The sequence below is a fragment of the Lagenorhynchus albirostris genome, chromosome 15, assembly GCF_949774975.1.
Source record: "Lagenorhynchus albirostris chromosome 15, mLagAlb1.1, whole genome shotgun sequence".
In the NCBI taxonomy this organism is placed as follows: domain Eukaryota; kingdom Metazoa; phylum Chordata; class Mammalia; order Artiodactyla; family Delphinidae; genus Lagenorhynchus; species Lagenorhynchus albirostris.
The window spans coordinates 48200877-48334471 of NC_083109.1; the positions used below are offsets into that span (position 1 = coordinate 48200877).

A 133595-nucleotide genomic window follows, 5' to 3' on the forward strand; every position below is an offset into this window, starting at 1 on the left:
GATTCTACTGAGAATAAAATATGAATGGGTCTCATTATCTTGCCTGCCAAATTCATTGATGCAATGTCAAATTCATTTTCTTTTTGCCTGAACACAGGGTTTTTCCGAATTTTTTTTTCTTAAGGAACAAAAAGATTATCTTAGATTATGAATAGTTAAGTAGATTAATTTAAAAATACATCTATTTATATCTATTTATATAAACAGATATAAATATATCTATTTATATTAGTTTGAAATATTAGTTGTATGTCTATACTAGTTCGATAACATGCTATAACATATACACAGCTGAAACCATGCATTGGGTCCTTACCGGGCTGCTGGGATTCAAAGCAGGGGGTCCTGCTCCTGCACCCAAGACACTCACAAACTTACTGGGGAGATGATGAAGTCAAGAAATACATCAGGGGCTTCCCTGGTGGCGCAGTGGTTGAGAGTCCGCCTGCCGATGCAGGGGACACGGGTTTGTGCCCCGGTCCGGGAAGATCCCACATGCCGCGGAGCGGCTGGGCCCGTGAGCCATGGCCGCTGCGCCTGCGCGTTCGGAGCCTGTGCTCCGCAACGCGAGAGGCCACAACAGTGAGGGGCCCGCGTACCGTAAAAAAAAAAAAAAGAAATACATCAGTGTAGTGAGTATAGAAAGGTCTTTAACACGCTGTTGGTGCCCAAAGCTCCATCAGATAATTCTCTGGGGTCCACATCAAGGGGAACACAAGCTGGCTCCAGGTGTGGCCAAAAAAGCATATAGTCTAATCAAGCAGATTCACATATAAGCAGGTGGGAGCTCCAGAAGCGGGCTGCCGAAGTCTTCCGGTTTGGGCCTGCTCCTTCACAGTGAAGGTCCCAGGCGTAGGAACCGTGGTTTGTGCAAGGTCACCCAGGTCACCACACTGTGCCAGTCCTCCAAGCCAGGTCCAGTGCCTCATCCCACTTCACAGGGGCCCTAAGTCTGGAAGGGTGTGCTAGGAGAGCTTGGCGTTCCTGCACCAGGTGGAAACCAAACTCTAAACTCGGTGCATTAGAGAGGCACTTTTGGTTTTATTTAAAAACTGTGCTGTGTTATAGATTTAGTTAAGTAACTTTTCTGCCTTAGGAAATCAGCTTCCTATTAACCATAGGCTCAAGGGTAGATATTTATGTCAACCACATGGGTCATGAGAACATCACGTGTGTTGGGGGCATGTGTATCACCTGGGATCCCAAGACGCTTCAGATTCTTGGTTGTCACTGAACGATACACCAGATAGGAAGAAGACTGCAGTGAACTGGAGAAAAAAATTAGATGTCTTAAAAAGGCAAATTATGTCGATGCAGTTCTTTCCCTTTTTTTGTTTCCCTCTCATGTGTGAGTATTGCAACGAGCTCCAGAAGGAATCTGTCTCTCCCTTATTTGCAATATTTTCTTAAAGGGAATGTTTCTTGATTTCATCTCTTTGTTCTTTATTTGTATTTCTTTTCCTTTTTTCCTTTTATTTTCATGGTGTGACACTTGGAAGACCCAAGTGCTTTTGGCATGTGTATTAGCCAGAGATATTATTCTACAGCCTCTTTTGGTGATGTGTTAGAATCTTTTTTGTTTCCTCTTTTGGAGAGTGTTTCAGACACCTAGGGTTTGATATTGCTGTTTTCACTTTGGATGGCAAAGCGCATATGCATTTCTCCAAACGTTCCAAATGTCTTTCGTGCCTTGTAGCCAGTGGCAACAAGCTCTAGCTGGTCCAGAACAAAAGTGAAAATTGCAGGACTAAGTTTCCAGTCTCATCTTTATGGCCAGTTTTCCAGGCAATCTTGAGACAGTCCTAACTGCCTAAGACATAATTGGGATGATAATACTCAGCCTATGGATAAGTTTGTCATATAGGTAAATGAGGTCATGTCTGCAAAGGATTCTCAGCTCCTTGAAAGGGGACAATATTATAGAGCCATGGTGATTATAGCAGTCAAGAGTCTAATTGTTTTTAGTGAGATCGGCTCTGGTGTATTTTGTCTCTGTCTGGTTTCATTGTAACAATGAGAGGTCACAGTGGGGTGAGGTCACAGTGGGGTGTTTAATGAGGACACAGAAGCATAAGAGAATCAGGAATGTCAGTCAACATGTAGTGTGTTAAATGCTGCATGTTCTTAACCACTATCTTTAATACCTGGTACTCTCCAAACGGCACTGACGTGTCCCAGTGTGATCATTCTGGACTCAGCAATCTACTTCAGAGGGTCCTCACCACCTTGTCTATGCCACCATAGACCAGGTTGGTGCATATTCCCAATGTCTTGGGAAGTGGCAGATGGGATAAGTAAGTGTCGGCCAAGGAGGCTGCACTGTCCATTTCTGCCCCAGGAGACTCTGACCTCAACAACTTGATTCCTTCTGAGGCTGCCAGGTGGCGGGGTGGGTTTCAGAATTCCCACCAGGCTTCTGGACGATGGGAGGCGGGAGGGGCTCAAACGAAAGCTTCCTGAACTTGGGAGTCCTTTTTGTGAGTTGATGGACTGCCATTCTCAGGAAGCCCACAAATCTTACAGGTTCCTCAAGGGGTCTGTGGGGTGTCAAGGCCAATGTCATGGAGGAGACTTTGTTATAACCTTCTCAACACTGTGGGACTCAACGGTCAGAGGTCCTATTACAATTAGGACTCCCTATTACAATTAATATTAAGTAAATCCCTTTTTCTGTCTGGAAATGAAATTTACAGATAATAAGCATATATAATAAATATTACATACATACACAAATTATATCTATCATATATCATATATGTGATGTATATATATCATATATTTGATGTTATATATATGCATATTCCAAACCACAATATAAAGAAGTAGAAGAAAAATAATTTATAAAGAAATACTATGGAATACACATTTCAATATGTAGTTGCTCCAGCATGACTACACTAGAAAACATAATAAAAGAGCAAATACTTGCACTGCTTTGTAGAAGTTAGTTATATTTATAATTAATGAGTTGGGGTTTTTTTTGGCTTCGCCACATGGCTTGTGGGATCTTAGTTCCCCGACCAGGGATTGAACTCAGACCCTCGGCAGTGAGAGCGCAGAGCCCTAACCACTGGACCATCAGGGAACTCCCTAATAAGTTTAGATTTAACAGTAAGTGAGAAGAGGGACTTCCCTGGGGGTCCAGTGGCTAAGACTCTGAGCTCCCAATGCAGGGGGCCCTGGGTTAGATCCCTGGTCAGGGAAATAGATCCCGTATGCCGCAACTAAGAGTTTGCGTGCCACAACTAAGACCTGGAGCAATCAAATAAATAAATATTAAAAAAAAAAAAAGTAAGTGAGAAGTTCAGAATTACGGTCCAGATGAGAAGTACAGAAAAATAAAACAGAAGAGTTAAAGGTGGAGGATAGAATAAAAGCTAGTGTTCAGAGAAGACAAACCAGACTTACTTGCATATAATAAGAGAAATAGGGAAACAATCTTACCATAAGCAGGGATAACACTTCTACAGAGAGGAGACGATGGGCATACAAGGTATCAGCGGGCGCCCCAGAAGGAAACAGACGGCATGCTTGAAGGAGGAAGTAAGGAAAGTTCCATGAAGGCCAAGGCAGGCTCTAGGGAAGCCATCAGGGAAGGTGAAGCTCTCGAGGGTCGAGCAAAGGTTCCCGAAGCTTCAAAGGGGAGGCAGCAGTTGACAGGACGCAGTCAGTCATGGAGCTGAAGGAGAGGGTCCCCCCCGCCCCACCCCGCCGCCCAGAGCTGCAGCCTGAGCAGGGGAACGTGGCCACTGCTGATCCATCGCTGGTCGGGAGGAAACCAGGAGCAAGTGCCCTGTCCTCTCCTCCATGCTCCACTGTGCTCTCAGGGTGTCCCACTGCCAGATCCAGCGGAAGCTGGGGGCAAAGCACATTTGAAAGCAGCGCGGGACATGAGCTAATTCTCGACCTTGCAGGGCTGCCTCGCACATTGCTGCATGTCCAGACTCCCTGGCGGCACCTCAACCACACTTCCGCCAACTTCCCAACCATCCTCTGGGAATGGTACGCTGTTGAGGATCACTGCTTTACCTTATCAAACTGGAAAATGCTTCTCCTGTCTAGACCCCTCGATGGATGTCACCTGCAGCCTGTGTCTAAGCATTGCTGAGCAGGTCTGATCAGCACATTGCTTTCAGATGCTCTAACTTGGCTCAAAAAACTGGCTATGTTGGTCATCCATTCCTTGCAGAACCAATCTAACCAAACCTTGGTGGCTTAAAGGAACAGTAATCATTTCTTGTTTCTCAGTTTCTGAGGGACAGGAACTCAGGACACAAAGGAGTTGTTTATGAGACTCAAAGGTTTGGGTCTGGAATGATCTGAAGGCTTGTTCACCTACGTGTCTGTGGCTGATGCTGGCTGTGGGCTGAGAGCCTAACGGGTGCGGGGGGACAGCCATACCTCCCCTTGTGTGTGGCCTGAGCTTCTTTACAACGTGGTGACTGGGTTCCAACAACCAGAAAGAAGAGAGGTGGGGGAAGCTGTGAGAGGTGGGGGAAGCCGTATGAGCTGGTCTCAAAAGTGACAGGCCGTCACCTGTGCCACGTTCTGCTCATCAGAAGCAAGTCACTAGGCCCAGTCCACATCCAAGGGCAGAGGGCAGGGAAGGGACTAGCTCCACCTTTTGAGGGGAGGCATGTCAAAGAATTTGCGGACATTTTGTTACTTTATTATATTTATTTTTTGGCCGCGCCAAGCTGCTGGCGGGATCTTAGTTCCCTGACCAGGGATGGAACTGTGCCCATCTGGAAGCGCAGAGTCTTAACCACTGGACCACCAGGGAAGTCCCTGCGGACTGATTTTAAAACTACCACACTGACCTTCCAGAAGATCCAGCTCCTGCCCAGGGAGAGGGCATGTCAGAGACTCATCTGTCTTTTCTTTATAGTCTCCGAGCGCATATGGCAGGCACCTGGCTATCTGAATGCTGGCAAGCCAGGTGACAGCTCCTAGTCCCATGGGTAAGTCAGAAGCAGACCTGGGGATCCCAGCTTAATCTTCTCCAAAGGGACCTTGAGACAGCTGTAGAAAGAGGGGACCGACACGGACTCCATCCGCTGCACATTCCGCTTCTTCCCGAACTCCTAAGTGAGCGTCACTGCCTGCTCTGTGCCTCCATCCGCCACCTTCGGTCTGCAGTTTGGCTGCAGATGTCACTCTCTGCAGAAGCGCCCCCCCCACCCCGCCCCCTGGCCCTGGCAGCAGCGCGGGCTGGACTTCTGGGGAGAGCACTGCTGGGAGAACACCCAGCCTTCACCAAAGCTTGTGGGCATGTGTGCCTGGCAAGCATCTTTAAGCGACCCTGGTGTACCATGCGTCCCTGATAAAAACATATGATGGGGCTTCCCTGGTGGCGCAGTGGTTGAGAGTCCGCCTGCCGATGCAGGGGACGCGGGTTCGTGCCCCGATCCGGGAAGATCCCACATGCCACGGAGCGGCTGGGCCCGTGAGCCATGGCCGCTGAGCCTGCACGTCCGGAGCCTGTGCTCCGCAACAGGAAAGGCCACAACAGTGAGAGGCCCGCATATCACAAAAAAAAAAAAAAAAAAAAACATATGATGATAAACTTGAACTCATCACTTATTGACGCACTTATTGATCACCTACTCTGTGCCAGGCACTGTCTCCCTTATATAAAATGGTGTAGTGTTTGCATATGATGCATATGACCTACACACATCCTCCCTTATATTTTAAATCATCTCTAGATTAATTATAATACCTAGTACAATGTAAATGTTATGTAAATACAATATAAATGCTATGTAAATAGTTGCCAGTGTACAGAAAATTCAAGTTTTGCTTTTGGGAAATTTCTGGAATTGGGGGGGGTGTATTTTTATCCACTGTTGGTTGAATCCTCAGATGTGGAACCCAGGTTCACAGAGGGTTGACTGCAATCTTCCCTCACAAAAATCGATGTACTGTCCAGAAAAAGCCAAGACTCCTCCTGTTTGGGGACAGAGGTCACCTCACTTAAGCACATGGAGCATCTGTAGACTGTACCCACTGGAGGAAACTGCTCATTAGCAAGCCCTGGACAGAAGTGAAACTCCCAGTTAGTACTCCTTCCAGCCACTCACAGAAAATAGGCCTTCGTGCACAGCAGCACAGGAAACCCAGACCAGCCATACCACCCTTTACATTAATGGATTAAAAAACATGCTGAGGGCACCAACTTAGTTGTTAGGATTAAGCTTGGATTCAAATGCAGGTCTCTCTGTAAACGTCACTCTTTTAACTGCAACCTGTTGCTTCCCCAGGAAAATGCCAAGATGAGAATTTCAAAATTTGAAGTTTGAAACCTAATTATTTGGGTATTTTATATCTTGCATTTTTATGTCTCTTGTGTATCTTTTATCATGCCCTGAGGAAGATATCCTGCCCTAACAGTGATTATACAGAAAGAGGAACTAACGGATAAGTAACATAATTACTTTAATGTTTTTAATGAAGCCTTTTATAGACACTATAAAATAAGTACTAAAAGTACTAACACAGCACAATGAAGTCATTTCCTCTAATTCACAGCAGGTCAGGGATCAAAGCTGTGTGAGGATTTAGGCTTTTTGGTACCGGCATCACCTCTTTTTCTCTATACTACATGTATATAGTAATATATAAGAAGTACGTAAATATATGTTGAGTGAATAATTTTATCTGAAATTAAATCCCTGTGTTTGCAATTTATTAAGTGAAAAAAATCAGAAGGTATATTCTTTGTTTAAAAGTATATGCATAGGTAATCAAAATGCTGGAGCTGGAGACCCCAACCTCCATTCCCTGACAAAGATCAACAATTAGACAGGGATCCATGAGTGAAAACAGCTCTAGGAGAGCTCTGGAGTCCACCTACAAAGCTTCAGCAACACAGTGAAACAAAAAAACCTGAGAATAACTGCATAAAAAGAGTAGAAAGGACTGCTTCATTTTGCCACGACATCCCGTACTCCAGGATGGGAAGATCAGCAGCAAAAGAAATATAAAACAGCCAGAAAAAATTAATAAGATAGGGCCTTCCCTGGTGGCACAGTGGTTCAGAATCCGCCTGCCAATGCAGAGGTCACGGGTTCGAGCCCTGGTCCAGGAAGATCCCACATGCCGCGGAGCAACTAAGCCCATGTGCCACAACTACTGAGCCTGAGCTCTAGAGCCTGGGAGCCACAACTGCTGAGCCCATGTGCCACAACTACTGAAGCCCTCGTGCCTAGAGCCCATGCTCCACAAGAGAAGCCACCAAAATGAGAAGCCCACACGCCACAACGAAGAGTAGACCCCACTTACCACAACTAGAAAAAGCTTGCATGCAGCAACGAAGACCCAACGCAGACAAAAATAAATAAATAAATACATTAAAAAATTAATAAGATAGCATTAGTATCCTTACCTATCAATACTTACTTTAAATGTAAATTAATTAAATTCTCCAATCAAAAGGAATAGAGTGGCTAAATGAATTTTTATTTATTTATTTATTTTATTTATTTTTGGCTGCGTTGGGTCTTTGTTGCTGTGCACGGGCTTTTCTCTGGTTGTGGCGAGCAGGGGCTACTTTTCGTTGCAGTGTGCAGGCTTCTCATTGTGGTGGCTTCTCTTGTTGTGGAGCATGGGCTCTAGGCGCATGGGCTTCAGTAGGTGTGGCACACGGGCTCAGTTGTTGTGGCTCATGGGCTCTAGAGCGCAGGCTCAGTAGTTGTGGTGCACAGGCTTAGTTGCTCCACAGCATGTGTAGCAACTAGGGATTGAACCCGTGTCCTCTGCATTGGCAGGCGGATTCTTAACCACTGCGCCACCAGGGAAACCTTAGAGTTGACTTTTTTTGAAAAGATAAACAAAATTGATAAAACTTTAGCTAGATTTACCAAGAAAAAAAGAGAGAGTACTCAACTAATAAAATTATAAATGAAAGGAGACACATTACAACAGACAACCAGAGAAATACAAAAGCTGATAAGATACTATAAATTGGACAACCTAGAAGAAACTGGCATACTCCTAGAAGCATACAACCTACCAAGGCTGAATCATGAAAAAATAGAAAATTTGAACAGATCAATACAAGTAAGGAGATTCAATCAGTAATCAAAAACACCCCAACAAAGAAAATCCTAGGACCAGATGGCTTCACTGGTCAATTCTATCAAACATTTAAAGAAGAATTAATGCCAGTAATTCTCAAACTTTCAAAAACAAAAGAGGAGAGAATACTTTCACATTCATTTTAGGAGGTCACTATTACCCTTATATCAAAGCCAGATTAGGTCACTACAAGAAAAGAAAACTGCAAGCCAATATTCCTCATGAATATAGATGTAAAAATCTTCAACAAAATACTTGCAAACCAAATTCAACAGCACATTACAAGGATCATACACCATAATCAAATGGGATTTATCCCCAGGACGCAAGGATAGTTCAACATTGGATAGTGCAACGGGGATAGTGCACTGTTGGTGGGAATGTAAACTGGTGCAGACACTACCATTTCCACTATGGAAAACTGTATGACAGCTCCTCAAAAAGTTAAAATAGAGCTACCGTATCATCCAGCAATCCCACTTCTGGTTATACAGCCACAGGAAATGAAAACAGGGTCTTGTAGAGATAGATACCTGCACTCCCAGGTTCACTGCAGCATTATCACAACAGCCAAGACATAGAAACAACCTAAGTGTCATCAATGGATGAATGGAGAAAGGAAATGTGGTATATATACACAATGAAATATTACTCAGCTGGAAAAAAGAAGGAAACTGCCATTTGTGACAATATAGGCAGACCTGAGGGCATTATGCTAAGTGGTTGGCAATGGCTTTTAGATGCAACACCCAAAGCACCATCTATGAAAGAAGAAGCTAGTAACTTGGGCTTCACTGAAGTGAAAAACTGCTCTGCAAAAGACATTGTTAAGAGAAAGAAAACAAGTCACAGGGAGAAAATTTTTACGAAACATTTATTTGATAAAGGAATGTTATTGGGGCTTCCCTGGTGGCACAGTGGTTAAGAATCTGCCTGCCAATGCAGGGACACGGGTTCGAGGCCTGGTGTGGGAAGATCCCACATGCCGCAGAGCAACTAAGCCCATGAGCCACAACTACTGAAGCCCACATGCCACAACTACTGAAGCCTGTGTGCCTAGAGCCTGTGCTCCGCAATAAGAGAAGGCACCACAATGAGAAGCCCTCGCACTGCAACGAAGAGTAGCCCCCACTCACCGCAACTTGAGAAGGCATGCATAGCAATGAAGACCCAACGCAGCCAAAAAATAAATAAATAAACTAAAAATAAAAAGGTCTCTTATCCAAAATATACAAAGAACTCTTAAAACTCAACAATAAGAAAACAAAGAACACATTTTTTTTAAATGCGCAAAAGGGCTGAACAGAAATCTCATTAAAGAAGATACAGAGATGACAAATAAGCATATGAAAAGATGCTTAACATCATATATCGCTAAGGAATTGTAAATTAAAACAACAATGAGAGGGCTTCCCCGGTGGCGCAGTGGTTGAGAGTCCGCCTGCCAATGCAGGGGACATGGGTTCGTGCCCCGGTCTGGGAAGATCCCACATGCTGCAGAGCGGCTGGGCCCGTGAGCCATGGCCGCTGAGCCTGTGCGTCCGGAGCCTGTGCTCCGCAACGGGAGAGGCCACAACAGCTCCGCATCGGGAGAGGCCACAACAGCGAGAGGCCTGCATACCGCAAAAACAAACAAACAAACAAACAACGAGATGTCACCACAAACCTAATAGAATGGCCAAAATCTAAAACACTGACAACACCAAATGCTGGTTGTAGAGCAACAGGAACTCTTAAAGTGGCTGGTGGGAATGAAAAATGGTACAGTCACTTTGGAAGACAGTCTGGCTGTTTCTTACAAAACTAAACATACTCTTACCATATGATCCAACCATCACCTTCCCCGGTATTTACCCAAACGAGCTGAAAACTTATGTTCATGCAAAAACCTGAACATGAACAGCTTTAGTCATAATCAAAAAACAGGAAGCAATGAAGATGACTTTTAATAGTTGACAGAATACACATACTGTGGGACCTCCATACAATGGCATATTATTCATTAATTTAAAAATATGAGCTATCAAGACACAAAATGACATGGAGAAACACTAAATGCATATTGCTCCATGAAAGAAGCCACCTGAAAAGGCTACATACTGTATGATTCGAACTATATGACATTCTGGACAAGGCAAAATTATAGAGACAAGAAGATCAGTGGTTTGAGGGTTGGGGGTGAGGATGAAGAGGTAGAGTACAGGAGATTTTTAGGGCTGTGAAAATATTCTCTTTGAAACTGTCATGGTGGATACATGACATGACACATTTATCAAAAACCTACAGCTCTGTACTATACAACACAAAGAGTAAATACTAATGTAAATTATGGACTTCAATTTTCAGTACTGTATCAATAGTAGTTTATCAATTATAACATATGTACCATACTAACTCAAGTTGTTAAAAATAAATATTGCATAAATAATAAAGATTGTGTGGGTATGTGTGATTACAAAATATACAGAGATGTAATATTTAAGACAATATCATAAGCGAGGGGAGGGAATGAAACTCTATTAGGATAAAATTGATATATTTTATCAGAATTAAGGCAGTATTAATTTGAAATGAGTTATGGTAAGTTAAAAATGTATAGTATAATATCTACAGCAACCAATGGGGGAAAACTTTTAAAAAACTAGAAAAGCGACAAAGTAGTTAAAATGACATACTAAGTATTTGTTCAACACAAAATAAGGTGGTAATGGAGGAACAAAGGAACAAAAAAAACCATGATACACACAGAAAACAAAAAGCAAATTGGCAGCTGTAAATCCAACATATCAGTAATTGCCTTACGTGTGAATGAACTAAGTATCCTAAACAAAAGACAAAAATCGTCAGACTTGATTTTTAAAAAAAGAAAAGCAAAATCTGACTTTATGCTTTCTGCTAGAAACACATTTGAGATTCAGAGGCACAAATAAATAGAAAAAAGTAGGCTTCCAATTTTCCCCAAGATGGAGTAAATAGTAAATCTATTTCATTCAGTGACTCCAGCCAAAAACTCTGCACAAAATACAAAAAACAACTACCTAAGTACTCTTAAAAGTAAGCAAAAACAGTGTTGCAGAGATACATGGTGATTGCGTGAGTGGATAAAACTCAATAGAAATCTCATCTTTTGGACCAAAGCATCTATGAAAAGGGGTCCCCGCTGTAAAAGCATAGAGGAAATTACCATTTTCCTTTTTCTCTTTCATAGCTTAGCCCTGAGGACAATGGAAAATACCCCAGTCACAGAGCTGCAAGGTGGTGTAGGAGTCTAAAATTCTGATGAAAAAACTACGTTTCAGGCAAAAAACAAACAAACAAAAAACGCCAACCAACCAGAAAAAGAGACCTCTGAAGGCCAGAGTGTGTGTTTGTATAGAATTCAGAACTGGAGTGAGGTGGAGAGGGGAACCCCTTAATTCTGTGTATGTATGAAATGGCCCAAATTGAACATCAGAGAAGAAAATTACAAAGTTTGAAATGAAAAATACACTGGGTAGGATCGACAGAAGATTTGACATTGCAGAAGAAATGATTCATTATCTTGAAGATGTAGGAATATAAACTATCCAAAATGAAACACATCAAGAAAAAAAAGCTAAAAAAGGAAGAAGAATGGAGTATCAGTTAGCTGTGGAATAATTTCAAACAGACAAATACATATGTAATTGATGTCTTTGAAGGTGGGGGAAGATAAAAATTATAGAACGGAAAAATTAAAGAATAAATGGCTGAAATATTTTCAAGTTCAATATAAACTATAAACCCACAGATCTAAGAAACTAACCAAACTCCAAGATCAAGAAATATGAAGAATGGACTTCCCTGGTGGCGCAGTGGTTAAGAATCCGCCTGCCAATGCAGGGGACACGGGTTTGAGCCCTGGTCCGGGAAGATCCCACATGCCGTGGAGCAACTAAACCCATGCACCACAACTACTGAGCCTGCGCTCTACAGCCCGTGAGCCACAACTACTGAGCCTGCATGCCACAACTACTGAAGCCCATGTGCCTAGACCCCGTGCTCCACAACAAGAGAAGCCATCGCAATGAGAAGCCCGCGCACCACAACAAAGAGTAGCCCCTGCTCGCCACACCTAGAGAAAGCCTGTGCGCAGCAATGAAGACCCAACACAACCAAAAAAAATCAATTAAAAAAATTTTTTAATAAAATAAGGAATATGAAGAAAACAATAAGGTGCAACATGATCAAACTGTTTAAAAGTAATCATAAAAAGATTACTTAATTAAAAGCAGCTACAGGAAAAAAAAAGACCATTGTGAATACAGAAACAAGCATAAGCATGACAGCCCTCAGGAAACAGTACAAGACAGAAGTCAGTGCAAGAACACCTTTAAAATGTGAAAAGAAAAAAAAATGTCAGTCTAGAATTCTATGCATAGCAAAAAAATATTTCAAAAATGAAGGCAATATACTTTCTCAGTACACAAAAGCTGAAAGAAATCACTAGCAGACCTTGTACCAGAAGAAATGTTAAATCCTTCATACAGAAAGATAAGATATCAGATGAAAACTGGAACTATAAAAAGAATGAAAAACCTTGTAAATGGTAATTTATAAGGTAAATATAACATACTTTTTCAAATTTTTAATATCCTTAAAATAAAATTGAACTGTTTAAAGCAAAACTAATAAAAATGTATCATGGGGCTTCCCTGGTGGCGCAGTGGTTGGGAGTCCGCCTGCCTATGCAGGGGACAGGGGTTCGTGCCCCAGTCCTGGAGGATCCTGCGGGCCATGGAGCAGCTGGGCCCGTGAGCCATGGCCGCTGAGCCGGCGCGTCCGGAGTCTGTGCTCCGCAACGGGAGAGGCCACAACAGTGAGAGGCCCACGTACCGCAAAAAAAAAAAAAAAAAAAAAAAGTATCATGGTTTTAATAAAAGTAGAAATCAAAGTATGATGTTTTATGGTTCTAATATTGTATGCAAAATGGTATAATATTACTTAAAGATAGATTGTGATAAGTTAAAGATATACAGTTGACCCTTGAACAACACAAGGATTGGGTGCCAACCCCTGTTCAGTTGAAAATCTGCATATAACTTTACAGTCCATCCTCCGTATCCACAGTTCCACATCCATGGGTTCAACCAACTGCGGATCGTGTAGCACTGTAGTACATATTTATTGAAAAATGTCTGAGTACAAGTGGACCCACGGAGTTCAAACCCGTGTTGTTCAAGGGTCAACTGTATACTATAACTCTAAACCAAATGCTAAAAACCAAAGTGCCATATACAATAAATCAACAAAGGAGATAAAATGAACCCATAAAAGTACTCAATCCAAAGGAAGAGGACACAGAGAAAAGAGGAAACAGAACAGATGGACTAGAAAATATCAAGATGGTATATTTAAACCCAGTGACATAGATGACCACATTAAATGCAGATGCTCTGAAGATTCCAGTTTCAATGAGCTGTGATTGACTGGATAAAGAAGCAAGACACAGTCATACGCTGCCTACGTGAAACTTACTTGAGAAATACAATTTCTCCTAACAGTGTTTTGTAGTTTTCAATAGAAAGGTACTGTACTCCTTTTGCTGATCTGTTTCATGCATATTTTACTCTCTTTATGCTATTGTGAATGCAATTATTTCATAATTTCATTCTTGGATTGTTCATTGCTAGTGTATAGAAACACAGTGAACTTGATTCTTGTGTCCTGAGACCTTGCTAAACTTAATTATCCTCATTTTGGGGTAGATTTCTTAGGATTTTCTACCTACAAGATCCTGTAATTTGTAACATAATATAGTTTTACTTCTTCCATTCTAATTACATACCTTTCTTTTTCTTCATTTATTATACTGGCTAGAAATTCCAGCATAACCTGTATTAGGAGTGGTAAGAAGGGGTATCTTTACCATGTTACTACTCTTTTTTTTTTTTTTTTTGCAGCACGCAGGCCTCTCACTGTTGTGGCTTCTCCTGCTGCGGAGCACAGGCTCCGGACGCGCAGGCTCAGCAGCCATGGCTCACGGGCCCAGCCGCTTCGCAGCATGTGGGATCTTCCCAGACCGGGACACGAACCCGTGTCCCCTGCATCAGCAGGCGGACTCTCAACCGCTGCGCCACCAGGGAAGCCCCCATGTTACTACTCTTATATGGAAATCACCTGGTCTTTCACCATAAGAAGGATGTTAGCTATAGGCTTTCCAAAGACACCCTTCATCAGGTCGAGGTTTTTTCCTAGTTTGTTAAGGAGTTATTTGTTTTATTTTAATGAATGGGTGTTGGGTTTTATCAAATGCTTTTGCTGAATTGGCTGAGATGATTATACGTTTCTTCCTTTACTCTATTAACCTGATGTTTTACATTATTTTATTTTCAAATGTAAAACCATCCTTGCATTCCTAGGAAAATGGTCATGATTTATAATCTTGCATTAGTTATCTATTGCAGTGTAGCAAATTGCTCTAAAATTTGGCTTAAAAATAGTAAACACATTATTTCGCATTTTCTGTGGGTCACGAATTTGGGAGTGGCTTAGCTGGATGGTTTTGGATGAAGATCTCTCATGAGGTTGTGGTCAAGAAGTCAACCAGGGCAATGACATCACTGAAAATGGCAGATTGGCAGCAGCAAGGGCCTGTCCCTCCAGAGAAACACTGAAAAGATGAGCAGAAGCTATCGGAATCAACTTTGCTGGAACTCTGGAAAATGCTCAAAGGTATACAGCAACGACCATTCCTTTTTATATATTGTTGGATTTGATTTGTTAATATTTTATTAAGGATTTTTGCATCTATGTTCACGAGCGATGTTTGTAGTCTTTGCTTGTGATTGTCAGGTGTAATACTGCCCTTAAAACATGAGTAAGAAATTGCCCTTTCCTGGGACTTCCCTGGTCGTCCAGTGGGTAAGACTCTGCTCCCAGTACAGGGGGCCCGGGTTCGATCCCTGGTCAGGAAACTAGATCCCGCATGCATGCCACAACAAAGAAGTCCACATGCCGCAGCTAAAAATCCTGCATGCCACAACTAAGACCCTGTACAGCCAAAATAAACAAACAAATAATTTTTTTAAAAAGTTCATTCCTTTAAAAAATTGTTCTTTCCTCTATTTTTAAATAGAATTTGTGTAGGATTGTATTATTCCACTCATTTGCATTAAATGTTCAATAGACTTTACCAGTGAAGCCAGCTGCGCCTGGACTTTTCTTTGTGCAAAGATGTTAAATGACTGATTCAATGTCTTTACTTGATATTAATCTAATCAGACTTGATGCTACTTTGTCAGTTTTGCTAATTTTGCTAGGAATTCCTTTCATCCAACTCGTCCAATTTGTTGGCACAAAGTTGTGAATAATATTTCCCTTTGACTTTCTTTTGATTTCTCTAGGGCATGTACTGATGTACCCTCTTTCATTCTGATTTTGAGAGTTTATGTCTTCACTCTTTTTGTCTTGGTCAGTCTAGCTAAACATTTATCAACTTTGTTGATTTTTCAAAGAACCAACTTTGTGTATTTCATTGATTTCTCTATTTTTTTGTTTTCTATTTCATTGATTTTTGCTGTGATCATTACTACAGTAAAGTCCCCTGCATATGAATGAGTTCTGTTCCAAGAGTGCGTTCATAAGTCCAATTTGTTTGTAAGTCCAACAAAGTTAGCCTAGGTACCCAACTAACACAATCGGCTATATAGTACTGTACTGTAATACGTTTATATTATTGACACTTTTCACACAAATAATACATAAAAAACAAACACACAAAAAAACATTTTTAATCTGACTGTACAGTTCCTAGAAAAGTACAGTAGTCCAGTACAACAGCTGGCATACAGGGGCTGGCATCTAGTGAACAGGCAAGAAGAGTTACTGACTGGAGGACGGAGAGGAGGTAGGAGATGGTAGGGCTGAAGGATCATCAACAATAGAAGACGGAGGGCAAGCTGCAATTTCACTCACGCCTGACGTTATGGCACAGGTTCTGGTTCCTTGCTGGATTCAATTCTATCTACCCTCTTGATAAAACAATCCAGGGATGTCTGGGTAGTAGCTCTTTTTTTCTCATCATAGATGACAAGGTAGCACTGGATTGCATTCTGAACGGCTGCTGCAAGTTTTGTGTACTGTTCTACATTCAGGTTCTGTGCCTCAAAATCTTAGCAGTGCCTCCTCAAATAAATAAAATCCCCTTGCCATTTCCTGCATCATGAATCTCTTTAGTTCTTCAGTTACTTCTTCTTCCTCTTGTCCCTCTTCGTCCTTTCTCTGGGCCTCCAATTCCATCAGGTCTTCATTAATAAGCTCCTTGTGTTGCACAGCAAGGAGTTCAGTGAAGTTGTCCTCTTGCAGATCTAGCTCCAGCTTCTCACTGAGGGTCACTACGTTGCTGAAGACCTCTTTGGACCCCTCATCCACCTTCTCAAGTCCACGAAAATCATGAACAAACTGTGGGCAAGGGTCCTTCCAAACCCCATTCATGGTGACAGCTGTAAACTCACACCAAGTGAAGTCAATATTTTTTATGGCCTTGTAGATGTTATAGTCCTTCCAAAATTGTCACAAGGTTGTTCCTGATTTGTCACTTGCCTTTACTGCCTGACGAAAAGTGTGACATAAATAATTTTTCTTGAAAGTCACTATAACTCCCTTGTCCATAGGTTGGATGAGCAATGTAGTATTCAGTGGCAGATGTACTACTATGACATTGGGATGAAAGTCATCCATGAATGGGGGGTGGCCCAGAGCATTATCGAGCAGCAAAAGAATGTTGAATGGGATGTCCTTCTCCAAGAAATATTTCTCTACCTCCGGGATAAAGTAGTGGAAAAACCAGTCCTGGAAAATGGCCCGTGTAACCCAGGCTTTGGGGTTACTCTTCCACACAACAGGAAGAGAGCCCTTGGCTATGTTTTAAAGGGCTCTTGGGTTCTCTGAGTGATAAACTAAGGCAGGCTTCAGCTTCATATCACCAGAAGCATTGCCACCAAACAACAGAGTTAGCCTATCCTTTGCTGCTTTATAGCCTGGCATCAACTTTTCCTCCTTACTGATGTAACTTCGGTCTGGCATCCTCTTCCAGTACAGTCGTGTCTCATCGACGTTAAAAACTTGCTGGGGTAAATACACACCATCATCAGTAAGTTCTCGGAGTGTTTCAGGAAATTCCCAGGCAGCTACCATATATGCACTTGCTGCCTCTCCACTTACTTTTACGTTGTCAAGGTTGGCTCTAGCCTTGAACCGATGAAACCAGCCATGGCTGGCATTAAAAGATGTGCCCTCTGATTCTTCACCATGTTACTTCTTCAAGTCTTCATAAAGCCTTTTAGCTTTCTCTTGAATCAGCGTTAAGCTGAGCAGGACTCGACGCTGATGCTGATCCTGCATCCACACATTGAGGAGTTTCTCTATCTCCTCCATCACTTTTTCACGTTTCTTTGATATCATTGTCGACATCATCGTCACAGCAGCCTTCACATGTTCCATGATCTTGTCCTTGTTCTTTAGAATGGTGCCAATGGTTGAATAATTCATAGGAATGAGTGATGTCTGCCATCTTTTTGGCTCGCTCCACTCTCTCAATTATTTTCACTTTTGTTTCCATTGTTATCACTTGGTGCTTCTTAGCAGGACAAGCTACATCACCACTGCTTTTACGCTTGCTTCCCGACATCCTGGGCTTGAAATAAAGCTACTGTACCACTGTACTCTATACAGTATTGTAAAGTACACAAAAGCATAACCACTTGCAGAGGATGCACGTGTGGGACAACGTACACCAGACACGTGAACTAACGTACGTGATTTGACATACAAACACACGTTCGCATCTTTGAAAGTTCGCAACTTGAAGGTGCGTATGTAGGGGACTTACTGTATATTCTTCCTTCTGCTTACTGTGGGATTGACTTCCTCTTCTTTTTCTAGGTTCCTGAAGTGGAAGCTTATGTAATTGATTTGAGACCTTTCTTCTTCTCTAATGTAAGCATTTAATGCTATGAACTTTCCTCTAAGCACTAGTTTAGATACATGCCATAAGTTTTGACATATTGCATTTTAATCTTAACTCAGTTTCAAGATATTTTCTAATTTTCCTTGTGATTTTTTCTTTGATCCATGGGTTATTTTATAGTGTGTTATTTAATTTCCAAACATTTGGAGATCTCCAAGATTTCCTTCTGTTGTTGGTTTCTACTCCATTATGGTTAGGACAAGTAATTTTACTGTGACAGCTAACTAATACAAAATGATGAAGTTAAATTACATCACTGCTTTCCAAACTTTAATGTGCAGGTGAATCCTCTAGACATCTTTTTTTTTTTTTTTTTTTAAGACACCTTGTTTTGATTCAGTAAGGCTGGGGTGAAGCTGAGATTATGCACTTCTAACACACTCCCAGCAGAGTCTAACACACTTCAGACCACACTTTAAGTGCTAAGATTTAGCACTTAACTTAAAGGATGATAACAATTTTCAAGATACTTAGTATTTAATTTCTTAATTCCATTCATGTTATGATATGTTCCAAGTTACCATCTTTATTATTTATTACTGGAAATGAACGTCTATTATCATAGTGCTTTACATTTTTTAGAGACCATTTTTACACTTTATCCCACTCATTTTTCACAACACTAATGTCAAATAAGGTGGGCATGCATTTATTTGATCATCATTCCAGGAGTGAAGAAACCGAGGTTCAGAGAGGTTGGGACTACTACTTGAAGTTGCTCACCATTTCAACCTTAGATCATGCTCATTCCTTTCAATAACATTATACATTTGTAAAGCTGAGTTTTCAGTGATTAAAAAAAAAAGTATCATGTGAAGATCAACGTGGTACAGGAAGTGAAGGTGGTTTATCCAATCCGGGTCCAAGGTTTGAGAAGTGTGAATGCCCAGCAGGCACCTTAATATTTAATTAGTTTCAGGATATTTATTTAAGGAAGAAATAAAAAATATTTTTTCAAGCCATGTGTATTGTGTATTATTTTTTTCAAATGGCTACTGAATACTTATATTTGAACTCAATAACAGGATTTTGGAGTATTCTTGTTGGTCTAGGGGGTGCCACAAAAAAATTACTGAGATGCTCAGGTCACTGTGAGTGGAGAAACTTTGGGGACATCTGCCATAGAATTAATCCCATATATATATATATATATATATATATATACGTGTATATATATATATACGTATATATATATATATATATATATATATATACCCCTTTAGTTAGATTATGCTGGGGAATTTGTGATTTTCTCTGCTCACTATATTACCATGTAAATTAATGCGCTGTTTTGGAATTTAAGCATGTATGAGGAAGGGAAGGTGTCTTTTCTATGTTTTTGAAAGTCATTGGCAGAGTCTCATGTTGCTGTGGGTGTCATGCATGGGGTGTGGTGCCTTTCAATAATTACACTGATGGGAAAACTGAGAAGAAATTTCTAAAAGCCACAGGGAGAATCAGTAGCTGAACTCAGGAGCACATGAAAAGCAGGTTCCTATGGAGTCTGCCACACATTTTTGTGGACTTATTAGAAAAAAAAAATCTTCTAAGTCCTTGTAAACCTTGATTTATGGTTTACTTTGGGGCAGGGAGAAGATGAAACAAAAATTGTCATCAGAATGTAAGATGTCCACCTAACCCTCAGATCTTTCAGGTACTGCCTTTAATTTGTTTATTTGCTGGTTCTCCAAACCCAACTAATACCGGATAACAACCAGCCCTCCACAGTGCTTGACAATGTGCTCAAGTGTGAATCGATAAGGTGGAATCTTCTTGAAAGTTTTTTTTTTCCAACTTGAAGATTTCATGTACTTAAATCTTAAGTGCTTGGTTTGAGAACCATTTGAGCGCTGATTTAGTGTAACGTGAGTAAAATAAGGTCATGAAAGCTAGCGATTGTGAAAGTCCTTTAATATAAAATGTTGCTTGCTGGTCTCACAACGTGCATTTTCTCTTCCACCGGCGCCTGGGCTAACAACCTGGCAGGCACCCGTTCCACAGCTGTCTTTGGTGGGGGTAGCATAAATACAGACGCCAGGGCTCTGCCCCTCAAACTGTATCACAATCTCTGGGTGTGGAGCTGGGTTTAACTATTTTTAAAAACTCCCCAGATATTTCTACTGTGCCGCCGGAGTTGAGAACCGCCAGAATAAAGTGCTTTAGCATCTGATTCATTGAGTTTCTCATCTTTCTAAATTTTCTCTTGAAATCACAGTCCAGAGGACTATGGACTTTTCCCTAGTCTCGAAAAAAAAAAAAACCCTACATTTGGATCCACTAGTTAATTCATACTTGAGTCAACATGTTGAAGGTTAATCCTACCCAAAGGGAAGAAATGAAGTTTTTTTTTTTTTTTTCCAAGAAGTCCAACTCGTCTCACACAGGAAAACGGAGAGAGATGGCGTTTGCCTTTTCAGAATTCTGCATGCCCAGCCTGAGTCAGCACTTGAGCATGAGATCACATCATCTCTTGGGTGGGGCGGGGGGGGGCGGTCTTATCTTCGTCTCGGCTCTCCTGGCGACCTCCTACACACTTCCCCACTATGCCAGGTTAGTGGAGCGCAAGATGGGCCCCCGGCCCTCGCTCATCTGCAGGCTGGCTGCCCTTGGGAAGCTCTCACCCTGCACAACCTTACCCTGCGGTCCTGCTGGGCTCCAGCAAGAGCCCCTTTAACACTCACTCACTCACTAATGGATTCAGCACATACCTGATGCCTTTTGATCAGGTGGGGCAAACTGACTACATTTCCTACATCATAAACCCTTGCCAAGGCTCGCCCTCCTCCACCGCACACCCTGGTCCTGGTTAAGGTCCTCACTGTCTCTTACCCGGACATCCGCAGTAGCCCCCTGATCAGACTTGCTCCCTGGAGCCTCATCCTCTTTGAACGCCGCCATGTGCTGTCCAGAGCCCCCTATTTACACTCACATATGGCTGGTCCTCATCCCTGGTCCGCACACTCCAGAGGTGCCTGCCACAAAGGTCCGCATGACCAGTTAAAGGTGCTAGAACGGCCGTGAGCTGGTCTCTGCCCACTTCCTGGGCGGCCATCCCACTGCTCCAGCCTCACCGAATCCTCCAGCAATGCTGATTCATGGCTCCCCATGTGCATCCTTCTGGGCATTGCTTAACCGCCTCCTATTCACCTGCTGCTGAGGGGGGATTCCGGTCCTAGGGTCATGGGGATGGCCAAGGACACACACGGCGCTGGACAGAGGAGACTGTCACACATCCTCACAGCTGGGGTCAGAAGAGGACCCCGCGCCGCTCAGGGCCCCACGGGGGCTGTGCTTGGGGACAGAGTGAACAGCCTGTTTCTTGCAGCGGTGAGCTCGGTGGTATCAAGGGGCGGGGTGACCTCCGGCTCAAGAGGCAGGGTGTGGTTGGCTTGTTTGAACACCTCCACAGGCTGAAACCCGCTCCTCAGGGATAAGCAGGAACTGTGCCTGGTCCCCTTGACAAGGAGGGTTGCTTGGGTGGGGAACCTCATCCTGGGGAGCAGGGTGGGGAGGGGAACCTGTGGTCTGGGCATCTGAGGCTCTGGGGGCTTCACCAGATGTCAAGGCAGCACTTAATACTGGGCCCTTGTCTTAGGTTTCACATCACAGACACGAGAACTTCCTCTCTGTGTTTCTCCATTTCCCCCTCCCATTGGCTCTCTGGCTCAGTCCTGGTCCCCCTGTACTGTCAGCTCAGGCTTTCTGTCCAGCAGGACAGGTCCCCTGACCTATCCCCGCCGGCTGGTCACCCACCAATCCCTAGTAACCAATCCCTAGTAACCCTTACCCAGAAGCTAAAAAAGTACTTTTAATTTTGTCTTTCCTTTAGAATGTAAGCTCCTTGAGGACAAGGACCCTGTACAACTTACTTGCTTTCAAATCCTTGGTAAATGCCCCAGAAAAGATGGTGTATTTTAAGAATATAACTCACAAATGTACTTTTACCAAAAAAGTTCTAGTTTACTTTTACTAAATTTTACACTGTCAGAAAAAAACAAGTCTGTTGGAATCCCTCAGAGAAAACAGGCAACAACAAAACTTTAAACTCTATAAGAAAACTGTGAGGGGAATTTATGTAAAATTGTTTTGCTAATACACCCTCCCGTCCTCTTTTCTTCACAACATTTAGTTTGGCCCACCTGCACATATGCCTTCCTCTTAAACTGTTAAGCATGGATTTAAAGAGAGCTTGTAATTCCTAAGCACCACGTCAAGTCAGCGTGTGGGCAAGCAGTTCACATGTCCAGGAGCTGAGCTCACCTTTGCCATCACCCAGGGCACCTGGGCTGAGGCATTTGGGGTCAGTGCCTCCAGGGACCTTCAGGTAGGAAACAAACACAGCGACAAAGCTACTTTTATAATCCCTGGCCTACCCTTAGGGGACGACTCCAACATCTCATGACTTGCGAGAAGCAGAGCAGGATTGAAACCCAGGTGCACCCAGCCCCGGAGATGGTGCAGAGCTGGGCCTGGCAGGAAAGTGGATGCAGAGAGCAGGCTGAAGTGGAGGCTCAGGTGCAGCAGAGGGGACGAGCCAGCAGCCTCAGGCCCCGCCGGCCCAAAGACAAGTTTTCTTTGTGCTGTACTTACAACTTTTTCCACTTTTTTTTTTGTGGGAAAATATACATAAAATTTACCATGTTAACCACTTTAAGCATACAGTTCAACGGCATTAAGTATACTCACATTGTTGTGAACTATCTCCAACATCCATCTCCAGAACTCTTTTCATCTTGTAAAACTGAAACTCTGTCCCCATTAAACACTAACTCCCCAGTCTCCCCTCCCCTTGCCCCTGGCAACCACAGTTCTACTTTCTGTAGAATTTCTATGAATTTTAGGACTCTAAGTACCTTATATAAATGGAATGATATACTATTTGTCTTTTTGTGATTGGCTTATTTCATGTAGCATAATGTCGACAATGTCCATGTTGTGGCATGTGTCAGAATATCCTACCTTTTTAACACTGAATAATATTCTGTCATACGAATATACCACATTTTAGTTGTCCATTCATCCATCAATGGACACTTGGGGTACTTCCACATTTTAGCTATTGTGAATAATTCTGCTATGAACATGAGTGTACAGACATCTCTTTGAGACCCTGCTTTCAAATCTTTTAAGCATACACTCAGAAGTGGAACTGCTGGGTCATAGGGTAATTCTATTTTTATTTTTTTGATGAGTAGCCATACTGTTTTCCCCAACAGCTATACTGTTTGGCGTTCCCATCAGCACCGTACAAGGGTTCCAACTTGTCCACATTCTCACCAAGACTTATTTTTTTCTGTTTTATTATTATTCTTAGTAATAGTCCATCCTAATGGGTATGAGGTGGTATCTCACTGTAGTTTGATTTTCGTTTCCCTAATGATGATTGATGTTGAGCTTCTTTTCAATTGAAAAAATTGGTTCTCAACATGAAGAATCTGGAAATTTCTCAGCTCCAAATTCCTGGCCTCTTTTGACAAATCAAAGATCTGGCAAAGCTGGGCACTCATTCCCACAAGGCAGGTCGGCCTGAGGGCAGGGTTGCTGTCTGGAAGGCACAAGCAATCTCCAGTTCACCACAGTCCCCGCCACTCCCTACTGCCTGACCCAGAGGGCACGGGCGTTTGTGACTCCCTGTGGCGATGGTCAGCACTGCTCTCAACTTGTCCATACCTTTAGGTGAATGACTCACCCCAATCCAGCCACATGTTTTCCCCACCTGGCCCCTCGGGCCTCTAGAAAACTGTCGGTCAGCTCTGGAGACCACATATGACTGGGGTCTCCACTTCTTTTCCATAAGCTTCTTGTAATCATCTCCCAACGGGAGCCAAAAAGGCTTTGCCAAGCAAATAACAGAGAAGAACTTTCCCTGAAAAACTTAATAAATCCATCAAGAATCTGGGAGTGACCAGGGAGTGACATCCTGAGCCCAGATGATCTCTGCCAGAGGGTTTTTGAAATAAACAGCAGGCTGAGCCCCCATTATGCTTTTACAGATGCCGTGCTTTGGAGTAAATGGCATGACTTGAGGCTTTCTTGAGATGACAGAGTCAGAATACCAAAGAAGTTGCTGGCGAGGAGCATTTCTATTGCTACACCTACTAAACAAATGCACAGAGGGCTTGCTCCGTGACGAACACCCTCACTGTCCCCATGGGGAGAAGCCAGGGGTGCTCCACTCTCTCCCAGTTTGCAGCCCGCACCCGGGATCTTTGGCAGAGACACCAAGACCTGCAGAAGGAAACCTGGGATATTGTGTGTCTGGGAAGACAGGCAGGACCCTCAGAGCCTGCTCCCAGACTGAAGCTGGTGAATCACCCAGCATCTCATGGTGAGGAAGGGCAGGAGCAGGAGAGTCTGGGGCAAACCCAGAGAGGAAAGGGGTCACCCGGGCCTACGGCCTTCCTGGGACCTCTTAGTCTTACCCTTACGCAAGGATCTAGTCCTATTAACCTGCCTAGCACCTTGAGGATGTGCACCCATTTCACAGGAGAGGAAAACAGAGGTTTGCATCACCGTGGCACGTGACCTTGGATGTGAACTATAAAAGTGTTATTAAGCTGGGACGAAGTGAGAGAGTGGCATGGACTTATATATATTACCAAATGTAAAACAGATAGCTAGTGGGAAGCAGCCACACAGCACAGGAAGATCAGCTTGGTGCTTTGTGACCACCTAGAGGGGTGGGATAGGGAGGGTGGGAGGGTGGGAGGGAGACGCAAGAGGGAGGAGGTATGGGGATATATGTATAGCTGATTCACTTTGTTATAAAGCAGAAACTAACACACCACTGTAAAGCAATTATACTCCAATAAAAATGTTTTCAAAAAAAAAGTGTTATTAAAGGTCTATTTGGCTATTTGAAAATTCCGAGTCCCTAGCTAAGTTGATTACGTGCAGCCTGGATCAATTATGGCTTTAGCAAAAAGATGCTCAAGCTACCCGTGGCAGCGTCTCATCATTTTGCAAATGTAGGCTGGCCCAGAAATCCTTAAGGGGCGCGCGGGTTATCAGAACAAACGGGCAGCTGCATTATTATTGTAAGTAGGTTCATTGAGCACCTGCATCGAGCACTCGGGCCAAGTGTGCTTCTAAACCTTCCCACGTACTAACTGACGCCACAGGTCTTCGAGGTCATACTGAACTCAGGATGTGGGGCACAGACAGGTCTCGGGGATCCGGCTTCAAGGACAGTGCTGTAAGCCATCATACGAGCCCATTCTTTCAACTACTCCAACCTCAGGGCTGTGTGTGCTTCTCTACAAGAATTACCATCTGCCCACCCTGCCCGCTCAGAGCATCATTCCAAAAGCAAATCTGCCCCCATACCCCTTTTTTGTTTCCTACAAGAAACGAGAGCATCTGCGTCCGTGATTCTCTACTCCTCACGACCCAGTGAAGTGGGTGCTGATCTAGAACCAGGAGAGGGTAAGCAGCGTGGGCACAGGTGAGTGGCAGAGGCTAGGCGCCCAGTCCCCCTGTCCCAGAGCTCGGGTCCCTGCGGTCCACCCACAGTGAGTGACCAGCAAACCTCAGGAGGATGAATAAGCACGTCCAGGAGTTCTTCTGCCCAATTCAGGTAATTGATGACTCCACCCCTACTCCTCTGTAAGGCACAAACTCCTTGAATAACATTTTGGGTTAACATTTTTGTAAAATACATTACATACTGTTTTCCTTGCATTTCTTTCTTGGTCAACTGTCAGACTTTATTTTAGTGATTTTGATGGAAAATTTACTAAATGGCTTTACACATCTTTACATTTTTTTTTTTCAGAGCAGCTTAAAAAAAACTGTATTATGGAGAATTTTGAAGATACACAAAAGTAGCTCATAGTAAAAACCTGCAGCGTGCACTCTGCCGGGTCTGGCCTCTGGGCTCGCAATGCATTTGTAGGAACCACTCACGCTGTGAGTAAAGCAGGAATGTGTTCTTTCTCATGGTGAATGTCTCTTTCAGGCATTTTCTTTGCTACAAAAGATTATGTTGTGGCCATCATCAAAAAATCTACAAACAGGGCTTCCCTGGTGGCGCAGTGGTTGAGAGTCCGCCCGCCGATGCAGGGGACACGAGTTCGTGCCCCGGTCCGGGAAGATCCCACATGCCGCGGAGCGGCTGGGCCCGTGAGCCATGGCCGCTGAGCCTGCGCGTCTGGAGCCTGTGCTCCGCAACGGGAGAGGCCACAACAGAGAGAGGCCCGCATACCGCAAAAAAAAAAAAAAAAAAAAAAAAAAAATCTACAAACAACAAATCCTGGAGAGGGTGTGGAGAAAAGGGAACCCTCCTGCACTGTTGGTGGGAATGTAAATTGATACAACCACTATGGAGAACAGTATGGAGGTTCCTTAAAAAACTAAAAGTAGAACTACTATACGACCCAGCAATCCCACTACTGGGCATATACCCTGAGAAAACCATAATTCAAAAGGATACATGTACCCCAATGTTCATTGCAGCACTATTTACAATAGCCAGGACATGGAAACAACCTAAAATGCCCACTGACAGATGGATGGATAAAGAAGATGTAGTACATATCTGTGGTACAGTGAAATATTACTTGACCATAAAAAAGAATGAAATTGGGTCATTTGTAGAGATGGGGGTGGACCTAGAGACTGTCATACGGAGTGAAGTAAGTCAGAAAGAGAAAAACAAATATCGTATATTAACAAATTAAGAAAAACAAATATTGTATATTAACAAACATCGTATATTAACTCATACATGTGGAATCTAGAAAAATGGTACAGATGAACCTATTTGCAGGAATAGAGACACAGACGTAGAGAATGACATGTGGGCACAGTGGGGGGAAGGGGAGGGTGGGACGAATTGGGAGATTAGGATTGACATGTATACACTACCATGCGTAAAATAGATAGCTAGCAGGAACCTGCTATAAAGCACAGGGAGCTCAGCTCGGTGCTCTGTGACAACCTAGATGGGTGGGATGGGGGGGGTGGGAGGGAGGTCCAAGAGGGAGGTATACATAGAGCTGATTCACTTCATTGTACAGCAGAAACTAACACAACATTGTAAAGCAATTATACTCCAATAAAAAAAAAGATTACGTTGTATGAATAAAACACAATTTATCTGTCCTTCTGTTGATGGACATTTGAGTTGGGTTGGTTGGAGGAGGGTACCAACAGAAATACTGAGAACATTCCTGCCTTTGACTTTGGAGGCTCTATGCATTCGCTTCTCAGTTCTCTTTTTTTTTAATTCAAGTACAGTTGACTTACAATGTTGCATTAATTTCTGCTGTACAGCAAAGTGCTTCAGTTGCATATATATGAATTCTTTTAAAAAATATTCTTTTCTGTTATGGTTCATCATAGGATATGGAATATAGTTCTCTGTGTTATACAGTAGGACCCTGTTGTTTATCCATTCTATATATAATAGCTTACCTCTGCTGACCCCAACCTCCCACTCCATCCCTCCCCCAACCCCCTCCCCCTTGGCAACCACAAGTCTGTTCTCTATGTCCCTGAGTCTGTTTCGTAGATGTTTATTTGTATAATTTTTTAGATTGCCCATAAGAGTGATATCATATGATATTTGTTTCTCTGTCTGACTTACTTCACTTAGTATGATAATCTCTAGATCCATCCATATTGCTGCAAATGGCATTATTTCGTTCTTTTAATGGCTAATATTCCATTGTATAGATGTACCACATCTTCTTCATCCATTCATCTGTTGATGGACATTTAGGTTGCTTCCATGTCTTGGCTATTGTGAATAGTGCTGCTATGAACATAGGGGTACATGTATCCTTTTTAATTATAGTTTTGTCTGGATATACACCCATAAGTAGAATTGCTGGATCATATGGTAATTCGATTTTTAGTTTTCTGAAGAACCTCCATATTGTTTTCCACAGTGGGTGCACCAACTTACATTCCCACCAACAGTATAGGAGGTTTCCCTTTTCTCCACACCCTCTCCAGCATTTGTTATTTGTAGACTTTTTAATGATGCCCATTCTCACCGGTGTGAGGTGGTACCTCATTGTAGTTTTGATTTGCATTTCTCTAATGATTAGTGATGCTGAGCATCTTTTCATGTGCCTGTTGGCCATCTGTACTTCTTCTTTGGAGAAATGTTTCTTTAGGTCTTCTGCCCATTTTTCAATTGGGTTGATTGTTTTTTTACTGTTAAGTTGTATGAGCTATTTGTATATTTTGGAGATTAGTCCCTTGTCAGTTCCATCATTTGCAAATTATTTTCTCTCATTCCATAGATTGTTTTTTGTGTTATTTATGGTTTCCTTTGCTGTGCAGAAGCTTGTAAGTTTGGTTAGGTCCCATTTGTTTATTTTTGCTTTTATTTCTTTTGCCTTGGGAGAATGACATATGAAAACCGTGGTATGATTTACATCAGAGAATGTTTTGCCTATGTTCTCTTCTAGGAGTTTTATGGTGTCATGTCTTATGTTTAAGTCTTTAAGCCATTTTGAGTTTATTTTTGCACATGGTGTGAGGGTGTGTTCTAACGTCATTGATTTACGAGTTTGTCCAGCTTTCCCAACACCACTTGCTGAAGAGACTTGTCTTTTTCCCATTGCATATTCTTGCCTCCTTTGTCGAAGATTAATGACTGTAGGTATGTGGGTTTCACTACTCCTGAGTATAAAAACTTAGGAGTGGAATTGCTGGGTCAGAGGCTATAGGTGTGTTAAGCCTTAGGAAATTATGCCAAACAGGTTTCCAAGGCAGTTGTGCCATTTTACTCCTGCCTGGGATTAGTTAGCTTTAAGAACTAGAAACATGCCTTTAATATTGAAATAATTCCAGTATTTGAACAACCCAGCTGAGGCCTGGTATGACTTGAGTGATCTGAATCACCTTTATTTTCAACAGAGGTTTGGAAAATGTTGCTCAAGGGCACAGAGAGGAGGGTCATTCTGGAAGATGCCAGGTGGTTTCTTAGTTCCAGATTCGAACCTGTCTCTCCTCTGCTTAGAGCTCTTCTCTGTTAAGTTTTATGCTGGTGGGAAATCAGCCACTGGGGTTGAGGGTAGAGAGCAGAGCATCCGGATCTGGCGTGTCCCGGCTGTAGACACAGCCTTCGAGGACAGGATAACTGGAAGATCCTTGCCCAGCCCTGTAAGAAAATCCTGCAGTAAAAGTAAATGTGTAATTAACTCTTAGGAGAAAGTATCGTTATTTGTAGGTGATATGATTTTATATCTGGGAACCCGGGAGAATCAACTGAAAGATGAGTAGCAATAATGAGAAAATTCAGTAATGTGACTGATTATAAATTTAACATACAAAAAGCAATCGCTTTTTGATGTGCAAAGAACCTGTTAGAAAATACAATCAAAGAAAAACCCCACTTACAATACCACAAAAGATAGAATATCTAGGAATAAACTCAATTAAAATGAATTTAAATGAGCCAAAGCTCTAGCAAAACTTGAATAAAAAACAACTGAATAAATAGCAAGACATACCCTATTTTCGAATAGGAAGAAGTGATATTGTATTTTCTCTCCCTAAATTTATCTAAAAATACAATCTCAATGAAAATATCTACATTCTAATTAGACAAGCTGATTCTAAGGTTCATATGAAAAGTAAAACATGCAAGAATAGCCAAGAGGCTTCCCTGGTGGCGCAGTGGTTAAGAGTCCGCCTGCCAGTGCAGGGGACACGGGTTCGAGCCCTGGTCAGGGAAGATCCCACATGCCGCGGAGCAATTAAGCCCGTGAGCCACAGCTACTGAAGCCTGTGCACCTAGAGCCTGTGCTCCGCAACAAGAGAAGCCACTGCAATGTGAAGCCCGCACACCTCAATGAAGAGTAGTCCCTACTCACCACAACTAGAGAAAGCCCGCGTGCAGCAAAAATAAACTAAACTAAAAAAAAAAAAAGAATAGCCAAGAAAACTCTAGAAAAAAGGCTAATATGGGGAGACTATTCCTTCTAAATAATAAAAGGTATTATAAAACCGTACTTAATTAAAGGAGCTTGAAATAGTATATGAATGTACCAGCTAGATCAGTGGGACAAATAATAGAACCCAGAAATAGACCCAAATACATATGGAAGGATGGCATTTCAAAGCAGTGAAAAAAAGATAGATTATTCAATAAATGACTTTGGGACAGCTGAGTGCCAGGTGGAGCCATACCTTACTCCTTACACCAAAGTCAATTCCAGATGGATGAAAGTACTTTTAAAAACATAACAGTATGAGAAGTTAAGTTTGTTTTTTTTTTAAAGAAATCATCTCCAAGTAGGGAAGCTCTTTCTAAATAAGACATAAGACCCAGAAGCCATAAAGGGAAAGACTGCTACGTTTATGTACATATAAAATTTATTTATAGAAGATTAATAGGTACAAACTATTATTCATAAAATGAGCTATAAGAATAGATTGTATAGTATGGGGAATACAGATAATATTTTATAATAACTATAAATGGAGTATAAGCTTTAAAAATTGTGAGTCACTATATTGTGCACCTGTAACTTATATAATACTGTACATCAACTATACTTTTAAAAAAAGTAGATTGGGACTTCCCTGGTGGCACAGTGGTTAAGAATCCGTCTGCCAATGCAGGGAACACGGGTTCAACTCTTGGTCCGGGAAGATCCCACATGCGGCAGAGCACTAAGCCCATGGGTCACAACTACTGAGCCTGTGCTCTAGAACCCACGCACCACAACTACTGAGCCTGTACTCCACAACAAGAGAAGCCACCACAATGAGAAGCCCGTGCACTGCCACAAACAGCAACCCCCGCTCGCAGCAACGAAGACCCAACGCAGCCAAAAACAAATAAATAAATTTAAAAAAAGAAAAAGCAAAGGATATAATAATAAGCTGTCATTTGTGTAAATTTGTATGTGTGTGTGTGCAGGAAATTTCTGAAGGCTATGTGAGGAATATGGTAGGTTTCCGGGATAGCAGAGAGTCTTACCTTTTCAATAAAAACACTGGGTTTAGAAAGAAATATTTGCCATAAAACAGTAAAATAGTTAAGATCTAGTCATAGATCATCAAAATTCCTCCCGCCACACCAAACTTGCATTTCCCAATCTGCTCCCCACACCGGTCATACCACACCTACTGCTAGAGCCAATACTAGCCTGCTCGGCACCTTTGTGTAATTAGAATAAGGCAACCGTTCCTCTGGGTAGATGTCACCTTACAGGCATGCAGCTTGGAGGGCAGAGAGAAGGATGGGTTTCAGCCTCACTAGCCTTTCATCGGGGTGCCTTTTTTTTGCAGTACACAACATGCACAACTGTTCGTGGTGGCCCTGCCTGGAGCCACTTTTTCCCTACTTGACCAGTGTTATTATTCATAGGCCAATAAAGAACACACAGAGCCTTTGTTAAAAACACAATTTCCTTAAAAATAAATGTTTCTTTGAAAAGCTTACAAAAGGTAGAAAAGGGGAATATTCCACTCTTTTCAGTTGTTTCATTGATGGTACAAAAGGCACCATCCAAATTTTCTGCTAATTGTTGGCTGCACTGATTTTCATAACCACAATGACCTGTGAAACTTTCTGGTTACTTGAAATTTGATGTTTTTCTCTCAGAAGGGCCTAATTGTTTAGTTAGTAGGGAAAACTCCCTTGCTCTCTATTTTCCTTTCCATCAGTTGGGTCCACATAACGGAAGCATTGTGTTGAGGGATGTGGTCTTTCTGGATGTGGTCTGAGGGCTTTAATGCGCCAATGTGAGGCCAGAAATTATAGGGTCAACATGACATCTGATTTTGGGTAAACAAAATGCACACCAAGTGGTTTCTGTACGGCTTTTTTTTTAAGAACAAGGTACTGTATAAGCCACATTACCTCATGCAAAGAATTGTAATCATTTGTAATACTTTTGAGCCAGGGGTTCATTTGTACAAATCTGGAGAACCAAAACGACCTGGAAATGCCAAGTCAGCAAGGGGCAAAGCAAGAAGGAACGTGTCAGCTACGCTGACAGTTGGTTTTTGGCGCTTTCTCCACAGACACACAAGTTTGCCTCTCTCAACGACCCTAAGTCCGTGATAAACAGGTGCTTTGTAAAACCAGACCATTCTGAACCTAAAGGTAAACCTTTCCCTGTTTTTTCTTTTTCTTTTTTTTTTTTTTGGCCATGATGTGTGGCTTGCGGGATCTTAGTTCCCCGACTAGGGATGGAACCCATGCCCGGTGCAGTGCAAGCATGGAGTCCTAACCACTGGACTGCTGGGGAATTCCCGCTAAATCTTTTTCTATGAGACATAAAATAGACCTACTTTCAAATGTATTCTGTCCTTTAACAAATTTTTTTAGACTTAGAGAAAAGTTTATTACTTACCCTTTACCCAGATTCTCCTAATGTTACTATCTAACGTAACCATATAAAATTAAGAAGTTGTCATGGGTACAATACTATTAACCAATCTGCAGACTATTTGGACTTCAGCAGTTTTCCCACTACTGCATTTGGATGTCACATATCCTTAATCTCCTTGAATCTGTGACCATTCCTGTCTTCCCTTGTCTTTTTTTTAAATTTATTTTTGGCTGCGTTGGGTCTTCATTGCTGCATGTGGGCTTTCTCTAGTTGCAGCAAGCAGGGGCTACTCTTCATTGTGGTGCACGGGCTTCTCACTGCGATGGCTTCTCTTGTTGTGGAGCACCGGCTCTAGGCGCGCAGTCTTCAGTAGTTGTGGTGCACGGGCTCAGTAGTTGTGGCTTGCAGGCTCTAGTGCGCAGGCTCAGTAGTTGTGGCGCATGGGCTTAGTTGCTCCGCAGCATGTGGGATCTTCCCAGACCAGGGATCAAACCCGTGTCCCTTGCATTGGTGGGTGGATTCTTAACCACTGCGCCATCAGGGAAGTCCCTTCCCTTGTCTTTCATGACTTGGGCATTATTGAAAAGTACTGGTCAGTTATATAGTAGAATATCCCTCAGCATCAGATGCAGGTGAAGTGTTTGGGCAAGAACCCTGAGGCACTGTGCCCTCCTCAGTGTATCCTGTCAGGGGAGCAATGTGTTGACATATCTTTTTATAGTGATGTTGCCTTTGGTCACTTAGTTATGGTGCTGTGTCCTGGATGTGTATACCATAAAGTTACTGTTTTTCTCTTTGTAATTAATAAATATCTTGGGGGAGATACTTGAGATTGCAAATATCCTGTTTTTCCTCAAACTTTTGCTGACTACTTTAGGATTCATCAGTGAATCTGACATTAGATTTGTTTTCTCAAGGAGATTTTGTTTCCCTTTTTCTTTCTACATTTATTAATTAGAATTCTCCTATAAGGAAGAGCTGTCCTTTCTCCCTTATTTATTGATTGATTCTTTAAATTTTATTTACTTATATCAATATGTGCTTACGGATTTTTTTATTCTATGGGTTATAATCCAACATTATTGTTATTTATTTCATTGCTTCAATTGTTCCAGCTTTGGCCATTAGGATCTCTGTCAGCCACTGACACATCCCCACCCTTTTCAAATACTTCCTTACTTACTCACACTGCAAGATGCTTCAGGCTCTTCATAGCAGAACTATTTACAGTTGCCAATATATGGAAGCAACCTAAGTGTCCATTGACAGATGATGGATAAAGAAGATGTGGTGTATACGTACAATAGAATACTACTCAGCCACAAAAAAAGAATGAAATATTGCCATTTGCAGCAACATGGAGGGACTTGGAAGATATTATGCTAAGTGAAATAAGTCAGACAGAGAAAGACAAATACTGTATGATATCACTTATACTTGGAATCTAAAAAATAAAACAAACTAGTGAATATAACAAAAAAGAAACAGACTCACAGATGTAGAGAACAAACTAGTGGTTACCAGTGGGGAAAGAGAAGGGGGAGGGGCAAGATAGGGATAGGGGATTATGAGGTCCAAACTATTATGTATAAAATAAATAAGCTACAAGGATATATTGCACAGAACAGGGAATATAGCCAATATTTTATAAAACTATAAATGGAGTATAACCTTTAAAAACTGTGAATCACTATGCTGTACACCTGAAACAGATAATACTGTAAATCAACAATACTTCAGCTAAAAAAAAAAGATACTTCAGGCTCATCTTGCATTTTCCCTGTCCTAGTCCTAGAATAGAAGCATAAATGATATTGCTATCTAATCATGAATAAAACAAAATATAATTGATATCTGCATGATAGGACTAATATAATAGCCCAGGCCTCTATATCACCGCCATTTAGAAACTCTGTAATTAGTTTAGATACTGTGATTTTGTTCATTTAAGTAATTTCTAGAACAGTACATGGCACATAGTAGGTCATAACAATATCTCTGAGAATGCAAGCTCCACACACGCATTTTTCTTTCTTAGCCTCAGAAGACTTATCCACTTGGCTGAATTTGGGTTTCTCTTCCTTAGGACACTGGAGAAGATGGTTGCATTGCATCTCTGTTCAGCCCAGGTCTCGTGCTCTGAACAGCGCTCAATTCTGGACGTTAATCGCAGAACCCAGGATGGGAAAGGTAAGGGAAAAGATGGCAGAACATAGCAGGGATTCAAATGAAAGTCAAAAAGTCACCACCTCCGGAGGGCCTCCGAGTCTGCCGGCCCAGCCAACAGGCCTCGCCAGCTCACTTTCCAGGTTGTTATTGTTGTTGTTGCCATTTTTTCCTGAATCTGCTCATTCTCAGCCTCAGCACTGTTTAAATTTTGACGAGAAAGAGCAAGAAAGCAAAGTAAGCAAACATAAGGATTTTTCTCTGCAAATGTTCCCTGGGTTATGTTGGCTCTGGCCTCCAGCCAAGAAAAACATAGATGACCCAAGAATCATCACCCTCAGTGGGGACCTGCCACCCTTCAGCTCAGAGGTTTTCTTATTTTGCAGGCAGGGGTGAAGAAGTGAGAGGCTGGTTTAATCCCAGTCCCGAGGCTCCTCAGCCTGCGGCTCAGCCTCTGCGTGCTGTCAACTTGTCCCAGCATAAGACAGGGCACCCCTGGGCATGCTTTCCATGGGGACCAGCAGAGAAGCCAGGGGTGTTCACGGAAAAGCAAAGCAGATTATAAAACAGAAGACTGAGGTTCGAGAACCCTCTTCATGAGTCAGCCTTGGGCTCAGAGAGGGCATAAAACCAGGCTGATGCAGAGACACCACCTGCTTTCTGCTTTCTAGGTTCCTGAAACTGGTTTTTTTTGTCCCTGTTGACTGATAGGAAGTCCCATAGCAATGACAGGAATTCCTAGGCCAGGTTTAGAATTGACTTAAACCTGAGGCTTTTGGTATAGATACTATTTTCCCAACATTGAGAGAAGTTGTTGCAAAGGAAGTATTTATTTTTTTCTTTTTTTTTTTTTTGCGGTACGTGGGCCTCTCACTGTCGTGGCCTCTCCCATTGCGGAGCACGGGCTCTGGACGCGCAGGCTCAGCGGCCATGGCTCATGGGCCCAGCCGCTCCGCGGCATGTGGGATCCTCCCGGACTGGGGCACGAACCCATGTCCCCTGCATCGGCAGGTGGACCCCACCAGGGAAGCCCATTTTTTTCTTTTTTTAAGGAGTAGAATTCTTGTGTTTCTTTACCTCTCTATAATTTTTTTAAATAAATTTATTTATTTATTTTTGGCTGCGTTGGGTCTTTGTTGCTGCACATAGGCTTTCTCTAGTTTAACGAGCGGGTGCTACTCTTCGTTGTGGTGTGCATGCTTCTCACTGCAATGGCTTCTCTTGTTGTGGAGCATGGGTTCTAGGTGCGCGGGCTTCAGTAGTTGTGGCACACAGGCTCAGTAGTTGTGGCTCATGGGCTCTAGAGCACAGGCTCAGTAGTTGTGGCACACAGGCTCAGTTGCTCCGCAGCATGTGCGATCTTCCCGGACCAAGGCTCGAACCTGTGTCCCCTGCATTGGCAGGCGGATTCTTAACCACTGTGCCACCAGGGAAGCCCCTGATTTCGATGTTTTTTAAATGCTCTCTTGTGGGGCCTCACACATGGTGGCCTTTGAACAGATGTTGGTTCCTTCCCTAACCAGCATGAAAGGAGACCCTTTGCTGATGTCTCTTCAGCCTAATAGGGGTTAGTAAGCATAATAGAGCCTGTCAGGGATCTGCCCAGACCCCTCTGCATCCCTTTAAGTGTTTGGCTATCACCCCTTGAATGTGCTTCCATGATTCACAGTGATACTCTTCAATAGAGCAGTGTTCTTGGTAAAAAGCTGGTAAAGTGTTGGTAGAAGCATCTGGGAGTTAATACTCTCCCCTGAGCGCAGCCCTCCAGACAACGTCTGGAGGATGCCAGAATTCCTTTGTCTCAGGTCAGGGAAACTCCGAGGCATAACTTACACTCCTGAGCCCCCAGGATGAAGCCACAGGACTTAACTTGAAAGCACAGAGCTGCTTACCCCTCCCGGTTCTGCTTCCCTTACTCCCACACCAGTCTTCCCAGGAAGCGCATCCTTAATAAACCATTAACACTCAAGTCCTCAGCCCAGAGTCTGCTTGTGACCCAAGACAGTCAGCTTCAGAATGCCTCATGCAGAAAAAGCTACATGATACTGAAGTTCTGATGGTCACAGTTAAAAGAACTGACCAGATGGTACATTCAAATCATTCACTACTTGACAGCCATAATAATCGTACTAGTGGCACGTGCCTAATACCTGCATTATGTTCAACACTAATCCTCATCACCAGCCTATAAGATAAGTAGTTTCATCCTTTGTGGCAGTTTTTTAAATGGCATAAATCTTTGACTCTTTGTTAAGGTCTTTGTCCCTCCCCCTTGAATCCTGCTGCTTTTAGAGAGATCTGCTCTATTTTGATAACTTGTTCTTCAGTTGACAGGACCCAGCCACCCGAGGACACTCTTCACCAGGTGAGGACATCCAGCCATGCGGGTTGATTACACTTCAATTTACCTCTAGTAGACGGCAGAGTTAGGTCTTGCTTTTACATTGGTAGGTGGTTCTAAATAAGTACATAGAGGTTGAGCTTTTCTTTTTGTTCCTTTGAATGAATATTCCTACTTGCCATGGTTTGTGCTTTGGTTTAAAAACTCAATTTGAATAAAGCATTTGCAGACTGAGTCATTTTGACTCACTCCATTTTCAGATGGTTGTGTCAGCCTCTGGGTGGTGGCACTGCAGTCATGGAGTTCACCAATGACTTCTGCTGGCAGATGTGAACAGCCAGTGCGCAGGGCTCTGCTGGGGTGGCTGCCAGCACCAGTGCCGGCCCTCCATCTCCCATCACTGCCGTATGCCAAGTGAAGTAACTCTCCAGGGTGACATGCTAGTAAACGACCAGTAAGTAACAGAGCCAGGTCTCAGGCCCTCACGCTGTGCACCCGGCGGTGGAGGGGAGAGCCCTAGACAGCAGCCAGGAAGCTGGGCCTGCCGAGGGTGTTGCCAGGATCACCTTGTTAATTTTCTCAAGCGGCCTCTCTCTCTTTCTTCATCTTCTGAAATAACTCAGAATCCCTGTGCCCCACCAGCAAAGTTGGAAACACCATCAAGCTACACGAAATAAACTCTTAATAAAGTCCAATTGATCAATTTTTCCTTCACGGTTAATGTTTTTGTTTTACTGCTGTGTGTTGGCCTTGTCCATGGTTGCCTCTCAGAAACTTGTGATGAACGGGTGGAGGAATGAGCAGACCCAGTGGCCCGGAGGTGGTCTGGCCTGGCCTGGCCTCGCCAAGAGACGCCTGGACTGGGAATCAAGGCCAAATGGCTAATGTTCTTTGTCTATCTCAAGATGCTCTTCTGGAAGCTTTATTGTTTTGCCTTTTATGTCTACAACCCACCTTGAATCGATGTTTGTTTGTTTTTGTGTCACCCACTGTGTGCAGGTGTCCCCTGTCCTAACTGTGCTGCCGTATGAGAATCAGAACGTGAAGAACTGGGGCAAATGCTGAAGACCTGGCGACTGCCATGGCTGAGGTGAACCAACCACCCCTCACCTTTGACCCAGAAGACTCACGTCTCCTACCAGCCCCCGTGAAACAGCCCAGCTCACTTGGTAACTTGGAAATAGGATAACATCTGAGACCCTTCACAGCTCTTGACACTCGTGTGCAAGAAAATTGTTTATGACTGTAAATCTGCGTTAGGGGGTGGTTTGCTACACGCCATGGTTGTGGCGATAGCGGACTCCCAGAGGGTAGATTTGGTCAAAGGCTGGGACTATTTTCAAGTTCTTGGTATATACTGCAATTTGCCTTCCCGAAAGATGGCTCCAATGTACACTCCCACCCCTCCAGGGATATCTGAGCAGATTTTTCCTACTGAAATGCTAAGGTTTGCTGTCCTTTTCCCCCTGCACGCCTCCCCTCAAGTAAGTTCTGCCTTCATGCTGGTTTTTTTGGTTCGGTTTTGTTTTCCTGTTGGCAATAGGACCCAGGAAATGGAGCTTGTGAATGGCAGGTGGGTCTGTTGCCAGGAGTAACGGGAGTATCTGCAAGGCCCAGAGCGATGCCCCAGTAAACCCATGGCCTGGGAAGACTAGCTCCAGATTTACATAATAAATTGCATCTCACAATCTACTCTCTGGCGCCTTCCTGAGTAATCTGCAACGGCAAGCTTGGTGGAAAGTGCCAGAGGAATGCAAGCTCGCCAGAGTTGGCCCTAAGGCCAACACTTAACAGCCTAACTTAAACAGGACTGTGGCCCTTGTGGCAGCAGGGAGCCGCTATCGCTCTGGGTGGAACTTTAATCCCCGAGGGCACGTCTGCACCTCTCTCCTCACCTGTCCCCACTCAGAGATGATAGTTCCACCTATCATCCACCCAGCCAAACAAAGGGCCACCTCTGAGCCTCCTGAGGGTCTCTTGAGGACCAGGATTAAGGCCAAGGAAACCCTTGGGGGTCAAGGGGGTTTGCGCAGAGAGGACAGCTGAGGCATTTAAACGTGCAACATCCACAGAAGCCACTTTTTCCCAGGTCAGAGCAGTTCGCATTGAAGCTGCAGCAGACCATGGTTGATGGTGGGTTTAGAAGACTCAGGGCAGGGGTCAGTAAGCTCACTCTGGAAAAGGCCGGAGGATAAATGGTCTCTGTTGCAACTACTCAACTCTGCCATCGCAGCGTGAACGAGCCTTAGACAACACACAAACCAGAAAGCATGGCTGTGCGCCAATCAAACTTTACTTACAAGACCTGGTGGCAGGGAGGCTATAATTTGCTGACTCCTGACTCAGGAGATGGTGGTCAAAAGACAGGGCTAGACCTTGCCTTCAGCTGCTCAGGTGGAAAATATCTTTTTTTTTCATGTCTTCATTTAACAAACAGCTAAACAGCCTCACTATGCCCCAGACATTTGGAAGAGCTTTATAAATACTGATGCACTTAATTATCACAGTGATCCTGTAAGGCAAGTAATATTATCCTCCCTGGTTTGGTACAGAGAGGTTAGGTAACTGGCCCAAGGTCACACAGTGGTAAGTGAGAGCGTCAGGGCTTGGAAGGCAGGCAGCTTGTGCTCTTACCCATCACCCCGTGCTGTACAGAGGCAGGCTGGCCTTCATGGAAGGCACATCCACTGGGCACCCTGCTCTGTGCTAGTCTGGAGGGAAGGGAAACAGGGACAGAGGTGATTAAGACCCACTCCTGAAATGGAACAGGACCCTATAGGGCTTTTCCAGGACACAACCTCCCTACACCCGTCCCCCACCATGTCCTTCACCTGCCTCTTGTCCGTAGAAAGCCTTAGCCAAAGAATAAATTTAATCAGAGAAATGAGAAAATATAGAAACAAAGGAAAGCAGTCAAACAGGACAAAATAATAATAGTTAAGCCATTAAACAAAGTCAAGAACCTTTAGTTCCTCCTCAAGGGCTATATAGATCATATTCTGAGCCATGTCCTATGAGCTGTCTTATAGATATTGAAACCCATACCAGGTTGAAGAAGTTAACTACCTGATGACCAGGCTGTAGCCATGACATAAACTGCTGCAATTCCGAGAACTGGCCTCAAAGAAATGGCAACAAACCGACCCTGGAACTGAAGACGGACTGTGCTTAAAACAATCAAGATGATGCTGATCAGACCACTGGTGACATTTTGAGATGACTGTCAGAGCTGACTGTGCTGTGCTGCATGCGGCCCCTCCTTCTGCCTATTAAAGCTCTTGCCCACTGATGGGCAGTAGGGAGTTGGCCTTTGGACAGGAGTCCGCCTTCTCCCCCCGTTGCTGGCAACTGGAATAAAGCAAACCCTCCTTTCCATTAACACTTGCTTCTCGAGTATTGGCTTTCCAGCTAGAGCAGCTGGAGCCCTCAAGGAGCCCTCGGGGGAGAGACCAGTGCAGATTAACGATGAGTGTAATCTCGGGAAAGCATGGGATGCAGGATGAGTTGAGAACTTGCAAAACTCACCTAAAGGTCAGAAAAATGGTGGCCATGCAAAGTAAAGATGACCACAAGTGACCTTCTGCAGTGCTGGAAAGGGTCGGTGTCTTCAACTAGGTATGTCATATAACTATGTAAAGAAGTCATCAAGCTGACCCAATAAAATACACAAATTTGGAAAAAAAAAAAAAAAGAGCCTGGTGGTGCTGGGTGGAAGCTGGCAGGTGGTGAGACAGCTGTTCAGGCTGCTGCTCTCCAAGGCCTCTTCTGGGCGCTGGAGGGTCCCTTGGCCCCCATCCCATCTCCTCAGAGTTCTATGGGGAGGAAACAGGGTCATGGACAGTGACATGACCAACTATGAACCAGTGCATTTGGCCCACCTGGCAGGCTGATGGCTGGGGGTGGCTTCCAGAGCAGAGTCAAGGCCTTTCCCACAAACCCCTTTGGGATGGGCCGGGATACTTGACACACAGCCTGGGCACACATGAGGGATCCACAGCACAGCCACCCAGGTGACCCCACAAAGAGGGACGGAGAAGGCCGCTCTCTTCTCTTTGGCCATCAGCCAGGACGTGTGCCTGCAGACTGTGTCCCTGGCCTTGCCCAGGGCCCTATGAGGGGACTCAGACTGTAAACTCCTTGAAGATAAGAGTCCTCTTGGGAATCCTGGTGCCTTGCACGGGGCTAGATACTTGGGAAATGATCGGTCCAAACCCTGGCACTGAAGACTCTCTTGTAAAATTCGCTCGGGGCTCTCCCTCCTCTGAAGGAAGGAAGACTCTGCACTCACCGTCTCCAGCTCAGAGGACCTCTGATTGGAAAGGCCGACTCATCCCAGTGTGGACCCCACACCTCAGGCCCTCAGCCTGATGGCCCCAAGAAAGTCTACCTGGAGGCTCAGATTTATTTCCTGCCCCTCCACTTCAGAAAAAACCCAAGCGGAGATGAGGTGACAGTTGTCCTCAGCCCTCTCACATCATCTACTTGCCAACAAGCCGTCCACCCACCGATCCACTCAACCCCCCAACCACCTGCCGGGCCATCTGTCCAAAACCTCCTCCAACTTCTGTCACATGCCTGTCCTTCAAGGAGCCAAGGGTCTCTGAAGATGATTCTCTCCTTGAGGTTGACTGGATGTTGGGGATTTTCAGAGATGGCGAGATGATTCCGCAGTCAGGAAGCCTTCATGGACGCGGGCAGATGGGAGAGGGGCTGGATGCTGGGGCGCTGCTGTCTGCCCGCCCAGGTCCGGACCTGCCATCTGCTGGCTCTGTGAGCTCGGGCAATTTAAGTAACCTCTCTGTTCCTGACTCATCTGACCTGCAAAAGCCGGTGAGGTAAACCACCAAAATGGCCACAGACCTTCACCCCTCCTTGTATCATGCCCTGTGCAATGTGACTGCAGCTCCGACCACCCAGAGGTGGAGTGATTTTGCTACCTCTTGAATCTGGGCTGACCGTGTGATTTGCTTTGGCCAAGAGAATGTGGCAAAAGTGATGATGTGCCGATTCTGGGCTAGACCTGAGCAAGCCTTGGTACTCTCTGTCTCTCTCCCGCTCTCACCCCTTCCCCCAGCACGTAAACACGCCCAGGCTAGCCTGCTGGGGGATGAGACACCACGTGGATGAAAATCCCCGTCGCTCCAGCCAACAGCCAGCCAACTCCCAGAAGCCTAGTAGGGAGCCCAGCCGAAGCCAGGACTGCCCATGTGAGCCCAGCCTAAATCATTCACTCACAGAATCGCAGGCAAATAACTGGTGGTTGTTTCAGGCCGCTAAGGTTTGGGGTGGTTTCAGGCAGAAGTGCTGTGGCCACAGGTGAGTGACGCGATAGGATTATACGACTCTTATACCTCAGGGTCACAGTGGGAGTTAAACGAGATGCTCTATGGAAAGTGCTTAGCTCCCTGCCTGGCACGAGGCAACATCCCATGGATGTTAACTGTCATCCCTGCTGTGGGACACCGTCCTGTGTGAAGATCACAACTACAATCTCAGCCACATCAACTGGACTACAAGTTGTCTCCACTCGAGAATCCAACCAGCCACTCGGCCCCACCTACAGAAGCCTGGGCTCTGCCTGAAATTTCTAGCAAAACCTTCTTAAAGTTATATAATTAGCAGGTGCATGAACTAGCTGAGGCGGGACGTGCCAGGTCTGGCTGACACGTGGAAATGCTGGACTCCCCAGCCACCTCGATATGGGGCCCCTGCCACAAGACAGCAGACTGTTCCAGCAGTCTCTTCAGGTCCAAAGAGAAACGTGGGTGGGGGGGCACTGTTTTTTTTTTTTTTTAAAGCTTTCCAGAGGACATTCTGGCCCGCCTTGGAAATGCTGGGCTTGCGTGCGACTGGACACGAGGGTGAGCAGATGGCTGGCCTCTGGAGACCAGCCTCACTCCCACGGTGCGACAGCTTTGAACACGATGAATCGCAAAGGGTTTATGGTGCTACCTGACTCTGACTGAAATTCTAATTCCAGAAGTGAGTCACGGACTGGGCACCAATACCGTGGGTGATATGTACAAGGATGGTTTTTGCTGCCTCGTTTGTGGTGACAAAAAAACTGGAAACTGCCGGAATATCCAACAGTAGGGGGATGGTTGAAGAAACTGTGGTACTTATAAACCTCTGTTTCAAAGTAAATTAAACCTAGATTAAACCTAAATTTTTGACCTAGAAGGACTGTTATGATATATTGTTAAGAGAGAAAATCAAGTTGCACGATAATTAATGCACTGAGAATAATCCTATTTTAATAAAATGATAAAAATCCCATCTAAGTGTATAAATATTAGTACATGTTTGTGTGGGTAAGGAAAGCGTATGGAAGGATACACACCTGGAGGAGTGGAATAGGGGTGAGACTATTAGCTTTTCCTTTCTTTTTATTTTTTATTCGGAGATCATTTTAAACTTACAGAAAAGTTGCAAAAATTAAAATAGTACAAAGAATACCTATATATCCATTGCCCAGATTCACCTACTGTTAACATTTTACCCCTTTAGCTTTATGATTTGTGCATGTTCCCTGTCCCACCTTCAGTTAATTGCAATCTACACACACACACACACACACACACACACATACACACACAAATTCTTCCCTGATCCATCTGAGGGTAAGTTACATGCATCATGGACATTTACCCCTAAATACTGCAGCATGTATTTTCTAAGAAAAGAGATGTTCTATTACATCACCACAGCATAGCCTTTGGCTTAAGAAATTTAACACTGATACAAAGTATGTCCTCTGATCATAAGAGAATTAAACTAGAAATCAGTAGCAGGAAGATATATGAAAACATTCCCCCAAGATATGGAAACTAAATGACTCACTTCTAAATAACCCACGGGTCAAAGAAGAAATCACAAGAGAAATGAGAAAACATTTTGAATTTAACAATGTTAATACAATCTTTGATCTAATCCACTGATGACACTGTTTATTAATTCTTCATATCCTTTGACATGTGACTGGATACTACCACTAACTGGCGTGAGTGGAATTTACCTCCCCTCCCTGCTGAAACTGGGCTGGGACATGGGACTTGCTTGGGCCAAATGAAAGGGGCAGAGTGAGAACGTGCCAGTTCCCGACCGACGCTGGTGTTCTTCCTCTATCCTGTGTCACTGCCACCATTATGTGAACAGCATCACTCCAGCACCTGCTGCACTGCTTCCCTGGGACCCAGGGGGTACACCTGTGGGGCAGACCTGAGCTGTATGCACAGATTGAATGGGAGGGGCCGAGCCAAGCCCTGCCAACCTGCAGACGCACGGGAAAGAAATGCTGATTGCTGTGGACCACCGAGAATTTCCCATCTGTTACGCAGCGATGACTGATCGTAGAGTAGCCGACACATACAAAACACTTCCTTCACATGAGGGATCGTTGCAAGGCCTTTACTAATGTCAACTCACTGCACGGGCAACGGTCCTTTTTCACAAACGAGGACACTGAGTTTAAGCTGCCAGCCCAAACTCACATGGTTAACAAGCTAATGGTTGCGTGACCATGGGATGCGCTTCCTCTGGATGTCCGCTGGGGGAGACCACAGTTGGTGGTCCCCTGAGTCAGTCTGAGCCAGGGCTTCTCCTACTTGCAGCCGAAAGTATCCTGCCAAGCCCACGTGCACAGCCTGCCTCACTCCCCCGGCCTCGTCCTCTCCAGCCCCGGGGATGTCTGACGAGCTTGGGGAGAAAGATGCACTTTCCCCAAACACTAGTTTACAGTCGGGAGCCTCCAAGATGCCCCAAGGGTCACAAAAGACAACGAGTCTGGTTTTCTGTCCACAGACGTGCAGGCAGGAAAAGAACAAACACCAACATGTGCAAAAGAAAAAGCGGTGCGACAATAAAATGGAATTAAACCCCAAGTCAGGAGAGGAAGTGGGCCCTGCTCTGGCTTCATCCAGGGAAGGTCAGTTACCAGAAGCTCAGGTAGGCCTTCGGGCTTGGAGAAGGGATGCATTTCGAAAAGTGAGATGAGGAGCCTCCCCTTGGGAGGCCCGGGGTGGCGGCGGGAGATGACGGGCAGATCCCCCCCGGACTAGTCCTCCCAGCCTGTGCGTCTCAACCTTGGCCATCAGAATCGCCTGGGCTGGGAAGCCACACCCCAGCCCAACGACATCAAATTCTCGGAGGACGGGACCCAGGTGTGGGCGATTTTGTGGCCGAGGCTGAGAAACACTAAGCAACAGCCTCATTTTAACTAGGGTCTCCCCCTCCCCTGAGGGTAACCACCATTGTTCCATGGCCCCCAGCTACCAGGCAGCCTGCCGAGTACTCCTCATGTTCTCACGGATCCTCCTCACAACACATCACAGGTTTTTAGCAAACAGGGAACTGAGAGGCACAGCCGGCAAGCAGCAGGTGCGGGACTTAGGCCTGCCTGAATGGACCAGAAGCCAAGCTTCTTACAGCCATGCCACACACCTCAGTGATTCAAATGACCTGAGAACTAGGAGAGGGCAGAAATTTCCAAGAGGCCCAAAAGGGGATCCAGGCTGGGTGGGCAGAAAGAGGGGTCTGCCGTCGGACTGGGAAGGGGGGCCCAAGAGGGAAGCGGGGCTCCTGGGATGGCCAGTCTGGGGAGATCAGGCCTTCGTCGACTAATGAGAGCAGATAAACGAGGGAACCAGGCCAAGGGCCCCAGAGGTAGAGAAGAGATGTCCAATTCTTCCCTGCAGCCTGCTCTCCCAGGACTGGGGGAAACAAGGACACGGGGTTGGCTGAGGACCAGGACCTACCTGCCTCTGAGTTGTTTTGTTTCTGTCTTGGTCCTTCCCTTCTCTTACCCACTCCTCCACCTCCCTCCTTAATACCACACGAAGGGGAATTTTGAGGGACCCTCTCCACAAATTCCCCAGATGGGACCAGCCAGTTAGACTGGGTTGAGAATCACCACTTCAACTGCGGGAAGAACTCATATGAATAAATGATGAGAAACACCAAGATCTCTCTACTCCCTGGAGATTAATAGACAAAGGATGCAAACAATTTATAAAAGAAGGAATGCTACTGGGAAACAAACAATGGAAAATGTTCAACCACACTAATAATTTTTTAAATGGCAAATTACTGCCTATGTAAAAATTAGCAACAAGTACTTCAAGTGATAATAATTAATCCTGGTAGTTTTGAGGTGAGACTGGTACCTTAACACATTAATGACAGTGTTGGCAATGACAAAGTGACAATGAAAATGTTCACATCTTTTGACTTAAGAGTACCATTTCTGGGATCTAACCAGAAGAAAAAAATCCAATCCCTGGCAAAAAACCTTAAGCACAAATGTGTTCACTGCAATGTTATATATAAAAGCAGGAATCTTAATGAGGAACACTAAAAGAATAAGAAAATAGAACCATTAAAGAATGGTCATGAAAACCATTTAGCAACTTGAAAAAAATGACTGTGATATAACATGAAACGACACAAGTAAGTAATCCCTAATTTATTTTCTGTCTCTATTAACCTGCCTTTCCTGGACATTTCATATAAAAGGAATCATACAACATGTGTTCTTTTGTCTGGCTTCTTTGAAATGTTTCAATTCGTGATGTTTCACCCCCTGCTGCAGCATTTATCAGTGCTCGCTCCTTTTTATTGCTGGGTAGTACTCCACTGTACGCATCTATCACACTTGTTTATCCATTCATCAGCTGATGGTCACTTGGGCTGTTTCCACCTGGAGGCTATTGTGAATAATGCTGCAATTAATATTCATGTACAAGTCTTTGTGTGGATATATGTTTTCATTTCTCCTGAGAGGAACTGCTGAGTCATATGGTAATTCTACATTTAACATTTTGAAAAGCTGCCAGGCTGTTTTCCAACACGACTGTACCACTTTACATTCTCACCAGCAATGTATGGGGGTCCCGATTTCTGCATAGCCTTAGCCACCTGATTATTTATGTCTTCTTGATTCTAGCCAGCTCTGTGAATATCATTTGAATTTCTCTAATGGCTAATGATGCTGAGCATCTTTTCATATGCTTACTGGCTATTTGTATACCTTCTTCAGAGAACTGTCTAGTCAAATCATTTGCCCATTTTAATTGCAGTGCCTTTTTTTTAACATTTTATTTTTTAGAACAGTTTTAGGTTCACAGAAAAATTGAGCAGAAAGTACAGAGATTTCGCAAATATCCCTGCCCCCCATACACAGCCTCCCCCATTATCCACATCCCCCACCAAGGTGGTACCTTTGTTACAGGAGAACCTACACAGACACGTCACTGTCATCCAAACTCCATAGTTTACATTACATTTCATCCTTGGTGTTGTGCATACTATGGGTTTGGACAAATGAATAATGACATATATCCATTGTTATACCATTATGCTATCACACAGAGTATTTTCACCACCCTAAAAATCCTGTGTTCTGCCTGTTAAAAATCCCACCCTCCCTCCCTAACCCCCAGAATCTGATCTTCCCCTGTCTGCAGTTTTATCTTTTCCAGAATGTCATATAATTGGAATCAGACAGCAAGTGGCCTTTCCAGACTGGCTTATTTCACTTAGTAATATGTATTTAAGGTTCCTCCATGTTTTTTCACGCTTGATAACTTGTTTCTTTTTAGTGCTGAAAAATATTCTGTTTTCTGGACATACCAGTTTATTCATTCACCTGCTGAAAGACATCTTGGTTGCTTCCAAGTTTTGGCAATTATGAAAAAAGGTTCATGTGCAGGTCTGTGTATAAACATACATTTTAACATCATTTGAGTAAATATGAGAAGATTGTTGGATCATGTGATGAGTATGTACGCCTATTTTTGTAAGATACTGCCAAACTGCCTTCCAAAGCAGCTGTATCATTTTGCCTTCTCACCAGCAATGAATGAGAGAGTTCCTGTTGCTTCACATCCTCGCCAGCATTTGGTGTTGTCAGAGTGGTGGATTTGAGCCATTCTAATAGATGTGTAGTAGCAGCTCATTGTTTTCATTTTTATTTCCCTGATAACATGATGTGGAGCATTTTTTCACATGCTTGTTTGCTCTCCGTGTATCTTCTCTGGTGAAGTGTCTGTTTAGGGGTTTTGCCTGTTTAAAAATCAGGTTGTTCATTTTCTTATTATTGAGTTTTAAGTCTTCTCTGTATATTTTGGATAACAGTCCTTTATCAGATGTGTGCTTTGCAAAGATTTTCTCTCAGTTCGTGGCTTGTCTTCTTAATTTCTTGACAGTATCCTTTCACACAGCAGAAGTTTTAATTTTAATGAAGTCCAGCTTAGAAAATCTTTCTTTCATGAATTGTGCCTTTGTAGAACCAACCAGGACCCTAAGGGGTCTTCCCTGGGACAGACTCCTCCCCCCACATCCTCTGCTTCAGCTCCTCTCTGAAGTACCCAAATAATAGTACCTGATGCACATTTCCTGAGTTGTTCTACAGATGCCAAAACCCCCACTAGATAGAAGAGGTTAACTACTTGATGACCATGAGTACACAGCCCCCCAGACTTACTACAGCCTAAACACTGATCATGTGAACCCCTGTGACACCACCCTGTGACACCACCCTGTGACCTCACCATCAGCCAATCAGAGATGATCACTTACCCTGGGACTCCCTTCCCTCACCTTACCTCTCAAAATGCTTTGCTGAAAACCATCGAGGAGTTCTTGTGCTTTGAGCATTAGCTATCCCGATTCCTTGTACAGCATGCCCTGCAATAAATGCTGCTCTTTCTTTCGCCACAACCTGGTGTCAGTTGTTTGGCTTTACTGCACGCCGGCGAGTGGACCCAAGTTTTGGCTTGGTAACATTTCATGTTGTATCTAAAAACTCATCACCATACCCTAGGTCATTTAGATTTTTTCCTATGTTAGCAGTTTTATATGATCCATTTTGAGTTAATTCTTGTGAAGGATGTAAGATCTGTGTCTAGATTTTTTTTTTTTTCTGCACATGGATACCTAGCTGTTCCATTACTGTTCGTTGAAAAGATTATGTTTTCTCCACTGCATAGCCTTTGTTTCGTTGTCAAAGATCAGCTGGCTGTACTTATGGAAGTCTATTTCCGGGCCCCCTGTTCTGTTCCATGTATCTAGCTATCTGTTCTTCCACCAATACGAGTGTCTTGATTACTGTAGCTTTAGAGTATGTCTCAAAGTTGAGTAGTGTCAGTCCTCCAATTTCATTCTTTTCCCTCAATATTGTGTTGGCTTTTCTGGGTCTTTTGGTTATAAACTTTAAAATCAGTTTGTCAATATCCACACAATAACTTGCTGGGATTTTGACTGAAATTGCTTTGAATCTATAGATCAAGCTGGCAAGAAATGACATCTTGACAATGTTGAGTCTTCCTGTGCATAAATATGGAACATTGCCTCATTTACTTAGTTCCTTGATTTCTTTCATCAGAGTTCTGTAGTTTCCCTCATATAGATCTTGTACATATTTTGTTAGATTTATACCTGCTAATGTAAATGGTATTGTTTTTAATTTCAAATTCCACTAATTCATTGCTGGCATATAGGAAAGTGACTGACTTTTGTATAAATAACCCCATATCCTGTAATCTTGCTATTCACCTGTTGTGTCCACTTTGGGGTCTTTTTTTTTTTTTTTTTTTGCGGTACGCGGGCCTCTCACTGTTGTGGCCTCTCCCGTTGCAGAGCACAGGCTCCGGATGCGCAGGCTCAGGGGCCATGGCTCACGGGCCCAGCCACTCCGCGCCATGTGGGATCTTCCCAGACCAGGGCACGAACCTGTGTCCCCTGCATCGGCAGGCAGACTCTCAACCACTGTGCCACCAGGGAAGTCCTGGGGTCAACTTTTTTCAATTCTTTCAGATTCTCTACATAGACAACCATGTCATCTGCATACAAACAGTTTTATATCATCCTTCCCTATCTGTATACCTTTTATTTCATTTTCTTGCATTAGCCAGAACTTCCATTAGCTAGTATGATGTTAAAAGGAGTGGTGAGAGAGGACACCCTTGTCTTGTTCCAGCTTAGCTGGAGAGCTTCTAGTTTCTAAGTATTCTAGTTTCTCACCATTAAGTATGATGTTTAGATGTAGGTTTTTTGCATAAGTCCTTTATCAAGTTGAGGAAGTTCCCCTGTATTCCTACTTTGCCGAGAATTTTTATCATGAATGGGTATTGGATCCTGTCATGTATCATGTGATATGATCATGTGATTTTTATTCTTTAGCCTGTTGGTATGATTGCATTATTTGGAAACGGGTATTTGTTAAACTATGGTACATGCCTATAACAAAATATAATTCTATCATATATGATTTTTTAGAACATATGACAATGTGGAATGTTATCTGTGATCACCTAAAAAAAAAAAAACCCAGAAGTCGTGTATCTTATACAACAAGATATACAATATGATCACAGTTCATTTTAAAAACTAGTATATGAAAAAAAATGACACATGCAAGGGCATATGTATGTGCATAAGACAAAAGGCCTTGTAGGATTTATACCAAAATATCTAAAGCAATGGGCTATGCTGAGTTAGAGAAGCCTCTCTGGTAGCTGGTAACAAGCCAACGTGAAGTAAAGCAAAAAGGGTCATTTGACATGTAACGTCTAGAAAAGGCAAATCTATAGGGACAGAAAACAGACTGGTGGTCGTCCGGGCTGGGACAGGAGTGGGGACTGACTGCAAATGAGCACCAGGGGCCTCTCTGGCCCCATGTTCTACAACTGGATTGAGTGATAACTCCATAAATCTACTAAAAACCACTGAATTGTACACTTAAAATTGGTGAATTTTATACTATGCAAATTACACCTCCATAAAACTTTAAAAAGAAGGCGGGATGATTTACTATAAAATGGGATGGATGTAAGGGGAAGCCTTCCCCAATCCTGAGGGGGAGCCTCAGTCAGCCTCAGGGAGAGGCCTCACCAGAAATCTATCTGAAACTGTCTCAACCCTTCCTGTTCTCTAGACTGGCCCACAAACAAAATAAAAAACAAAAAACCGTGGCCACCTAGAGCTCCTGCATGCACTCTGGCTACGAGGAACGCCCTCACTGCCTTCCTAGCATGGATGAGGTGTCCACCAGCTACAGCCCACCCAGTTGCCCCAAAGGGGAACAATTCCAAGCTGGGCAGCTGCCCTCTGGGTGTCACAACTTCACAGGCTTTTCCATAATGACCCTTGTGGTTGACTATACTTTGGTGCTTGCCACCCCCCTCCCCTTGGGAACCACATATCCAGTATTTGTCCTTGTGAAGCGCTCCCTCCGGCGTGGTCTAGGAGTTCGGCCACGTCACTGGCTCCGGCTGATGGGTCAGCAGTAAGCACGATGCAAGCAGAGACTTGAGAAGCACTTGCAGTGGGGTCTGTCTTCCTGGAAAGTTGGAAGAATGTTCCTTCTTGGAACCCAGCTACCTCGCCATGAGGTGGTGTAAGCAGTCCCACGGGGAGGCAGGAAGAGAACTGAAGCCCCCCAGCCAGCACCCCAGCTGAGCTCCCAGATGACAGGGGCTGCCCCAGTGCCCCAGCCGGCACCACATGGAGAGAACCAGCCAGAAAACCCTCAGAATCCCAAGAGAAAAGAAACTGCTATGGTGTTAAGTGGCTACAGTTTGTGGTGGTTCCTTATGTAGCACTAGGTAACACAGACATCCTTTGGCCTCTTGGTCACCAGAGAAGTCCTGGTGAGTGTTGAGAAGCGCCACCTGTAACACTGAGTGCCCGGCCCACCTGCCCAGGACACCCTGCTGTGCCCCTGGGGAGGCAGGAGCTCTTGCCAGCATCTAACTGAAGGGTGACAGACAGGCCCTCACTTAAGCTCAGGCCACTGCGGAACCCACTCTAAAAGCCGCTTCCTCAAGGAGATATGAACCTAGAAGGCCACGACGCATTGTCTGGATACTAAGACCAGGGGTGCAAAGTCTGAGTAGCAGGGTACTGACATATCTTCAGTGAACCTCTCCATTAAGACACGTACTTGCGAAGTGAACCCTGCCTGCCTTAACTAAAAGTTAACCTTGCCAGAAACGGGACTTATGTCCATGGTATTCCTGCCCGAGTGCCTACAGAACCTGAACAGGAGCAAAGAGCAGACACCCCCAAATCCTGGGACACTGTGCAAACCAACTAGCCAGGACGCTTCAGAAATGTCCACATTCACAAAGACTTGGGGACGGTTCCTGATCACAGGAGACAAAAGGAGCCTGACAGCTGAATGTGACCTGCAATCTTGATCTTCTTTTGCTATAAAGGGCAGTATTAGGACAATCAGTGAAATGTGAATTAGGTCTGTACATTAACAGCAAGAGATCAAGGTTAACTTCCCTGATTTTGTCACTGTACAGCAGTTAGGTAAGAACATTCCTAGCTTTTATTAAGGGTAAAGGGGGCACAGTATCTGCAACTCACTTTTAAATGGTTCAGAAAAAAGTGTGCATGTGCACACACACGTATGTGTACAGGGGGCACAAACGTGTGAAATGTTAATATTTAGGGAACTGGGATGAAGGGTACCTGGGAACTCTGTACTCTTTTGTAACTTCTCTGTCAAGACTGAAATTATGTCAAAATTAAAATAAAACATTTCTAAGATACTGTTTGGTGAGTCATTCCTTTTGAACCTTTGTTCCAACCACCCAGCTGGCTCCAGAAAGGTCTTCCCTCCAGTCTGAACAGGGCTAGTTACTGCTTTTTGGCTCACACACGCCTCTGAACATCTGATGAAGTTTCAGGCCCCTCCCCCAAAAAAACATTCAAACTCACACACACCTGCCTTTGCACACGACCACGAACCCTGACCTGGGAGCCCAGCAAGGAAAACAGGGAAGGTCAGAGTGGGAAGCGAATCAGCTCTGAATCCAGGCCACCTGTCAGGGTCCAGGGGCTTTAGGCCCTGGGGAGAGTTCCTCCCCAACGTCACACACCCCGCAGGCAGGGAGGGGCCGGCGCCAGGACTGGGGTCCTGTCCTCTGCTTTCTGTCTGTGCGCCCTGGCACGGACTTACTCATCCTCTCAAGCCCACTTTCTCTTCCCTAAAATTGAGGCAACGGCACGACCACCTCATGGAGTCGCTGGGAGAATTCAGAGCTCAGGAACGGGGCTGACGTTTTTCCTACTCCTAGCACCTTGTACCTTGTCTACTCAGCGATGCCCACCCCCAAGCCCACCGGGCTGGGTGCTGGGTGCTGCTCAGGGCAGCCAGTGGCACAGCCAGGAGGCCCCGCCTCAGGCTTATGCCCCAGAGGCCCCAGTTGCCAGCAATTCTTGTTTTTCCTGATACCCTCTGAGATCAGGCCTTTGCTTTCCATCCCACTTGGAGCACACTGCCTTTTGCTAGACATAACTTTGATTTAATGTAGCCTTTAGCCACATTCACTTTAACTAGAATACTAGACATTTTGGCCAAACGTGAACATACGAGCAGTATATCTGCTTTTCAGCCGCCACTCACCCTCACCTGGAAGTTCTCTCTCAAAATGACACGAACTATAGGGTGTCACTCAGAGTGCAGGTCGGTCTATCTTGAAGCCCTGGAGTTTCACTGCGGAGGAAAGTATGAGAGGGCAGGTCCACGGACACACACACACCCGGGGGCACATACGGGCTGGGGCTCAAACCGCCCGTCTCCCACGAGTGTCAGCTCTTCCTCGAGCTCTGGGGTGAAAAAATCCATCACTTTAGCCATAAAACAGACACACTAAGATAGTAGAATATAACATACCTGTAATCTTAAGAACCTAAACCTTAAAGGCCAAGCAGGCGGCAGGTGACAGCCGATCCCTCCCAGCCTGTTGGGGGTCCCCACAGGGTCAGGTTGGGAAATGCTGATTTTGACCCTGTGGAAGGGGAGAGGGTGAGGAGGAGCCCAGAAGACTCCTTTTTGGAGGCTGACCATCGCTGCTTTGATCCTGGCACCTGAGTGACTCGGCGTGTCCAGCCCGAGGCCTCATGCGGGAGAGGGGAAAGTGAGCCCCGATCCCAGCCAGGTTAACAAAGATAAGCGACAGGACAGCTGCAGACTCTCCCTGCAGGGGCGACACACATTCCCCTGGAACGAGGGCATTCAAGCTCCCTCTAAGCACAGCCTCCAGAACAGAGATGCTGTGGTCCACGGAATACCAATGCAAACTTTGAAATGTGCAGTTTTCTAGAGAGTGTTCAGCCTTTTTTGGATTCTCAAAGGGATTCATGTCCCCATAAGATAAGAACTACTGCTCTTAATTAAAAAGAGTTTGAAAGCAAACTGATGAGATTGAAGCTCTGGCCATGGGCTGTCACAAGGAAAGATTTTTATTTGAGAACATCGGATACTTCTGGAAATGTTCCTGCTAAATCCAAAAACACCTGACAGTCCAGCTCCAACACTCACAAACCCACCAACAGCCTCGTTCCGCAGACAAGACGGGACCGTCCATGGCCGGCTCCCCTCCCACCGCCGCTCGTCTCCATCCGGGGGCACAACTGAAATGCCAGGCCACTCAGCTACTCCAGCCACAGGAGGGGAGAACAGGATCCCGCCTCCCAGGCCAGGGCCCCGGTGGGGGATGCTCACGGGGGCACAGCTGAGGCGACGTCACACACAAACACCATGACCAAAGTCAGCGAGTGCTCGAGGGGTCCCCCTGGCTTCAGTGACAGCACAGCCAGGCTGGGACGGGCTGGCGTCCCCGTGTGATCATCTCACCACCCCAGGACAGCACAGTGCCTCTGAAGGAAGCACCGCAGGAACCCTTAACCGCGATCACATTTCTCACACTTTAAACGGGACAGAATCTCTCCCCCCAAGAACATCAGTTTGGACCTTCCTGGCTCAATAGGCTGTCGGGCAAAGGACAGCGCACCTGCCAGTCTTAGTTGACCGTGGAGTCCAAGGTGTGGGCAAAGGCCTGTCCAGAAAGGGCTGGACAGCGACTCAGCCGAAGGGGCACCCACTACTGACGCCACTGCCCACGCCGCTCTCAGCTCAGCTGAGATCAGAACCCGCGGTGAAGCGAGCACCTGCTGCTGGGGGTCTACTGACGGCCCTTCTCTGCGAGCATGTGTGCCCTCTGTGAAGAGGTGCACTCACATCAGCGTCGCAGCCGCAGGAAGAACGCGTGTTTACACTCCGCGCTCTCCAAGGGGTAATATTTATTGTAAAAATCTAAAACATATTCTTCAGTCTTGAATCCAAACTTCTGGTAGAGCAGCATAGCAGGGTTGCTCGCTGAGACGTGAAGGGTTACGTCCTTGCCCATGCAGGTCTGCCGAAAGAGTGGAAAAACACAAGGTGAAAATGAAAAAGCCGGAGGGAAAATGAGTGGGTGAAGTAACTTTTAAGTGTAGGCAGTCAGTTACAGAAACCAGAGACACTGGGGCCTGAAGCTGAGACACTGCAGCACCAGCAACAGCAGGAAACCTGACCCGTCTCTGCCGCCACCAAAACACTGCGCCGAAACGTTCAAGGCCAAGGAAACAGACGGTAAGCTGGGTGTGTTCTTTTTCTCTTTGGAGCAAAGAGCCAACAGGGATATTTTCACTGTCAATTGTTTTATATTCAATTGCATTTAAATACATCAAGCATATCAATACCAACACCACAACAATCTTGAAGAAAGAGAGGACAAGAGGAGACATTCTGCTTTTAAAAACCAGATGTCATCCTACAAGGGAATCGTAAAAATTCCCTGCCTAGACCTTCTAGAAAATGTTAAATTATGTAGCCAGATATGAAATATTAAGACTTCTGTTTAATTATACAACTTGAATACCTTATACAAACATTCTGAATCCCAAAGACACTCTCTCATCACTCCCAAACTTCTCAGAACTGAGGTTTCTGCATTTAGCATGGGCCTAATCCTAGGGGAAAAGAATGATGCGTGCTCTGTCAAGTCTAGGCAAGTTCTTAGATTCTTTAATTAGCTACACAGAAGAAAGTACCCCGAAAGTCACATAAATTCAGAACTTGCTCTTTACTGAGGAGGCACTGAGATCCTGGACTTGATGAGTTCCTGAGATTTTACAATCCCAGTCAAAGGCAGACAGATACCTTCTCTTCCCTGCTTCCCTCACATTCTGCATCCAAAGGCATTTTTAGGACAAGAACGAACGACAAGCACACCAAGGACGATAGTCCTCTTTACGCTGCAAGTTGGCACAATCCCAGCAGCCCCGTCGCCGAGCACAGCTGACCGTCTGGGTGGTACTGTGTCTGGGCCGGGGTTTATGGGCTGGCTGGGGGCCAGGCACCCACATACAAAGACGGACACTCCTCCTCCCAGCCAGGGAGCCTCAGTAAGGACCAGATGTGCCACCAGAACATCACCCCTGCCCTATCCACTGGCCCTTGCTGGTGATGGAGGAGGCAGGAGCCCGTGGCCATCCTACCAGGAGAGGGTGGACAGGGGGAGGTCGGCCCTGCGCACAGGGTGGGTGAAGGCAGGGTGTGTTGGGGATAATGGAGACAGCCTCACACTAACTGCCAAGAGAGGAGAGGAGAATGCAATTCCTCGATAGAGGGTTCTCAAGGTTCTCACCAACATCTGGGAATTACTGAGCAAGTTTCATTAAAAACTGGAAAAAAAAAACCAACACTGAATCATCTCCATCTTCTATTTAAAAAGAATCTTTCCCATGTGACACACAATGCTCCATACCCAATGGTTTCTAAATAAGCTACCAGATAAATTCTGGGGAAAAAAAAATCCTTGCATGTTTTTCTGGTGTTAGTATATAAATATATGGTCTATTTTCCTCAAAGGTGATACAGATATATCAAAGGATGAATTACCTAGAAGGTTCACAGCAACAGTAAATTAAAAACAAGCAGCATTAACAGAATGCACATACCACTGACTGACAGGCTGGCTAAAATGTTTAAAAATACTTAAGAACTAAAAGTCACTTCTCACTTCCACTTCTCAGAGTCACCGCGGTGGTGATTCCAAGAGCAGCAGCAGTTACGATACGGACGGTACAAGTGCTTTAGGCTCCCACTTGTGGTACTTTCCTCATTTCATTTACTACACATGGTCACAAACTGATTTCTTTGAAACCTGGGTCTGAGGAGTGACCCTCTTTTAGGGGGTGAAGGCTTCTCTCTGGGTGTTAATAACCTCGTGAGCGACACAGACCGGCTCCTCTTCACTGGCGTCGCCTGGCGCTGGCCTCCTCCTCCTCCAAGCCTTTCAAGGAAACCCAGAGGCAGGTGGGCAGACAGTGAGCAGAGACAACATACCTGAATCAGATGATAAATCATGAAAGTCGCAATCCCTGCTCTTCTCCACTCAGGATGGACAAACAGAAATGAAATGTACGCTTCGTTGTACTTCACATCGGGGACCATGAAGCCAAAGGCAATGATGACTTTCTTATAGAGGACGACGACACTGAAGTCTGGGTACTGCAGGCACTCAGACAGGTCAACACCTACGGAGAGAGGCCAGCAGGGTCAGCCCGGGCTCGGGGGCTAGTGAGCAACAGGCCACTCAGTCTGTGCTTTCAGCTGCATCTGCATGCTAAAACACCCATACTGGAGACAGAGACATTACCATAGACACCACACATTCAGATCATAAAAATAAAAAAGTGAATTTTAGAAAATATCAAAATTAGCATCGCCTGGTCTACGTACATATGTTAAAAGAAGAGAAGCAGGACAGGGTGGGTAGGAGAGAGCACACAAGCTCAGAACTGGACACACCTAGTGTTGCACTCAGCCTCCGGGGCTGCGAGTGCCAGCTGGCGCATCCCTAAGCGCCCCGCCTCGGTATCTGCCTTGGGTAAGATGAGAGATACCCAGATCCCAGGGGGCTGAGGAAAGATCCCGAGACCGCCCGTACACAGACAATTGACAAGCTCTTTAGTACAAATGCCACATTTTACAATAAAGGAGTAAAATATAACATAACTCCATGTTTAACGTTTGGAAGGCGCCCAGTGTAGGGGCAGGAAGTAGCAGACACTCCCAGAATGCTCCTTTCAGCCCCATCCCAGCCCCCACCACGTGCACTGTGACATCCTGACAAAATCTCATCCAGCTCCTAGAAGACACGTATTATTTCCTTTACATTCCAAAGCAGTGCAGTAGAATAGATCCACAAAGAACGTGTTTATATTTAGCAATGAAACTGTGTTCCTTTGATCGATGGCTTCAGAGACAATATGTTAAGGCTGATAAAATCACGAATCACATTGGATTTATTCTTATTTTCAAAGTCTGTGGTTGGGGTATTTGGCTTTTTTTGTGTGTGTGTGGTACGCGGGCCTCTCACTGTTGTGGCCTCTCCCGTTGCAGAGTACAGGCTCCGGATGCGCAGGCTCAGCGGCCATGGCTCATGGGCCTAGCCGCTCCGCAGCATGTGGGATCTTCCCGGACCGGGGCACGAACCCATGTCCCCTGCATCGGCAGGCGGGCTCTCAACCACTATGCCACCAGGGAAGCCCAAGGGGTATTTGGCTTTTTAAAAAACAACTTTTGGGACTTCTCTGGTGGCGCAGTGGTTAAGAATCTGCCTGTCAATGCGGGGAACACGGGTTCGAGCCCTGGCCCGGGAAGATCCCACATGCCACTGAGACCATGTGCCACAACTACTGAGCCTGCACTCTACAGCCCGCGAGCCACAACTACTGAAGCCCATGCACCTAGAGCCTGTGCTCTGCAACAAGAGAAGCCAGTGCAATGAGAAGCCCGCAAACCACAAACCACAATGAAGAGCAGCCCGTACGCAGCAACGAAGACCCAACACAGCCAGAAATAAATTAACAAAAATAAATAAATAAAAACAATTTTTGGCTGTGCTAACACTCTCAAAAGGACCAGCTAAATAAACAAAGCACACAGAATTATTACGCAAAAATCACAAGCGTCCAAATATGCCCAAGCTACCAGCCTGTGTGGTACTGATGGACATTACCTGGGATCTAGACACATGTGGAAGCAAAAGAGGGTGAATCATTTATTCTGGAACCAGAGACAAACAGGGAAGAGGAACAAACAAAAACACTGTTTATTACTTTAACTGTTCGCTTCTTCTTGACCTTAGGAAAGAAAGAGATGTTTATATTTTAATATTTCTAAGTTAGTAGAGACAAACTGAATGAAATCATATAAGGTTTTGGGGGTCACACGACATACACTAATTTTAAAAACTGCTAAAATGAATGACACAGAAAATGGATCTGCCTAGTTCGGGAGGGGAGAACATACCAGGCCAGAAAAACTCCTGACACATGGAGTTTATCGTCGGGATGTGATTTGGCCGGACATAGCAGTAATCAAGAGGTGCGTCCGGCTCTGGCGTCCAGTGAGGGTCACTCCTGTGCAGGTGGGAACGAATCTGGGACAGCAGCTGCAGTTTGGGTGGCTTTGTTTCATAATCACGCCTCCAGAACCCAGAAAATAAACAAACTGAAGTCAAGAAAAATACCCATTATTCCCAGCCATTTGATTCACAAAACTCTTTGATCTGCTTGAAATTTTAAGTTAGTTTGCACTACTTTATATATGGCGGCTGACTTAACAGCTACATTTCTGGTATGAAATTTAAAATTCATTCTATCAATATTCGTCAGACCCAACCCCTCAGTACCTGCCAGGAACTCTACTAGTGCTGGTAAGCCTTGATGAACAGAATGGGGAAACAGAAACAGCAACCTAATTCAATGCTCTGAGTGCTGGGACACAGGACAGAGCCCAGGAGAGGAAGGCCCAACCCTGCCAGGACAGCTGGGGACCAGGAGCTGGAGGAGGCTCGCATGCTGCTTCCCCGCGTCTGCCCGGGAGGGCGGGGCTGTGCCAGGAGGACCGCATGACTGGGGGCTGCAGAGCAAGCGTGGTCAGCAGAGACAACTATCAATCATGCACAGCCCAGTGCTGGGGCCTCTCCGGCCAGCTCGGCATCCAGGGCGCTGCCTACACAAGGAGACTCATCAGCAGTCCACATAGAGGCCCGACTGAGACATCATCCCATTTTTTCATTTCACAGACTAAATATATATACAACTTTGAAATTTAAAACAAAACAATAAGTATGATAATCATAATGAAATCTAACAGAGTTAACTTATCCTTGCCTTTTATGTTTCTTTCAAAGGACCATCCTTTCTGCAAAAATGTACAGTTGAAACAAGCCAAGGATGAGACTGGACACAGAGCACAGACTCGGTCCTTGCTGATGCCAGCTCACAGGTCTTGGTCTTTATTCGCTCCAATGGGGGAACAGAGCTTGAAAACCACAAACATTACTCCCCGCGACACACTCGACATCACAGCTCTTCTCTGTATACCTGATGTAAGGCTTTAGGATCCGAGAAGTGTAAGGGCTGACAATGCTCTGGTCCACAGCCATATCTTCCGACCCCACCAAACGGTACAAAAACTTCGTGGTCTGGTGCCGAAATCCTTTCCTGGATGGCAAGGCAGTCTATGAGAAAGACATGTTAGTTATATAAAAATAAAATTACTCAAAGGATTGGTTTAATTTCCACAGATAAGTAGTACTTACAACATTTTTATGTGTCAGAAAGTAAGTCTTTCCACAGGATTTAACTGGGAAGCTCAAGGTTTAATACAAACTTCATAGGTACCTTCACCTAAAAATGGATATGAAAAACTAATCCCGGTTTAATAGTTTAAAAGCAAAATAATTTAAGAATTTTTAAAGTTTTGTAAAGATTTTAAAAGAGATTTAGACAGGTGAAATGCAGAATTGATCCCCGGATTTACAGCCTCTCCAGGTTTCATGTTGTCTATAAAGGCACAGTCAATCCACTCATCAAATGTTCAGCAGTCCAAGCATCAGGGGGGAGGGGTAACACACACAGGCTTCCTGTCTCATGAGTGGTCTCTGTTATCACAGGGCGTGGGGCTCAATCACTGCTGCATCTGTATGTGGATCTATTACAATATGTCTCTACCAAGTAAATCTGACAAAAGTAGGACTGATGCAGATTATCATCCCTAAAACACAGCATGAGCGGAGAGGCCCGACCAGAGGGTCAAGGGGGACGCAGTCCTGCTCCTCCAGAGGATGTCCCCACAGAAGGGATGCATATGTCTGCTCTCCAGACACTGCTGCTCCAGGGCCCTCGGTCATGTCGTAACAGAACATGAAAATTAGGGTTTTATAGCAAAGAGCTCAGATGGAAAGATTAAAAGGCACATTTATAAAGTGGTTTGCCAAGGGTTGGATGAAGTTTAGAAACCTGAGTTGTTTTTGTAGAAACAGCTTGCTCTTAGCATAGAAAATAACTTTGTTGGAAGAAGAGCAAGAATTCTTTCCTTAATAATTTGCTCTGATTACTTTCCCAAACCGGACACCAAAACTTTCAAAGGCCAACTCTGAAATTCTTCCAGGACTTTGCATTTCAAAGTGAAATTCAAAGTTGTGGTATACAGTTTCCAAATATGGCCCAATGCTTCCTCCTGTGCCTGAAGGTACAAGTGTCTCCCCATATGGAAAGGCGGAGCCAATGTCCCCTCCCCTGGAATCTGGCGAGCCTGGGACAGGCTGGACCAGTCAGAACATGGCATAAAGTAACATTCTGGGACTTCTGAGCCCAGGCCATAAGGGAGCCGGCGGCTTCCACTTCCTCCCTCCTCGAGCCCAGCTGCCACGGTGCCCAGGCGCAACCACTGAAGGGCTGGCGGCCACACGGAGACAGGCTCTGGAGGACCCAGCTCCCAGCTGAGTGGAGCCACAGGGTGCCCCTTCCTTCAGCAAATGAAGGAGAAGAACACCCAGCTGAGCCAGTCAACCCACAGACTCAGAAGAAGAATTAAATAGTTACTGTTTTTTGTGTGTGTGTGGTACACGGGCCTCTCACTGTTGTGGCCTCTCCCGTTGCGGAGCACAGGCTCCGGACGCGCAGGCTCAGCGGCCATGGCTCACGGGCCCAGCCGCTTCGCGGCATGTGGGATCTTCCCGGACCGGGGCACGAACCCGTGTCCCCTGCATCGGCAGGCGGACTCCCAACCACTGCGCCACCAGGGAAGCCCAATAGTTACTGTTTTAAGCCACTAAGTTTGGGGCTGGTTTGTAATGCAGCAGAGATTACAGCAGCCCCTGAGCCCATGAAACAGCATCAGGTTAAATGGGAAGGTGAGGTCTATGAAAGACCTGGATGCACACAGTCCCCACCTCTTTCCTCTCCCTTGCTTCCACACCAGTTTAAACATCCTCAGCTTCTGCCTGGAACACTATTCTAGAATCTGCTCCTGGTGAAGGTGCTGTGAAAACTGTTGAAATGACAACAAAGGACTTAGAATATTGCAACTTAGTTGACAAAGCAGCAGCTGCAGGGTTTAAGACGACTGACTCCAATTTTGAAAGAAGTTCTAACTGTGGATAAAATGCTATCCAACAGCACTTCATGCTACAGAGAAATTGTTCATGAAAGGAAGGGTCAATCAATAAGGCAGACTTCACTGTTGACTGATTTTAAGAAACTGCCACAGTCACTATGATCAGTCCACAGCCATCAACATCAAGGCAAGACTCTCCACCAGCAAAAAGATTACAATTCACTGAAGGCTCACATGATTGTTAGTATTTTTTAGGAATAAAGTATCTTTTTTAAAAAAGAATAAATTTATTTCTTTCATTTATTTTTATTTTTGGCTGCATTGGGTCTTCGTTGCGGCATGAAGGCTTTTCTCTATTTGTGGCAAGCAGGGGTTACTCTTTGTTGCGGTGCGCAGGCTTCTCACTGCGGTGGCTTCTCTTCTTGCAGAGCACGGGCTCTAGGCACACGGGCTTCAGTTGTTGTGGCGCACAGGCTTAGCCCTGCACCACGGCTTGAACCCGTGTCCCCTGCATTGGCAGGCAGATTTCTTGACCACTGCACCTCCAGGGGAGCCCCAGGAATACAGGATCTTTTAATTAAGGGATATATATTGGATTTTTAGAGATAATACTATTACACACTTGTTAGACTAAACATAACTTTTACATGCATTGGGAAACCAAAATATTCACGTGACTCTCTCTGTTGCAATATTTGCTTTAATGAAGTGGTCTGGAACTGAACCCGAAACATCTCTGAGGTCTGCCTGTAAGCACTCAACAAACAATGTTAAGGATAGGTCTCTTCAAAAAACCAAATAAAGAGATAAAGAAGTAATGGCGTGAACATTCATATTAGGAGTCCAGAAGGGGAGGAAAAAAATAAAGGAGGAATGTATTTAAAGAGCATGATGAGGAATTTCCCAAAATAAAGAAGCATGAGTTCCCCTTCGGGTTCCAGTCCTGCATGTAAGGAGCTCGGAAGTCCTCACTCCACCATAACAAGGAAAAGGCTGCACAAGCTGAAAATCAACTCTTCTCCGACCCATCAGAGAAGTAAGGTCACAGGGCAAACGGCTGCCTCACAGACTGGAGACAGACAAGTGGATACAGAGGTTCACAACCTACTGGAGTAAGAAGCCTCGGGAAGCAGTGCCGGGAGGGGAAAACCTTACCTGCAATCGATGAACTGCTGGAGGCTCAGCGGGGACAAGTCTGAGAGAACAGAGACCAGGGAGGCCCCGCACTTGCGTGAGTTTTACCTCTAGGAGGCTCTACCAGGTGCTCACTGTGAAGATCAAAGAAAAATCCCCTCCTGCTGCCATTGGCAGTAGCTCATTTTGAACTGTCAGGGTATCTGTGCTCCTTAACAAGGCTGCCCTCAGGCGAAACTATTCTGCCAGAGCCTAACCTACCTGAGGGAAGGGAATAGCCAGCCCCTGCCCCCTCTAGCCACCCTGTCCCACCTAACGGGGGAGGAAAACTGAGAAGCCCTTGTGGAGTCTCAGCCCAGGGGCACACGCTCACTTAGAGACTGAGGACCAATCCGAGGACTGTAGAACACCTCCCCACCACATCACTAATGGCCTATTCCCACAGTGCCTTGTACCCAGGACACCATCCTTGGCTGTCAATTACAAGGCAAGCTAAAAGGCAAAAACACAGTTTGAAGAGACAGAAGCATCAGAACCAGACTCAGATATGGCAGAGATGTTGGAATTACTGAACTGGGAATAACTATGATTAGCACGTTAAGGGCTCTAATGAACAAAGTAGAGGTCATGAAAGAACAGATGGGTAATCTAAGCAGAGATGGAATTTCTAAGAAAGAATAAAAAAGAAATGTTAAGATTAAAACCACTGTAGCAGAAATGAAGAACGGCTTTGATGGGCTCACTGGGAGACCGGACGTGGCTGAGGAAAGACTTCCTGAGCTTGAGGACATGTCAACAGAAAAGCTGCCAAAACTGAAAAGCAAAGGGAAGAAAGACAGAACGGAACAGAATATCCAAAAACTGTGGTACAACTACAAAAGGTGTAATATATGCATAATGGGAATAGCAGGAGGAAAAAGGAACAGAAGAAACACCTGAAGCAATAACAACTGAGAATTTCCCCAAGTTAATGAGACACCAAACCAAAACCACAGTCCCAAGGAGCTCATAGAATAAGGAGGATAAACGCCAAGAAGCATGTCGGACACGTGTAACTGAAAAAGAAGAGGTGCCAAGCAAGATAAATGAGAGCAAAAAACACTGGAAATGCATGAACACAAGTCAAGATCAAAAACAAAGGGAAAAATCGGAAAGCTACCAGGACATGGGACAATAAAAAAGGAGGTCACCTACAAAGAAACAAGAGTAAGCCTGACATTGTGGCTCCAGAAACGACACTACAGCAAGACGATGATGGAGTAATAATGCTAAAACGTTAAAAGAAAAAATGACAATTTTACATCCAACTATGTTAGCATTTAAATGCAAGAATGAAGTGAAGATCTTCTGAGGCATACTGGTTTAAAAATTAACCTCAGGGCTTCCCTGGTGGCGCAGTGGTTGAGAGTCCGCCTGCCGATGCAGGGGACACGGGTTCGTGCCCCGGTCCGGGAAGATCCCACATGCCGCGGAGCGGCTAGGCCCGTGAGCCATGGCTGCTGAGCCTGCGTGTCCGGAGCCTGTGCTCCACAACGGAAGAGGCCACAACAGTGAGAGGCCCGCGTACAGCAAAAAAAAAAAAAAAAAAAAAAATTAACCTCAAAAAGACCGTATTTTAAAGAACTATCAGAGGAAGTACTCTAGCAAGAAGTTAACCCAGAAGAAGCAATGGGAAGTGAGACTGAGTGAATACTTTAGTGAGATTTACTGGTACCTAAACAAGCAACACAAAAGAAAAAAGGCAAAGGAGAGCACGCAAAGGTATTTTTTTGTTTGCAGGGTGAAGAGCACATGATAATATTAAAAAATTAATAGAGAAAAATCAATACATGTCTTAAGTTAGGACCTATAAAAAGAATAAAAACAGAACATACAATTTTCTTTATAGAAAAGATTCAACATCAAATAGACTATTTTCTTTGACTAGACATAATATAATTTGACTAGAAATTTAATTTGACTAGATAATTTGACTAGAAATTAAATATAATTTGACTAGAAATTAAATCAATTACTAAAAGATACTGTAAAAATTCTCATGTATCTAAGAAAACTATGAGCTATTTACCACTAAATAACTCTTGGGTTAAAGAGGAAATGCTGAGAAAAATTACGAAACACAAAGTACTGACTGGATAAAAAAATCACATCATTTCAAAGGTCATGAGTCATGGCTAAAATATCATAGAGACAGTTATAGCTATGAATATATTGATCAGAAGACAAGAAAGAGAATGGATTGAACAAATGCATTTACGGCTGCTCCCCTATGTAACTGCATTAAAGTGATACTAAAATTCCAGGTTAAGATGGGGGATTAAACACAAACATCCAATTTTATTTCCTCCCAAAACCCAACTACAAGAAACAGACTTAAAAAAAAAAAAAAAAGACGAGCAGGCAAGAACAAAAAGATCAGGAGAAGAAACCAAAGTAACTGGGAAGCAGATGGACACAAAGTAGCAGATTTAAAGCCAAAATCCCAAGCTGGCTTTCAGTGAAGTGAGAACCGGCCCAACCTGTACTGCAGAATCCTCCTAAATTACGTAGGTGGCAGCACCAGGTTCCTCTGGAACTGGGAAAAACTAAGGAACAGGTAAAAGCTGTGGGTGGAGCAGGAAGGCCCCAAACCTCCAACCCCTCTCCCACCCGCAGGGTGGCTGCCCTCCCACAGGAGTCTGGGGCCCAGATCTACAGAAGGCCTAACCAGGCTCCGGACGGGCAGCTCACGTGGCACTGAAGGGTGAGGCCTGCACCAGCTGAAGGCTGAGACTCCCCTCTCCCGGTGGCCACGAGGGTCCCGAGACTGAGCAGTCTTCTACAGGGACTCTGACTGGCCTAAGGGCCTAAAGGAAGTAATACTGGGGGTCCTCGGCAGAGGACTGACTGGCCTAGAATTCCCGGTTCAACCTAGCTTTCCCGAAGACTCTGAAAGCACTGCTCCACTGCCGGCTTCCTTCCAGTATTGCTGTTAAGCTGGCGCTCAGCTTTACCCAGCGCTAGCTGGGGATTCTGGTTCTAAATTCAAGGCCTTTCAGACACACAAGGTCTCAACGTTTACTTCCCGGGCAGCTTTCCTCTGGAAGCCACTAGGATGTGCTTCACTAAAGAAGGAAGTAAACCTATGAAAAGGTAAAGATGGGGAGCAGGAAACAGGGGGTTCAATCCAGCAGAGGGGAAGATGGGGCTCCGGCGAGGGGAGATGCCAGGACCACGATGGCGGCCAGTACAGAGCAACAAGTGTGACTCAAGGGGCAGACATCCTGAGGCTACCGTCACTAAGCCTCTGCCCCACGGGACCGTCTTGTAAACCTGAGGAGGCTTGTCCGTGCTAAGCTTGGTTCACAACGCATGTGAGGCTCCCCTGCTCCCTCCATGGGCTCCCTGGGTCAGCGGAGGACACTTACCCCACAGATAACCGCCCTGACCTCTGACAAGCAGGAGGGAAGCACGGCAGACCTGATGCAGGACAGGGACCCACCCCCCCAGGACCCACCCCCCGGCAACCCCGACCAGATTTCCGCACATTCCCTGGTACACACTGCAGTCCGCTGATGCTCAGACTCCCAGGACTCCTTAATGACCTTAGCCACCGACTTCCCCAGGAAGGGGTCACGTCACGGCAGCTGAAGCCAGAACACGACTGGACGAGTTTCCTGAGGCTACCGTATCAACACTGCACAAACAGGGGGCCTTAAACAACAGAAATGTATGTATTCCTTCTCTCATGGTTCTGGAGGCCAGAAGCCAGCCATCAAGGTGCCAGCAGGGCCCTGGTCTCTCAGAAGCTCTGGGTGGCAATCTATGCCATGTCCTTCTCTTGGCTTCTGGCGTGGCTGGCAAGGCTTGCTGCCCCTTAGCTCTGCAGACACATCACTCTAAAAGCTGTAAAAGCTGCCTCAGTCATCACATGGCATGTCTCCTGTGTGTCTCTCCTCTTGTAAGGACAGAAGTCACACTGGGTTAAGGGCCCAACCTACTCCAGTGTGACCTCAGCTTAACTACTTATACCTACAAAGGCCCTATCTCCACATGAGGTCACATTCACTGGCATCAGGGGTCAGGACTTCAATATACACTTTTGGGGACACAATTCAATCTACATCAGTGACCCAAAAAGCCCGTAAAGCTTATCTTCTCCTGGAAGCCTTCATCTAATAGCAGCAATTTCCTTGCACAGCTCCATCTGTGCTTCCTACTTAGTTTGCAAAACAAATAAACAAACAAAAAAACAACTAAAAGTACATTGTTTAGGGATAAAGACGTTAAAAAGGCAGAGGAATGATTAACACTGAAAGTCAGAAAGTAGCTCCCTCTGGGGGGAGCAAGCAGTGCCCAGAAGGATCTTTAAAGTGTTTTTAATGCCCTGTGTCTTAACCCAGGAGCTAGATTCATAGTTATTTATCTTATTAACCTCTAAATTATATCCATATGTTCTATGCATTCTTCTATGGGTACGACGCATTTCACACTTTTAAAAATTACAATGCATTTCATACTTTTAAAAATTAAGTATAGGGATTAAAAAGACAAACCTATGAGCACAAAGAAGAGGTGAGCAGATGACAGCAATGAAAGCACATGAGTAACTGGCAAGTGACTAAGACCAGCAGAGCCAAAACCTAAGGCAGGCTAGACTCTGGCGGCTCCAAAGAGATTCTGAGGCAGCCAAGGGTGGAAGCTCTGTCCTGAAAACAGGGAAATTCAGGTGAAGTTTAACAATGGCGTGGTCAGCTCCTGGTCCTCCCTATGAGGCTTCTAGGATGTAGGCAGGCAGGTTACTACTTCCCAGGAAAGGAAAGCTGGGAAATAGGGAAATAAAGAAAATTAAGGGGATCCAGCTACAGCAAGGGTCTTTGGCAAACTACAGACCCCACAGGCCAAATCCAGCCTGCTTGTGTAAATACATGTTATTGGCATACAGCGACGCCCATTCATCATGTATCATGTACGCTGCTCTCACACTGCACAGCAGGGCTGGCCTGCAAAGCCACAGCTACTTACTATCTGACCCTTTACGGAAAAGGCTTGCAAATCTCTGGTCTAGAGCGTCCAATATCCAAACAAGAGGGGTGCTCTAAAGAGACAAACCAGAGAAAACAGAAGCTAGGAAATTCCAGAACTCAAGAAGGAGCGTTTCAGGGACTTCCCTGGTGGTCCAGTGGCTAAGACTCTGCACTCTCTATGCAGGGGGCCTGGGTTCAATCCCTGGTCAGGGAACTAGATCAAGCATATCATAACTAAAGATCTTGCATGTCGCAAAGAAGATCCCACGTGCCACAACTAAGACCCAATGCAGCCAAATAAATAAATAAATATTATTTAAAAAAGAAGGAGCGTTTCAAATGGCAAGGCCCACAGAGCAAAGCCCAGCCCCAGGGAAGAAAAGCCCCACATGTGGAATCATCACTAGGTAATATCAGAACACTGGCAACAAAGACCGGACCCGACTAGTGTCCAAAGAAGCAGACAGGAAAATGTGCAAAGAGTCCAAACAGGCAATTCACAAACAACTAGGAAACAGGAAAAATGTTTAACTTCACCTGTCATCAAAGAAATGTAAATAAAAAACAAGGCTTCATTTTATAGCCATCAGATTAGCAAAACCAGTTAAAGGATGGTTAGTAGCAAACTCCACCAAAGATACAGGAGAGAAGCCGCCTTGCTCATGCCATGGGAAGACGGATTCCAGCACTTCTGGGTGGAATCAACTGTTCCCGGGAGCGCTCACACACAGGCATCCTCCGGCCACGCTGACCCACACTAACCCCAGCTGCTCTTTCTGCAGGGTGTCACCTAACTACACAGATGTCCACATGACTTCACTCCTGCTCAGCTCAGTGTCCAGTATGCTGTATGTCCTCAACAAACCTGTCCATCAAAGCCACGACCCAAACCATGTACAGCCACCCTCAGGGACTAAGAGATACAAAGAAAACATCTAGGTTCCTTCTGGAATCCCCAAAAGGAAAACAAAAATCCAAACTCAGATGTATGAAAGGATGTTCATATTGGACAAATAAAAAAAAATACAGCCCAGCCATTTTTGTACCTCTCTCCCTTGCTGTTTTCTTCCACATGCCCATGTGCTCCTTGGAGCTGTGGCCCCAGGAGCTGGAGAGCGAGGCCAACACTTACCTGGTACCGGTCAAGGATTCTGAAGTCCTGACAGGTCGTCCTGTACATGGCTTGTCCAGTTGGAAGCCTGGAAACTCCTTCTTTGGCCCCATAAATCCCGTCCACTAACAGAAGCGCGGCATTCACAACCTGATCCAGGTCAAAGAGCGGCAGCCCCCGGTCCCTCTTCGCCTGCCGGACAATCAGCTTCCGCTTCAGCCGCCGGGCCTCCGGGGTCATGGCCACGGCCCCAGGACAGGCTTCCAGCCGCTTGAGGAGCAGCTTCTCCTCGTAGATGCTCACAGGGGTGAACCTGGGCCCTTTGGGCTTCCGGTCCTTCTCCAGCACGGGCTTCCTTTTCTCTCGAGCCCTTGTTTGCAAGGACGTGTTGGAGTCTGTGTCCTCGCTGTCGATGTCCATCCTGTCGGGCTTCTCCTCCTCACTCTCCACCTCCTGCTTGATCTGCTCAGGGGCTCTGACCTTCTTCCTGCCTCCAACCCCTGGCCCCGAGGCAGCCGAGCCGGGAGGGGGTGGGAGGTACTCCATCCCAGGGTCGATGACACCATCGCCTTCCATCTCATCGTCATCTGCGCAGAGCAGAAAGCAGGAGGGGAATGCAGACCCACCGCCCACAGGGACAGCGCACACACTGCCATCAGAGCCACACACAACCCAAGAGACCCGAGGACGGGCCGTCTTACCGTGAAACAAGGCTTGTGGCGGCATCACGTCTGGAATCAGATCGGCTTCTGAGAGCAGGCTGGGCGTGGCTGAGTGAGAGGCAGGGGTCCCAGGGGCAGAGAAATCCAGAGACGGGGAAGGAGATGGGCTTGTCAGCGGGGTGCGGTCGGAGGAGCTCAGGGACGAGAAGTCGATCACTTCTCCTTTTTCCAGAATCACATCCGGCCTACGTCCTCGGCTGATGAACTTCACAGGCGTCGAGGAGGTGCTGCGGTCAAGAAAGCCAGCCGCCTCTTTCTGGGCTCTCCGGATGTCCTTCGCTTCCTGAGTGCGAGACCTTTTCTCTTTCAATTCCATGGCAGATTCCACAGGATTCCGACTCACCCGCTTTCTAAGTCCCTCGACAGTAATGATGGGATCTAAAGTTGGTTTCGAGGCTGCTGGAAAAGAATAAATATCTAAATTTTTTAATAGCTATTCAATGTTAGCTTCTTCTTCTACCTTACTGTGACTCTACTTCCATGTTTGAAAGAGATAAATGTTCAATGAATGCCCTAAACTAAGATTTAGATTTCTCTTAACCAGGAAAAAGGAATTATAATGCAAACATAAACACTTCTGCACCATCTTTCTCCTACTGGAATTGGTAAACGTTAGAAGTTTGATAATGCTCAGAGAGTGTAGGGGGAAAATGGATAGTTCATGCCTTTTTGATAGGGCATAAATTTTATTACAACTTTTTGGAGGGTAATTTGGCAATATGATTAAAATTCTGAATAAATATGCCCTTTGATACAGCAACCTATTTCCAGGAATTTATCACAAAAAACTGGCAAATGTGTGTAATTACAGTATTGTTTAAATACCAAAAAAGGACAGAAATAACCAAAATGTCCATCAACAGGATAAAGGTTTAATAAATTATCACACAGCCATTCAATGGAATGCAATGAAATAAAAGAAAATAGGGTAGATCTACATGTACTGTTATGGGAAGATGTCCAATGTATACTGGTAAGTGGGGAAAAAAATGGAGAACAAGTAATATAGTATGAATCAGTTTATGGGGGTTTTTTTAGTAAAAAAAATGCTTCAATATGCAGAGAGGACTTCTGAAAGCTTCACAAGAGACAGCAGTGGCTCCGCTGGAGTGAATCTGCAGGCAGGGTGGGCATGTGGGGAACTTTCAGACTTTACACCTTCAATACTATGAGATTTGTTTCCAATTATATTTTGAAAACTTTAAAAGGTCATTAAAATTTTTTCAGATAAAAAAATCAGATCAATGTGTGATATAAGGAGCTACTGTTAATTTTTTACAAGTGTGAAAATGGCATTATGGTTAGGCTACAAAAGAGAGTCCTTATGGATAAGAGATAAATCATGAAATATTTAAGAAGGAAGTGCTGATGCCTGGAAGTTGCTTCTAAATAATCTGAGGGTGGGGATGTGTGGAGGGTTGAGAGAAAGGACCCAGGGGCCAAGATAAAATGAGATTGGGACGTCCCAGGTGGTCCAGTGGTTAAGAATCCGCCTTCCAATGCAGGGGACGAGGGTTTGATCCCTGGTTGGGGAACTAAGATCCCACATGCTGAGGAGGAACTAAGACCCGCAACTAAGACCCAACACAGCCTAATAAATAAATAAATATTTAAAACAAAAAAACCAAGATTGCCAGTGTTAACTGCTGAAGTAAAGACAAAGGTACCAGGGGATTCGCTATATTACTTCACTATATTACTTCACATTTGTATATTTAAAATTTTCCATACTAAAAAGATTAAAACCATAAATAAACAGATTGAAAATAGAGAACCTTTCAGATACTAAAGGAAATTTATTAAACTGGTAACTTGATTAGGCAGTTATAAAACATTTTTTGTATAATATTTATTTACGGCATAAAAAACTGTGTTAGAATAAAACTGTGGGGCAGAGCAGCTCCGGGGAGGCAAGGGCTCCGTGCCTGGTCAAAGCGGATTGTCTACACTGGCACCTCTCAGCTCACGACAGTACCTTTCACTTTCAGAGTGGAGATGGACAGCTTCTCTCCCTCGGGTTTCAGGGTAGGGGGCCTGTTGTGGACGAGCTTCCACCATCCCGGTTCTCCAAATTCCTGAGCTCCCGAGCGGAAGTACATGGGGCTCCCCACGCTAAGGCAGCCCGCCACCGTGCTCCACCAGGTGGAGGTCTTTTTCCTGGAGAGTCCAAGAATTTAAAAATTATTGGCTTTTCAACTCTATCCTTACATAGACAGTGCAGTCTCTGCCTCCAAGTCTGTGATAGGCTATGGAACGTCCCCTCTTTGAAGGAACAGAGCACAATGGATAAGGGAGAGGCTCGGGGTTCTGCGTGGCTTCAAATCCCAGCTCCACCACCTTCTAGCTGCCTCAGTTTCTTCATCTTTAAAATTAGGATAATAGAATGCGCAAGACTGCTGTGGCGATTAAATGAAGTTAATTCAAACAAAGCTCATAAAACACTTCTTATCCATGATTATGGAGTTCTACAGGCTAATTTTATTTAACTTGAGCTGCTTTTATGTATGAGTTAAACACAACTCTCAGGAAAGAAAGCAGGAGAGTCATTAGCCCTGGTAAACAGTTCATTTTACCCATGGAGGAGGATGCATCCCTCAGTCTGCTACTTGCCTTCGCATAGCAGAGTAGGAATAAAACTATATGGTATGTCCCACAAACACAGAGTTGAACCTTGGGGGAATTACCAACTCTGACCAAACCCCCCCAAAATACAACAAGCGTTTCAAAATAACTACACAACAGTGTATACAACAAAAATTTTAAATGATATGTAAAATGTCAACTATTCAGGTTCCTGTTAAAAGTGATTTTTAAGGAAACTGTTCTATTTCCACCTTGAAAACATAAATCAATGACCGGAAATCCTAAAGAACAGTTCTTCATAAGAAAGTCAGTCTAACAGATGAAAAATACTGCTAGGGAGGCAAGAGAAAAAAGTATCCTTAGGAACAGAGATGTACTAGAAAAATACAAACCAAAAGAACCCCACAAAAAACAAAAAAACTTTATAAAGGCATGACCACATATCTGAGACAGGAGAATGACCCCCAGCATTGTGGGTCAGAGCAGAACGAGGTCTCACCTCGTTCTGACCTTTCCAGGCCCCCCTCCTGTTGCCCAGCGGTCTGACCAGAACGAACCCATCCCACTTGCTTTCTTACACTGCCCAACACTGTCCCACAGGCCCCTTGGGATCTGTTCACTTTTCTTCCCATTGTCCTATTTGGCTTTGAATCCCTCTGGTGAACTTTCCATTTCAGTTATTGTACTTTTCAGCTCCAGGACTTCTTATCTCTTTATTGATATTTATGTTTTGTCCATACATCGCTTCCCTGATGTTCTCCACCTCTTCCTTTAGTTCTCTGGGCATCTCTAAGACAGCTCTTTAAAGTCTTTGTCCAGTAAGTCCACCATTAGGTCTTTTTCAGGGGCAATTTCTGTTAGTTTATTTTTTTCCTTTGAATGGGCCATACTTTCCTTGTTCTTTGTATTCCTTGTGTTTTGTTGGACAGTGGACTCTGGACACCAGACTCTCCTTCTTCCCCGGGGTTTACTGGTTTTTGACAGCTGCAGGCTGTCTCTGTGCCAAAGATCAGCCGGAGCAGAAACTCAAGGTCCTCTCAGTCCATGTCTAAGCCTGTGCCTCCCCCAGACATGCAGGGTGGCTAATTCCCCTGTATATGTGGGTGCTTTTGAATGTCTTAGTCTTCAACGTCTGGCTCCAAAAAGGGGACAAAGAGGAAAGTGAAAGTGGGGAGGTAGGTGCCAGCCCTATAAGTCCCTTTAAAGTCACCTCAGCCAGACGGGGAGGGGCTTGCAACAATGGAGGAGGTGCAACAACAAAGGCCGCCCACGCCTTTATCAGCACCTCTGTGATCAGAAGCAGCAGTCAGTGATCAGCACAGATATGATATTTGGAGGACAGCGTCCTGTGTCCACCCCGGATCCCATACTGTATGCAAGTTGCTACAGGAATATGTGCATGGCTGTCTGCCACAGTTAAAACTGGCCAACGCTGATTGTAATTTATGGTCCAAGGCTTCCTCTGGAAGTTGCAAGCCTTCAGCTGACTCCAGAGTTCCAATAAAGTTACACTGGATTCTGCCAATGCAACTGCTACCTAGGTGGGCAGACAGATTTCTGGTGCTTCCCACTCTGCCATCTTCCCAGAACCCTCATCATACAGGCATAGCTCATGTTACTGCACTTCACAGATACTGTGTTTTTTAAAAACTGAAGGTTTGTGGTAACCCTGAATCAAGCAAGTCTATCGGTGCCATTTTTCCAAAAACATCTGCTCACTTCATGTCTGTGTGTCATATTTTAGATCTTGTAGTATTTCAAAGTTTTCCATTATTATTGTATTTGTTATGGTGATCTGTGATCGGTGACTTCTGATGTTACTCCTACAACTTGCTGAAGTCCAGACTATGGTTAGCATCTTTTAGCAATAAAGTATTTTTTTTCATTTATTTTTTATTTTTGGCTGAGTTGGGTCTTTGTTGCTGTGTGTGGGCTTTCTCTAGTTGCAGCGAGCGGGGTCTATTCTTTGTTGCAGTGCACGGGCTTCTCATTGCAGTGGCTTCTCTTGTTGCAGAGCACAGGCTCTAGGCATGCAGGCTTCAGTAGTTGCGGCTTGCGAGTTCTAGAGCACAGGCTCAGTAGTTGTGGTGCACAGCCTTAGTTGCTCCGCGGCATGTGGGATCTTCCCAGACCAGGGCTCAAACCCGTGTCCCCCGCATTGGCAAGCGAATTCTTAACCACTGAGCCACCAGGGAAGCCTAAGTATTTTATAATTAAGGTGTGTACACTGCTTTTTTTAAAAATAATGCTATGCATACTTAACAGACTACAGCATAATGTGAACATAACTTTTATATGCAGTGGGAAATCAAAAATTCACGTGACTCACTTTATTGTGATATTTACTTTACAACAGCAGTCTGGAACTGAACCTGCAACATCTCTGAGACATGCCTGTATAATATTTTTAATTTTAAATACTATGAATGTGTTTTATCATATTTCATCAAACATAAGGTCCACTGACTTTAAGACACACCGTTTTGTGTACAAGAAGGAAAACTAGCTATCAAGTAAGCTATGACACACCATCACTTCTAAGATGTATCCAGCTGTCAGAGATGTCAAAGTGTGAAAAACTGTTTATCTTAAAATCAATGAAATATGGTAATAGAAAAAATATCCAAACTATTCTTCACTAATCAAAATTATAACTTTGGGAAAAATTCAAGGCCAGGACTGTAAAACCAGATTAAATGACCACATATAAAATAGCAATTAAACTGTAGTAATTAAGCTTTTGTGTACTTTTTAACTTGCTTCTACAATAGGTACACAAAGTTATTTAGGTTAGCCCTTAATAAACCTTTATACATTTAAACCTTAATAAAATATTAAGGACATATAAGATCTGAAAGAAAATGTATTCAAATTTAAAACTTCACTATATAGTACACTATTCTCTCAGATCCTATGGCAAATGAGAAATGGTTAACATTAAGAATTTTAAAGTATGCTCCATGGATAGCAGACTAAATCTTTAGCAGCTATGAGAAATGTTTAATTGCGGAGGCAGTGAATCTGTGTTTTCATACATGGACACATCTGAGCACTGGAGACCACCTCAGGTGAGTGGTTTCGGGGCTTTTCCAATCACTGATGCTTAAAGCAGAGTTCCCAAAGGGAAGGACAGCACTGAGCCAGGAAACTGAGTGCCAAGGAGTCACAGCGTAATTTTTAATTCTCTTTCACTCCTCTGGTTAGATCAAGGAGAAAATTAGTTGCTTTAAATTCTCACTAACACAGTCTCCCTTTTTGATCAAGAAAGAGGCCTCACAAAAAACTCATAGTTTAACATCAAAAAAATGAACAATCCGATTAAAACATGGGCAGAAGATCTGAAAAGACATTTTTCCAAATAAGACATACAGATGGCTAACAGGTACATGAAAAGATGCTCAGCATCACTAATCACCAGGGACATGCAAATCAAAATCACAATGAGCTATCACCTCACACCTGTGAGAATGGCTATGATTAAAAAGACAACAAATAACAAATATTGGTGAGGATGTAGAGAAAAGGGAACCCTTGTGCACTACTGGTGGGAATGTAAATTGGTGCAGCCAATGCAAAACAGTATGGAGGGTCCTCAGAAAATTAAAAACAGAACTACCATATGATCTAGCAATTCCACTCCTGGGTACTTACCCGAAGAAAACAAAACACTAATTTGAACAGATATATGCACCCCTATGTTCACTGCAGCATTATTTACAATAGCCAAGACACGGAAGCAACCCAAGTGCCCATCAATAGATAAAAAGGATAAAGAAGATATGAGGGGGAGACCTTCAAGGTGGTGGAGGAGTAAGACGTGGAGATCACCTTCCTCCCCACAAATACGTCAAAAAAACAATTACATGTGGAACAACTCCTACAGAACACCAACTGAATGCTGGCATAAGACCTCAGACTTCCCAAAAGCCAAGAAAATCCCCACATACCTGGGTAGGGCAAAAGAAAAAACAAGAGACAAAAGAATAGGGACAGGACCTTTGCCTCTGGGAGGGAGATGTGAAGGAGGAAAAGTTTCCACATACTAGGAAGCCCCTTCGCAGGCGGAGACTGCGGGTGGTGGAGGGGGGAAGCTTCGGAGCCACAGAGGAGAGCACAGCAACAGGGGTGCAGAGGGAAAAGCAGAGATTCCCACACAGAGGATCAGTGCCAACCAGCACTCACCAGCCTGAGAAGCCTGTCTGCTCACCCATCGGGGCGGGTGGGAGCTGGGAGTTGAGGCTTGGGCTTTGGAGGTCAGACCTCAGGGAGAGGACTAGGGTTGGCTGCGTGAAGACAACCTGAAGGGGGCCAGTGCGCCACAGCTAGCCAGGAGGGAGACCAGGAAAAAGTCTGGACCTGCCGGAGAGGCAAGAGATCATAATTTCAGAGTGCACAAGGAGAAGGGCTTCTTGCTCTGTGTGCCCACAGACAGCAGAGCACCACCCAAGCGAGCTCCAGAGATGGGTGCAAGCCACAGCTATCATCTCGCACCCCAGAGACAGGCATGGACCACTACCGCTGCTGCCACTGCCACCAAGAATCCTGTGTGCGAGTGCAGGTCACTACCCACACCCCTCCAGGAGTCTGTGCAGCACGCCACTGCCAGGGTCCTGTGATCCAGGGCCAACTTCCCTGGGAGAGCACATGGCATGCCTCAGGCTGTTGCAACATCATGCTGGTCTCTGCTGCCACAGGCACGTCCCATGTTCCAATTATGACTACCGTACCCCTCCCTCCCTCTCCCTGGCTTGAGTGAGCAAGAGAGCCCTAATCAGCTGCTACTTTAACACCCTCCTGTCTGGGCAGGGAACAGAGGCCTGAGGGCAGCCTACACGCAGAGGTGGGACCAAAACCGAAGCTGAACCCCAGGAGCTGTGCGAACAAAGAAGAGAAAGGGAAATTTCTCCATGCAACCTCAGGAGCAGTGGAGTAAATCCCCTCAATCGGCTTGATAAACCCTGCATCTGTGGAATACATGCATGAAGAGACAACAAATGTTCCCAAAACTGAGGCGGTGGACTTTGGGAGCTACTGCAGTCTTGGGTTTGCTTTCTGCATTTGATTAGTTTTTGGTGTTCTGTTTCTCTTAGTTTAGATTTTAGTGCTTGTTTTCACTGGTGGGTTTATTGGTTTGGTTGCTATCTTCCTTTTTTTTTGTTCTCTCTTTGTGAGTATGTGTGTGTGTGTATGTGTGTGTATGTTTCTTTGTGTGATTTTTGTCTGTTATTTTTTATTTTTTGGCTGTGTTGGGTCTTTGTTGCTGTGTGCGGGCTTTCTCTAGTTGTGGTGAGCAGGGGCTACTCTTCATTGCAGTACATGGTGGCTTCTCTTATTGCAGAGCACGGGCTCTAAGGGCATGGGCTTCAGTAGCTGCTGGGCGTGAGCTCAGTAGTTGTGGCTTGTGGGCTCTAGAGCGCAGGCTCAGTACTTGTGGTGCACAGGCTTAGTTGCTCTGTGGCACGTGGGATCTTCCCAGACCAGGGATCGAACCCACGTCCCCTGTACTGGCAGGCAGATTCTTAACCACTGCACCACCAGGGAAGTCCCTTGTCTGTTTAGTTTTGCTTTTACCATTTGTTTGGGGGCTCTGTTTTTAATTTTTTTCTTTCTTCCTTTTCTTCTGTGCTGTGAAGCTGGCAGGGTCTTGGTGCTCCGGCCGGGTGTCGGGCCTGAGCCTGCGAGGTGGGAGAGCCGAGTCCAGGACACTGGACCACCAGAGGCCTCCTGGCCCCATGTAATATTAATTGGAGAGAGCTCTCCCAGAGATCTCTGTCTCAACACTAAGACTCAGCTCCAGTGCTGGATGCCCCATACTAAACAACTAGCAAGACAGGAACACAACCCCACCCATTAGCAGAGAGGCTGCCTAAAGTCATACTAAGTTCATAGACACCCCAAAACACACCACCGGATGAGGCCCTGCCCAAAGAGCAACAAGATCCAGCCCCACCCACCAGAACACAGGCACCAGTCCCGCCCACCAGGAAGCATACCCAAGCCATTGAACCAACCTCACCCACTGGGGGCAGACGCCAGAAATAAGACGAACTATGAACCTGCAGCCTGCAAAAAGGAGACCCCAAACACAGTAAGTTAAACAAAATGAGAGAACAGAGAAATATGCAGCAGATGAGGGAGCAAGGTAAAAACCCACCAGACCTAACAAATGAAGAGGAAATAGGCAGTCTACCTGAAAAAGAATTCAGAGTAATGATAGTAAAGATGATCCAAAATCTCGGAAATCGAATGGAGAAAATTCAAGAAACCTTTAACAAGGATCTAGAAGAACTGAAGAGCAAACAAACAATAATGAACAACACAATAAATGAAATTAAAAATTCTCTAGAAGGAATCAATAGCAGAAAAACTGAAGCAGAAGAATGGAGAATAATGGAAATAACTGCCACAGAGCAGAATAAAGAAAAAAGAATGAAAAGAATTGAGAACAGTCTCAGAGCCCTCTAGGAAAACATTAAATGCACCAACATTCGAATTATAGAGGTCCCAGAAGAAGAAGAGAAAAAGAAAGAGTCTGAGAAAACATCTGAAGAGATTATAGTCGAAAACTTCCCTTACGTGGCAAAGGAAATAGTCACTCAAATCCAAGAAGCGCAGAGTCCCATACAGGATAAGTCCAAGGAGAAACACGCCAAAAGACATATTAATCAAACTATCAAAAATTAAATGAAAAGAAAAAATATTAAAAGCAGCAAGGGAAAAGCAATGAATAACATACAAGGGAATCCCCATAAGGTTAACAGCTGATCTTTCGGCAGAAACTCTGCAAGCCAGAAGGGAGTGGCAGGACGTATTTAAAGTGATGAAAAGGAAAAACCTACAACCAAGATTACTGTACCCAGCAAGGATCTCATTCAGATTCGACACACAAATTAAAACTTTTTTTTTTTTTTTTTGCGGTACGCGGGCCTCTCACTGTTGTGGCCTCTCCCGTTGTGGAGCACAGGCTCCGGACACGCAGGCTCAGCGGCCATGGCTCACGGGCCCAGCTGCTCTGTGGCATGTGGGGTCTTCCCGGACCGGGGCGCGAACCCGTGTCCCCTGCACCGGCAGGTGGATTCCCAACCGCTGCGCCACCAGGGAAGCCCCAAATTAAAACTTTGAAGACAAGCATAAGTTAAGAGAATTCAGCACCACCAAACCAGTCTTACAACAAAAGCTAAAGGAACTTCTCTAGGCAGGAAACACAAGAGAAGGAAAAGACCTACAAAAACAAACCCAAAACAATTAAAAAAATGGTAATGGGAACATACATATCGATAATTACCTTAAATGTAAATGGATTAAATGCTCCAACCAAAAGACAGATTGGCTGAATGGATACAAAAACAAGACCCGTATAGATGCTGCCTACAAGAGACCCACTTCAGACCTAGGGACACGTACAGACTGAAAATGAGGGGACAGAAAAAGATATTCCATGCAAATGGAAATCAAAAGGAAGCGGGAGTGGGCTTCCCTAGTGGCGCAGGGGTTGAGAGTCTGCCTGCCGATGCAGGGGACATGGGTTCGTGCCCCGGTCCGGGAAGATCCTACATGCCGCAGAGCGGTTGGGCCCATGAGCCATGGCCGCTGAGCCTGCATGTCCGGAGCCTGTGCTCTGCAATGGGAGAGGCCACAGCAGTGAGAGGCCCGCCTACGACAAAAAAAAAAAAAAGAAAGCTGGAGTAGCAATACTCACATCAGAAAAAACAGACTTTAAAATAAAGAGACAAAGAAGGACACTACATAATGATCAAGGGATCAATCCAAGAAGAAGATATAACAATTGTAAATATTTATGCACCCAGCATAGGAGCACCTCAATACATAAGGCAAATGCTAACAGCCATAAAAAGGGAAATCGACAGTAACACAATAATAGTAGGGGCCTTTAACACCCCACTTTCACGAATGGACAGATCATCCAAAATGAAAATAAATAAGGAAACACAAGCTTTAAATGACACATCAGACCAGATAGTTTTAATTGTTATTTATAGGACATTCCACCCAAAAACAGAATACACTTTCTTCTCAAGTGCACATGAAACATTCTCCAGGATAGATCATATCTTGGGTCACGAATCAAGCCTCAGTAAATTTAAGAAAACTGAAATTGTATCAAGTATCTTTTCCAACCACAACATTATGAGACTAGATATCAATTACAGGAAAAAGAACTGTAAAAAATACAAACACATGGAGGCTAAACAATACACTACTAAATAACCAAGAATCACTGAAGAAATCAAAGAGGAAGTTTAAAAATACCTACAAACAAATGACAATGAAAATACGATGACCCAAAACCTATGGGATGCAGCAAAAGCAATTCTAAGAGGGAAGTTTATAGCAATACAATCCTACCTGAAGAAACAAGAAAACTCTCAAATAAACAACCTAAACTTACTCCTAAAGCAATAAGAGAAAGAACAAAAAAACCCCAAAGTTAGCAGAAGGAAAGAAATCATAAAGATCAGATCAGAAATAGATGAAAAAGAAATGAAGGAAACAATAGCAAAGATCAATAAAACTAAAAGCTGGTTATTTGAGAAAATAAACAAAATATTGATAAACCATTAGCCAGACTCATCAAGAAAAAAAGGGAGAAGACGCAAATCAACAGAATTAGAATGAAAACGGAGACGTAACAACTGACACTGCAGAAATACAAAGGATCATGAGAGACTACCACAAGCAACTATATGCCAATAACATGGACAACCTGGAAGAAATGGACAAATTCTTAGAAAAGTACAACCTTCCAAGACTGAACCAGGAAGAAATAGAAAATATGAACAGACCAATCACAAGCACTGAAATTGGGATTAAAAATCTTCCAACAAACAAAAGTCCAGGACCAGACAGCTTCACAGGCTAATTCTATCAAACATTTAGAGAAGAGCTAACACCTACCCTTCTCAAACTCTTCCAAAATATAGCAGAGGAAGGAACACTCCCAAACTCATTCTACTAGGCCACCATCACCCTGATACCAAAACCATACAAAGATATCACAAAAAAAGAAAACTACGGGCCAATATCACTGATGAACATAGATGCAAAGCTCCACAACAAAATACTAGCAAACAGAATCCAACAGCACATTAAAAGGATCATATAGCATGATCAAGTGGGGTTTATCCCAGGAATGCAAGGATTCTTCAATATACACAAATCAAACAATGTGATACACCACATTAACATACTGAAGGAGAAAAACCATATGATCATCTCAATAGATGCAGAAAAAGCTTTCGACAAAATTCAACATCCGTTTATGATAAAAACTCTCCAGACAGTGGGCATAGAGGGAACCTATCTCAACATAATAAAGGCCATATATGACAGACCCACAGCCAACATCGTTCTCAATGGTGAAAAACTGAAACCATTTCCTCTGAGATCAGGAACAAGACAAGGATGTCCATTCTCACCACTATTATTCAACATAGTTTTGGAAATTTTAGCCACGGCAATCAGAGAAGAAAAAGAAATAAAAGGAATAAAAATTGGAAAAGAAGTAAAACTGTCACTGTTTGTAGATAACATGATACTATACATAGAGAATCCTAAAGATGCTACCAGAAAACTACTAGAGCTAATCAATGAATTTGGTAAAGTAGCAGGATACAAAATTAATGCACAGAAATCTCTCACATTCCTATACAATAACATTGAAAAATTTGAGAGAGAAATTAAGGAAACACTCCCACTTACCATTGCAACAAAAAGAATAAAATACCTAGAGATAAACCTACCTAAGGAGAAAGGCCTATATGCAGAAAACTATAAGACACTGATAAAAGAAATCAAAGACAATACAAACAGATGGAGAGATATACCATGTTCTTGGATTGGAAGAATCAACGCTGTGAAAATGACTATACGGCCCAAAGCAATCTACAGATTCAATGCAATCCCTATCAAACTACCAATGGTATTTTTCACAGAACTAGAACAAAAAAATTTTACAATTTGTATGGAAATACAAAAGACCCCAAATGGCCAAAGCAATCTTGAGAAAGAAAAACAGAGCTGGAGGAATCAGCCTCCCTGACTTCAGACTATACTACAAAGCTACAGTAATCAAGACAGTATGGTACTGGCACAAAAACAGAAATATAGATCAATGGAACAAGACAGAAAGCCCAAAGATACACCCACGCACCTATGGTCATCTTATCTTTGATAAAGGAGGCAAAAACATACAATGGCGAAAAGATAGCCTCTTCAGTAAATGGTGCTGGGAAAACTGGACAGCTACATGTAAAAGAATGAAATTAGAACACTTCCTAACACCATACACAAAAATAAACTCAAAATGAATTAAAGACCGAAATGTATGGCCAGACAGTAAAAAACTCTTAGAAGGGACTTCCCTGGTGGCACAGTTGTTAAGAATCTGCCTGCCAATGCAGGAGACACGGGTTCGAGCCCTGGTCAGGCAAGATCCCACATGCCATGGAGCAACTAAGCCCGTGTGCCACAACTACTGAGCGTGCGCTCTACAGCCCGCGAGCCACAACTACTGAAACCCACACACCCTAGAGCCCATGCTCAACGAGAAGCCACTGAAATGAGAAGCCCGTGCACTGCAATGAAGCGTAGCCCCCTCTCACTGCAACCAGAGAAAGCCCACATGCAGTAACAAAGACCCAACACAGCCAAAAATAAATAAATTAATTAAAAAAAAAACTCTTAGAGGAAAACATAGGAAGAACACTCTTTGACATAAATCACAGCAAGATCCTTTTTGACCCACCTCCTAGAGAAATAGAAATAAAAACAAACAAATGGGACCTAATGAAACTTAAAAGCTTTTGCACAGCAAAGGAAACCATAAACAAGACCAAAAGACAACCCTCAGAATGGGAGAAAATATTTGCAAACGAAGCAACTGACAAAGGATTAACCTCCAAAATATACAAGCAGCTCATGCAAGTCAATATCAAAAAAAACAAACAACCCAATCCAAAAATAGGCAGAAGATCTAAACAGACATTTCTCCAAAGAAGATATAGATTGCCAACAAACACATGAAAGGATGCTCAACATCACTAATCATTAGAGAAATGCAAATCAAAACTACAATGAGGTATCACCTCACACCGGTCAGAATGGCCATCACCAAAAAATCTACAAACAATAAATGCTGGAGAGGGTGTGGAGGAAATGGAACCCTCTTGCACTGTTGGTGGGAATGTAAATTGATACAACCACTACGGAGAACAGTATGGAAGTTCCTTAAAAAACTAAAAGTAGAACTACTATTTGACCCAGCAATCCTACTACTGGGCATATACCCTGAGAAAACCATAATTCAAAAAGAGTCATGTACCACAACGTTCACTGCAGCACTATTTACAGTAGCCAGGATATGGAAGCAACCTAAATGTCCACTGACAGATAAATGGATAAAGAAGATGTGGCACAGATATACAATGGTTACTCAGCCATAAGAAGAAATGAAACTGAGTTATTTGTAGTGAGGTAGACGGACCTAGAGTCTGTCATACAGAGTGAAGTAAGTCAGAAAGAGAAAAACAAATACCGTATGCTAACACATATATATGGAATCCAAAAAAAAAAAAAAAGGTTCTGATGAACCTAGAGGCAGGACAGGAATAAAGACGCAGACGTAGAGAATGGACTTGAGGACACGGGGAGTGGGAACGGGAAGCTGGGATGAAGTGAGAGAGTAGCACTGACATATATACACTCTCAAATGTAAAATAGATAGCTAGCAGGAAGCAGCTGCATAGCACAGGGAGATCAGTGACCACCTAGAGGGGTGGGAGGGAGACGCAAGAGGGAGGGGATATGGGGATATATGTATACATATAGCTGATTCACTTTATTATAGAGCTGAAACTTACATAACATTGTAAAGCAATAATACTCCAATAAAGATGTGAAAAAAAAGATGTGATACACACACATACACAATTGGATATTATTCAGCTATAAAAAAGAATGAAATCTTGCCATCTGTGACAACATGTATGGACCTAGAGGGTATTATGCTAAGGGTATTATGTGAAATAAGTCAGAGAAAGACAAATACTGTATGATTTCAGTTATGTGGAAGCCGAAAAAAGAAACAAATGAAGAAACATAACAGAACAGCAACAGTCACAGATACAGAGAACAAACAGGTGCTTGCAAGAGGGGAGGAGAGTGGGGAGAGGGTAGAAATAGGTGAGGGAAATTAAGAAGTACAAACTTCCAGTTGCAAAATAAATAAGTCACAGGTATAAAATGTATAATGTAGGAAAAACAGTCAATAATTATGTAGTATCTTTGTATGGTAACGTATGGTAACTAGACGTACCATGGTGATCATTTTGAAACATATGGAAATACTGAATCAGTGTGTTGTGTAACAGAAACAAATGTAGGTTGTAGATCAATTATACTTCAAAAACAAACTCATAGAAAAAGACATCAGATTTTCCAGAGGTGGGGGGATAAACGTCCCATTATAAGATAAATAAGTACTAGGGATGTACTGTACAACGTGATAAATATAATTAACACTGCTGAATGTTATACAGGAAAGCTGTCGAGAGTAAATCCTAAGAGGTCTTATCACAGGAAAAAAATTTTTTTCTATTTATTTAATTTTATATCTATATGAGATGATGGATGTTCATTAAACTTTGTGGTCATCATTTCATGATGTATGTAAGTCAAATCATTATGCTGTACACCTTAAACTCATACAAGTGCTGTATGTCAATTACATATCAATACACCTGGATGAAAACAATATATAGATGGTATCATATGATAAAAAAAAGAAAGAGTGTTTCAGATTGCCTTTACAGGTCATGGGATCTAGCTACAAGTCAATAGCATTGCTTTATTTTTAGTGCACTTATTTTTACAGTTTCATTCTATTTATATAAGTGATATAGGTTTTCCACTTACCATGGTGGTATGAAGTTTCTTTTTTTTCAGTGACTTGATTTAAATAAGTAAACGATAATTCAAGTGATACACTAATATGGCCAAAACCCACTAGTTTAATGGTTAAATTACAAGAAGCTGGAGAGTAATTAATGTCTTTCAGTAGAAGTATTGAAAAGAAAAAGAGCCTCAGCTGATGCCTCTCAGAACACGCTCTAGAAATGAACAAATGAAACTGAACACCTGCTGCTAAAATACGCCAACTTCCTTAAAACAGGCAATTTAAATCCAACTTCTTCCAGAAGACAATCCACCAGGCAGAACAGCACTGAAAGATCATGAAAACGTTCCAAGATCTAATTTTATCAGTTTTTTTCCCTTCCTTGTCCCTTATAAATGGGGTGTATTAAGTTCCATAAATAGAGCTAAATCATTAAACTAAGACAACATTTCCTTTCAAGAAAAAGAACCAGTTATGCTGTCAATTCTTTTCTTAGTTCTATTTTTCAAGTCTATTTTTCCCTCACAGCAGCCTGCAGAAGGTCACCCCTCCATGATTCCTCAGCAACTTTGGCAGAGCTGTGACTTTTCAGCACCCGAGAAAACGGGCTGCAAGGAGTTCCGAGTGAGGACAAGCACAAACTCCCTGCTCTGACCTTTATCGTGTCCACACCGACCCAATTATGCAAGATTTATGAATCTCACACAGGACTTCAGAAGGCAACTAACAATCAGAATTTCAAACACTACTTCCCTAGTGGTCCAGTGGTTAAAACTCCATGCTCCCAATGCAGGGGGCCCGGGTTCAATCCCTGGTCAGGGAACTAGATCCCACATACCACAACTAAGAGCCCGCATGCCGCAACTAAGATCCAGCACAGCCAAATAAATAAATACATTTTTTTTTTTAAAGAAAGAATCTCAAACAATCCGCCAATGCAACTGCAAACTTGCTAACCTCTAACAGCAATAAAAATCTTGCTAGATGCACATGGACCCTTAGTTAAAACATCTGGTGTGTATGTCTGTGCCCCGGCACCCCTAAGTCTGATGAACCAAGGAGGGGTCACAGAAAAGCACTCAGCAGCAAATTCAAAGCATCATGATGAAAAGAGTATCAAAGGAATAAACCATATGCGTGTTAATGTGCCCAGACTTGGCCAAGCACTGTGAATACCAAACAGTATACAATGATTTCTACCTCCCAGAGTTAATAAACACAAATACTAATAATCAACCAAGAGCAACTTAAATGAGTGCAGTCAATAACTGCCATCATTTCTCGTCTTCTGACCTCCTACAAGGCACTGATTTTAAAGGACATAATATTCCTCTATCCTCAAATTAGTCACCTATCCAACTATTAAACTGCCTCATTTAATCAAAGTCTCTATTTTTTTAACATTCTAAGAATCTGTTCAACTGTCTTCCTGCTCAGTAGAAACCAACAGTTTCCTCCGAAAGTAGGATAGGAAGTATGGAAACCTACCCTTGTCATTATGTAAACTTCTACTTCGATTTTTAACTTAAAGTAACAACATTTTCTGGATTAAAAAATTCTCAGTAACTGCCACAAGTAATTACTCTAATTCTCTAAAGGCCAGCATTAGGCTGTCTCAAGTCTCATATACTTTATTCTTTACATCTTCATTCAAGTATAAGATTTTTAAAAAAATCACATTACCTATTCCCAAGCAAAAAAGTCCAATGTTTCTCAATGAAAGCGCAGATGTCTTCTTTCCACCGGAAATAGCCCTGACGCCCACTACCTTCCAGGGACAAGTTGTACATCGCCAGCATGACCACCTGAAACAGAAGCAGAATAGGCTGGGAGAAAAGCACAGACAGGGATGGTAAACTTCAGGGGGGAACGTGTGTTGTTTTATACTCTGAGTATGAATAGAGGGGGGAAAAGGAAGGATAATATCTTGGAATAGTCTCAGGATAGAATTCTACTTCCTTTTTTGCTTTCCATAGATGAGCATCACTGTTCCCCTTAATCACGTGCACTTGTTCCTCCCATGTTACATGTGCAAGGCTGCTGTGTGGCTGAACTGGTGAAGAGTAACTACTGCCCTAAGCAGCCCCCATCCCAGTCCCCCTCCACCACTCAAAGGCAGCGCTAAACACTGTGTTAACCAATGGCATCAGGAGGCCACAGGGCCTGCTCCAGCCGGCATTTCTGATGGACAGTGCTGACCTTTACTAAATATTCCAAGCATCACCCCTGCACACATACTTTTCTAAGCTCTTTAGAGGGCAGAAACAATAGACTCTCAGAATTTCAGAGCTGAAGTTAACGTGAGGTACCATCCACTCTGGGTTTAGCCTTTCTCAGCTGTGGAAACTGTTCCTGAGATGAAATCAGAATAGACAAGGGGCAGGGACCTGAAAGGCCTGGCTGCCTGGCCCATCCTCAGAGAGGAGGACACCCCCAGCTCCACATCTAATCCAACTTTGTATTTAACAGATAATGAATTCACAGCCCCAAATGGGAAAGTACTTTGCAGAAATATGAATAACACAGTCTCACTGTAAAAGACTTCACTAAAAGAGAAAAGAGCAAAAAAGGAAGTAAAAATCATTTTAAATCCACCATCAAGAAATAATCCTTCTTAACATTTTCAGTGATTATCCTATTAGACATCTCTCTTCGCATCTAAACGCAATTTTGTAATCATAAATGGACAAGAAACTACACATGCTATTCAAAACCATGTTTTCAACCTAATAAAAGTAATGATTAATTTTGGGCCAGCGCAATTGAAAAGGGGGCAGAACCTACGAAGAGAATCCTTCCATAACTCTTCTTTCCATGAGGAGTAGCCCAAGGCTGTACAGGGTCTAACAGACTGCAGTTCACGTTCCCCGACATCGATGTTCACAGCCCCAAATCCCGATGGCCCAACAGCGAGACCTACAACCACACCCTCAAAGGGGCCTGGTGATTCTGATGCTCCTACCAAGTCTCAACTTCCCCCATCCTTAAACTTGTAAAATTTGCAGACAGTCTGCCAATTAACCCCATGAACAGACTTTTCAAATCATTCCACTCATTTTTGCATCAGGTCTGCATCAGCCAACTCTCCCTTTAAAGTTACTGTTCACAGGGAGTCGTTGTTTAATAGACACAGGATTTCACTTTGGGGAGATGAGCACTTTCTGGAGATGATGGTGGTGATGGTTGCAAAACAATGTGAATGTGCTTAATGCCACTGAACTGTATGCTTAAAGACGGTGGAAAGGGTAAGCTTTGTTATGTATATATACATTTTTATAAATTTATTCATTTCTTTTTGGCTGCGTTGTGTCTTTGTTGCTGTGCACAGGCTTCCTCTAGTTGCCACAAGTGGGAGCTACTCTTCGCTGAGGTGCGTGGGCTTCTCATTGTGGTGGCTTCTCTTGCTGAAGAGCACGGGCTCTAGTAGTTGTAGCACATGGGCTCAGTAGTAGTGGCTCGCGGGCTCTAGAGCGCAGGCTCAGTAGTTGTGATAGGCTTAGCTGCTCCGCAGCATGTGGGATCTTCCCAGACCAGGGCTCAAACCCATGTCCCCTGCATTGGCAGGCGGATTCTTAACCACTGCGCCACCAGGGAAGCCCTGTTACATATATTTTACTACAATTTAAGAACGCTTTTGCTCAAGAAATACCTTAAGAAAAGGATGGAATGAGCTCTTCTGCCCACTCAGACTCCTAGAGTAACTTGGAAACGTGTATTCACTGTTAATCTCTGTGGTACAGACACAAGTGTGTTATTTCATTTCCAGTACTTTTTTTTTGGAAACATTTCATGACTTTAGAAAGTTAAAATTCACATACTTACTTGCAAATAACTTTTCCTATTATCACCATATTTACTGAGCAAACTAAAAATCCAATCATGAAGGACATGGTTTTCCCCCTTCTGGAATTTGTAATCTTAAAGAACGAATCCCAGTTGCGTTTCTGCTCTTACACCACCAGCCCAAGCTCATAGTAACAGGCTGGCCCTGGGAACCAGCACAGCTCCAAGGCCTTGCTCAGGCTGGCACAGCCCAGCGGGCACCTCCCAAGTATCTGCTGAAGAGCATGTAGAAAGATAATGAGCGTGTCTAGGACAAGAACGTAAAAACTACCCTACTTGATAGCTTCCCTACTTTTCAGACTGTTGTTCACACATCACCGAGGAGGAGGACACAGAAAGTGTGTGGAAGGGGCCTTTTAGTCACCCCATTACTGTTGGCATTTTATAATATAAACAAGTATTTCTACTTCTTATTTTGATAAATCAACAAAGTTTAAGATTTAAAACAAAGAAAACCCACATTCCAATTGGAATATGACATCAATAGAGTCTATTCCAGACCAACGGATCCTCTTTTAGCTCTTGCGTGAGAGAGACAGAGGGAGAGGGGGAGGGAGGGAGAGAGAGGGAGAGGGAGGGAGAGACAGAGAGAGAGAGAGGGAGAGAGAGAGAGAAAGAGAGAGAGGGAGAGAGGGGGAGAGAGGGAGAGGGAGAGAGGGAGAGACAGGGAGAAAGGGAGGGGGAGAGAGAGAGAAAGGAAAAGAGATGCAACTAGAAACAATGGGCAGTAGTTTTCCAAGAACCAGGTATGTCTGGTCCCAGTTTTCACTTCATTATCCCAGGATATTTATTATCCATATGTCTTTTGGAAGTGAAAAAATAATTTTCAAGAAATGTTAGTCTGATTAAATAAGCAAATTGAGGGCTTCCCTGGTGGCGAAGTGGTTGAGAGTCCGCCTGCCAATGCAGGGGACACGGGTTCGTGCCCTGGTCCGGGAAGATCCCACATGCCGCAGAGCGGCTGGGCCTGTGAGCCATGGCCGCTGAGCCTGCGCGTCCGGAGCCTGTGCTCCGCAACGGGAGAGGCCACAGCAGGGAAAGGCTCGCGTACCGCCAAAAAAAAAAAAAAAGCAAATTGAGCCAATACTGCCAATATATTGAGCAATATAATCAAAAGCCACTTTTTCTTTTAAAAAGAATCTCCACAGAAAACTCATAGTCTTGAAAGTAACAAATTACATACATCTGCTCTTCTTCCATTTTACAATTTTATGAGAAGCTACCTGCAGGCCAAATGCAAATCTGCCTACGTGTGCACACATGCAGAATAATCTACTAATATTAATCTGACCTTGCCTAGACACAGTATCCCATGCACACTTTTTAAAAAATCCCAGTTAGAATACTCATGAGACTGTATCCTCAATACAAACTTCCCTTCATTTTCTACTTACATATTTTCAGGCAAGTCCAAAAAGGCTCCCTAAGATCACCACTGACAGATTTCAACAGATGTCCTAATAAAGCACTGATAATTAACACGATAGCCTCTGGCTGCAAACACAGCTACAATTTACAAGGAACACCCTAAGTGCCTTGGAGGGTACAACCTAAAATCTTTCTCATTACCCTGTTTATTTCCTTCACAGCAAAAAGTGCTAGGGGTAATTAACTTGTTTATTTGTCTGCCTATTATCTAAAATAAATGTCTACTGCCTGGGGCTAGGGTCTTGGCTGTCTCACTCACCACAAAGAAGAAACAGCTAGAAGGATCAGCTGGTCTCCACGAGATTCTACTCTCCAGGCCTAGAACAGTGCCTGGTTCGTCATGTGCACTCAATATTTGTCGAATGAATAAACATAAAAACTGAGTGAGTGATGTCTAATACATTTTTAGAACTTAAAGATTGCATATAACATTGGTGCCTTGTTATAAACATATTAATATAAAAACAAAACCCAAAAAATTAATACAACCTGGAGATCAGTTAAAAGATACTGTTCGGGCTATAGTTGGCTGGGATTACAGTGACCATCTTTACTTTTTTTTTTAATTTAAGTACAGTTGCTCTACAATATACAACTAGTTGCTAGTTTCAGGTGTGCAGCATGTTGATTCAGCATCTTTATATTTTTTAGAATGGTTTTATTTTTCTAATAGCTGTTAAAAAAATGTGAACCTCTTCGATTAAAATCAGAGTTTGGTATTATGTATAAATGAAACCGTGGGTGGGATTTTCAGAATCTCAAACCCAATTCACTAAGTTGGCAGTATTTTTACTAAGAACTCCTTTCTCCACACATTCAGTATGATTTTCATTGTGAAATAAAGTGACCCTCAAAACAACTCAGAAGCTCATATGTAGGTTCCTCATTCCCTAGTTACTTATTCCAATAAATTTCGCAGGGCGGGGGCGGGGACCAACCCCATGAATTCTAGAGAAAGAGCTTTAACTCACTTGCTGCCATGTCAGCTTCAGCCGCTCATACTGCTCCTTGCCATCTTCAGAGCAATCAGAACAAGTAAACCTAAAAAAATTATCGCCCTTAAGGTAACTGAGCTGTTCCCTCAGCTGACCTAGGAGGAAAACAAAAAGGCACATCACAGGTGGATCTAGAACAGAGGTAACCCAAAGTTTTCATCAATCTACCAGCCATTTCCCAAATTTCCCAGGCTGTGTTTTTCCTTTTCTTTCAGCCAGCCTGTGAGGGCAGGATGGGGATGGAGAAGGGAGTAGAGAAGGTTTTTATTCTTCTAACATCAAGTGCATGCCCACGAAGATCGCTCTGTGGTCCCCGGACTTTCAGAAGAGACACTGTTAAGGCAGGTAGGATTGTTCTCACTGGCTGTTCCAACTGTTAACATTCCTGACCCCTACAGGAGGTCTCCTCACACATTCTTCCAAGGAAACATCTGAGCTCCCACTGTGCCACTGGGCTAGGAACCAGGAACACAACACCTGAGACGGACGCGGTGCTGGCTCTCAGAGGCTTACTGATGTGGTGAGGGCTACAGAGGAGAGAGTAGGTAATCACAGCAGCACAGAGGCTCTCCACCTGGACTGTGCATCAGAACCACCCAGGAAGTTTTGTGTTTTAAATATGCCCAGGTCAGGGGCTTCCCTGGTGGCGCAGTGGTTGAGAGTCCGCCTGCCGATGCAGGGGACACGGGTTCGTGCCCCGGTCCGGGAGGATCCCATATGCCGCGGAGTGGCTGGGCCCGTGATTCATGGCCGCTGAGCCTGCGCATCAGGAGCCTGTGCTCCGCAACGAGAGAGGCCACAACAGTGAGAGACCTGCGTACCGCAATAAAACATTTTTAAAAATTAAAAAAAAAAAAAAATATGCCCAGGTCTATCGCCCGCAAAATAAATCAACCTCTGGAAGCAGAGCATTTTCTGAAGTTCCCCAGCCGATGCTGATGCTCTGGGAGACATGGAAACCCTGGAGAGGGATGTGATGGGTGCTGTGGGGCAACGTGAGAGCACATAAAAGAGGTGCCCACCCACATGAGGAAGACAGCAGCGCTAGAAAAAGTGGGGTGGATGGGGGGCCTGAAGGATGGCTAGAATTGGCACGTGAAGAGGTGTTTGTGTGTGGGGCGGGGAGTATAGAGGCTGTAGAGACACGTGTTCCACAGAGGAAATTTACATGCACAAAGTCCTAGGGATAAGAAAGAACTGCTTGGGCTTCCCTCGTGATGCAGTGGTTAAGAATCCACCTGTCAACGCAGGGGACACGGGTTCGAGCCCTGGTCTGGGAAGATTCCACATGCCGTGGAGCAACTAAGCCCGTGCGCCACAACTACTGATCCTGCGCTCTAGAGCCCATGCTCCGCAACAAGAGAAGCCACCACAATGAGAAGCTCTCGCACTGCAATGAAGAGTAGACCCCACTCACCACAACTAGAGAAAACCAGCGTGCAGCAACAAAGACCCAACGCAGCCAAAAATAAATAAATAAAATAAATTTATAAAAAAAAGAACGAACTGTTTGTGGAGAAGGAAAAGCTCACCCTAACTGCAAAGCTCTGTTTCCATGTGGGGATAGGAGGGCACGAAGGAGAAAGGCTGGAGCAGTTAGCAGGGGCCCCAGGAGGCAGAGCATTTACAGCACAGGCTGTGAGGATGGGGGAAAGCCACCCAGGCTTTCAGGCAGAACCCTGAATCTATAAGCAGAGACAGCTGGAAAGCAAAAACTAGTTAACTTATAATATATTTTAGGTTTGCTTTCTGTGAAAATGGTGTTAATTTATTAATAATAACTATGAATCCATCTTAAAAACACCTCCACATACCAGAAAATGACCCAGTTCACAACAATATATATACATATACACATACGTAAATTTCTCTGACCTAGTTACAAATTCTATTACACAGAGTATTCCTCTAGTACATACGTCTTTACTACTCTCCACGTAATGGAAACATCCTGTTTTGGTTAAGAGGCCTGATGACTGGCAAAGCACCTTATTGCGTGTATATACGGCCAGCAGATCAAGGAGGCCAGCAAGGAGAAAACACGAATGGCCCTAGAAAAAGGCATAATACATATTTAATCTCCTAATTCCGACCTTATATCAACATACTATAGCAGTTGTTTTCCATGTAAGTTAGACACTACCAGAGTTATGTTTATGAGTCTGAAGTTTAGCTCTACACTGGGCCTAGAATTTGGCCCCAAAACCACAATAATGTGACCCTGATAGAAAAATGTGGCTAATTCTTTAAGTAACACAGAATTTCCAATTTTCTAATTTTTATTTGGGTTACAAGTGAGAATGTTAATTTAACAACGTGATAGAGGTTGGCAGTAATATATATTAGTACAAATGTGTTTACGTTTTATATAAATTTGCAGTTAATCAACTACACTAATAATAAATATAGGAGTTATCTTTTTATTTGGGTCTCTTTCACATTCATGTTTCTCTCACAGGTTAGAAAAACAAACCTTCCTGCAGGAATTGACAAAGGAAAGGAAAGGAGAAGCGCTTACTGGCTGGGATCCACTTCTGGCACTTGTCGCAGAAGTAGGACAGCTGCTCCTCCATCCACGACACGTCCCCTTCATCACTGTTTAGGGAGTCCCCGCTCTGGTCGTGAGACAAGTCCACAGACGCCTGGTCCTCTGACTCGACGATCAGCAGAGTCTCCCCCTCCACCTCCCCCTCCTCCAGCCCCTCCGAGGTGGACGTTCTTGTGGCTTCATCGTCGTGCCGACTGATCAAACTGCTCAGATGGATGTTACTCTCCATCCCTCCCGGCTTGCAGGTTCAGTGCTCTTGGGAACAATCCCAGTTTCTGGACACTAAGCTTGAAGGGGCTCCTTGCTGACCACACAAACACACTCTCAGAAGAGCGTCTGCCTGACTCTACTCAGACACAAGGGGCACTTAAAGCAATTATTTAGAATATACGATCCATCGTCCTTTTTCTGATCAAGTTTAAAAGGACGGTGACCACAAAAAGGCTGAAGATCACACTAAGCTGTTCTCCATCAACACTCACACACACTTAACGCTGTCTGTTCCATCAATATCTCACACGCATTTCAAGTCACGTTTTTTGAGATCCTTTTGCCAACACCATCTTCTCTCTTTCTGCTTCAAGTTGCTCAGTCAGAAGAATCTGTTCTCCCAAAAGACGAATATTTTCTTTTTTCCGATTTTGCCTCTCAATGTCTCTGATCACTCCGTCACGAAGCCTCTAAAAATGTTAAGAAACAGATTTTAGTGAAACTCAGAACAGGTGGTTCCCTTCCTTGTGTCATTCAAGTCCTAAAATCAGTGTTACCAAAATACACTTAAAACTCTTAGATTCCAAGTACTCAATTTCTATTTTAACTTTCTGTGTAGATGTAAATGTAATAAACCATCAAATTAACTTGGTAGCGTGATAGTATTATTACAGACCTCTTATCATACTTTAAGAAATTTTGCATCATTTAATATAAAAATGGGAAATAACAATTAAAAAAGAAAAACTGCCACTATGCTGAATTTTAAAAGTTTAGTTAATATATGGTGCTTTAAAAACTTGATGAGGGACTTCCCTGGCGGTCCAGTGGTTAGGACTCCGCACTTCCACTTCAAGGGGCATGGACACTATCCCTGGTCAAGGAACTAATAAGATCCTGCAAGCAACGGCTCAGCCAAAAAAAAGAAAAAACAAGTTGATGAGAGTTACTTGAGTAACTGTGAACTACATTCCTGTTAGCAATTGTCCTAATTGAATAATAAACACCCAAGAAAGAAAATTACTAAAATTTGAACAAACTGTAAGGATGCAAGAAAGTAAAGAACTCGGCTTCTTCTATTATGTACAGAGAAAAGGTAAAAATTACAATTACATAATGGGGAAAGAAGGGGAAAAAGAACGCTACCAGCAGAGGAAAACATAACGGCCCATTGATGGTCGTTACTTTGATAAACACTAAAGACATGTAGAAAATTCCAGAATATGGACCTGGCATCTAAGATGAGACTTTCTAAAGCATCAATCCAGTCATTACTAATAACTTACACTTTACAGGTCATAAAATACTCTAATAACTTAACAGTGGCCTTGTGAGGCAGAATAATGGGGGCAGGGCCTGGGTAGGGTTTTTTTAATTACTATTATGTCTATTTTAACAACTCACCAAGTACCTACTTGCTGGCCCTCCTCCAGGCCTAGGGCTCCAGTCCCCATTACAGGGGAAGCTGGGTAATTTAAGAGTCCTGGGACTGATAACACAACTGAAAACCAACTGTCCTGAACCCTGTGCCCCTGGCAAGATCTCCATGCAGAATCGGAGGCTCTCATTCCACTCCTCCCTCCCCAGCTCATCCTCTCCTGTGCTTCTTCCATCAGGACACACCTACACACGCCACCCAAGCCCCAAAGCCCACACCGTCCACACCTGCTCTGAGGTCCTCCCCTCCTTTCTCAGGGACTTTAGCACTCGGCTTGGGATCTTGCTCTCCATCCAGCATTCGCTAGTTTCCTCCAGGTTTCAAAGTCTGTGCCTACTGCCTCGCACATCCCTCCTGCAACTTCCACTTGACTACCTTACTAAGCACCGAGACCTCTTCACCATCACAACTCTAACACCTAGAACGCGGCTCCTCCTGTAGTACTCACTGCTGGTTTTGTTGGGCTCCTGTGATGATCAAGGCTGATGTACGTAAAGTGCTTAGAACAGCGCCTGGTATGTGGCAGTCAGTCAGGAAACAATGGGGGACAACAGTCATCGTTTTAGTTCTTGCTTCCTTGAACCTTCCAACACACCCACCGTGTCAAACATTTGTCCTCCTCTTTCCCGCTGCTAGAAAGTAACCCCGGAATGAATAATTGGACATAAAACACACACAGGTTATTCCGGTCAATCTCAACCTCTAACTTCCAAATACCTAAACCTTACACTTGTCCCATTCTGACAGTGGTTCTCAACCCTGGCTGCATGTTAGAATCCCTGGGTCGCTTTTAAAGCGTACCTAAGTGGGATCTGCATCCCCAAGAGATTCTGATTCAATAGGTCAGGAGCAGGGCCCAGGCTGCTACCTGGTAAAACCTTGCAGGAACAATCGCACGTGTAGCTGGAGGTCAGAACCAAGCTTTCACCCAGCCGTACTCCACACTGGGAAAATTCCTGCTCGCTGACCTCAGAGCTACATCTGACATAGCATCTTCTACCCTATCTCAAATTTTCTCCAGCCACCAGCTATTCCTTCTTAGAGAAGAAAATCTCCCGCTTCTGTTCCAAAAGCTAACCCCTTAGAACGACTACATTAATCCCAATCTCTAATCTCTTCCGCGCCCTGTCACCATTAATCATTTCATTCCCTCCCCTAAAATCTTGTATCACAGGCTTCCTCTCCTCTGACTTCCAGAGTGTGAACACGGGACAAAGGCCTCACCTGCTGCATCTCTGCACCCCGAGCACCCGGCGCGGTCCCACGCAGACAAGCCTGTTTACAGTGACTAACCCAGCGGCCTGCGTCCACCCCGGGCCAACCGGGCTCCACCGCACCCCTCCCCCCCCCACACACACCCCGGCTGCCCCCGCTCGCGCTCGGCCTTCGCCCCCGGAGCAGCTGCGCGTATTCTTCTCTGTTTCCCGACGCGCCCGGGGCGGAGCGTGGCGCACGGGGGCCCAGCAGTAACGTCAGCCGATGGGAAAAGGAAGAAAATAAGACTGAGAGACACAGCAAGACTGACAAGCCCCTGAGCGGTCAAATCAAGGATGTTTCCCCACATAAAACCACCGGAAAGAGAAAAATTGGAGGCCGCTATCTCTATCGTCCCCAGAATCTAGTTTCCATAGCAAACTGTTCCTTAAGAAGGAAAAACTCACCCCCCATACAAGTATATCTCCCAATTCCCGAAAGCGAGAGGCGGGGGAAGCCTCACCAGCGCTTCGACACCCGCGGGGCGGGGGCGGGGCCGGCCCAGAGCACCGGGGACCACCGCCCCCACTTCCCGGATGCCCCAGGGAGCGGTCTCCCCACCTCGGGGGAGGCGGGAGGAGAGAAAGGAAAGGCGAGGAGGAAGCGGCGCCACGCGGAGCCGGACCCCAGGCCCCAGGCCTCCGCCGCCGCGCGGGCCCGAAGGCGCGGGCACGTGACATCTACCTGCTGGTCCTGCCGCTGCTTCATATGCACGCCCGCCACGGTGGCCGCCGTCAGCACCACCGAGAGGCCCAGCACCACCTTCGAGCTCCCCGACATTCCAGCGCCCGCCGCCGCGGCCTCCGCTCCCCGTGCCCCAGGGCCAGGGCCGCCGCCGAGCGCGCGCCGTTGCCGGGGCGGGCCAGGCTCGACCCCTCGAGCGCAGAGCCCCAGCTGCCGCCAGGCGCGAGCAGTCGAGAGCCGAGCGCCGAGCAACACCCAGGTTCCGCGGAAGGCGCGGCTTCCGGTAGGGCCTAGGAATCGCGGGCATCCCCTCCCTGCCCTGCGGGCGGGCGGGTAATAACACTTCCAAGAGCCCCGGCCCAGAGCTGGCCCCAGCACCACCCAAGGCGGGGTTCCAGGCCTGAGCCCTCTCAGTTCATCACCCGCCTCCTGCGGCGGGAGAGTCCGGGGGGCGGGATGCCGGACCCGGTACCTTGCGGACCCTTGACCGCGCGCGTCCCTTCGGAGCGCGGGGCTGCCTCGCTCAATGCCAGCCTCACCAAACGCAGCCCTCGTTGCCCCTTCGGTGGGGAGATGTCAGGAGATGGAGTTTTTCTCGTTAGATGCTGTAGACACGGTCACCTGCTTTCACCTTGACGCTGTGGGGTGGCGGGTCAGGTCTGGTTTTTCTTGACATCAAAAAGTCTTCTGGCTACAGAGCAAGCTCTCTGGGCAGCGGCACGTCTTCGCCTGCTGGCACGAAAGGCGCTGTCCCCTTGTCGCCCAGGTAATCCTTGTGGCATCCCTTCTACACCTAGTTCCCGCACTCAGTTGCCCGAAATGATCGAGCGAAGCAGAGCGTCGAGAACCGCCGCAGAAGGTACTGTGCAAGGTGCACACAGAGGTTGGGCTTTCCAGTGAAAAGGTATTATCATCAAGTCATTCTTTCCCACTAGAATTCCCGAAGGACAAACTTCCTCCTAGGCAAGCAACTGTGGACGCTGTTGATTTGGGCTGAGTCTCCGTTAGCCTCACCCCAGGGCTTCTTCGACATTGATCTCTGTAGTGCCTTGCTGTTCCATCGTCTGTTGTGAGAGCGTCAATGGCTTGAGATGAGTGTTGCTCTCAAGAAATGTAATAAGAAAACAGCTTGTTTTCTTGAAATGTATTGTTATTCTACTTTTTTAAATCCCTTATGGGGGGACTTCCCTGGTGGTCCAGTGGTTAAGAATCCGCCTTCCAACGCAGGGAACATGAGTTCATATCCCTGGTCGGGGAACTAAGATCCCACTTGCCAGGGGGCAACTAAGCCCGTGTGCTGCAACTACTGAGCCTTTGTGCCACAACTAGAGAGAAGCCCACCTGTGCACTCTGGAGCCCACACACCACAACTAGAGAGAAGTCCGTGCTCCGCAACGAAAGATCCCTCATGCCGCAACAAAGATCCTGCATGCCGCAACTAAGACCCAATACAGCCAAATAAATAAAATTTAAAAAATAAAATAAAATCCGTTATGGGGAATTCTCTGGCGGCCCAGTGGTTAGGATTTGCGTTTTCACTGCCAGGGCCCGGATTCATTCCCTGGATGGGGAACTAAAATCCCACAAGCGGGCTTCCCTGGTGGCGCGGTGGTTGGGAGTCCGCCTGCCGGTGCAGGGGACGTGGGTTCGTGCCCCGGTCCGGGAGGATCCTACGTGCCGCGGAGCGGCTGGGCCCGTGAGCCATGGCCGCTGAGCCTGCGCGTCCGGAGCCTGTGCTCTGCAACGGGAGAGGCCACAACAGTGAGAGGCCCGCGTACGGCAAAAAAAAAAAAAAAAACCACCTTAAAATCCCACAAGCTACCAGTCACCACCCAAAAAGAAAAAAAAATCCTTTATGTGTTAATGGTGTCAAATTCAGAAATGGATTATCTGTTTAACTATTTGTAAACCTAAGCAGGATGTTTTCTGTGATTATTGTCACATAAATTACAGAGTTGTGAGAGTGACTGCACATCATCAAACATTGAAACCAAAATTTTTTTTCATTAAACAATTTCCATCTAGTCTCAGTATATTTTTAAGTGTGTCCAGTATGTTTGAATAAAAACAGTTTTCTGAGACAACTTGAAGAGTTTCTACCAATGAATACATTTTCAAAAAGGAAAGTCCAGACTTGCTGTTTGGCTCATTTTTTTCCCCAACAGACTCTGAAATTACCAGGAGCAGTAGGTTCAAGGCAGCCCCCATCCCTCACGCAGCTGAACACCTGGAAGGAAGACAGACTGGTATCAAATAAACACAATAAAAAAGACAGGGAGACAGGTGATTGTTATCAGTCAAGTAGCAGTTCTTATGTTCTGTGTGTTTGTGTCTCCCTCAAATTCTTATGTTGAAATCATAATCCCCAACGGGATGGTATTAAGAGGTGGCACCTTTAGAAGGCAATTAGGTTTAGATGAAGTCATGAGGGTGGGGCCCCCATGAGGGGGTTAGTGTCCTTATAAGAAGGAAAAGAGACTAGACACACAAACAGATGGCACCTGCAAACCAGGAAGAGACCCTCACTAGAACCTGACCAGGCAGGCACCCTGATCTCAGACTTCCCAGCCTCAGAAACTGTGAGAAATAAATGTCTGTTGTTTAAGCTGCCCAGTCTATGGTATTTTTGTTATAGCAGCCCAAGCTGACTAAGACAGCAATTATCTGTTCCCCAAAGTTAAGTGCAGGTGTGGATCTACTGCTCCAGAGTCAGCATCACCTGACACAGGAGAAGGTTCAAGACCCAGATCTCTGTCAGGACCTTCCAGCACTCTGGGAGCCAGGTGCCAGCTTGTCTTGAGTTCTTCACTCCCTTCCTCTCTGTGGTAAATCATCACTAATGCCTACTCAACGGAAAAGTCCTGCTTAACCACTGCAGACTCTGCGTGAGAGGTGGTCCTGAAGTAATCACAGAAATAAGTACAGGCAGAGCTTCTACTATAGGGTGGAAGATTTAAAATTGAGGCCCACGCACCCACAGGGAGGGTGAGAAGAGTCACTTCATGATGTGCAAACCCTCAGCACGTTCAGGCACCATGCACATTTTAAAGCTGTTTATCCTTGGACCAGCATCTCCTCACTTGCTCCACCCCCCAGCCCCTAGCAACCACCATTCTACTCTCTGCTTCTGTGACTTTGACATTTTTAGATTCCACATATAAGTGAGAGCGTAGTGTCTTTCTGTGTCCAGCTTATTTCACTTAGCATAATAAAACGTCCTCCTGGATTTCCTTCTTTTTTATGGCTGAATAATATCTCGTTGTATACATATCCCACACCTTCTTTATCCATTCATCTGTCAGTGGATACTTAGGTTGTTTTCATATCTTGGCTATTTTGAATAATGTTTCAATGAATGTGGGGATGCAGATACTCTTCGAGATCCTGATTTCATTTTCTTTGGATATATACCCAACCGTGGGGTTGCTGGATCATACAGTAGTTCTACTTAATTTTTTGAGGAACCTCCATACTATTTTCCACAATGGCTGTACCAACTTACTTTCCTACCAATCAGTGCACAAGGGTTCCCTTTCTCCACATCCTCACTAACGCTTGTTATCTCTTATCTTTTTGGTTTTTTGTTTTTGTTTTTCTTGGCCGAGCCACTGAGCTTGCAGGGATCATAGTTCCCCAACCAGGGATTGAACCCCGGGCCCCAGCATTGAAAATGTGGAGTCTTAACCACTGAACTGCCAGGGAATTCTCTTATCTTTTTGATAATAGCCATTCTAACAGGTGTCTGTGATATCTCATTGTGGTTTTGATTTGCGTTTCCCTGATGGTTACTGATGTTGAGTACCTTTTCATGGGCCTGTTGACCATTTCAATTATAAGATAAATAAATTCTGGGGATCTAATGTACACAGTGGTGACTATAGTTAAAAATAGTTAAAAATACTTGTATACTGGAAATTTGCTAGGACAGTAGATCTTAAGTATTCTCACCACACACAGAAAAGGTAAACTATGTGAAGTGATGGATGTGCTAATTACCTTGATTGTAGTCATCATTTCACAATGTATATCAAATCATCACAGTGTACACCTTAAGCATGTACAATTTTTATTTGTAAGTATACCTCAATAAAGTTGGGGAAAAAAGAAATTTTAGAAAAAATTTTAAGGACCAAGAAGAAAAATAAATTATGTACATACACACACACATACACACTCAAAAAAGAGAGAAATGTAGCATTGACACCCGATACAACACAGATGAATATTGATATCTTAAACCCATTATGCTAAGTAAAAGAAGCTAGTCACAAAAGACCAGGTATTGTATGATCCCATTTATATAAAATGTCCAGCATAGGCAAATCCATAGAAACAGAAAGTAGATTACTGGTTGCCAAGGGCAGGGGGTGTTGGAAGGTGGGGAGTGACTGCTAATGAGTTCTTTTTGGGGAGATGAAATGTTCTAGAATTAGATCATGGTGATGGGTTCACAGCTCTGTAAATCTACTAAACCACTGAATTGTACACTTTAAAAGGGTAAACGTCAAGGTATGTTAATTACTATTTCAATAAAGTTGTTAAAAGAAGGTGAAAAAACATAAAGCCGTTTATATGTATCAACTTATTTCATCTTCACAGTAGGTGCTATTATTATCCCCATTTTACAGATGAGGCAACTGAGGCACAGAGCAGTAGGTAACTTGCCCAGGGTCCACAGCCTGAAAGTTACAGAGCGACCTAATTGGTTTTTTGTTTTGTTTTCAAAAGACATAAAAGATTAAACTCACCTGGTTTAAAAGTTTAAAACAGAGAACATATATCTTCGGTGGATAGGGAAAATGTGTATATGTAGAATCTTCCAGTTCCATACTTCAGCTACTTAAAGAAAGGGAGGAGTGGAAAGAAAGGGAGGCCACTAAGAATGGACACACAGGTGATCTGTAGGTCCTGAGGTCATAGCATTGGCCTCTCGGGATGTTCACCTGACTTCTGTGCCCCGTTCACGTGGGCCTCTGGGGTTCAGTTTTCAGGTCTCCCATTCCTCCCTTTGCAGGAGCCTGCAGTCCTCCAGCGGGATGTTGTTCTCAGAAGGTGGCATCTGTGAGCGGAGCTCTACAGCAGCAAAGGGCTTCTGGCTTCAGTGGGGACAGTCCCTGACCTCTTGGGGCCTCGGTTTCCCCCTCTGTACTGTGGGGATGATGATATGCCTGCTGCCTCCTGGGCTTGCTGGTTGAGAGGAGGAATCAGCAGCGTGAGTGCACCAAGCCAGGTGTGGGGCGGTGATGCCTGCCGCGCCCCGGCCAGTGAGCCTTCAGTGGTCCCCCGGGAGTCGTGAGACGGGGAGCCCCCTGGGCTGGGGGGAGGGGCCTGGGGGGAGGGGAATCCTTGTCTTTGCATCCTCAGTAAAAGTCTGTTCATTTGCAGCTCAGAGGGCATTTCGGTGACATCCCAGCTGGCTGCAGCGGGAGCGCTCTCGCCCTGCTTGCCCAAACTGTGCATTAGAGTTTCGTGGTTTCAAAATACTTGGTGTGGCTGAATTCTTTTGGATTCAAAATCCAGTCACATAGTCAGAGAAAAACATCAGCGTTACTGGTTGTTAATGGAAGAAAAGAGCTGTTAAATGTAACAGCTTTAAATGTAACTTTGACTGCTGTGAATTTATGAATCATTGTTAAAAAATAATGGCTTTAACTAACAATATCACATGTTGGCAAAGACATAGAACAGGTGGAATGCTCTGTACTCCCGGTAGGAGTGTCTGTTGGAACCACTTCAGCTGAATGTGCTGGAGCTGAACAGGTGCGAACCTGGTGACCCAGAAACTTCAGCGCCAGATGGAGGCCCTGCAGAACTGCTACGTGTGTGCACCTGAACACACGTGCAAGCATATCTGTATAAATCCCACTTGCACAAGTCAGCACAGTGGTTACTTTGAGAGGAGGGGGCGGGGCGGGGGGGGCACGGCGGGAGAGTATTTACTGGGAGAATGGGGTGTGAATGGGGCTTCTGGGATGCTGATGTCATTCTGTTTCCTGATCTGGGTGCTGCTACTGGGTATCCGTGAAGATTAGTCAAGTGGTACATGGATTCTGTGCTCATACCTATATGCATGACCTACTGCTATACAAAATCTTACATAAAATTATGAATGGCTTCACATTTTATCACCACTTCTTGCACCAAGAAAGTTTTTTCTCCATGATGACTATCAAGGATTGAAAATGTCATATTAAGTTAAGTAAGTCAGATAAAGACAAATATATGATATCACTTATATGTGGAATTTAAAAAAAATGATACAAATGAACTTATTTGCAAAACAGAAATAAACTCACAGACATAGAAAACAAACTTATCGTTACCAAAAGGGATGGGGTGGGGGAGATAAATTAGGAGTTTGGGATTAACATGTATGCAGTACTATACACTATGTACCAAATAAAATAGGTAAAGAAGGACCTACTGTATAGTTCTATATATATATAACTGAATCACTTTGTTATATACTTGAAACTAACACAACATTGTAAATTAACTATGCTTAAAAAAATTGAAGAGATTATCATTTAAAATGTCTGAATCAGGGGGCTTCCTTGGTGGCTCAGTGGTTGAGAATCTGCCTGCTGATTCAGGGGACACGGGTTCAAGTCCTGGTCTGGGAAGATCCCACATTCTGCGGAGCAACTGGGCCCGTGAGCCACAACTACTGAGCCTGCACGTCTGGAGCCTGTGCTCCGCAACAAGAGTGGCCACGATAGTGAGAGGCCCGCTCACCGCGATGAAGAGTGGCCCCCGCTTGCCGAAACTGGAGAAAACCCTCGCACAGAAACGAAGACCCAACACAGCCAAAAATAAATAAATAATAATTAAAAATAAATAAATAAACAAATAGCTAAGGAATTAAAAAAAAATGTCTGAATCAGGGATTGTGTGCAGACATTTTAAACATAAAACTTGATATAAAAAAGTTAGATGCAGGGAAGCATGCTCTAGTTTTTCATTTAAAAAAAAATCACAGAATTGTTATCAATTTAAATCTACCCAATACTTTGTTTTTATTATTTTTCCAATAATTTATAGTATCAGAGATTTTTGTTTTTATTTTTTATATCAGTAAATAAAATGTAAGTAATTATTATCCACAAAGCTCCATTTAGAATTATCTAAGCTCCCTCAAGTTGATTCCAGTGAGATGCACAAATATCCTTTTTTTAAATGTTTATCAGGATGGGACAAAAATTAGGAAGCATGGCTAATTTAACACAATTTGCTTTGTAGACAGAACTTCAGAACCTTGTGTATCTGCCCTTATTCTAGTATCCTGGTTATCTAGTGATCATGTCAGCTCCCACCTTTTTCAGCTTTGGACTAACCCAGATGTGCCCAGAGTGACCACTGCTCTCCTGGAGGGGACAGCGGTACTCCATTCACAGCTCCTGTCCCTTTAAAGTCAGCTCAGATTAGAGCTGGAGAAGAGGCTCGTGGTGACATGCAAACCTCAGGAGCTCAGGTGCTCTGGAAGCCCGGGAGCTGCAGGCTCCCCGCACCCTTGCTGAGTTGTTTTCAAACCTTGAAGTCCCTTTGAAATTGATTGCTTGCGTGATACTTCTTGCTAAGTAAAACCACTGGGAGACCTAACCAATGCCATCAGATTGAACTTATTTTCTAAGACAAAATATGACTCTGACCTTCTTAAAAACCTCTCAGTGGCTCCCCAGTCCTATAGGATAAAGCCCCAAACTCTTTAGAATAGCATACTACCCTCTGCACTCCCCTGCAGTCTCTGCAAAGTAAGAGGAAACATCAAAAAGAAGGACAGTTGGAGACCAGTGGCTTGGAGAAGAACCACGCAATGGAGACTAAGTGGCAGGGGGTACAGTCACCACCCTGTGTTTGAACAATGTGGTCACCCACATTGTGCTTGTTCCACCTGTACTCACACAAGGGCGGGATTTGAAAAAATGCTTTCACCACTGAGTGTGTAATTCGGCTTCTGTTGTGTGGGCTTGAATCGGGGCCAGGTCCCTGCAGCTATTGGGGGAGAGCTGGGTTTCCAAGTCACTTCTGTCTTAGGGAATATTACTCACCTACTCTAGTGGGAGGTATTAATAGGGAGGCTTGTGTTTAAAGTGGGATAGATGGTGGGCACAAATGTGCAGGTGAGGGTGGAGGCATGAGGCAATGAATGAGAAGGTTTTGTGGGCAGGGCTGAGGAAGAAATGAGGTAGAGAGGCGACGGTTTGTTTAGGAAGAAGGTGGAGGTCATCAGCCGAATTGGCACCTGTGACCACCTTTTTTTAAAATAAATTTATTTATTTATTTATTTTTGGCTGCGTTGGGTCTTCGTTGCTGTGCGCAGGTTTTCTCTAGTTGTGGCGAGCGGGGGCTACTCTTTGTTGCGATGCGCAGGCTTCTCATTGCGGTAGCTCCTCTTGTTGCAGAGCACGGACTCTAGGCGTGCAGGCTTCAGTAGTTGCAGCACATGGGCTCAGGAGTTGTAGCTCACGGGCTCTAGAGCGCAGGCTCAGTAGTTGTGGTGCATGGGCTTATTTGCTCTGTGGCATGTGGGATCTTCCCGGACCAGGGCTCGAACCCGTGTCTCCTGCATTGGCAGGCAGATTCTTAACCACTGCACCACCAGGGAAGTCCAATTTTTATATATTTTATTTGACCCAATATATCCAAAATATCCTTTCAACATGTAATCAATATAAAAATTTATTAATGAGATAGTTTACATTTTGTTTTTGTACTAAGTCTTCAAAATCTTGCATGTCATTTACCCTCACAGTACATCTCAATTCAGACCAGCCACAGTTCAAGTCTTCAGTAGCCACATGTGGCTAGCAGCTACAATACTGGACAGTCAGGTATGGAGAACCATTGTTATTGACCTTGAGGGAACTCAGCTCCAGAAATTTTTTTGCCTGTGTCTCTATGTTTCAAGTATCAGGTTTTCAGAAGAGAGAATCTCATTGGTTCATCTTGGGCCTACTTTGGACCAATCAGCCATGGCCAGGGACCATGATGTAAAATTGAAGAACTGACCACTGGGGCCATCTTGGATGAAGGTGGAGCTGCAAGTCAGGCAGATATCCTAAGAGGGAGAAAATGCACCTTTATGTTAATATTTAATCTTTTTACATGCAGCATTATAGTGATCATGTCTTTTATTTTCCATATTTCCTGCTGCTTTGACATCTTGAGGCCTTGCTGAACCTAGAGATACTGTACTTCCCCTCCCAGGGTTGGCCAGTTCCTGGAGATAGTAAAGGACTTGCCTGCAAGGAAGTGTGCCTTTCATGTGCAAACCACCAATCCATGCCCCAACCACCCCTTTATCAGGCTCTCACACTCAGGCCAAGGATGAGGAAACTAGGAACAGCCCCTATGCCCCAGAGCCCACTGAGGTTACCAAACTAGCCGATCTTTTTTTTTCATTATTTTCCTTCTAGTTTAATTGAGATATAATCGACATATAGCACTAGAAAAGTTTAAGGTGTAATCATGATGATCTGACTTACATACATCATGAAGTGATTATCATGATGAGTTTAGTGAACATCCATCATCTCATGTAGACACAAAATTAAAGAAATAGAAAAAAATTTTTGCACATGATGAGAGCTCAGGGTTTACTCTCTTAACAACTTTCATGGGCCTTCCCTGGTGGTCCAGTAGTTAGGACTCTGCACTTCCACTGCAGGGGGCATGGGTTCAATCCCTGGTCAGAGAACTAAGATCCCTCATGCCACATGACGTAGCCAAAAAAAAAAGAAAAAACCCAAAACTTTCATATATAACATACATCAGTGTTAGTTATGCTTGTCATGTTGTACCTTACATCACTAGTACTCATTTATCTTGTAACAGGAAGTCAAAGTAGCCAGTCTTAAGCCTGCTTCCCCTTGGAAACCACAGTGAAGCCTCCTTCCTACATTTTCCCTCCCCTCCCTCTACCTCCTGACCAGCCCTGGTGCTTCTCCATGTGGCCCTGTGTGTTGTGCTTCCTGTTTCTAGGTGTCTGTAAGTATAAGTTTCTTCCTTCATCATGGTCATTTTTGTGTCTGTGTGTCTTAACGTACCTGATTAAAACAAATCCTGGATTTGTTTTAATCCAGGACCTTAAACTTGAAGGTTTCCACGTACAAGATGGTCTTCTTCCCATTTGTCCAGGTTTCCCACCGCCTTAGGACAACCTCTGTCTTCATTTTTCATGAATCTTTCCAGAGTTTAAGTATACAAGCAAATACAAATATTTTCCCTCCTTTTTATCAAAAAGGCAGCATAATATATGCACTGAAATAGCTTTTAATCATCTCATGTCTAATGATGTCATTTTTCCTGTTCTTGATGTGTTTGTAGGAATTTTAATAAGTTCTTACATAGTCATATGTAGTTCATTTAGTTCTTGTGTTATTATTTAATCTGCCACACCAGTAGATCTCTTCATTCCTGTCTGTTTTTTTTTTTTTTTTTGGCTGCATTTGATCTTCGTTGCTGTGCGCGGGCTTTCTCTAGTTGTGGCGAGAGGGGGCTACTCTTTGTTGCTGTGTGCAGGCTTCTCATTGCAGTGGCTTCTCTTGTTGCAGAGCACAGGCTCTAGGTGCACGGGCTCAGTAGTTGTGGCATGCGGGCTCAATAGTTGTGGCGCATGGGCTCTAGAGTGCAGGCTCAGTAGCTGTGGTGCACAGGCTTAGTTGCTCTGTGGCACATGGGATCTTCCTGGACCAGGGCTCGAACCCATGTCCCCTGCATTGGCAGGCAGATTCTTAACCACTGCGCCACCAGGGAAGTCCCTCCTGTTGTATTTTAAACTACTGGAGGTGAAAGCTCTGTATTATTTGTCTCTGACAGCGCTTTATCTATTACAGTGCTTCCCGCATGGTCAGTAAAAGTGAGCTAAAGTGAAAAAGATGATGAACAGATCTTCGTGGAATAAATGAGTTAATATTAGGAAAGCGTGTGCAACGTCTATCCTTTTCCAATAGTAACCAATTTCATATTCATTGTACTTTTAAAATCGTTAAAGACATGTACAGTTGTCTCAGTTTCTTTCTGTTTGGAATGGGTTTTTGTTGTTGTTTTATTTTGTTGTTGTTTTGCATTTTAAGGATAGGCTGATATTATTTGGGAGCTTGGGAAAAGATAAGTATAAAAGTCATATCAGGGCTTCCCTGGTGGCGCAGTGGTTAAGAATCTGCCTGCCAATGCAGAAGACACGGGTTCAACCCCTGGTCCGGGAAGATCCCATATGCTGTGGAGCAACTAAGCCTGTGCGCCACAACTACTGAGCCTGTGCTCTAGAGCCTGCAAGCCACAACTACTGAGCTCACGTGCCACAGCTACTGAAGCCCACGCCTAGAGCCCTGCTCCACAACAAAGAGAAGCTACCGCAATAAGAAGCCCGCACACCGCAACGAAGAGTAGCCCCCGCTCTCCACAACTAGAGAGAGCCCGTGTGCAGCAACAAAGACCCAACGCAGCCAAAAATAAAATAAATTAAATAAATAAAATTTAAAAATTATAAATAAATAAAATAAAAATACCATACATTTAAATAAAATAAATTTATTAAAAAACTCATATCAGAACATCATTCAAACCTAACATATATAAATAGCCTCCTCAAAAAAATGAGTCAAGGTTTAGTATTTTTCTTACAAGGAATGGGCTTACATTCTCATTTGGGAACTTTTTGTGAGGAACACGAAGGCATAAGGCAAAGAGAGCATAAATCAAACCAACGTGGGGACAAAAGAAAGAATGAGACGTCCCCAGAAGGTCTGTTAGAAGCTAAATGGCACACAGAGCTCCTGCTTCACGATGGCTCCGGTATGAATTTTAATATGTGCTCTTTACAGTCCATGGCAAGGTTTTCCTTTAGGAGTGGTCTGCAGTAAGGAAGGTCTAATCCCCTCCCAATGCCACGAGGGGGTTATAGGTCCTTTTAAAAACCTTTTTCCTCTTGGGGAAAACAGTCACTTGTTCTTCTCACACAGCTGCATTTTCACCAAGCAGGACAAAACGCAATCCTGAATTTGGTGGATTCCAAACATCATCACCCCCTTTGTTATCAACAGCAAATATTTATCTAGGGCAGGGACCTCATCTTTGCTCTCGTGTCCCTGGAGCCTAGCACCGTGCCCTGTCTGTGTTTGTCGAGCCAAGATAAGAAGCCTGCTTCCAAGGAACCAACAGTTGACGGTGAACCTTAGCTCCTTGTACACCATTATACAAATCAGATTAAAATAATTTTAAAATCTTAAGCATTTTAAAACATGGGGGTATTACACAAGTAAAAGTGCAAATCTTAAGTTAGCAGCTTAATGAACTTTTACAAATGAATGCATTTGCAAAGCCACCACCCAGATCAGAGCAGAGCACATTTCTAACACCCCAGAGGCCTTCTTTATGTCTCCCCAAGAGGATATGACTTGTATCCTCTTAGATTAATCTTGCCTGTTTTTTGAACACTATAGAAATGGAATTTTACAATGTATTCTCTTTTGGGTCCTGCCTCTTTCACTTACCACTCTGTGAGTTTCATCTTTGCCATTGCATGTACCAGTACTTAGTTCTTTTTCAGTGCTGAGTAGTTTTCCATAGTACGAACACACTGCAATTTACACACCCATTCTCCTGAGTGGACACTTGGGAAGCTCCCAGTTTAGGTTGTCATAAATAAAGAATGTTATGAACATTCTTATACATATCTTTTTTAAAAATTGTTTATTTATTTGATGACTTTTTTGTGTATTTGTACCATTTTATGAATCTTAACATGTGTGTAGATTTATACAACCACAATGCAGTCCCATCACCCCAAAGAACTCTGTGCTACCCCTCACCTCTCAACCCTGACAGCCACTGATTTAGTCTCCACCACTACAGTTGTGTCCATTTGAGAATGTCATATAGATGGAATTACATATTACGGAACCACTGGAGACAGGCTTCTTTTACTCAGGTAATTACTTTGATATCCATCAACAGTACATCCCTTTTCATTTGCTGACAGGTTACATGCCTTTTGATGGACATCAACACCCACTTCTACTGGGTATATTTGCAGGAGTGGAATGGCTTGATCAGATTTTCTTCCATGTTGAACTTTAGTAGGTACAGCTAAATATTTTTCCAAAGAGGTGGAGCCAGCAATGCAAGCGATTCCAATCGCTCCCTGTCTTCACCAGCTTGTGGGAACATTCTGCTTAGTCTGATTGTACGCTTTAGCCATTCTTGTAGGTGGGAATGTAAATTAGGTTTTACAGTTTGTCCTAAATCATAGAAAGATTTAGTCATCTTCTCTAGCAGATGCTCTTGGTGCCCTGCCCGGGTCGCCTGGGATCCCTGTTACTGTCGCCCCGCTGCTGCAGGTGCTGTTGCTAAAGGTTCATACCTGCAACTTTATCCAGGGCTTGCCCTTGGACCATGAGAGCTGCCACGCAGTTTTCATCCGCCCCCCCACCCCCGACCACCCCTCCACCCCAAACACACATACACTCTGGGGTGGTTGCAGCCAGGGGTGCAAAAGGCCGGTTCCCTTGCCGCAAGGATTCCCAATGTTGCAGTTTATACTTCAGCGCTCCTCACAGGATCAGGCTGAGACTGACTTCACCTGAAACCACGTTCATGTTTGCGTCTCCTGCTCCCCTCACCGCCTTACAAGCTTGTCCTCTGAGCACCCCCAATAAAGCACATGGACAAGAACCCTCCATTTTCAGCTCTGCTTCTGCTTCTAGGGACCCTGACCCAAGACAGCTTTGCAGTGGTTATTTCTCCATCCTCCGCCCCCAAAGGGTCTGCTTTCTGTTTTACTGTCTTAGAAAAGTAGACGTTTGATTACAACTGATAGAAAAACCTGATAAGCAGTAGCTTAAACAAACAAGTGTTTGTTTATTTTCTCAAGCATCAATGTGACAAGTGCCAGTTAAGCTGCACGTTTCCACGCAGAACTATGAGAAAAATGAAATTACCCTTGACCATCTCACTTGCTCTCTGGGACCCCCTGCCCGTGTGGGTCCCTCCTTCTACTCGCTTTCCCTCCATGAGTCCCCGTGATCTCTGAACGTTCACTCCATTTTCAAACAGTACCCCCTGAGAATTTTCAGGTTCTTGGGGTGCTTCAAAGACTTTGCACACAAGAATTACTATCTTATGCCAAACAATTGAATTTTTTAAAATCCTGAAATCTTTATCAGGAGGTAAATTAATAACTAGCCAGTTAATTTCATTAAACTGTTCACAACATCCATCTAGCTCTTTCTCTTTGTAGGAAGTGATTAAAGAAATTCATCCATGCTCAGGTGTTAATGACGTTCACTAATTCAGTTAGTGTTTTTAGGGGGTCTGATCCATGCTCTAAACTGGGTGGGGCGGTTACAAAATGAACAATATTTTGGCCTCTCTTCTAAAGACCCTGCATGCACATGTTTCATTACATTTTTCACTCTACCGTAATTGTCGGTTTGCTGGTTTATCTTGCCCATTAGATTGTAAGCTTCTTGAGGGCAAAGACTGTGTTTATCTCTGTGTTTCTATAACTAGCGTAGTGCCTGGAACATCCCATACACATGTGCCAAAAGCAGAGTCACAGAGAAGGATGAGGGGGGACAGAGAAAGAGAGGCAAGAAGGGGCGGGGTGGGTTAAAGATGGCCACCCATTCTTTGCAGTTTTCCCACTGAGACCCTCAAATCCCCTTTTCACATGGGGTGATCTTGTGACTTGTTTGTACCAATAAAATGGGGCAGACGTGATGCAATTCCAGGCCTAAGTTCTAAGAAGGTCAGGCAGCTTCTGCTTTTGCTGCCTGTGGGAAATTAGCCCCCTGTTAGAAGTCCAACTAGCCTGAGGCTACCATGCTGTCAGGAAGCCCAAGATAACCTCATGGAGAGGCCAAGCAGAGCAGAATGGAGGGAACCCAGCCAAGAACAAGGACTGAAGCCTAGATTTTACAACCCTGGCTGAATTGTCCTAACCAGACCTCAGCTTTTTGAGCCCATCCAGATGAAGCCCCAGATAGCACAGAACACAGACGAGCTGTTCCCACTATGCTGCCATCGAGTTCCTGACCCACTAAATTGTGTTCAAGCAAAATGTTGTCTTAAGCCCCTAAGGGTGGGGATGGTTTGTTGCACAGCAAAAGATACCTGAAATGGGAAGTATTCACCAGCAAGAGGACAATTTATTGTTTCATCAGTCTCAGTAGCTTTTATTCAATTTAAGATATGCCTGTGAAAAGAGAGCAATTCTTAGTACAAAGTAAAAGTTGTAATAGTGGAGATGTTTTCGAGCAGAGAAGAATTTTCTGACACATTCCTCGTGTCTTATGAAGGGTAAGGCGTGCCTTAGTTTGTCATACTGGATGCCTTGATCAGGGCTAGGAGGGAAGCTGGGGAGCCCCCTGCACGTGTTGAAACTCAGTTACCTACCCCCGTCGGTCGGGGAGCTCAGGTCAACGAATGACACGGGTCAGTGACGGCAGGTAGGGAACGGTGGGAACAGTGGACTGGGAACCACCTGCACTCAACTCCAGCCAATCATGGTCTTGAAGGAACATGGTCTTGAAGATCCTGCGTTGCTGGATCTTCCATTTTTCCCAAAGCAAAATAGCCAGATTTTTATATGAAATCTCCAGATTTTATATCTGGGCTATAAAATATGTTGGGCTTTCCACTTGAGCTCCCCAGTCCAGTGAATGAGAGCACTGGATGAGGTGCCAAACTCATCATACATTGCACATGTGTCTCTCCAGGCATCCTATGACTTTTGAGAATGAAAAGTGGTCTATGTGCTTCTCAGCAAAGTCCAACTGGATCAGAATCAGTGCTTGAAGTTCTAAGTGTTGGTGAGACATGGAGCAACCACATCTAATGGGTATGTGAACTGGTACAACCACTTTGGAGAACGGTTTGGCAATAAATACTAAGACTGAGCTTGTACCTGCCCCATCCCTGTGGTCCAGCAATGCCACTCCAGGGTAAACACCCAAGAGAAATGCGATATATGTTCACCAAGAGACATGTATAGAAATGTGCACAGAAGCACTATTGGTAGTAGTCAAATACTGGAAACAAATAGTGTCCATCAATGCTAGGATGGATAAACAAAGCATTGATCAAGAGAGTATTACAGGGCTTCCCTGGTGACGCAGTGGTTGAGAGTCCGCCTGCCGATGCAGAGGACACGGGTTCGTGCCCTGGTCCGGGAAGATCCCACATGCCGCAGGGCCCGTGAGCCATGGCCGCTGAGCCTACGCATCCGGAGCCTGTGCTCTGCAACGGGAGAGGCCGCAGCAGTGAGAGGCCCGCGTACCACAAAAAAAAAAAAGAGAGAGAGAGTATTACACAACAATGCAAAAAAAAAAACCACCCACACACAATAGAAATGTACTGCATGTTTACTGCATAAAAAAACATAGATAAATCTCACAAACAAAATGTTGAGTGAAAGAATTAGACATGGAAGAAACCATACAGTATGGTATACAGTATATGAGCGTTCTGGTTTCCTCACATTTCCACCAACACTTGGCATATAAAGTTCAAAAATAGGCAAAATGAATCTATGATTTAGGCTGATAGAGGTTACTCTTGACAGGACCGAGTGTAAGGAGGCTTCTGGTGCCCTGGTCATGTTTTGTTACTTGTCTATGAGCTGGATACATGGATGTATTCAATTTGTAAAAAATTCACTGAGCTATACATTTTTGATTTGTACACTTTTCTATATGTATGTTGTATTTCAATCAAATTTTTAAAAAGCAAGATTTGAAAAATGTAGCACTTCTCTTTTGATCTGGGGCAAGCCTCTAGCTACCTGGCCTGGACACGTAGCGTGAGAGAACCTTTGTTTTCTTAAGTATCCAGAAAATACTGCCGTGCTCTGGGACGGCTGCTAACTGTCCTCTCTGATTTCTTCTCCGTCGTCCTGGATACAGGGCAGCCTAACTGGCCTCTCCTTTCCCAGTCTCTCATCCTGGGCCAGTCGGAAGTCGGCAGATGTGAAGGATGTGAGCAGCTTTCTAGTTACCTACAGCTTACAACGAGCCACATGCTGTGGCTTTCTCAGGTGCCTCAATGTGGAGATGGCAAGGATCCACCTTTGACCATACAGACAAAAAAGGAAAAAAACAAAACAAAACGACCCAGGGGATGGTGGAGCCACAGAATGGAAAGCAAGCAGGTCTCTGATGTCCACGTGACTCAGAATCACCCTGTCATCCTGCATGAGCTGGAATGTTGACTTGGGAGAAACGAGCCTCTTTTTCACTTAAGTTGCTGTATTTGGGGGTCACTTTGTTACAGCAGCTAATCCTCTGCCCTTTCCCAGACATTTCACAGGGCAGCTGTCCTCACATCCCCACAGGCAGCAGGGTCTTAGGGCTCAGGGGCTGCAGCTGTGGAACTGCTGAATACGCCGAAGTCAGTCAGAATTACCGTGTACTCTGGGTCCTTTGAAGCCATAACCGTGGGAAGGCATTGAAAGAAACGTTGAGTGTGGATATGAGAGGTTAGAGCACTGATTCTCAAAGCAAGGCCCCCGGAACAGCAGCCATCACGTCACCGAGAGCTCGTTAGAAATGCAAATTCTTGGGTCCCACCCAGATGGAATGAATCAGAGGCTCGGGGATGGGGCTCAGCAATGTACGCGTTGGTAAGCCTGCCAGGGGTTCTAATGCCCACTCCAGTGCGTGAACTACGGGTTTAGAGGGGTCAGGAAACTTTTTCTGGAAAGGGCCAGATAGTAAATATCTTAGGCTCTACAGGCCACACAGTCTCCGTGGCAGTGACTTGGCTCTGCCAGGACAGGGTGGAAGAGGCCACAGACCACATGGAAATGGGCCTTAGAGAATCAGCTAAATGCAGGACAACGTGATCTTATTTTTGAGAAAGAGAATGTCCCCCGAGCCTCCATCTCCCCTGTGGTCAGTCTTAAAGTCTATACCAGGCACCCTCAGGGCTCCCAGTTCTGAGTCCCTTATCCTCTGTGGCTGAGCCTCCACTCCAGGTTCCCTGCCTCACCCCCACCCACACCTCTAAAATCTGCTCTCTGTGAAATTCTATTACGATTATTAAAGTCTGATAGCTAAGAGCGCCACCTGTGCCAGAGGCCTTTGCATATTGACTTGGGATATCTGCTGGTGGTGGCAGGGGGGAGTCTTGTGTCCAGCGTTGGCCTGAGCTCATCCATGGGCAGGTGTTTACAGAGTACGGGAAGGCTTCCTGTCCTCGTGAAGGTGACTTCAGGGGACAGACTCCGCTTTCATGTAAATCCTGCTCTGTCTGTTTTGGGCTCAGATATTCCTGGAAGAAAAGTAGAAATCTACTGCCTTTTAAGGGTTTAGATTGCAGTGTTCAGCGGAGCTGCTGGCATCTTGTTCTGTCCTGGGTTCAGAGAACCTGCAGGGAGGAGCCCCAGCGGGACATCCTGGCCATCCCTCCTGGGCTGGGGGTGCCTGGCCTCGCAGGGATCAGGCAGGTTTTCCCTCCTGTGGAGGCAGAGAACTGTCCCCCTGACCCCCATGTCTCTCTACACAAACCTGCTAACAGCCTAGGGCCACGGGAGGCAAACATCCCCTCTCTCTCAGGAAGCTGACCTGGGGAGACCCCTTTTCTCCCCCATCTGATATCCCTGAGGAATCTTAGTCACAAGTCAAATTGGGTTTAAACTAAATAGGGGATTCCTAGCTTATTTAAGTGAAAACATGAGGAGTAATTCTGCCTTGAAGCACAGTTTGGTTCAGGGGCTCAGATGTCACCGCAGGGCCTGGCTCTTCATTCAGCCTCTGGAAGCCTCTCTGTGGGCTCTCTTTTCAGATGGCCTGGCAAGATGACTCCAGCAAATCCAGGCTTCATCCTTGTATTGGTCAAGGTTCTCGGAAAAACCAGAACCAAGAGGATATATATCTACCCAGAACCAAGAGGATATCTACCCACCTATCTGTACACACATATGCACATCTATCTATCTATCTATCTATCCTTTTGAAACTTTAAAAGGAGAACTTATACTTCTTTTGCTTGACTCAGTGGGGTTTTTGTTTGCTTGTTTTTTTAAAATTAATTTATTTAATTAATTAATTTTTGGCTGCATTGGGTCTTCTTTGCTGCGCTCGGGCTTTCTCTAGTTGCGGCAAGCGGGGGTTACTCTTTGTTGCGGTGCATGGGCTTCTCATTGTAGTGTCTTCTCTTGTTGCAGAGCACGGGCTCTAGGCACATGGGCTTCAGTAGTTGCGGCACACAGGCTCAGTAGTTGTGGCTCACAGGGTCTAGAGCGCAGGCTCAGTAGTTGTGGCACACGGGCTCAGTTGCTCTGCGGCATGTGGGATCTTCCCAGACCACGGGTTGAACCTGTGTCCTCTGTATTGGCAGGCGGATTCTTAACCACTGCGCCACCAGGGAAGCCCCTGTTTACTTGGTTTTTAAAACTATTTTACTATGATCTGTTTACTTTGTGGTGTCTGGATCTTCTGATTTTTTTGGTACAGGGGCTTCAGAAAAGAATGTTTTTCCTTCTTTGCTTTTCTTTCTATTTTCATAGAGTAATTTGTATAACATGGGAATTAGCTGATCTTTATGACTTAGACACTTGAAGGATTTCACTGGTAAATTATTTGGTCCTAAGTGATTTTTTCAAAGTATTTAAACTTTTAAAAAAGTTTTCAAAGTAGTTTTAAAGTATTTAAACTTTTGAAAAATTTTATTATAAATGTGTCTTTTTGTAAGGAGTTTGTAATTGAGTTAGAAATAGAGTACTTGTCTTTAAAGGGGAGGGGCTTACATTTTCTTATTTTAAAACATAATCTTTATTCTTCAGAACAGTTTTGGATTTACAGGAAAATTACAGAGATAGTACAAAGACCTCCTGTATACCCCAAGCCCAGTTTTCCTTATTATTAGTGTCATATATGTATGATATATTTGTTACAATTAATTAACCAATATTGATACATTATGGTTAATTAAAGTTAATATTTTATTCAGATTTCCTTGGTTTTTATGTAATGTCTTCTTTTTTTCCTTTTCCATTATGGGTATTACAGGATATTGAATATAGTTCCCTGTGCTATACAGTAGGACCTTGTTGTTTATCTATTTTATATATAGTAGTTTGTATCTGTTAATCCCAAACTCCTAATTTATCCTTCCTTCACTCCCTTTCCCCTTTGGTAACTGTAAGTTTGTTTGCTGTTTGTGAGTCTGTTTCTGTTTTGTAAATAAGTTCATTTGTATCATATTTTAGATTCCACATATAAGTGATATCATATAGTATTTGTCTCTGTCTGACTTACTTCATTTAGTATGAGAATCTCTAGGTCCATCCACATTGCTGCAAATGGCATTATTTCATTCTTTTTTATGGCTGAGTAATATTCCATCGTATGTATGTACTACATCTTCTTATCCATTCCTCTGTCGATGGATATTTATGTTGCTTCCATGTCTTCGCTATTGGAAATAGTGCTGCTATGAACATTGGGGTGTATTAGAGTTTTCTCTGGGTATATGCCCAGTAGTGGGATTGCTGGATCATATGGTAAGTCTCTTTTTAGTTTTTTAAGGAACCTCCATACTGTTCTCCATAGTGGTTGCATGAATTTACATTCCCACCAACAGTGTAGGAGGGTTCCCTTTTCTCCACACCCTCTCCAGCATTTATTATTTGTAGACTTTTTAATGATGGCCACATAATGTCCTATTTCTGTCCCAGGATCCTACCTAGGACACCACGTTGCATTCAGTCATTAGGTCTCCTTGAGCTCCTCTTGACTGTGACAGTTTCGCAGATTTTCCTTGTTTTGTGGTGCTATTGTCAGTTTTGAGGAGTACAAGCAAGTATTTTGTAGAATGTTTCTTAATGGAGTTTATCTGAGGTTTTTCTCATGGCGAGGCTGGGGTTATAAGTTTTGGGGGAGGTAAAGTGCCATTTTCGTCACGTCTTATCAAGAGGGCGCATGACGCACCTGACTTACCACATTTGATGTCGATCTTGATCACCTGGATGAGATAGTGTTTATCAGGTTTCTCCACTAAAGTTACTCTTGTTTTCCTTTCTGTACTGTCCTCTTTGGGAAAGAAAAGTCGCTGTGCAACCCACACTTGAGGATGGAGAGTCAGGCTTCACTTCCCTGAGGACGGTGCAGTAGCACAATACTGCCCTCCCCCCAGCTGCCCACGCCCTAGTCCCTGGAACCTGTCAATATGTCTCAAACAGCAAAGAGGAATTAAGGATGCAGAGGGGTGGAGAGAGAAAGGAGGGATCAAGGATTCTTCCTCTGGGGCTGCTGAATGAACGCCATTTATTGACGTAGGGAACGCTGGGGCAGGGACGGGGGGAGGAGAAATTTCGAGGAAACCGTCAAGACTTTTTCAGACTTACTGGGATGGTCAGGAGACACTCAGATGGAGATACCAAATAAACAGCTGATCTGGGGGAATCTGGAACTCTAAGGAAGGTGTGGGTTGCACCTATGACTTTGAAGGTCAAGAGATTTAACAATAAGGAATGGGTGAGAGCTCCTTGGGAAAGAACGCAGGTAGGGAAGTGAAAGGAGTCAGCACCAAGCTCTGAGGAAGAATTGAGAACAAAAGCCAAGCTGTAGGGGGTTCACGGGAGGAAGAGTGAAGAGAGAGTGAAAAAGCGTAGGTACATATTGTAGAGAACATAGTGTGGTTCTCAAACCCAGATGATTAGCAGAATCACCTGGAGGGCTTGTAAGGCCCAGATTCCTGGGCCCAGAGGTCTTGGGTGTCGCCTGGTGATTTGCATTTCTAACAAATTCATGGGTCATGCTGATGCTGCTAGCCTGAGGACCACAGCTTGAGACCCACTGGCAAAATAAACACTTTTGATATGAATGGGCATCAGAAAACTGGAGGGCAGGGGGGATAAAGGAAGAATTTTTAAAGATTGAAGTTGAAGGGTATTTGCTTGCTGATGGGAGTGATTGATAGGGTGAGAGAGACGGACGATACAGAAAAAAAGGGATAAATGAAGGGGCAAAGTCCTTGATTCTGCAAATGGGGCTGGATTTGGAGCATCATAGGGGCTTTGGCCTCTGGTAGGAGCTGGACTTTTACCCCATGGTAGCAAGTGTGCATAGGTTTGGCGGATTAGACGTGGAACATTGAGCAAGCTTGTACCAGGGAGCTTCCATACCACCATAAAGAATGAAGAGTGTGTCTGGAAGCTTTCGTATTCTGTATTCTCAGGGAAGAATGAAAGCAGAGTGGAGAAGATGATGGAGGAGGTTTGAGGCAAGGGGACAAGGTATGAACCTGTTGTCTTAGGGAACAAAAAGTCAATTTCCTGGACCAGCCTAATAGAACTTTCTGAAATCAGAAAAATGTTCTATAATCTGTGCTGTCCAGTATGGTAGCCACTAGCCACATAAGACAATTTATATTTAACTTAATTTACATTAAATAAAAGTAGAGATTTAGTTCCTTAGCTCACTAGGCACATCTCATGCCTCAGTGGCGCATTCTTAGAGAAACAGATTTGGGCTGTGGAACTGAGTTGAAGGTGGGCCTGGGGTTTGTGAAACCAGCTGGCCCTGGTTGGTCATTTTTCTTCAGCAACGCTCACCAGTTCAGGGCCAGGGCCAGAGAAGGGGGAATGATACAGGACTTTCAGGGTGGAGCTTTTTCAGATTTGTAGGACAAAGGGAGAGAAGACCAAATCATCAAGGGTACTGGGGATGGAGTGGCTACAATGCAGGACTGTAGAGTGTCTGGTGCAGGACGTGAACAAGAAGAACATTGAAGACAAGAGGACTCTCAAATGTGTCCTCACTGTGGACAGAATAAAGCATTTATCTTACTTTATCTGTAAACTGTATCTCAAGGATACATTTTTTTTTTTTTTTGGTGGTACGTGGGCCTCTCACTATTGTGGCCTCTCCCATTGCGGAGCACAGGCTCCAGACGCGCAGGCTCAGCAGCCATGGCTCACGGGCCCAGCCGCTCCGCGGCATGTGGGATCTTCCCAGACTGGGGCACGAACCCGTGTGCCCTGCATCGGCAGGCGGACTCCCAACCACTGCGCCACCAGGGAAGCCTAAGGATACATTTTTGACAAGGGGAAGCTTCTCATTATGCAACATTCCAGCTAATAAAGAAGGAATGATAGAATTAGAGGATAACAATCTATAAATCCCTAATGAAATAACAGATATAGGCGATGCTCATCAATGGCTGCTAAAACCACAAAGACGAGGGACAAGATATTTTATGCTGCTTGATGGAAGAATTCAAATGCAGTCTTGCCAAAAAACCAGCTCTGAGTCTGACCTGGCTTCTAGATCCAACAACCCCTTCACAGAACATGTTAGCGCCAGGGGGATAGAATCAGCACATCTAAATTGTGGGAAATTCTACCAGATACACGACTTGGCTTCTTGAACAAATTAATTACAATGCGGGAAAAAAGAGATGGAGAAGAAATCTAAAAGAGATTTATGAGACACGTCAATAATAACTGATTGTGGTTATGTTATTTACGATCCTTATATTTTAAGAATATGAACTAAAATACTCACAGGTGAAATTACATATCTGGGATATATTTCAAAATGAGCCCAATGGTGGGGGCATAAATAAAGGAAGAGGGGCTACTGGAGGATTAGTGGTAGCTGATGAGGGGTACTGGGGGCTTCATTATACTATTCTTTCTTTTTAATTTTTAATTTATTTATATTTTGGCTGTGTTGGGTCTTCATTGCTGCATGTGGGCTTTCTCTAGTTACGGAGAACGGAGGCTACTTTTCATTGCGGTGCATGGGTTTCTCATTGCGGTGACTTCTTTTGTTGCAGAGCAAGAGCTCCAGGCGCTCAGGCTTCAGTTGTTGTGGCACGCGGGCTCAGTAGTAGTGGCTCACAGGCTCTAGAGTGCAGGATCAGTAGTTGTGGCGCATGGGCTTAGTTGCTCCCCGGCATGTGGGATCTTCCCGGATCAGGGCTCGAACCCGTGTCCCCTTCATTGGCAGGCAGATTCCTAACCACTGCACCACCAGGGAAGTCCCTATACTATTCTTTCTACTTTCTGTATATTTGAAATTTTCTATCATGAAAAGGTTAAATAAAATAATCCCTCCTACACTGGATGCTCTTCCCAGATATGAACTTGTCTCTCTCCTTCCTTTCACAGCCAAGCATCTTGAAGGAATTGTCTCTGCTGTTTCTTCACATCCTTAGTCTCTGCCCATGCCTTGCACCATGCAGTCTTGATCTGCCCGTGTTCCTTTCTCAGACCTGCTCAGCCTAAGGTCCTCCAAAACGGGGAACATTCTTCTGCCCTCACTTCCCTGACACTATTGGTCACATCTTTCTTTTCAAGCTCTCCAAACCAGGACAACTAGAGTCAGACAACAAGAGCTCGTATCAGATTGGCCACATCTTGGCTTGATCTTACTGGAGAAGCGCTCTCATTCTCCATCTCCCCAGCTCAAAAATGATGATAATAATAGTGTCTGCCTGTCCTGGGTACTTACTGCCGTGTAACAATCCACCCCCAAACTGAGGAGCTTGAAACACTATTTATGATCTCCTACGGTTCTGGGGGTTAGTGGTCTCAGTCGGGCAACTGTAGTCAGATGGTGCCCAGGGCTTAGGTTGCCTTCACTCACATGCCTGGCCCCAGATTGGAGTGGCTGGAGCAGCTGGAACTGGCCGGGCATCTCGCTTTCCCCGTGTGGCCTCTCTCCATAGGTAGCTCGGGCTTCCTCTCAGGATACTTGGACTTTTTACATGCCAGCTAGCTTCCCCCAGAGTGGGCATTCAATGAGACAGGAAATAAAACTTCTCAGTCTGCAATCTGGTACAACCTCACTTCCACCATATCTATTGGTCAAAGCTATTGCAGAGCCTGCTAGGATTCCAAAGCGGGGGACTTGGTGAAGTACCAAGGAGAAAGTCTCAAAGTCATTCAGCTGTGAAACAAACCTACTCTTTATTATAAATAGACTCTCTTCCCCACACCCTTTCTCTTTCTCTCTCTCTTAGCAGTGGCTTAAACAATACAGGGTATTTTTCTCTCATTATAAAGAATATGAAAATGAACAGTTGCTGGCATTCCTTCAGCTGCTCAAGGATTCCTTCAAAGGCCCATGCTCTTTCTTTCTGCTCTGCCAACATTGGCACATGGGCTCTCATCATTGTGCTGCCATCCTCATGGTCACAAGATGGCTGCCACACCTCCAGACAGCATATCCAAGCCGAGTTCTGCCTGGGACTCCTTGGATGCAACTATGTCACATGGCCATAACTAGCTGAAAGGGAGGCTGGGAAAGAGAGTGGAGCTTGGTACATTACTATGCCACATGAAATTGGAGGTCTGTCACCAAGGAAAAAATGGAGAATGGATATCTAGTAGGCCACATTGTGTCAGCCATGTTTCCCTAAGTAGCTCATTGTTTGGCACTTGGTAGGTCATAAATATGCAACAATGATGGACTATGGCCACTGTGGATTAGAAATCAGGACCCCAGGTCACCTCCTCTAAGAGAGAGTCCCTACCCTTCACCCTGAGATAGAATTAACTACATCCTCTGCCCAGCAATACCCAGGACAGGCTTTTATCAAAGCACGTGAAAGACTTAGGACTCATTTTAAATTTACATTTCTGTCTCCTTCTTCTCGATGCGACCCTTTGAGGTCAGGAGCCCAGATTTGTTCCCCTTTGGGTCCCCATCACCTAGCAGGATGGGGAAATTAATGTGATATTGACCTCCAGGTTTGGGGAGTTTTGATAATAGAAGGTCTACTTAGGAAAAGTGAAGGAAATCAGAAGACGAGAAAACAAAACAGAAGAAACATTCAGAGCCAGTCACAAAATTCTCTTGAAAATAGGCTTATAAGGTGCATTAATTAGCAAGTAAAATTACTCATGCTGATTCAGTAAAAAGGAGAGTAAAACCAAAAAAAAAAAAAAAAAGAAAAACCAACAACAAAAAACCTAAAAACAACAACAAAAAAAACCAAACCTAGAAGGTGGTTAAAGAGAATAGAAATTAGGAGGAAAAAGCACAAGAGGAAGGGAGAAAAGAAAGGAGAGGAGGAAAGAAGGAAGGGAAGGTGGATGTTGGTTTCCTGGGGCTGCTATAACAAATTACTACAAACTTGGTGGCTTAAACAACAGAAATGTATTCTTTCTTTCTTTTTTTTTTTTTAAATATCTATTTATTTGGCTGTGCTGGGTCTTAGTTGCTACTCGGGGGATCTTCGTTGCTGCATCCAAACACTTAGTTGCGGCATGTGGGATCTAGTTCCCTGACCAGGGATCGAACCCAGGCCACCTGCACTGCAAGCGTGGAGTCTTAGCCACTGGACCACCAGGGAAGTCCCCAAAATACATTCTTTCACAGTTGTAGAAGCCAGAAATCTGAAATCAGTATCCCTGGGCTGAAATCAAGGTGTCAGCAAGGCCGTCCTCCCTCTGGAGTCTCCAGAGGAGACTGCTCCTGTCTCTTGCAGGTCTGGGGGCAGCTGGTGTTCCTTAGCTTGTGGCCGCATCACTCCAGTCTCTGCATCCGTGCTCACATGGTCTCCCCTTCTGTCCGTGTGATGCCCCCCTCTGTCTCCTCTTACAGGGACACTTGTCATGGCATTTACCCTCCCCCCAGCAGATAATCCCGGATAACCTCCTCATCTGAAGATCTTTAACCTAATCACCTCTGCAGAGACCGCTTTTCCAAATAATATCACATTCCTGGTTTCCGGGGCATTTTTCAGCCGAGGAGAGGACATGGATACGTCAGCTCCCCCACTTGAAAAGCCGCCTCCCTTTAGAGCTACATTGGCCCCAAATCATTCTTTCCAACACCAGCCTGCGGTATCTTAGCTCTATGTACGCACCACCGTTCCATCACATGGTGGCCGTGAGAACATGCCTCTCCTGTCCCCACCTGCGGGAGTGTGATTGGCCCTGGACCTCAGCTGCTGCTCTGAAGCAGGGGCTGCTCCAGCCGGTGACTGAGCACAGCAGGGATACTGAGGCTGCCGCCGACCCCCGGGAGGCCCCTCTGAGAGGTGACTTTGGCTGAGGACTCCCTGAAGGCCTCGCTGGCTAGGCCTTAGAATTTCGCGGCTGTCTAAGACCATCCACCCAGCCTCCCTCCCTCCCACTCTCTGTCACTGGGGTCCGGACTGGAGCCTGGTCGGACAGTTCTCCAAATTTTCCCAGTCCCCTCTCTTGTTTTGTTTTGTTTCGTTTTTGTTTTTTTGGCCGCACTACATGGCTGGCAGCATCTTAGTTGCCCCACCAGGGATTGAACCCAGGACCACAGGGGAATTCCCTCCTTTCCGTTTTCTCCCAGGCATATCCCCTAATAAACTTTTTGCACATTTAATTCCTTCTTGGTATCTGCTTCTTAGATAATCTGGATTAACACATATTACCTACCTAATACTTATCTTTAAGTAATTCATCATTAAATAAATGTATTTAAAAAGGATATTTTAGGGCTTCCCTGGTGGCACAGTGGTTAAGAATCTGCCTGCCAATGCAGAGGACACAGGTTCGAGCCCTGGTCTGGGAAGATCCCACATGCCGCGGAGCAACTAAGTCCATGCGCCACAACTACTGAAGCCTGCGTGCCTAGAGCCTGTGCTCCGCAACAAGAGAAGCCACGGCAATGAGAAGCCCGCACACTGCAACTAGAGAAAGCCCGCGCGCAGCAACGAAGACCAAACGTGGCCAAAAATAAATAAATAAAATAAAATGTAAAAATAAATAAATAAATAAAAAGCAAATTTTAACTCAGCCATAAAAAAGAATGAAATTCTGCCATTTGCAACAACGTGGATGAACCTAGAGGGCATCATGCTTAGTGAAATAGGTCAGACAGAGAAAGACAAACACTGCACAATCTCACTTACATGTGGAATCTAAAAAATGAAATAAATGAATGAATATAACAAAGCAGAAACAGACTCACAGACATAGAGAAGAAACTTGTGGTTACCAAGAGGGGAGGGGGGAGCAGGAAGGGGCAAGAGAGGGATAGGGGATTAAGGACTACAAACTAATATGTATATAATAGATAAGTAACAAGGGTATATTGTACAGCACAGGGAATTATAGACATCATCTTTTTTAAAAAATTTAATTTAATTATTTTTTTACACAGCAGGTTCTTATTAGTTATCTATTTTATACATATTAGTGTATACATGTCAATCCCAATCTCCCAATTCATCCCACCACCACCCCCTTCCCTGCTTTCCCCTGGCCATCGTCTTGTAATAACTTTTAATGGAGTAGAATTTGTAAAAATACTGAATCAGTATGCTGCATGCCTGAAACGAATATAATACTGTAAATCAACTATACTTCAATTTCAAAAATTAAATAAAATAATCTAATAGAATATAAACATAAATAAATAAATAGGACATTTCACACCACTACAAGAAATAGAAAGCCAATGTCACTTGCCATAAACAGGGGGAAAGCTGAAAATATAGATAGCAATATAGACCAGCAGAATGATGTTGTTAAAGTTTAACTGGGTACCCATTGCTTGCCTGACAGAGGATCAAAGCCTGAGGTTGGCTTGCTCCTTACAGGGGAGTCTTGCCAGTACTAGAAAGGAGTTAAAGACCTATTAGCACCAAGCTGAGACTTTCTCCTGGACCTAATCAGAAAGGTCAAAGAGAATTAAAAAGAAAACAACTTTCTCACCTGGGGCTTCCATGTTCGTGTTTACCTGAGACCAGTAAATACGCCTCAAACAGCCACAGAGCCTTGCCTTGTTGAGTTCATTGCTGGGAAGCCTTGCGGTGGGAATATTATTGAGATATTAACTTTTATTATGTTCAAGTAGTAATTTTTCCTTCATCAGTACCAATCAGGTAGATGTTCCTTGATGCTTTCTAGTCCTTGGGGAGGTCTGGGTTGAAAAAGCAAAGGCTTTTGAGGCATCTCTCTTGCAGTCTTTAAAGAAAACCTAAACTCACAAGTTGGGGGGAGAGGTGTGGATCGAGGGAGAGCAGGGAGGTTGGATCCCAGGATCCAGAAGCAGTGAGGACCCTCATGCCCCTCACTGGGGACAGGATCTAGAAGAAAAGGTAGAGAAGGTGGCTTCATGGCAAACCCACCACATTGGGATGGGAGCTTGGAGTCAGGTAAAAGAAAATAAAATTGTGACGTTGTCCCTATACCTGAGTTGTGAATCTGGATTCGTACACACCTGTAAGCATCTTAGAAGATTAGATCAGTAACTCACAATGATAATCAACTCACTCCCAAGCCATTTATCTATTTATATCTATATGGTGCCCAAATGATGGAGATTTGCTGTTTCTCATGTACGTCCTTAATTTACAGAAGCATGCCCTCTGTCTCATAGGAATAAGCTAAGAAGTCATTGTGGTCTGGTGGCCTTTGGAGACCCAGCTTGTGGTTCATGGGGAAGGGACACACTGTCTTTTCCATAAATCACAGGACAGCAGAGAAGCGAACAAGTGTCATTTTTATTAGGTATTTAGTTGAAACTCTTGGTAGAAAGTGAGAAAGCACAACTCCCACTGGCTTGAGCAAAAATACGAAAGAGAGAATTTATTCAACGTTTCCAGGGGTAGGTTTGCTTCAGGCTGTCATGAGGACTCAGTCTGGCTCTCTCCATCTTTTGGCTGTGCTTTCCTCTGTGTTGGCAGCATTCTCAGGCAGCTGCTGGTGGCAAAGGTGGTTGCCTGCCCCGGGCTTGTGTCGCATGCTCTCTCAATCTCAAGGGAATCGGAGTCTCGGCAACAGCTCCTGTCCAGCACTGGTTCAGTTTGGATCTCTGCCCTGTGGCCAAGTTGAAGGTTCTAATTAGCCGAGTTAAGCACCCACCTCCCGCAGGAGGCGTAGAGTCAGCCTGTCCAGAACCGTATGTTCAGTTACTGGAAGACAGGGGAATGGATGCCCGGGGGGCAGGTGGAAACACCAGGTGGCCTCCACAGGTAGACATTGCCCTTCCCCAGACACAGGTGCGCCCAGGAGTAGGGAGAGCTCATTAGTGTGGAAGAGACACCGAGATCTTGTTCTTGGAAGATTCTGAGTGTGTTTACAGACAGAGTAACCCTCAGGCGAGGGGGGTCCCCCGCATGGCACATCCCAGGCTGGCTGGGGACCCTGATGGACACACTGCTGGTTTCTGCTGAGCGTAGGATGGATGTTCTCGGCATCTGGTGCTTTTCTAACGAGGGGCTCGAGAGAAGGGGTCCTTGACCTTTCTAAACCTTTGCTTTCTCACTTGTGAAGTGGGTATAAAAAGAGTTTTTCTCTCCCACAGATGGTTGCTTAGTGAGACAACGTGGCTAGTGCATATTACCCAGCGTCTGGATTAGAGAAGGCATTCGATTAACATTGGTCATTGGCATCTAAACAATAAGAAAATGCTTCCTACAGGCACGTTCACAAATATGATCCCATTTTATACTCACAGTAACTGTGTGAAGTAGGTAAGAGACACGTTATCGTTCCATTTTAGGGATGAACACACTGAGGTTCAGAGAATTGAAATGACTTTCCCATGTCCCTGGAGTGTGTCAGTGGCAGAGCCACGGTCCAATGCCAAGTCCTGGTCTCTCAATGAGACCTCCCTGTCACCCCCCAAATCACAATGCTGACCAGGAACACGTGGGGACGCTGAAGGACAGCCGTCCAGAACAGCATAGGCGCCTCATGCTGGTCATTAACAGTCTAGACCAGCACTGTCAGATGGAATTACATCTCGAACCACAGATGTCACGTTAAATTTTCTAGTAGCCACATTAAAAAGTAAAAAACAAAACAAAAAACCCTGAACTCTATTTTAATAATACATTTTATTTAATGCAATATATCCAAAATATTATCATTTCAACATATAAATTAATATACAAAACTATTAATGAAATATTTTGCAGTCTTTTTTTTTTTTTCCAGTAGTGTCTTCAACGTCCAATGTGTATTTCACACTTACAGCACATCTCAGTTCAGACCAACCACCTTTCAGGTGCTCAGCAGCCGCATAGGACAAGCTGGTGGTTCTCGTTTTGGACAGTGCAGGACTAGAGGCAGATTAGGTGTCAGTTTAGAGCACCAGAAAAGCAAGAGTATGAGAGGGGCTGAGAGAAGAGAGAGAGAAGTTTCACGTCCAGGAGTTTAACCAGCACCTTGCAAATTATTCTAGAAAGCAAAGATTTAAAATAAGGATACATATTTTGTGGTTCGTGTTGTTTTTATTTTGAGTTATAGTAGCGTGGGAATGAGACTTCATAATCTTGTCATTGATTGGAAGACAACCTAATGAGGTCCTGGAGACAACGCCAGTTGCAGAATAGATGACCCAAGATGTGGCAACAGACTCCACTCTAGCTTGTTTAATGCGAAAAGGAATTTATGGAAGGTTGTTAAGTAGCTCGTGGAATCTCCAGGAGACCATAGAATCAGTCTCCGAAGCGAGCCGCCAGAAACGATGCTCAGACTGCAGTTCCGGGCGTCTCCAGTAGGGGCTCTGTCGCCGTGGTCCGCGTGCCCGGGGTCCCATCCTCGCTGAGCACAGGACGGGCCTCTAGGACTCTGACCCCCGCTCCTTGTGCTAAACCCAGTGTGTGTGTGAACCCCCGGTCATGGATCCCGGGTCACAGGCTTGCACCCAGCAGCGAGAGAGTCTGAGAAAGCAATCTTCTGGCTCCCTTGTGAGGAGGTGAGACTCCTAAGGGAAAATTACCCAAAAGGGAAGGTGTGCCAAGTTACTAGCTTTCCTCAAGCAGGGCTCATGCGCGCTACATCAGCTGGTTTGGTTTTTTAGTTTTAAAAATATTGTCAAACATATTACATAGACAAGAATGTGTATAATATGTATACATGGTTAAATAACAACAACAATTATTCTCACTTCCCAGGTTGAGAAATACGGTATTACCAGTACTTTGGAATGCCCGCCCCACTCCCTGTTTATCCCACCCTAATTTCAGACCCGTTCCTCTCTCCAAGTGAGCAGCATTCACCTGACTTTTGTATCAATCATTTTCTTGCTTTGCCTACTGTTTTTTAAAATTGAGATATAACTGACATATAACATTCTATCAGTTTTAGGTGTACAATGCAGATTTGATATACGTATGTATTGCAAAATGATTGCCACAATAAATTTAGTTAACATCCATCATTACACATACTTACAGTTTTTTTCCTTGTGATCAAAACTTTTAAGATCAACTCTCTTAGCAACTTTCAATTTTTTTAAATTAAACTTTTCATTTTGAGATAATGCAGATTCACATGCAGTGGTGTGCCCTTCATCCAGTTTCCCCAATGGTAAATTTTACAGAACGAGAGAGGGTATTATCAGCAGGATATTGACACTGAGACAACCCACAGGTCTTATCCAGATCTACCCAGTTTTACCTGTACTCACTGGTGTGTGAGTGTGTGTCTGATTCTAAACAATTGTATCACAGGTGCAGCTTCGTGTATCAGCTACTACAGACACTGAGCAGTCCCATCACACAAGGATCCCTTGCTTGACCTTTTACAAATCCTTAACTCTTGACAACCAATCTTTTCTCCATTTTTATGATGCTGTCATTTCAAGAATGTTATGGGGGGCTTCCCTGGTGGTGCAGTGGTTAAGAATCCACCTGCCAATGCAGGGGACACGGGTTCAAACCCTGGCCCGGGAAGATCCCACATGCTGCGGAGCAACTAAGCCCGTGCACCACAACTACTGAGCCTGCACTCTAGAGCCCACGAGCCACAACTACTGAGCCCACGTGCCACACTACTGAAGCCCTTGTGCCTAGAGCCCATGCTCCTCAACGAGAGAAGCCACTGCAATGAGAAGCCCACACACCACAACGAAGAGTAGCCCCCGCTCACCGCAACCAGAGAAAGCTCGTGAACAGCAACGAAGACCCAACACAGCCAAAAATAAAAATTAATAAAATAAATAAATTTATATTAAAAAAAGTATAGGGCAAAAAATAAAAGATTTACCAAAAAAAAAAAAGAATGTTATGGAGCCCTAGCAAAATAATATAAAATATATAAGTAATATAAAGATGGAAAATTAATTTTTTTAAAGAGAAAATAACTAATTTCAGAGGGATCAGAGACTGAAGGGAGATTGCCCTAAATGCTTATTTTCCCATGTAGGATATTAAAAGATAATGCACTAAACTCAAATATACATAGGTATCACTGTGAGCATATTTAGTTTCTAAACTAAACAAACAAGCATAACCAGAAAAGATTTTGTTGCCTCTAAGAAACTGTCAAGGGTTACAATGGCCTTTTGGTAAGCCTGTTAGAACAACTGAAATTTTATCTTCCTGCATTTCTTTACTACAAATAAAAATGGAATAAAAATTTTTTAAATAAAAAGTAAACAATAAGAAGAATGTTATATAAATGGAATCATACAATGGGTAACCTTTGGGATTACTTTTTTTTTCTTTTCTTTTCCCCAGCCGGGCCACATGGCATGCGGGAATCTTAGTTCCCGAACCGGGGGCCGAACCCGTGTCCCCTACAGTGGAAGCACAGAGTCTTAACAACTGGACCGCCAGCGAAGTCCCTGGGATTCCTTTTTAACTCAGCATAGTCTCTAGAGATTCTTCCAAGTCGTTGCTTGTTGCCTAATGCTTTTAACAAGTGTCTGTATTCCTAAACAATATATTGTTTACATTGATGTTTTTTAAAATCATTTGAATCTTATAGTACAATTCTTCTGTAACTTGCTTTTTTCTTTCAACAATATGCTTTTGAGATTTACTTTTGTTAATGTGTGCGTCTGTGAGCCATTCCTTTCCACTGTACAGATTTATCACCATGTATTAATCCAATCAGTTATTGTCATTTGGGTTGTGTTGAGGTTTTTATTTTTTTTGAGTATGACAAATGATGCTATGATGAATATTCTTGTCTGTGACTCTTGGTGCAAAAGTGCAAGACTTTTTCTAGATTACAAAACCTGAAGTGGAATTTCTGGGTCATTTAATATGTGTATGTCCAATTTGACTAGGTAAAGTCAAAACTCTTTTCCAAAATGTTTGAATCAATGTACATACACATTAGCAATGTTTGAACAATTTCATTGGTCCATATCCTCACCAACACTTAGTATTGTCAAACTTTAAAATTTTGCCAGCCTGGTAAGCATAAAATCGCATTTCACTGTCATTTTAATTTGTATTTTCTTGTTTACTAATGAGATTGAGTATTTTTTATATGTTGATGAGCCATTCATGTTTTCTTTTCTGGGAGATGCCTATCCAAGTCTTTTGACATTTTTCTGCTGAGTTTGTCTTTGCATATTCATTTGTAAGAGTTCTTTATATATTCTGGATCCTAAGCATTTGTAAGATAAATGTGTTGCAAAAAGTTTTCTCAGTATGTGGTTTAGCTTATTCTCTTTAAAGGTGCCTGTTGGTACCTTTAAAATTTTTTGGCAGTCAGACTTATCAAATTTTTTATGGTCTGTTTTTTGTTTCTTAAGAAACTCTTCTCTACCCTATATCATAAATATGTTCTTTTACATTATCTAGCTCTCTATTGGGTTGGCCAAAAAGTTCGTTCGGATTTTTCCCAAACGAACTTTTTGGTCAAACCAATATAAATGTATAATTATACATATATAGTTCAATGTTTAATCCACTGGAAATTGTTCTGTGTGTGTGTTAGTCAATTTCCTTTATTTTTCCCCAAATGGATAACCAACGTTCCAGTTCCACCTATTGAATGACTCATCTTTTCCCACTGCTCTGCCATGCCTTTTCTCATAAATCAAATTTCCACATATGTGTGGGCCTGTTTCTGGGCTCTCTGTTCTGTAATGGTGGTCAGCCTGTGCACCGATGTCTATCTGTGTACCAATGCACACTATTTTAATTACTACTGATGTCTGATAGAGCAAATCTATACACCTTGGCTTTTTTTCGGGAGTGTGTTGCTTATTCTTTCATATAAACTTCAGAATAATTTTGTCAGGCCCCACAAAAAGATCTTTTTCCCCCCAAATATTTTTAAGAATTGTATTAAATCTGCAGATGAATTTGGGGATTTTTGACCTCTTTTTGACTCGGAGTCTTCCAATCCACTAGTATGGTAAATCTTTCCATTGATTAGTATCTTCTTTAACGTCTTCCAATAAAAAGTTTTCTAATTTTATCCACAAGGAACTTGCACAATATTTTTAAAAAATTTACTTCAAGGCACTTTTATTTTGGTTGCTGTTGTAAGTCAATTTTTTTATTAGACTTTTAATTTTTCTGTTACTGCCATATGGAAATGCAATTGACACAACACATATCCACTCTCACAGGCACACACACACAGATTTTATACACAACAACCTTGCTAAACTCTTTTTTTTTTCCGGTACGCGGGCTCTCACTGTTGTGGCCTCTCCCATTGCGGAGCACAGGCTCCGGACGCGCAGGCTCAGCAGCCATGGCTCACGGGCCCAGCCGCTCTGTGGCATGTGGGATCTTCCCGGACCGGGACACGAACCCGTGTCCCCTGCATCGGCAGGCGGACTCTCCAACTACTGCGCCACCAGGGAAGCCCTAAACTCTCTTATTAATTTTAATAATTTATCTGAGGATTCTTTTGAGTTTTCCACATAGACAATCATACTGACTACAAATCATGTTGGTTTGTTATTTCCTCT

At 44.3% G+C, this 133595-nt stretch overlaps 2 protein-coding genes across 7 annotated transcripts; both read right to left on the reverse strand.

The window, feature by feature from the left end:
- Window positions 1-28930: 28930 nt before the first annotated feature.
- On the reverse strand, window positions 28931-94643 carry KAT14 (lysine acetyltransferase 14). Of its 3 annotated transcripts, none has more exons than XM_060124934.1 (10): window positions 94374-94643; window positions 91832-91950; window positions 87273-87394; window positions 72069-72250; window positions 70073-70492; window positions 69393-69958; window positions 60104-60240; window positions 59025-59200; window positions 57054-57244; window positions 28931-29193 (listed from the first exon to the last, which is right to left on the reverse strand). In XM_060124934.1, exons 1-10 carry the CDS (start codon window positions 94630-94632, stop codon window positions 29059-29061), a joined length of 2307 nt encoding a protein of 768 aa, XP_059980917.1. In that variant the 5' UTR covers window positions 94633-94643; the 3' UTR covers window positions 28931-29058. The 3 variants fall into 3 exon arrangements, with proteins under 3 accessions (XP_059980917.1, XP_059980916.1, XP_059980915.1); XM_060124933.1 differs by lacking the exon at window positions 28931-29193 and adding an exon at window positions 54100-55077 and having other exon boundaries at window positions 70073-70489; XM_060124932.1 differs by lacking the exon at window positions 28931-29193 and adding an exon at window positions 54100-55077.
- Window positions 94644-94925: 282 nt separating this feature from the next.
- Window positions 94926-98230, reverse strand: LOC132506361 (protein PET117 homolog, mitochondrial). Of its 4 annotated transcripts, none has more exons than XR_009535801.1 (3): window positions 97990-98199; window positions 96500-96563; window positions 94944-95083 (listed from the first exon to the last, which is right to left on the reverse strand). XR_009535801.1 is itself a non-coding variant. In XM_060124936.1 (2 exons), the coding sequence occupies exons 1-2, from the start codon at window positions 98083-98085 to the stop codon at window positions 94934-94936; spliced, it is 246 nt and encodes an 81-aa protein (XP_059980919.1). In that variant the 5' UTR covers window positions 98086-98230; the 3' UTR covers window positions 94926-94933. The 4 variants fall into 4 exon arrangements, 1 of the variants encoding a protein (XP_059980919.1); XR_009535799.1 differs by having other exon boundaries at window positions 96500-96683; window positions 97990-98146; XR_009535800.1 differs by lacking the exon at window positions 97990-98199 and adding an exon at window positions 97276-97388 and having other exon boundaries at window positions 96500-96683.
- Window positions 98231-133595: the final 35365 nt, after the last annotated feature.

Bases quoted from the DNA above. Each gene is read 5' to 3' on its own strand.
- KAT14 (XM_060124932.1), bottom strand. From the start codon at position 94,632: ATGGAGAGTAACATCCATCTGAGCAGTTTGATCAGTCGGCACGACGAT. The intron at 59,201-60,103 runs GTATACAGAGAA...TGGGTTCTGGAG, and splicing joins ATCCTAAAGCCTTACATCAG to GCGTGATTATGAAACAAAGC. The intron at 55,078-57,053 runs GTATGTTGTCTC...CTCTTTCGGCAG, and splicing joins TGATTTATCATCTGATTCAG to ACCTGCATGGGCAAGGACGT.
- LOC132506361 (XM_060124936.1), bottom strand. From the start codon at position 98,085: ATGTCGGGGAGCTCGAAGGTGGTGCTGGGCCTCTCGGTGGTGCTGACG. The intron at 95,084-97,989 runs GTAGATGTCACG...TAACATTTTTAG, and splicing joins AGCAGCGGCAGGACCAGCAG to AGGCTTCGTGACGGAGTGAT.